The 144,179-nt window shown below is 38.5% G+C and overlaps 3 protein-coding genes and 1 pseudogene across 17 annotated transcripts; 2 read left to right on the forward strand and 2 right to left on the reverse strand.

Moving 5' to 3' along the window:
* Positions 1-8,578: 8,578 nt before the first annotated feature.
* Positions 8,579-10,284, forward strand: LOC104596387 (putative galacturonosyltransferase-like 4 pseudogene; annotated as a pseudogene). Its single transcript, XR_016080667.1, has one exon. The product of XR_016080667.1 is annotated as a putative galacturonosyltransferase-like 4 pseudogene (transcript).
* Positions 10,285-12,269: 1,985 nt separating this feature from the next.
* Positions 12,270-22,277, reverse strand: LOC104596386 (glutathione synthetase, chloroplastic-like). Its single transcript, XM_088895306.1, has 12 exons — positions 21,737-22,277; positions 21,360-21,532; positions 16,317-16,392; positions 16,051-16,181; positions 15,805-15,927; positions 15,634-15,715; positions 15,208-15,287; positions 14,963-15,032; positions 14,342-14,463; positions 13,774-13,913; positions 13,492-13,684; positions 12,270-12,622 (listed from the first exon to the last, which is right to left on the reverse strand). Exons 1-12 carry the CDS (start codon positions 22,070-22,072, stop codon positions 12,502-12,504), a joined length of 1,647 nt encoding a protein of 548 aa, XP_088751432.1. The 5' UTR covers positions 22,073-22,277; the 3' UTR covers positions 12,270-12,501.
* A 20,452-nt stretch (positions 22,278-42,729) lies between these two features.
* On the reverse strand, positions 42,730-89,876 carry LOC104596385 (glutathione synthetase, chloroplastic-like). Of its 6 annotated transcripts, none has more exons than XM_088895300.1 (13): positions 89,111-89,869; positions 88,599-88,771; positions 82,610-82,685; positions 82,360-82,490; positions 73,905-74,027; positions 73,703-73,787; positions 72,339-72,415; positions 71,968-72,037; positions 71,324-71,445; positions 61,846-61,985; positions 44,100-44,292; positions 43,773-43,932; positions 42,730-42,962 (listed from the first exon to the last, which is right to left on the reverse strand). In XM_088895300.1, exons 1-12 carry the CDS (start codon positions 89,534-89,536, stop codon positions 43,788-43,790), a joined length of 1,761 nt encoding a protein of 586 aa, XP_088751426.1. In that variant the 5' UTR covers positions 89,537-89,869; the 3' UTR covers positions 42,730-42,962; positions 43,773-43,787. The 6 variants fall into 6 exon arrangements, with proteins under 6 accessions (XP_088751426.1, XP_088751427.1, XP_088751428.1 ...); XM_088895301.1 differs by having other exon boundaries at positions 88,599-88,768; positions 89,111-89,867; XM_088895302.1 differs by having other exon boundaries at positions 43,773-43,911; positions 89,111-89,858.
* A 27,653-nt stretch (positions 89,877-117,529) lies between these two features.
* On the forward strand, positions 117,530-143,394 carry LOC104596383 (uncharacterized). Of its 9 annotated transcripts, none has more exons than XM_010257504.3 (11): positions 117,530-117,739; positions 119,096-119,260; positions 119,336-119,454; positions 121,880-121,954; positions 123,620-123,713; positions 123,821-123,883; positions 129,426-129,491; positions 129,578-129,676; positions 137,969-138,013; positions 142,393-142,495; positions 142,961-143,394. In XM_010257504.3, exons 1-11 carry the CDS (start codon positions 117,617-117,619, stop codon positions 143,047-143,049), a joined length of 1,041 nt encoding a protein of 346 aa, XP_010255806.1. In that variant the 5' UTR covers positions 117,530-117,616; the 3' UTR covers positions 143,050-143,394. The 9 variants fall into 9 exon arrangements, with proteins under 9 accessions (XP_010255806.1, XP_010255812.1, XP_010255808.1 ...); XM_010257510.3 differs by lacking the exon at positions 142,961-143,394 and adding an exon at positions 142,253-142,307 and having other exon boundaries at positions 142,393-142,448; XM_010257505.3 differs by having other exon boundaries at positions 117,531-117,739; positions 123,824-123,883.
* Positions 143,395-144,179: the final 785 nt, after the last annotated feature.

Below are 144,179 nucleotides of genomic sequence, written 5' to 3' on the forward strand. Positions count from 1 at the left end.
AATAATAATAATAATAATAATAATAATAATAATAATTATGATGATAATGGTGATGATGATGATGATGATGATGATCATAACAATAATAATAACATTATTAAGTAATTAACAGTGTTAGAAAAAATACAGTATTAATTAGAAGAATTTATAATTACAGTATTTTTCTTAATTTTTAATGATTAACAGTATTTTAAAAAATTATATTAATTTATGTAATTAATAAATACTGTATTTTGATAAATACAATATTTTCTATAATCACAGTATTTATTAGATAATATTATTTAATATCAATTAATATTTTTATTAAATACAGTGTTTTCAATTACATAAATACAGTATATATTTAATTAATTGCAGTAGTTTTGTATCTAGTTAATTACAGTATAATTTAATGCAGTATAATACTAATCTGTGACTTTAATAATCATTGTCATAATTAAAGTATTTTTTCAATAATTACAATATTTTAATAATTACAGTATCTATTAATTAATAGTATTAAAAATACTGTATTTATTGAAAAATATATTATTTATTAATTAACAGTATTAGAAAATTCATTATTAATTAATTAACATTATTAATTACTGTATTTAATTAAAAGTATTTATAATTTCAGTACTTTTCATAATTTTTAATAATTAACATTATTTTAAAATTACTGTGTTTATTAGTTAACAATACTAATTACAGTATTGTATTTAATTAATAAATACAGTATTTTTCATAATTACAGTATTTTTAAAAAAAATACAGTACTTATTAATTAACAGTATTAATTACAGGATTTTATTTAATTAATAAATACAGTATTTTGATAAGTACAGTAATGCATTACACTTAACAGTATTTATTAACAGCAATGTATTTATAAATTAAAAGTATTTTTAAATAATTAACAATATTTATTAAAAAACAGTATTAATTAACATTGCATCGTACAGTATAATATATTTATTAATTAAAAAACAGTAATTATTTTTTACTGTAACTAAATTATTTTTCAACTGTGTTTAACAGTAATTATAATTTTTCAATAAATACAGAAATTTAATAATTAAAGTATTATTAATAATTCAGTATTTTAATAATTACAGTATTTACTAAAAAGCAGTATTATTAAATATATTATTTTTTAGAAATAATGTATTTATTAATTAATAGTAATATAATTAAATAATTACAAAACGTGGAGAGTTTAAAGTAGTTTTTTTTCATAGAAATTACATTAATGAAGTCAACAAGCTGGGCTCGGGCTCGGTCAGGCTTATTTGAGAAAGCTCAAGCTCAAGCCCACGAGATTGAAATTTTTCCAAGCCTAAAAAAAAATGGGTTAGGCTAGGCTGGGCCGTCGGGCTACCCGACCCATGAATAGGTCTAATTGTATACATAAAAAATTGTATAAAATAAAAATTTAAACATCTTTTTTCAATTTTTTTTTTTAAATGGACCTCTCATAACTTGGCTTGGTCTGCAGCCTGACCTAGCCCAAGGCTCGGGCCATAGGTTGTGTCGAACCGACCCCCTAAATCATCCTAGAAGAGGGAGGCATGGCTCGGGATGCCTCATGGGCTAGCATGACGCGGCTCGCACTTTGTGCGGGCCACATGCGGGTCATGTCATGTCGGCCAGCTACCTACCCAATACTTGGGACGAGGTAGGGAAATTCACGAAATCTCCATCCTTGATGAGGAGTGGGGTGCCTTGCACTTGAACTTGCCCGACATTGAGGAGTAGTTGCCTTGCCCTGAACCCGTGTGACACTAGGGACGGGGCAGGGATGGGGTGCCCCGCCCTAAACCCACCCCGTTGTCATTCCTATATAATTGTTAATTATTAGTTGAATTAATAAAAATGTTAGCTTTTATAATTATTTTTATTTATTTAAAGTTAATCAAAATTTCACTTAAAAATAATAAAAAGAATAAAAATTATTAAAATCATTACAAATTATTAATAAAACTAAATTTATTAAAAATATTTGTTCATATTCAATTAACAATAATTATTTTCTATAAATTAACATTACATGAAAAATAAAATTATTAAAATTTGAAATATTAGCAATAACTTTGAATACTTTTAGTTAATTAACAACAAATTTTGATTATTAATTAATAATAAATAAAATTTTTAAATCTTTCAGATTTTCCCGTGCATCGCACGGGTCCCCACTAGTAATTTGTTAATTCTTGAATTAACCTCTGACTTATCCGGTTATTTTTCTTTATGTTAAATAAAATTTTGAATATATATATATATATAGATATAGATATAGATATAGATATAGATATAGATATAGATATAGATATAGATAGATAGAGAGAGAGAGAGAATAACTAATTTTCATATTTTAACAATAATTATGTACTAATAAATTATTAAGCGCTCAAAATATTGTGTGACCTACTTTATTTTGGAAGCCATAGATTAGAGTCATTAGACTGTTAAATCATTCGAACCAGATTGGTCATTAATTTGGACGGTCGTGATTGATGACCACATTTACGATCAAAAAGTTTCTTAAACATAATAATAATAATAATAATAATAATAATAATAATAATAATAAAATAGATAAATAAAGAAGATTTGTTGTACAATTGCACTTCTAGAGAGTTAGAGTCCAGTCCTAATTAATTACGTACAAGTATGGATTACTATCGAACATATGGATCTAGCAAAACCCTCGATATTGATGTTGACACAAGAATTGATTTGTTTCTTGTTGGTGGTTGAAGAGTCCGTGTTCGTATTGCATATTTGCATTCCGTTTGAAGGGGAGATTCTTGCTGGCCGGGTTGTATAACTCAATACCTGCTTCGGATGATTTTCACCAAATCGTCTTTTTGATCTTTTATTATATTTAATCGGTTTTGCATTAAGATTTTTTTTTTCTTGAAAGAATGGCTTCTAAATCAACCCGTGGTTCTTCTTATAGACCTGATTCTCCGAGATTGGTCGTGTTTTTTCTGGGTATTTGTCTGGTTGGTTATATCGTAAGGAATATGAAGGAGAACTTAGCTGATCAAGTCTCATGTCCTCTATGCGAATGTAAATGTTCTTTGGAGGACTTCTTATCCATACCATTAGGTAATAATCAACTGTTGTAGGCTGTTAAAGCTTCTCAGGTAGATGATGATAGTTTGGCATATGTCCACTCTTCTTTATTAATGAGCACTTTCTTCTGAGTTCTTTGTTTTAACTGTCTAATTTCTGGGTTTGGAGTGTTATCTATTTAGCTTATAATTATTTACTGCTAGTTGCTTAACTTGATAATAGGTTATATTACAACGTGAAGATTCAGAAATATTAAATTCAAAGATGTCTTGATATTGATAATGGAGATTGGATCTTGGTGTTAAAATTTACTGTTTTAGAAGAATACAATGCAGTTTGAAGAACACTGCTATATTGAACTTTGCACTGATAGTAGATTCATAATGGGTTTCTTTTTTGGATTTTTAGTTTGTCTTTTGAATATAGGAACTAACTAATTATATATTGTAGTACAAAGCCACAGTTGATTAGCTCTATTTTTAGTTTTATATTGTAGTATGGAGTTCAATGAATTTTGGTTTAATGCGTTCTGTTGCTTGGAGGGATTAATTGTATTGCTATGTTTATGTGGACTTAGAATTTCTTATGATAAAGCTAATTGCAAAAACAGAATCTTAGTAGTAGGGAGTATAGGGCTTTGATGGATTGATAATTTGAATCCACCATTCTTCAAAGATGGGACACAATTTACCTAGAGAATCACATTATGAAGGCAAAGGGCAATAGAGAAATTTTAAATCCATCATGTTCTGATGATAACAGATAATTTACCTGGAGGGATCATTTGAGTTGACAGAAAATGGGGGAGTAATCATTAAAAATCTTTGATGCTCTGATGACTGGACATGATTTACCCAGTCGTGTTCATTTAAATCTATCATGTTCTGAGGATACATGGTGATGTATTTTAAGTACATGATATTGTGGATCTGTAGGAGGGAGGGTTCATTCAACTCATCATGTTCACAATGGTTAAGATGTTAAGAGGTGATCAGTTTCCCGTGCTTGACAACTGGTGTCTATGTATAATATTAACACGTTCATGCTCAGAAATAATGATAAGAAATTCTGAGAAAAAGAAAAACAGGGTAAGTACTGAATATCAAAAGAGGACAAAATGGTGTAAAAGCACATGGCATGGATAATTACTTGACATAGTAATTTGTAAGGTCGAAGTATCTGAGACAGAATAAAGAGAGAAGGAATGGACAATTTTCTGTAACTCTACTTTTTTGGGCAATGCTATTGCAGTTAAGAGTGTAAACAACTGACTCTTCCATCATCCACACAAAGTTTCTCTATCTAGACAATTAGTTATGAATACTTGAAATTTAGTTTCAGTTGGTTGCACCCTTCACCCTTGTTATAAGTAATGCAATTGCATCCTATTGCTTTTGACTTTTGAGCCCACACCTGCACATAACACTTGGCTTTCATGTCACATTAAAATAAATGTGCATGAGTATTGTCTACCATGCTGCAGTAGTTTTCTTGTGTCTCTTGCTCTCCATTGTTGAAAACAATGTTTCATTATTGCTAGTTTTGTTTGGCTTTCATGTATCTGATCACACACTTAGAGATTTTTTATGCTATAATTTTATAAATACTACTTTTTGTTCCTTGCAAAAGTTGCTATCTACCCAGATTCAGGTCAGTTAATTTATTTCCAACTATGCGCAGTTGCAGTTTCATGATTTATTGTGCTTATTGGGTCCCTGTATGCCAACATTACATGAATGTCTATGGTGTCCTGCATGTGAAGTTCTGTAACTGAATATAGTTTAAGTAGGAATATATGAATAGAAGGTAGAAAAATAATTATGACAATCAGAAATTTTATATTCTAAATTGGAATAATGAAATATTAAATTTTCTGAGTGAAACTTTTGACATGCCTCAGAATTTGAAATGCTATAATGTAGTTCTGCAGTATATGATCTTACTCAAATACTGTCAGTAATTTGATGCTTGCTTAGAAGATGTTCTAGCCGTTCCATTTTCATTATGAATCTATGATAATACATTTTGATTAGAAAAAAAATCGTGATAAATCACTCACCAAGGCAGGGATATGATATATGATCTTAGTTATATACAGTTTTAAAGTTTGCAGCTTGCTTAGAAGATATTCTGCTCACTCTACTGTTCTTTCTGATAATACAGTTCAAATAGAGGAGGAAAAATATTGATAAATTATTAAACAAGGTAGGGATATGGTACTAAATATTAGTCAAATACTATCAGTATTTTGGAGCTTGCCTAGAAAATGATCTAGTTATGCCATTGCTCTTTATTGGTAATATATCTTGCATTTCATAGACACCTACTACCATATTCTGCCCAACAAAAGATGTTCAACCTCCTTCTGTAGCTTAGTTAACTTTTCTCTTTCCATTATGTGGAAATACACTGTAAGGTAGCTTTCTATGGAAAAAAAAAATCTATCAATCAAGATCGATATCATGATGTGTGATCCTAGTTTTTGTATAAGGTAATTAGAATGGAATCATAACATCAGCATTGTACTGATTGAAATAGAAGTATATATCATCCATGTTTCTTTTGAAGATACCAAATAGTTCCTTTTTTTCAGAGATGCCAACTAGCTTAGTTGGTAACTCTGTATTGAAATCCCCCCCCCAAAAAAACAAAGTTCCAAAATCCATCCTTACCTTTTCAGCCTTTTACATTATATACATGTATGCAGGTATGCCTATCCTCTTTCCAATCTATACTCTGTTGCATCATATTTTCCTACTCTCTTGTACAGATTGTGGTAAGCATGATGCTGACATGAATAAAGAGATGGAGAAAGACGTTGTAGAATTATTGTCTGATGAACTAAATCTACAGAGAGATGTGACCAATGACATGATGGAACATAGTAAGGTATTGATACTATAGGCAAAGGAATCATCTTCTCATTACCAAAAAGAAGCAGAAAAATGCAATTTAGGAGTGGAAGCGTGTGAAGAAGCAAGAGAGAAGGCTGAAGCAGCTCTGAGAGCGGAGCTTAAGCAGTCAGAATTGTGGGAGAAAAGGGCCCGCGAACTTGGGTGGAAGGATAGAAAAGGGGCTCACTTTTAAACAAGTAATTGATAGTCTCTATAGGGATCTCTATACTTTCCATAGTTGAGGTGGCGAGCCACATGTATATTCAGGCCCATGGATTCATTTTGTGCAATATAAATTATATTTGTTTTTAACCTTTTATCCTTATATTTCCTTGAGAAATGAAATTCATCTAACTGAAATCATTTTCCAGCTGTTCTTAACCAAGTTCAGATATATAAGTGGGTTCAATATTTATTTTGGCTTCAGAATATCCCAATGATGCAGATGCAGCTCCAAAGTAAGTGAACTAGTGGAGTCAAATCTTCACAAGTATCTCTTCATCATAATGGGGATGTTTGAAGTAAATGTTTAAATGGTAAAAGATTTTTTTTTTTCACTCATATATGAAGGCATTCTGTTTTCCATAGTGCCCTCAAATTTTCTCCCAGGGCTTCCCTAACAGAGGACAAAATTATCAAGATAATTTCTATAAAACTAGAAAGGTAACCCAGGTGAATTTGAATGAATAGTAGTTGATTGGTTTCCAATTACTTAAATTAATATCACATTATCACTAAGTAAATCAGGTTCTTCCTCCCAGGTCATTTTTTCCTCCTTGCTACCAAGCTTTCCTTCAACATTTGTTCACATCAAGATTCAGGCGGGTACTCAAATCAAATCCTGAAGTCACTTCATCAACAGTCAGATTGAAGAAAACTACACAAAACTCGTAACAGAATTTGCTATCTTACATATGCAATGCCTCAATGGAGTATACGTGCTTACTTGTTCTATTAGACCCATGGATCCTCTACCATACCGTCCCTGATCTCTCTCTCTCTGGGTGAGAGCCTTTGAAGAAGCTACTAGAAAAGGCTTCAAGGGAAAGTCACTTATTTGGTAGATCAATTACAAACAGCCACCCTGTACTTAGGGGTAGTGACACTTAGTCCCTTCAACTTTATTTTGCAACAAAGGCCGACCTGAATATTCTTTTAACTTCATGAAATATTCTTTAAACATTTCTAAAACCTTAAACTAAAAGCCTAAAATTCTATAACTACCCTTATTTTTTTTTACTCCATTTTATCCTTTTAACTTGTTTTTTTAATTTTAAATCCTAATGTTTCCCTCAACTTTCTTTAATTTTCTTTTAAGAAAGTTCATCTTGAGAATGTCTTCGGAGAATGATTTATGCGTTATTCATCATTTTGATATTTGTTGCCGCCGGTGCACACAGCATACATCTCTGATGAGTGATGGGCAATTTTAGTAGTACTTCCACCGTTAACTCTGTTGGTGAAATTTTGAAAGAGAAACCTAGGTATTGATTGCAGAGTAATATAAGGGACCTGTACCTTATATTCAAACTCATTTTCTAACATATCAAACCAGGCCTTGTACCTGTACCTCACATTATGATGAAAGATGGCTCTCCTTTGAAATGCGAAATCTTTCTGAACCATTGCTATAGAGACGATTATCTTTATCTCTCCCCTGAACAATGAAACAAAACAACCTGGTTTCCCAAGCAGGTAGCAAGCATATCATAGAAATGTCAATTGCAGAAAACCCTTTTGCCTGTTTCACAAACAAATGGATATCAATTAATCCGAAGACCATAAACAAATAGATGAGAAAAACACAGATAGAACACAGGTATCAATCTGATTGATCATAAAACTCGAGACCCATCTATTTTCTCTTTTGGTTGTGAAAATAAATGGGGATAAATAAATGATAAATCATAAATGGAACGGACGAGTTGATCCTCCATTCTTTTTTTTTTTTGAAAATTTAAACCACAGTTAAGGGCACTTTTGTCTTTTTATTTTTCGTCAAATAATTAACCCTATTAATTGATTAAAAAAGGCCAGAAATCTTCAAAAGATATACAATAAAGTCATTTAATTGTGCGTTAATTTAATTTAATATAATTAATTAGAGAAACCAAATCGAATGGATAAGATTGGATATGAATTGGAATCTTTATTAAGGAATCAAATTTTGATTATATTATATGTTATATCCAGTCCCCCCATGCCGAAGAATTGGCAAGTAACCGTTAGAAGTCAAATTCTGGCTAACGTCAAAAATAACAACCTTCCCATAAACCAGGGGGATACTAAACGACCTGCCCATGCATGTAGGACTCCACTCCTCAAAATCTTTTCAATGATACAAAACCCCTCCTATTTCTGATTCCAGAAAAATAATCTGAATGAGAAAAAAAAAAAAACAATTAAAAAACGAAAATTTCTCAATATTCTATTCAAGTAGAATTATTTATTTATATATATTATTTTGGAGGTGGGGAAAGCAAAAAAGCAAAATAGAAGTGATTTTCTAAAATGGGTCCTCCTGATGATGATCACAAGTCACAGGATCCTCCGACCTTTCTTCTCTTCCTCACAATCCCACCCACCTGTTTCCTTGCCTTTTATTGTCAACCATTTCCAAGCTTTCCAAAAAAGACTTCTCTTAACCTGCAGCCTACCTCCAATGGCTGCTCTTCCTCCTCTTGGTTGACCTTCCCAGTTCAATCAAAGGCAGGATGGCCTTCCGGAGGAGCCTAGCCCCTCTCCCACTCCTTGGCCTCCTGTCTTTCCTCCTCCTCCACCCCATCGCCACCACTTCTACGTCCGCCACCGGAATCCGCCTTGGCATACTCCGCAAGCCATCCCCCGACGTGCCCAGCTTCCGTGAAGCCCCTGCTTTCCGCAATGAGGAGACCTGTGGCTCCGCGGACACTGATCGCATCCATATCGTCATGACCCTTGATGCCAATTATCTCAGAGGGACCATGGCTGCCGTATTGTCAATCCTACAGCACTCATCATGCCCGGAGAACGTCGCTTTCCACTTCCTCTCAGCCCGGTCCGAGCCTGATATCATCGCCAGCATCCGTTCCACCTTCCCTTATCTCAATTTCAAGGTCTACCACTTCGACTCGAACCGGGTCCGTGGCAAGATCTCAAAGTCAATTCGCCTAGCTCTGGACCAACCTCTGAATTATGCACGCATCTACCTTGCAGATATCGTCCCGGCCGACGTGGATCGTATCATCTACCTCGACTCTGACACAATCGTGGTTGACGACATCGCAAAGCTCTGGAGGGTGGATTTGGGTGACAAGGTGATAGCCGCACCAGAGTACTGCCATGCAAATTTCACCCAATACTTCACGGATGCATTTTGGTCAGACCCAGCTTTGGCGACAACATTTGAAGGAAGGAAGCCCTGTTACTTCAACACAGGGGTGATGGTAGTTGATGTGGATAAATGGCGACAAGGAAGTTACACCGAGAAGGTTGAGGAGTGGATGTGGCTGCAGAAACAGAAGAGAATATATCACTTGGGCTCTCTACCACCTTTCTTGCTGGTGTTGGCTGGGAATATCAAAGCAGTTGATCATAGATGGAACCAACACGGATTAGGTGGTGACAACTTCGAAGGCAAATGTAGGAACCTTCACCCTGGTCCCATCAGTCTACTCCACTGGAGTGGGAAGGGTAAGCCATGGCTGAGGTTGGACTCCCGAAAGCCGTGTGCCGTTGATTATTTATGGCAACCGTATGATCTCTATCGTTCAACAGTCACTCTAGAAGAATGAGAGAGAGAGAGAGAGAGAGAGAGAGAGAAGCTAATGCACACGGAGATCGAGGCCGGAACGACCAAAGAGGAGGAGAAGGGACGAGAGCCGAGAGCGAGCGGTTGGGTGGGGTAAGGGAAGGGAGGTTGTTGGCTCTGCTAGCCGCCTGTGCCCTGTGACTGTAGACCATCTGAGGTCCATGGGATTGTGAACTGAGAGAGTGGGGCAACTCATGGCATGGAGCGTGGTGGGTGGGAGATAGTGTTTTCTCGTAGTTTCTTTTCGTTTAATTGTAAACCATGATAAGAAAACAGAAATCATTTTCGTCTGTTGGTTATCTCAAAGCACAAGATGGGTCCCTCTGTAGAACAGTTAACAGTAGCGAGAGCGACTCATGAGTCGTAGAGTAGGGCGACAGCCAGCCAGCCATAACGATGATTTGAGATTTCCATTTTTATCACCTCTACTGCGTCGATTGGGGTTGACCTTTTACAAATATGTATAATATACAAGTACATATTTGTATTTGTACTCTTCTCAATTTAGAAATACTATATATAAAGTTTTGCAGTGTACATATTTGTAAGAAGAGTACGAACACAAATACTTAGAAAATACAAGGTTTTACACTATATATTTGTATTTGTACTCCTTCCTGTTTGGAAAGAGTGCAAGTACAAATATTTTCAGTGGTTTATTGTATTTTAAGAATTTGTATTTGTACTCTTCCCAAGCTGAGACTGAAAAAAAACCTATTTTTTGGCATGCGTCTTATGTTTTGTGTTTCGAGTTGGTGCATTCCAGAATCGTAACTGTAGTATACCCATCCTCTGGCCCTTGTGAACTTAATCAATACAATAGTAGGACAAACTTGTTTCACCATGAACATGGGTATTATGGCTAGGGGTGAATCCATTTAAGTTGTAAACATTTCTCCAGTTTAGGCCAATAGAAAATTAGAAATTACCATGGGATATTGCCCCTGTTTTAGGGTTCACCTCCATCTAAGAGAAACGGCTTTTATTATGTTGATTATGGTGATGATACAGATAACTTTAGTCAAAAGCAGATGAAAGCAAATGAAAAAGAGTTCAGGCTTTGCAAGATTTTACTCTCCCTTTTTTCCTCTTTTATTTATTCATGGATTATGGATGGATGTGGGGGATTTCGGATTGCCATCCTTAGTTCTAAGCCGAGAATATAAAATCCATACTTCAAGCAATTTATCTATCTAACTTCTAAAATACACTCCTGAAATACCTAATGTTTAAGTTGAAAGTACAGACCCCATCTAATGTTGAATATATAGCATCTAATATTGCATAACTCTACCTTGAAAGTACAGACCCCTTCAATCTATCTAATTTCCTTCTCTTCAATTTTTCAATTGGTATCAAATATTGATTACTGATTACTCTCATTGACATTGCCATGTCCGAGAAATTAGATACACCTATAAAGTAAAATCATTTACAGCATTACATCATACGGATATGTTTCAAAGACAAGCACAGAGATTGTTGCCATAGACATGCTCTAAAGATACATAATTGTCAATGAAGTCTTGCAAAGAAAGTTGCTAGGAATGAAATTTTGGCTGCATGATATATTTTAAATGGTAAAATTTTCAGTAAAATAGGGATCATTGCCTGGTGCTGGTGCAATGGTAAAATCCCAGACTAACAAAAAATAAAAATAAAAAACAGCCAAAAGTTAGCAACCTTGGACCAACATTAGGTAATGGCCCTTGTATGTTTCAGTAAAATAATAAAGGCCCGAGGGAAGTTTGGGATTGTGATGACAAAAATTGGGAATTTGTTTTCTGATAGACATGGCAAACCTCAATTTGTAGTATGTTGGAGCTTCTCAGAGGTCTGTAGGTACATAGGGAGCATAAAATACTTGTTTGTACCACAAAATTGTACGTGTAACAAATTTCACTAAAATATAGCATGCATATGGTATACAAATATACATAGTTAACACATTTTTTTAAAAGCTTCCAATATTCCAAACATCCAATAATTGCTAGTATTACTATGAAACATGAGAAAAAGAAGAGTAAATTGTGTGACCCATCCAAGATGACAGAGCACAACCAAGATAAGTCGCTCAAAATAGAGGAACAATACAGATTACCCCAAAAAAGGGCTCAATGATATAAAAGAAAGAGAGATCCATATCAGGAGGGATGATCAACGATGCAGATATCCTCTTCCCACTCTTCCCCTACCATGGCTATCTGCTGAAGAATTTGTTGACCTCTGAATCCATTTGAAGAACATTTTCACTCTACATACCAGAGCTCTCACCACTAGTGGCCCTTCATTGCAGATACAATAAACATGTAACATTATTGCATAATAGAGACTTGATTATAATCTATTATTAAGAATGTCTTATTAATTTTATGAGCATTTTCACATTTATTTTTATGATGGTGAATACAGTGAAAAAATAAAAGCAATAACTCAAGCCCCACAAAGGATTATGGTTAGTTTCTCGATTTTCTCTCTACTTGAATTTTGGTTTGTATTTGCTTCTATTAACAGCTTTCACAAGCACAAAAAGTACTTTTCTTTTTATTAGTTTCCATTATATGCTACTAATGCAGTACAAAACAAAATAGACCCCACAATTATCTTTATTATTTGTGTTTCTGCTGATTCCAACCTTACTCTCCCCATCCACACCCCCACCTTGATGGTACATCTGCCAAAGAAATAAAGGCAAATATGACTGCCAGTTGGAGTTCAATGATCAGTATAACTTAACAAGTCAATTCATTCCATTCAAATATATACGCTATCTGAGACTGCATATCCAGCAACTATTCCACCTTCATCTGATGATTGAGCCTTGGTCTTTATCAAGTAACCACAGTCATCATTTAGTATTACCTTCTCTTTGTTCCTGCACAATCAAATGCCTTAATGTAGCATTAACTTGAAAAAGCAAAGTTATTGCAATTAATAGGTTGCTCTTATATCTTAAATTGATGAAAGACGATATACTTGGCAAAATTAAAAGGGTTTACGGTCTGGGTAAAGGGAAAAAAGAAAAGGTAAGATAGAATTTAGGTATCAAATGCAGATGGACTATAATGGAGAATTTAAGGTGGATAAAACAAGGGAAAGCAAGGTGTCTCTTCACCTTTGAAGGTCATCAGAAAGGGGTCTCACTCCAGGGTGGATTAGTTGCTTCTAAAGAAGACAAGCAGGGGTCTATTTTATCATTGCACCAAGGGGTCTCTTCCCCTAGTTGCTGTTAAAGAAGACTTCATCCTTTTCACAAAGACTTGAACATTGTCATACTTGGTATCTAAGGAGTCTACTATAGCATAACAACTAAAAATAAATGGTTGCTACTGATAGATCAGGTTCCTTTCTCTTCATAGCAACACTGATTACAAGCTAATAGAGTCCCTTGATGCCTAAAATTGATGAAGGAAAAGATTTAGATCTGTAGTTGAATAAGAAGGGATTAAGGTGGTTAGGGTTTAAAGTATCAAATACAGATTTGAATATAGCTGCATAGAAACTGTAATGGCAAGTATAAGTTCGAAAAGAACAATGTCAGCAAAAATTCAAACAATTGAATAATTGACAAAATTAAATTAATAAAGTGCACCAACTTTATACTTGGAAGAGTATCCAGCAATAGATAAACATTAAGTTGGGGTTCCATTCCCACATTGTCTTTCCATCCTTATCTCTCCAGTCTCCAACCACCATTCATGCAAAAAGACAAAAAGGGGAAAGAGAAGGATAAAAATTTACTACCTCAGATAAGCACTATATATCCCAAATTCAGATATAGCATGTTCTTGATGACAAATGCCATCCAGGACCAAAAATGCAGGAGAAGCAGTGGGGAAAATCCTTTGCATAAGAATGTATGAAGTAAGCTCTTCACTTCCTTTCTTGTCTAATTTTAGTAAAGCGTCTCTCACATCCTCACCATAGATGTTGTTCCCTGAAGGGTGAAAGTAAAAGCCATAATTAGGAATACAATAAAAAACAGGAACAATAAAAATAACCATTAATTCTGATGATGATAATGACCTCCTCCTTCTCGTTGGGGTTTTAGAACAAATGATTTGGGGTTTCTTATGGCATTCTTAACAACACTGGGATCATCCAGGCTCCACAACCCAGCAAAGCATTTACGAACTTTGGTAATGTCATCCGTGTTATCAAGGAACCTGCTTACATGGCACATAAATTTCTAATGGGAAATGTGCTAAATATAAGATGAAAAGTTTTTGCAGTTAAATATCGCACCATCAGTGGCTGAACCATGTTGGATCAACTAGTATTAGATAATATGAAGTAATCTACGACATGAAAAGTTAAAGACAAACATAGTTGTGCATAGGAAAAACTGACTTCTTTGTATTACATCTAATTTTCATCTAAACTTGCTCTACTTTTGAGCAAATTTCTATGTATAATGTCAACTTAAGATATCTTTGCTTTCTGCTGAATATTTTATAGTCATTTTCCCTTCCTCTTTCTTTTGTGGGACCAATGGTAGGAGAAGAAAACATGCCAAATATGCCATTCAGAATGAATTTACGTTTCATCTTGAACAAACAAAAATAATTAAAAAAGGAAAACAAAAAGGATTTACCTTTCAAGTACATTGGGCTTTGCCAGCTCTTGTTGAATCTTCTTGGTTCCTACTAAATGGTAGGAAACAGAGGGGCACTTGATAGCAGAGGACTGCTCCATTAGTAGCTTAGCTCTCCATTCCTAGTGAATGAAAAAAAAAAAAAAATAGCACAACAACAACTATGTAGGGGAATTAAAATTATTTAATGTCTCTAGCTAGGACAGTCTACTGGAGTACCATGCAACAAACAATGGGTTCACAACCTATAGTTTGATAGGCCCCGTGCACCAATAATCGATCCAAAATAGAACGCCATTGCATTTTTCATATTTTCTTTCTTTTTTCATCTGGGATACTAGTCATTTTATTCTGGCAACTGAAATTAAAAATATGACAGATAACATGCTTATAATAAATCATATCAAGTAACTAGATATTATCATAGAATATATCCAAATGGGAAATTTACATGTTATTATTAAGCATTCTTGGGGTCTACTCAACAGGTAGCTAGATAAAATATACCATTTATAAAATAAAAGCCAGTTTTAAGTGTGAACAGTCAAAACAATAGGGTATCTCCCATGCTGCAATTAGAGTATGGTAGCAGAAGCAGAAGAATAGAGATGCAGTTCTTACTGATTCTGAAGGATAATCTTTTGGTGTATACCCAGCTCTGAAATAGATGACTGCAACTTCTTGACCTTCACTGCAAGTAACAAGTCAAAGACTCAAAGTTAAAAACATCACATGGAAAATGCACATGAAAAGAAGAAATTAGAAACCTTAAATCAGAAAATATAAAATTACAACGAAATGAGAACAACACATGGAAAACCAAGAAATTTTGAGAAAGATTAAGGAGTCACAAGAGTGAGTCATACACTACAAGAGTCCCATCTGGCCGAAGCTCACTCTCTGCATCTATTTGTGCCATTGTTTTACGAATTACTGTCAAGTCATGTGTGTTACAAAGTCAAGGTGGAAAATTTGTGCAAGAAATCGTAAGACTGTCTTTGGATAAAGGGAAATATGCAAATGGAACTGGCAGGTCAATTTCGTAATTTCTGGATTCCTTCAGGAATCAGCCGAAGTATACATACTGTGACAAAGCTAAACCCTCATAACTACTAGAAATTCATATACAGCATGATATGTCAACATGCAAATTGATAATCAAAACAAATAATATAGTAGTCACTTCCCCCATTTCATCACCATTAAATATTTAAAGGACATCATCAGACATCAGACATCATCAAGTTTTTGTATGAAGCAAGTACTTCTGAGTTCTGAAGATAAAAAGGATATCTCTCCTTCAATGTGTTCATAAGCCAATATTGGTCATACATGTTCCGCTCATGAGCTTGACCCACAATCAAAACTATAGCTCTGTACAAACATATTTGAAGTTAGACCTACGAACAACATTAATCAAATACAGGAATACGAGTGAAATGGTGAAAATGGTTGACTCCAACCTGGGGTTATTGTACTCATTCCAAGCTTTAGCTAAAGCGTCTGCATATTGATTGATAGTATTGTTTCCAAGGACCCTTTCGGAATCTAATCCAAGGTGCTCTCCATAACGATTAAGCAAGTGCCTGAGAAATGAGTATGGTATCAAATTTACAGACCCACACAGGGTCACTAAAATATAAATTTAAGATTGAAAAGAGTTGATACTGAAGTGTTAGGCATCCTAAGGTCAAGACATAATTACTTGCCTGTGAAGCCCACCAACAAGACAACTAAGACCGTAAAATGAACATGAAATGGTGTTGAGTTCTACTTGGAGTAGTAGATTAGTTTTAGCGTCGAGCATATAATCCGAGCGAAGTAAGCCCATGCGAACTTCCTATTTTAGTAATTGAAACAGGATTAATGTGTCGCCCATAATTATCAGCAACTCCGATTTTCAACTTGCCTTTAGACTGCATCAAACAGAAAGTATGATTTATCTGGATAAGCAATGTTACATGAAATGGCTTGCCTCTTTTTTATTCATTTGTTGCATTCTTGAATGAATGTCCAAGAGCCTGCTGGTGAAAGGATCCACTTTCTTAGTGCTGCAATATAAGGAGAGGGACATCAGTTAAACTAATATTTTTACACGAACCATGAGATGATATATTGCAATTTCAAATGAAGGTCAGGGAAAAGGAAACCTCTAAACCATAGACAGAAAGCCAAAGAGTTGAAAGCGAAAGGAAGATCAACAATAAGAATACAATTTATGTTGAATGAACCGCAAACTATGACAAGAGTGGGGTGATCATTGGGGATTATGTGTGGGGGGCATAGAAGTGAGGTTCACTGGTCTTACCATGGAGTGGCCGGGTTTAGCAACTATATATGATAAGAGTAAAAGACCAGACCTCGGATTCAAACCTGCATGTCCAATCTGAGGTCAAGCTCCAATTTATCAACCTAGTCCAAACTTGAGCTTTACGAGCTCAGGTTGGGGTGAGTTAGGCTTTGGCAGGTTGATCAGTTTTAAAAGAATTTATGTATATACTTCGAAAAAATCTATAAACCAAAAACACATGATACCGGAAAGATGCGGATTGATTGATTATAGTCAAACTCATTTTTATGCCGTCATCTTTTATTGGGATTTATGGCCCAATTTAAGAACATTATTGATTGAACCAAAATTAACACTTGGCCGATTTGCACTCCATGCATTTAGACTAGTGTAAATAAAGTTTGCACTATAGACAAACTGAGCCTAAAGAAAAATTTTTTGGTAGATGAATGCTTATTTAACACTCTTAAATGCCCTAAAAGGTAATATTTGATCAATGATATTAGTTACTACTGATTTTGGGTGCATCCCATGTCCAAATAGGATCAGAGTAGATTCAGATAAATTCGAGTCCGAATCCGAAATTCTTTGGGCCTACTAGATCTGAATCCAATTATGATCCGATGAGCAGAATCCAGAAGAGCTACTGAATCGGACCGGTTCAGCCTTAATGGTCCAAAGTATTTATTGAATTGAATTGGACCCAGTTCATCTGTAATGGATTTATATTAAGACTGGATTGAATTGAACAAATATCTATTTCATTGACAAAATATAAGAGTATGGGTGTCAATGGATCAAGTTTGGATTGGACTGAATCTAAAAAAGCAATTTTAACAGATTGAATGGTCAGACATTGAATTGGATTAGTCCAAAATGTTCCAAATATTCATCACATTGATTTGGGCTTGGTCCATCTATAATGAATTGGGTCCGGTTGGACCAATATCTGTTCCACTGACAGCACTTAACATTGTTACATATTTTTAAAAGCAACTCTTACTCTTACCAAATGTTCAAAATAGTTTTGAGCTCTTTTTATATTTCTCCTGCTCCAAACGGAGCCTAAACTAAAAATAAAAAACAATTCTAATTATATGAAATTGGGTCATACTAGTGTGTGGGAATACACAATATCAGAAAATCCTTGACCCTCATTTTATGGGAGCTAAGGTGATAAAGTGGGAACTGGGGTTATAAACATGCCAAAACAAGGGAGCCTAGATCTCCTGAACACACCACATCCAGTCACACATAGGAAATATCTCCGGTACATGTAGATGTTCCCGACGTACTTTCATAGTGTATGCCAAGTTTTTGCTTGTAAGGAGATCCCATTTGTGTGGGTCACACAGTTCACAGTGTTCACATACTCTTGCATTTGCCATGAAAATTAGTGTCGGGTACCCTGCTTTTAGGATGTGACAACTTTGGGGCCATTTTCAAGTCACCGCTCTACATGGTGGCTCATGAAATTGACATTTTGCACAGCCTATAACAGAAATTGTCCAGGCCCAAGACCGAGACTGGCGCTAATATAAAACCTAAAGCCCAGGCCCAAGCCCAAACTCTATGTTATGTAACATCTTAATTCTATCTTGTAATTGCAAATTTTTTTAATATGTTCCTATCCAATCACACATCAAACACACTGCTGCCCAAGATACAATAATCACACAAAATTCAAAAAATAATAATAATACAAGTTATTACCTAATACATATTTTTTATTATTAATAATATCAAGCTGGGCTTAATACTTACAGGTTACACAGCCCAAGCCAACAGACCTCAAAACGGGTCTAAATTGGGCCAGACCAGGGAAGCCCACCGGGCTACTTGGCCCATAATAATCACCAGTGTCCACTAAAAGTTATGGGTCCGGATCTGCACAAGGGTATTATTTTACCAATAAAGAGTGAACAGGTCAATGATCCTTACACGGTTACACCTGGGAGGCTGGGATCACACCCTATGTCTGACCTATTGAACAAAGTTTGGATGTACTGACCACAAAATGTGGGTCAGGTCACATCCTGGCCACAAGACACTACAGCCAATGTGCTAGACGTCATGTGGCCAGCATCTTGTGATCAATCAATCCAGACTTAATACATGCCCTTGTTTGCAGAAAGTTCAGAGTGAAAAATAGGAATTCATACTAAAAAATATATTTTTTTGGGTAAAATATTTCCCTGACATTTCTGAAATGTATTTAAACCTCCCCTCACCTTTAAAAGTTGCAAAGACCTCTCCTTACTTTTGGTGTAAAAGTTGCTTATTGACCCCTTCTATTAGTTGCACGTTAAAAAGCTTAATAGATATTTATTGCTCAAAAATTTTTAAAATACCCAAAATATCCATGAATCATGTTTGGGTAAAATACTTAAACCTTCTGATAAGTACTTAAACCTATCCTCACCTTTAAACGTTGCAAAGACCTCCCTTGACGAATAGAGCCAGGTATTAAACAAACAGTGAAGTTGCCTATATAAACAATAACAAAATAAGGTATGATCTTTCCTAGACTCAAGTACGATTTATATACACTTTTTACTCACCCTGTTTGTTTAATAGATCAAGAAAAATCAAGAATAAAAAACCACAAAAAGCTTAGGTTAATAATGTATTCAACGCATGAAGAAAAAAAAAGCTACCTCTAAAAACTTTCAAAAAAATCAAAGTAAACTCAAAAAATTGTGTGAAATCACCTTCAACAAGTAGGTATTCTTTGTTTGCACACAGGGTTTTTTGAAGAATCCTTGAGAATGTTAAGTTGGGCGGCAGTATTGGAAAAGAGGAATTAAGCAGGAATTATTTTAAGTGATGGCAGAATAATCCTAGAAGGATAATTTTGGTAATATGAAACTTTAACTTTTCTGGTAAACACAAAGGCATTCACTAGTTTAAGAATTTTTCACTCTCAATCCACTAGAATTAACAAAAGGGGTCAATAAGCAACTTTTAAGGGGAGGTCTTTGCAACTGTTAAAGGTGAAGGGAGGTTTAAGTACATTTCAAAAACGTCAAGGGAGGTATAAGTATTTTACCCTATTTTTTCAATGATTGGTACCACTCTCCATTCATTGGTCATATTGTATCAATATTTTAATTTTTTAGGGCCAAAGTTTTTTCTACAATTATTATTACTTTTAATTTTTAAGGAGTTGGGATCTGCTTTTCACACTACACACCTCTTTTCACACTACACACCTCACACGGGAACATCTCTGTCCTTGAATTTATTCATGGAAGATGTTACAGGATGGGATGTGACAATGAGACCTGTGTGAGGCGCGCTATGTAAGGAACAGATCCCAATTCATTTTTAAGAGGTCACGTGGCATCACTTTAAATGGAAAAACTGATTTAGCGTTGCAAATTATGGGGTGTTTTAAACTTTTAATAATACTCAAACTTAGGTTTTAATAGAACTGTAGAAGGTAGGGGTGAGCATTCGGTTTATTTGGTTAAAAATAGAATTCAATAAATAAAATTTTAAAAACCAAACTTAAAAATTTAAAACTGAACCGAAACCGAAATTTAGAAAAACCAAAATAATCGAAATCGAAATTTTCAGTTCGGTTTTCAGTTATTTCGGTTAAGACAGAATTTTAATAATATATACTTTATTATATATATTATAATATATATTATATATTATATATTATAAAATCGAATTTCAGTATATTATATATTAATATAAAAATATTAATATATTATATTACATATTACATATTATATATAATAATAAAAAATTTGGTTAATTCGGTTAACCGAAATTCTAATTTCAAAAACCGAAACTGAAAACCGAAATAACCAAACCAATCTAACCAAAAATCGAAAAAACCAAAACTGAAATTTTCGGTTCAGTTATTCGGTTTTAACCGAATTATGCTCACCCCTAGTAGAAGGTACTAACGCGATAACGCCTTAATCCGTTTGTTAGATACCCTTTTTAAAATATAAATATATTTATTTATTTATTTTTATGCAATAATTAATCGTTTCTAAAAATTAAAAATAAAATCTTGGGTGATGAGGTGATCTATAACTCTTTTCATGAATGAACTTGCCTGATGTGCTTTAGGGAAGCGTTCTTTTTTTGAATCTGAGAGGAAAAAATTGGTCAATAGGATTTTGGTTCTCATTAACTAAGAATTCTATGTTTTTTTTCATATTTTTGTAGGGACCCGGAGAAAAGTTTATTTCTAGGTGGGTATGAATAAATAATTTTCCCAATGGTCATTACCTTATTTACATGGGAAATAAAAGACAATGGAGATAATTGTATCTATCGGGATAAGTAACTTACCAATTAAATAAAAATAAAATTTCTGCTCCATAAGTCCCTTTCGGATTTCTCAAAGGATCAAGAAATAATTCTCAACTGTTTTTTTTTTGGCCAAATAATTCTCTCTACCTTGTTCATCTTTCAAAATCACAATTGATTTTTCTTAAGTCATATGATTGCAGATTTATTGATACATTTAACACTGCCAATCGGAGAGATTTGGTTGGAGGTGATCGATATCCTTTCAATATCATCTTATTCTGACTTTTGGCTTGCAGAATAGCACGATAATAATGTTGGTGTGAACTGTGGCCACAGCTGCAGAGAATTTTTTTTTTCTTGATCCTCCGAGAAATCGGGAAGGGGTTTTTTGTCCATCAAGCATGGAACAAGAAATTTCAACGAAGAGGCATAGGAGAGAGAGAGAGAACCAACCCGGATAAGGATTCCTGCAAGAATTTTCCATCCATGCTCACACGATCTACGAGCTCATTGAAGATGGTAGCTAACTCGCATGCTTGTCGCCAATGGCTTTCACTGAAGGACATGGTAGGCAGTAAAGCAAATGGAGCATGCACCATTCCAACTCCTGGAACTGATCCTGACCTCTTCACCCCGTACATATCATATTCAACACAACCGGACAAAAAAATAAGAATTAAGTAACAGAAACCGATAATCCTCGAAGCAAAATATAGAGTACTTCATGTTTAATCAAGGTCAGTAGGGAGATAAGCTGAACAAGCATAGAATAGTTTAGGTTAAGGAGAGAAAAATGAAACACAGAGAGGGAGAGGTGCAAATATAAGCACCTGGATTCTTTTGTCCCCGACAATAAGCCCATGGAGAGAACTCCAGACGAGAGCATCATGTACCAACCGCTCAAGTAACTCTGGATCGATATTAGGAAGACCAGGCGTGATGGTTCTTATTGTTCCATCTTGAATTTCCTTCTCTACAACACCAGCTGAGCATTTAATTGGTAAAAACGAGGAAGATAGAGAAGGAATCGATGAGTTTCTGCAACGTAGCTGGGGAATATTGCGGAAGACATTAGCGTTGAAATTGAAAGTGGAACGAGGCTCCTGTTTGTGAAGTGAGAGAGAAGAGTAGAGAGAAGAAGAAGAAGCACAAGAATCGATCTGCATGTTTGCTCTGTTGTTCACCCAAAATAAAGCCGATGTTTGAGGTTTTGTAGCAGGAACTTGGGAGCCTGCAAAGTAATTTATAACGAAAACAAAGAAGAGAGCTAAGCCTGAGGGATCGAGGGGTTAACGTTAACGGTGTTCGGTGTAGGATTAGGAGATTCTCCAAAATCCAAAGATATTTTTATACGAGTATGGCAATTTGTCGGTCACTCGACTCTAGAGGATGGGGATAAAAAGAAAAAACAAAATGCTAAAATCATAGAAAAAACACGTGGATGGGGATAATCTTGTCTGGATAAGAAAAGGGAATGGCTCTCTGTCCCTACCTTGCCCTTTTGTCACGGGGCTAATCGACGGGGTCCCGTGCGGCGCTCGATTGGGGTCGAGAAAGCTTACAAATGCAAACAACAACACACAAAAGGAAACAAGAGTGCACACAAATTAGACAAAAAGGCAACTTGTATTGTATTAATCAGTGGTAAGCACAAGCACACAGTACAGTGTCGAGGGGATCTCGTGCTTAACCTTTACACGCTTATGAGCTCACTCGACTACCTACCTCCCCTCAAAGAGTACGTAAAGCTTTTGGGGGAGTGACAGAATGATACATCAAAATACTGTACATGCATACTACTATTTACATAATTGCCATTGGCATACCCCCCCTTACAAAAAGAGTACAAGGACCCAACCCAAGACACTTGGATGGTGTGCTGATGGCGTGCTGATGGCGCTGATGGTGGCTGAACCGTCACAGTCTCCCCCAGTCAATTCAATCTTCGTCCTCGAAGATTCTTCCTCAGGTACTCGTCCAGCTTCACTGCGAACGGAAGGAGGTCTTCTGCAAGCTCCCAGGTGTCTTCTTCTGCAGGTCCCTTCCACTTCACCAGGTACTCCCATTTTGATGTTTGGGAGGATTGGGACAACCTATGGTTGAGGATGGAGTCGAGGGATCGGTTCTTGGGTGGTTGGTAGGATGGGTGTGGGCGTTGACTTTGGTTTCGGGAGGTATCTTGGCTGTCGGCATGGTAGGGTTTAAGTTGGCTTACATGAAAGACAGAGTGTACTTTTAGCCATGGCGGTAGTTTGAGTCTGTAGGCTGAAGCTCCTATTTTGGCTAGGATTTCACAGGGTCCCTCATATTTTCTCACAAGCCCGGGGTGTACTCTTCGAAAGAACCTAAGGCAATGGGTATGGAGTTTTACTAAGGCCAGGTCACCTACTTGGAAGTTCTCGGGTCGTCTACCCAAATCGGCCCATTTCTTCATTCTTCTGGAGGCTTTCTCTAGGGAGGCTCGAGTGATGTCAAGGCATTCTTTCCATTCCCTGGTGAAAGTGAAGGCTCGAGGGCTTCTTCCTTGATGGTCGTTGACGATGCTGTGCGAACATCTTGGTAGTTGACCGGTGATGACTTCAAAAGGACTTTGATTGGTGGAGGAGCTCTTCTGTGTGTTGACGGAGAACTGTGCAATGTCCAGCAATCGAACCCAATTCTTCTGTGTAGCTGATACAAAATGGTGGAGGTACTCTTCAAAGAGGGAGTTCATTCTCTCTGTCTGCCCATCTGACTCTGGATGGCTGCTGCTGGAGAAGTTCAAGTTCGAGCCAAGAAGCTTGAATAGCTCTGTCTAGAAAGCACTAGTGAATCGGGGATCACGATCACTAACAATGTTCTGTGGGACTCCCCAATATTTCACCACGTGCTTGAAGAAAAGGTATGCCGTGTCTTCAGCTGAAAGGTGCTTTGGTGCTGGGGTGAAAGTGGCATACTTGGAAAATCTATCAACAACAACAATGATGGATGCATAGTCTCCCACTTTGGGAAGACCGCTGATGAAGTCCATGGAAACACTCTCCCAAGGTTGTGAGGGAGTTGGAAGAGGTTGTAGGAGTCCAAGAGGCTTGGCATGCTCGGGCTTGTCTTGCTGGCAAATCAGGCATGTCCTTGCGTATTCTCGAACATCTTGCTCCATATGAGGCCAATACTAGGCATGTTGTAGAAGTGCCAAGGTACGCTGCCACCCAGGGTGTCCTGCCCATAAGTTGTCATGACATTCACGTAGGAGAGTCTTCCTCAAGTCTTCAACTCTCGATACAAATATCTGCCTTCCCTTTGTCAAAAGAAAGCCTTCTTCAACCCAAAATCGCCTAGTCTTCCCTTCACGAGCCGCTGTCAATAGGCTCTGCGCAATGGGGTCATTCTGGAGTCCTTCCTTAATGAGCTTAATGAGGTCTAGTCTGATCTGGCTTTGAGAGGGACCTTCACCTGTGGATAGTGCTGCAAGCTCGGCCTTCCTGCTAAGTGCATCAGCAACCCTGTTCATCGGCCCTGACTTGTACTCTAGAGTCATGTCAAACTCCGCTAAGAAATCTTGCCACCGAGCTTGCTTAGGGCTCAGCTTCTTCTGTGACTGAAAGTAACTAGTAGCTATGTTGTCAGTCTTGACCACGAACTTGGAGCCAAGTAGGTAGTGTCGCCATGTGCGGAGGCAGTGGACGATGGCTATCATCTCCTTCTCTTGCACAGTGTACCTCCTCTCTGTATCATTCAATTTGCGACTTTCAAAGGCGATGGGATGTCCTTCTTGCATCAAGACCCCACCAATGGCAAAATCAGAAGCATCTGTGTAGCTCATACGGCTTGCTTGGATCAGGCAAGTCGAGGACAGGTTCTGTTGAGACAGCTCTTTTCAAATCATCAAAAGCTGTTTGGCAACATTCACTCCAGGTCCACATACTAGTCTTCTTCGGTAAGTTGATGAGAGCAGTGGCTCGTGCTGAGAATCCAGAGATGAATCTTCGATAGTAGTTCACGAGGCCAAGGAAGGAGCGAAGTTCGGTGACCCTGGTGGGCGGTGCCCAATCTTGAATGGCCTTGACTTTAGCTGGATCCATACTGATTGTGCCTGCTCGGATTATATGTCCGAGGAAAGCTACCTCTTCTGTGGCGAAAGAACATTTCTACTTCTTAACAAACAGGTTGTTGTCCCGCAAGACCTGGAAAACAGTATGGAGGTGGTCAACATGTTCCTCCAAGGTTCTACTGTAAATTACAATATCATCAATATACACAACAACAAATTGGTCTAGGTAGGGATGAAATATTCTGTTCATCAATGTACAAAAGGTGGTTGGAGCATTGGTGAGCCCAAAGGGCATGACACGGAATTCAAAGGACCCATATCGGGTAACACAAGCTGTTTTGTGTTCATCTCCTTCGGCTATACGCACTTGATAGTACCCTGACCTTAGGTCTAACTTGGTGAAGTACTTGGCCCTGCTGAGCTGGTCAAAGAGGTCGGCCACCAAAGGTATGGGATATTTGTTCTTGATGGTGAGCTTGTTGAGAGCTCGATAGTCAATGTAGAGCCGAAGAGATCCATCATGCTTCTTTTGAAACAGGACTGGTGCTCCAAAAGGGGCCTTAGAAGGCTGAATCAACCCAGCATCCAACAACTCACTCAACTGCTTTCATAGCTCGGCCAGCTCAGGAGGAGACATTCTGTATGGCGGGCGTGTCGGTGGTTTGGTTCCAGGCTCCAACTCAATCTTGTGATCAACTTCTCTCCTTAGGGGAAGCTTCTTCAGTAATGTGGGAGGCATGACATCCTGGAACTCTTCTAGTGCCATTGTAATCGCTGGCGGGATATGCCCGGTTGGTGGGTCAGGCAGGTCGGAGTCCACCAATGTTGCTAGGTAAGTGGTCTCTCCTTTCCGCACTCCATCCTTTAGTTGCAATGCCGAGAGCATCTTGGGGGTGAACGTGATCTCTGGCACAACTGGAACCATGCAAGGAGCCTGATCTTCGAATATGCACACTTTGTTGAGGAAGGGCATGGGCACCGCCTTTACTTGAGTTAAGAAGTCCATGCCAAGAACAACCTGAAAATCATCCATAGGCACGACTGAGAAGTCTATCATCCCTTCCCAGTCACCAAGTTGCAAGACCACCCCATGAGCTACACCTTGTATGGGTTTGGCATTAGAGTTCACAGTCTTCAACCATCCGACTTCCTTGGTAGGTGCAAGTTCTACTCGGGATGCCTCCTCCATAGAGATAAAGTTGTAGGTAGCACCTGTTTCCACCATGGCTCTTGTGGGCTTACCATTCAAGCGAATGTCTACATACATCAATCCCTTTGGCTTGAACTTCGATGCTCCTTGCGGGCTCGTCTTCTTCTTAATTGCATTGAGTCTTCGTAGAGCCCCCATCCTTGTCTCCCCTGGTTCCTTCTCCTCCTCGCTATGCTCATCATCACTAAGCTTTGCAAGCAAGGCATTGAGCTTCCCCCGACTAGGACAATCCTTAGTCCAATGTTTTCCCTCACAGATGAAGCATGGTGTCGGAGGTGCTCTCTTCACAAACTGGCCACCCCTGTATCCTGAGTCTCCTTCGGATCTCCTGTAGAACTTAAAAGTGTTGGGTTTACTTGGCCCAGAGTCTCCCTTGGGCGCGTAATAAGGTTTCCTATCACCTCCTATCTTCCCTACGCCCTGATATGAGTTGGGTTTGGGGCCATCTTTGTTTGGTCGCCTGTTGTCTACCAGTTGTTCAGCAACGGCCATGGCTGTGGCGAGGTCCTTCACACCTCGTCTCTGGAGTTCAAGCTCGACCCATTGTTGTAGGCTGTCCATAAAGTTGAAGAGCAGGTCCTTGTCTAACATGTCCGTGATCTCGAGCGGTAGTGCGGAGAACTCCTTCACGTACTCATGCAATGAGCCCGTGTGTTTTAGGTTCTTGAGCTTCCGACGGGCTTGGTACTCCACGTTCTCTGGATAGAACTGGCGCTTTATCTCGCTCTTGAACACGGACCAGGTATTAATGGAGCATAATCCTCACTCCGCATCGGCGGCGGTGAAATATTGTTCCATTTTCCACAGGAAGTTGTCAAGCTCTCGGGCATCGCGGGTCCCTGCATATGAGGTAGAATCGCGGACTTTGATCTTTGGAGGGGCTGGAGCAACAGGTGTACTGGTTGTACTGGCCATCAGCCTCTTCAAAAGGGTCACTTCACCCTTCAAGTCTTCGAGCTGGATCTGTAGGCACTTCACCAGGTCTTCTAGTGGGTTGTCTGGCCTGTTGGAGCTGTCATCGAATTGGTCCTCCAATCTTTCAACGACCGATGCTACGATCTTAAGGTTGAGTTGAAGCTCGTCCACACGGTCACGAGTTTCGCCAACCACTGCTTCACAGCGCATGATGCGCTTGTCCATGGTCGCAAGCTTGTCAACTGACTTGTCACGCTTGCTATGCTTTGAGTTGATGCCTTTGTCTTTGGGAGAGCTACCTCTAGGCTCGTCCTCATCATAAACCCGTGAGATCCCTTCCTGGATCTCCTCTCGCATGTCACGATTCTTCATCGGGCTGGTGTTGTTGTGGGGCACGAAAGGGACTCGTTGGGCTTGACAACCGCTAGTGTCAACGAGGCTCTGATACCAACTGTCACGAGGCTAATCAACAGGGCCCCGTGCGGCACTCGATTGGGGTCGAGAAAGCCTACAAATGCAAACAACAACACACAAAAGGAAACAAGAGTGCACACAAATTAGACAAAAGGCAACTTGTATTGCATTAATCAGTGGTAAGCACAGGCACACAATACAGTGTCGAGGGGATATCATGCTTAACCTTTACACGCTTATGAGCTCACTCGACTACCTACCTCCCCTCAAAGAGTACGTTAAGCTTTTGGGGGAGTGACAAAATGATACATCAAAATACTGTACATGCATACTACTATTTACATAATTGCCATTGGCATACCCCCTTACAAAAAGAGTACAAGAATCCAACCCAAGACACTTGGATGGCGTGCTGATGGCGCTGATGGTGGCTGAACCGTCACACCTTGTCATTCCTAACAATTATCCACCATCATCGTCTTTCTCTGAAAAATAAGCAAAACATTGTTTTTCTTCTTATAGTAATTTAGATCAAAAATTGTCAACATTAATTAATGTCAAACTTGTCACGTATAAATTTTAAGACAATGTTCCATTGACTTTTCAATTTTATTATATAAAAATAAAATAGGTAAATTTTTTTAAAACCCAATTTTGCCCTCCATTCATCTTCATCTTCACCGTCTCTCTTCCTTTCAAGAGTGGCAAGGTGAACTGTTGTGTTCTGTTTCAAACCATTTCTTCCTTTCAACATCTCGCACACACTATTGGGGTGTTGCAGAAAAAACACGGCAAATCGAACTGTTGTGTTCTGTTGTTATTGTTTTTCACTGGTTTTGATTTTAGTTTATTTTTGCTATTTCGGTGATAGATACCTTAAAAAGAAAACAGGATTACAGTTTCAGGGTCAAATTCGATAGCTCTAGGTTAAAAAAAAAAAGAAAAACAAAAAAACTTATAAATACTGTCTAAAATCTAAACTGGTCAAATAGAACACAAGATGGGTGGACTCTAATCAAGCTCTAATGTCGAAAACCCAAAGACCTCCACTCGAGTTGTAGGATAGGTTCAAAATATAAAAGGGGAAAAAGAAAGCAAATCAACCCAGAAACCTACGAACTTCAGTTTCATAGATATTTAGGTGGATTGGTTCTTGCGATTGAAGTCGGTTAAAAGACGATCCCGACAGATACTGAACTTTCTCATAAAGCAAAGGTTACGAAATGATCAGCAACAATGGAATCAGAATCATTCTATTGGAACTTCAGAGGTCTTATTCTCAACCATGAAATCTCTCCTCCGGGAAGAAACAATAGAGACCAGAATCGAGGTCCAATGTGAAGAACCTAGGTTAACGGACAGACCCTTTTAAGTTTTCCTCTCTGTGAATCAAAAAACACTATCGGATGGGACCCTTTTACAATGTTTTTTTTTGTACCTTTCCTTTCTTTACTGAGAAGCCATTCTCTCTGGATGTGAACCGACGTTTTTTTTACAAGTCAACACCAGCTCCCCTGTTAATCAGAGCAGAGAAAGACCTGACTAGCTTGACCGTGATGCGACAAAGATTTTGAGAGAGAGGAGAGGGAAGAGATAAGAGAGGAGAAACTGGTGAAGGATTGGGCGGTGATATCCATTCGAGGAAGATGAAGAAGAACAGGAGTTGCTTTCAATTTGACATAAGGGCAAAATAGACATTTCAGTCCTTTCATCATTCTTTTTCGAAACAGTAAGGGTAGTATTAAGTATACTTGGTCCATTAGCTAAATTATAAGGGTAATTTAAGAAATTTATTCAAATAAAAATCAATAATAACAAAAAAATTTGAAAAAAACAGAAAATAATCAATAAATGGTACCATCACAAAGGGTGTTGACAAAATTATAACTTGTCAGCTCATTAATAACCCTAATTATTGGGCTCGAGTAGAGAGAAAACATATTAAGAGTATTAATCGAGACGGTTTTAGATCTATTTTTTGTTTGTAAATTATTTTTAAATAAAAAATAAATGACTTGGTAAATCAAATAAATAAGAATTTATAGATAACAATTCATTTAATTTAATATATAATAAAATAAATGAATAAATAAATTAAACTTTATTGGAATAGGAATGGTATAGGCTATCTTGAACCATGATCGAGGCCCTAATTGGTTCGGTCATACCCCAACTTGCTCAAAACCCGCTGAAAACCAACTAATCAGTTGGTTGAACCGGAAAACCGATTCCAATTTCATGAAACCACTTGAGTCCATAAACCCGTGCTCGAGATAAAAAAAATATCTATTTTTTCACAGTAGCAGGATCACTATAACTGACTCCATTGAGTTCGGCCCCATAGAACTCAACAGTTACACCTACTTGTTCGACACTATACTTCGATTCTGCTCTTCTAAAAGGAACATCGGCTCTCTCATTCTTCGAGAATCAGAAAGATCCTTTTCGAGTTTGAATTTGTTTTTCGGGAGCAGTATGGGCTAATGAGGCATGGGGGTCATATTGGAATTGGGACACAAAGGAAACTTGGGCACTTATTACTTGGACCATATTCGCGATTTATTTACATACTCGAACAAATACAAAATGGCAAGGCACAAATTCCGCAATTGTGACTTCTATGGGATTTCTTATAATTTGGATATGCTATTTTGGGGTCAATCTATTAGGAATAGGGCTACATAGTTATGGGTCATTCACATTTTGATGTAATTAAAGAAACGACCTGACAAATACAAAATACAATACATAAGAACGGTGTATATAACGAAATGTTGTGTAAGTTTTTGAGAACCATTTGAATCACTAAAGACGCAGTACTCATTAGTGAGCGTCTGGTATATGGAGATATTTATACTTCTTTTCACATACGGAAATATGAAATTCAGACTCATGTGACAAGCCAAGGACCTGAAAGGATCACTAACGAAATACCGCATTTAGAAGCCCATTTACTCCGAAATTTAGACATCAAAAAAACTGAGTTTAGTTTAAAAATTAACGCTTTCCTTTTTCCATTTCACTTCTACTGTTTGGGTTTGTGTTGGGGTTTGTGACTAATGGAAGTGGAAGACGGGTTAGAGGATACCCCATTAGATGATTGTATAGTATAAGAATATAAGAAAAAGAAAGACGGTAGGTTATAGAACAGAAAAAATGGAAAAGAATGAAAAATTCAACGGGATTCTTGATTGGATCAAGGATCCTATTTTGGATTCAGTATGGATAAAAGATCTTCCTATGTTATACTATTCAATTCTCGACGATGAATCGATTTGATAGCTCAGATATTGTTATTCATGATATTGATCTGATTCAATATCATCGGGATGCAATTCATCCCATTGAATTTACAGGAGAAAGATTTATCATCTCTATGGGATTAGATCCCGAGTTATTGCGAAGTAAAAAAACGATGAGATTATGGAAGTAAATATTCTCGCATTTATTGCTACTGCACTGTTCATTCTAGTTCCTACTGCTTTTTTACTTGTCATCTACGTAAAAACAGTCAGTCAAAATGATTAATTTGAATGAAACTTGATTGATTCATTGATTCATTCAGTATTAAGATGAGATATGTCTATCTCTATCTCAGACTAAGACGAAATTAATAAACGATTGAAAGTTTCTTTTTTTTTCTATTCTATAAGTCTATAAGAACATGATTCAATGAAATTTCTTGGATCTATGTTGAATTGGTACATGTATCAATCAAGTGAATCTCGTTCTGTGGGGGTAAATTCAATAAAAGCAATAGCAATTAGGGTCGGTCTTGAAACATTTTATTGCATTTATATTTAATTTTTTAAATATCAATTAAATATAAGTAACCATTTTACCCTAGATTTCCTAAGTAAATAAGAATAAGATTTCTTGCTCCTGAATGAGTCACTATGCAGATATATATATATATGTACATATATTATATACATAGGTACATGCGGTAGACTCATAGTGTCTAGTGGCTCATTCAAGAATGAAATCAAATGAGCCCTTTTAACTCAGTGGTAGAGTAACGCCATGGTAAGGCGCAAGTCATCGGTTCAAATCCGACAAGGGGCTTTTTTCAAAAAACTCCAGTCTTAGTCTTCATTTTTTTTTTGAGCGGAGAATAGAGATTTTATATTTGTAATAAAAAAAGTAACTGCCGGGTAAGTGAAATTTTAAAATGTTGTTAACAAGATTTAAACTCAAGATTTCTTATTTTCATAGATTACTTAATCACGACTAATCCACCTCCTTACTTATACTAACTAATGACTATTTATTATACATATTACATTATTATGCACGTATTTTAAAGAAAATGCAAGTTAAAAGGCTTGAACCCTAGTCATTTGTTTTAAAAATTAAGAAGCTTACTAATGGAGGGAGATTTCGCCCGACCCCTTGACCACGCGACACGTGGAAGCAACCGGGTATGACCTGGCAAGAGCATCAGCTCGGCACAGCGACATAGCCATAAGCCAAGAAGAGGCCCGAGCTCTCCAAAAGAGAACCTACGCTTCCGAGGAGGTAGAACCCGAGCTTTCCTCAAAAATCCCGAGCCCTGCAAAGAACACCACGAAAGGCGAAGCCCAGACTAATCCACCTCGGGTAAGTCCGGGCCACGCTCCTGTCCGAGCTGAAGACTTCACCTTGTGCACCACTCCGGCACCTCGGCTCCAGGTCGCGTGACTAAACGACCGTACCTGGCACCAAAGAAGTTTGTACTCTGAGGCGACGCACCTGACTGATCAGGGATCTGACACATGACAGTCACACTCCAACGGCCACCTGCTACCGCCATCTCAGTCGTTGCAGAGACGGCTCCGACAGAGAAGACAATGGCAGTTATGTCTGCCCCCCGTAGAGGCGGTTACACCAGATCTGGCAGAGGCTTGGGAGTGAGTGCACCAGGGCGGTTATAAAAGGCCCTATTCCCCCCCAGAGAAAAAGTAAGTGATACTTTGCGCCTTCTGGTCCAAGAGAATTTCTCATCTTCCTTGCTTTATCAAGAGTGCTAACTTGAGCGTCGGAGCATTCCCATCGGATTCCTCCCCCGGGAATCTCTTGTTTCCTCCATGTTTCAGGCATCTCCCGCTCCGTCAGAGGCAAGGTTACCAACAACTAGGACCGACCGGATCGTGCATCATCATTTGGCGCCGTCTGTGGGAACCGCTTCAAAAAGCCTCCCCCAACCTCTAGCTCTTTCCTAAAGAAAGAAAACTTAGCATTCATAGCTTCCTCCGGCAGTGATAGACGTAATGCCGACCTGAATGCCGTCGGGGAACACCCTCAGCCCCCACTGTCTGCATCGGACAATTCACCATCCCCCTCTCGGTGGACGAAGTCCCTAGCCTGAATGTGCCACGAACAGTGGCGCCTGTGAATGTTCCCCTTCCCCCCTCTGTTGAGACAACCTTCGCTGAACCAACCGTTGTCCCTCTTGCAACCAGCCAGAACCAACTCGATGATTTGATGCAATGCATGCGGGCCATGCAAGCCCAAATGCAGCAGTTTCAGCAACACCAACTCTACCAGCAACAGGTGCTACATCACGTCTCTCAGTACCACTACCAACAGCAATTCCCCCAACTGCCTCAGGGCCAGTCACAGCTCCCACCTCGGCACCCTACTGTCAAGCAAGTCAAGCCCTCTCCTCAGGGCGGGCACCCTCACCGGGGAGAAGCTTCCCGAGCTCAGAACCCCTCCAGAAGCCAAGCCTCATCCCCTGGCAGGAGGGAGAGACCAACTACCCCCGCTTCGCAGCACGCCGGCGGATCGGGGACCTCCCGACCTATCAAGTCAGCATCACCTCGGCGCTCTCAATTCGGGCTCCCGCTCGCGGAAAACCAATTCCGCGCCTTAGCCGCAGACTACCACCAACAGTCCGGGCCCATTAAGATCGTCAAAACCAAAGCGAGCAGCGCCAACACCGAGCCTTCCAAGCAGCCGCGGAGGCGTCGACGAGCTCGCCGAACTACCACCCGCGTTCTACCCGAGCTCAGACGTAAAGAGGAAGCGAGCTCAGACGAGGTAAAGGTTACTCCTATTCTTTCAGTCCCTTCCCCCGTCATCAGAACTCCTCGTTGTCCCCATGCCCAAGGATTTCAAACTCCCCCCGCTAGACAAATATGATGGTTCCTTTGACCCGAGTGATCATGTTGATGCTTTTCAGTCCCAGATGCACCTGACGAGAGCCAGCGAGTCCTGCATGTGTGTGGCCTTCACTACCACCTTCAGAAGAGTGGCCCGCACCTGGTATAGGAACCTGGCCCCCGGGTCGATAAGGAGCTGGACCCAGTTCGTGCAAGTCTTCACCGTGCACTTCGTCACCAGCAAGCGGTGCCCCCGAACTGAGAGCCTCCTCGGTATAGTCCATAAGGAAGGGGAGTTCATCCGGAGCTATATCAAGCGATTCAACGACGCGTGCTTACAGATACCACGCCTAGACCCCGCAGTACAGCTTGTAGCGGCCAAGAGGGGTGTGACGCACAAGGAATTCAAATGGCACATGGTGGTCAACCAACCCGCAACCATAGCTGAGTTCCTCAAGCTCGCAGACAGGTTCATAAGAACAGAGGAGGAGATCAATCAAAGAGCTGAGGGCGGGTTCGAAAAAAGAAAGAGGGAAAGCGAACCTTCCAACCAAGAGGACAGAAGGAAGAAAGACTCAGCTCGGGGGGCGAAGCCAAGTCAGCCGTTCCGAGCTCCCGCGGCAGATCAGGCAAACTACACACCCTTGAACGCGAAGCAGGCTGAGATCCTGATGGCGATCAAGGACGCACCGTACATAAAGTGGCCACCCCGCCTGAGAGGGAACCCGAATGAAAGGAATAAAAATTTATATTGCAGCTTTCACAAAGACCACGGTCATAGTACTGAGCACTGTAAGAATCTCTGCGACGAGATAGAGGAACTCATTCGTCGCGGATACCTAAGGAATTTTGTACAGAATAATGGTAATAATAATAACAATAAGGCAAGCCAGCAGGGGGAGCACAGTAGGGATGCCCCCGAGTCCAGCAACAGGCCAGTAGAGCAGTCGCAGAAGCAACCCTCGGAAGAAAGGCCAGTTCGGGGAACGATCCATGTGATCGTTGGAGGGTCGATTGTAGCAGGTTGCACCTCGGCAGCAGCTCAAGCATCAACCCGTGAGGCCGCCAGAGAAGAGCAGAATCCCCCGAAGCGGCCAAGGACAGAAGACCTCATACTCTTCACCGAGGACGACGCGCGTGGATTTCACTACCCCCACGATGACGCACTCGTCATAAAGGTAAAGATCAATGATTTCGAAGTCCGACGCGTCCTCGTCGATTCAGGCAATTCGGCAGATATCCTTTTCAAAGCAGCTTTCGACCAACTCCAGTTCCAAGAGAGTGACTTCAAGCCCACGAACACCCCACAGGTCGGCTTCAGCGGAGAGGAAGTAAGGCCCCTGGGAAAGGTTACAGTACATGTGGAAGTCGGCACGTGGCCTAGCACGGTGAGGCTCAAACACGACTTCTTGGTGGTTGCGACCCCCACCCCATACAATGCCATAGTAGGTTGGCCGATCACCCACGTTTTAAGGTTATGCCCTTCGGACTTGCAAGGTTATGCCCTTCGGACTGAATAAGCTGTTTAAACCCTTAATTGGCACTAAGATAGAATGTTATGTGGACGACATGGTCATCAAAACCCAATTTTCACATGAGTTAATACAAGATTTGCATCATGTCTTTCAAATTATGCGCCAATTTAACATGAAGCTAAATCCAAACAAGTGTGTCTTCGGTGTCACCTCGGGTAAATTCATAGGGTACACCGTCAACCGGTGCGGTATTGAGGCCAACCCGGACAAAATAAAGGTCATCCTAGATATGAGACCACCCCGAAAAGTAAAAGAGATTCAGAGGTTGAACGGCAGAATAGCCGCTCTGAGTCGTTTTATGTCCAAGTCGACAGACTGCTGCCTGCCTTTCTTTAAAGCAATGAAAAGCAAAGGGTTCGAATGGACCCCAGGTTGCCAGTTCGCGTTTGACGAGCTCAAAAGATACCTCGCCAGTATCCCAATTTTGACCCGACCCGAAGAGAGCGATGTCCTAGAGCTATATCTCTCAACAAGTGACGAAGTGGTCAACTCAGTACTAATAAAGGTAGTAAATCGGGTCCAACGACCCATCTACTATGTTAGTAAAGTATTGCAGGGAACGGAGATGAGATATCCAGAGATAGAAAAAGTAGCCTACGCATTGGTCATTGCAGCCCGCAAGCTCCACCCGTACTTCCAAGCCCATACCATTATCGTCCTCACCGACAAACCTCTGAGGCAAGTGTTACTCAGGCCCAAGATTTCTGGTTGATTGATGAAGTGGGCCATCGAGCTCAGTGAGTACGACCTCCAGTACAAGCCGCGAACTGCTATCAAGGCCCAAGCCTTGGTGGATTTTGTTGCAGAGTGCACATTCAGCTCCGAAGTCCCTAGCCCGATTAAGCCCGAAGCCCCCAATTCGGGCGAGCTCGATGCTCCCAGGCCGGTTGAGTCCGAGCACCGTTAGGTCGCACCCAGTTCGGTATCTCTCCTGGTTAGGCCAAGCGCGAACTAGGATGAAGAGCTCTGGATCCTTCACGTAGATGGCTCCTCGAATCAGTAGGGCAGCAGAGCCGGAATAATTCTGCACAGTCCGAGTGGCACAAAACCGGAGCACGCACTACGCTTCGAGTTCGCGGCATCCAATAACGAGGCGGAGTATGAAGCATTGATAGTCGGGCTAGTCCTGGCCCAACAAGTAAGAGCTAAACACATCGTCATCTGCAGCGACTCCCAGCTCGTGGTCAATCAGGTTACAAGCGAATACGAAGCCCGCAAACTGACTATGATCGCCTACTTGGCCAAAGTAAATGAAGCTCTGCTTAACTTCCAGTCACACTTCATCAGGCAAATCCCGAGGTCGGAGAATGCTAAGGCCGATGCCCTGTCCCGGTTAGCCAGCACCAGTGATAACACCATGAGGACCGTGTACATAGAAGATTTACCTCGGCCTAGCATTCTCGGGGGGCAGAGGAGGTAGCTCCTGTCGTCCAAGCAGAGCTGAGATGGATCGATCCACTTGCGAGCTTCCTGCTACATGGGACCCTCCCCGCAAACCGCAATGCCACCAGGAGGTTAGAGTACCAGGCAGCCAAATACGTCATAATAGACGGACGGTTGTACCGAAAATCCTACACGCTCCCCTACCTGCACTGCTTGCGGCCTTCCGAAGCCGAGCTTGTACTCCACGACATTCATGAGGGCCTGTGCGGCAGACACCTGGGGGGTAGGGCCCTCGCTCAAAAAGCACTACAACAAGGGTACTATTGGCCAACAATGAAAGCAGACGCCGTTGAGTTAGTCAGAAAATGCGATAAGTGCCAGAAGCATGCCAATATCCACCATCAGCCCGCCGTTGATCTCAAGTATCTCACCAGTCCATGGCCCTTTGCACAATGGGGCATCGACCTACTTGAGTCATTCTCGCCAGCAACAGGTGGGAGGAAGTTCCAAGTAGTGGCGGTAGATTACTTCACAAAGTGGGTAGAAGCTGAACCTCTCGTGACAATCACAACTCGAAACGTCCAGAGCTTTTGGAAGAACATAGTGTGCTGCTTTGGGTTACCTCGGGTACTGATTTCCAACAATGGCAAGCAGTTTGAGGATATCAAATTCCAGGAATGGTGCCAAGACGAGGGGATTCGGCAGAACTTCACGTCGGTCGCGCACCTGCAAGCAAACGGTCAAGCAGAAGTCACGAACAGAGCTATCCTCCGCAGACTGAAGGTCAGGCTAGACCGAGCTAAAGGATTATGGGCGGACGAGCTACCCAGCGTCCTATGGGCCTACCGAACTACAGAGAAGACCGCAACCGGAGAAACTCCCTTCAACCTCACCTACGGCACGGAGGCAGTCATCCCAGCCGAAATCGAAATCCCCTCATTACGACTGGAAGCGTACAGTGACAAGACCAATGAAGATGAGCTACGTACCAACCTCGACCTACTCGATGAGGTGAGGGACCTCGCCTACATCAGGACCGCAACGTACCAGCAAAGGGTAGCTTGGTACTACAATGCCAGAGTCGAGAAGCGAAACTTCCGCGTCGGCAACCTGGTTCTCCGCAAGGTCATGGTACCTGAGCCCGGCGTAGGCAAGCTCGAACCAAACTGGGAAGGACCCTACCGAGTAAAGAGAGCGCTCGGATGAGCGTACGAGCTCAAAACCCTGGAGGGTAAACAAATACCCCGGACATGGAATATCGTCAACTTAAGGCGATATTACCTGTAAATTACTGAACTAAGTGGACTATGAGCCGCTCCCAGAGCCTAAGGGCCAAAATGACGAGGTAACAAGAACCTCGGCACCGTAAGACCTAGTCGCCTCTTCGGCATGGGCAAACCCTAGGAAAGTATTCTAGCCAAAGGGCTAAAGCGCCGAGCTAATGATGACCTCGGCACCTCATCAACGTAGACCAAGTGTTAGTGCCGAAAGAGCAAGCAGCACGGGTACGAAGCCCGAGGTGCATAGCTCGCTCCGAGTCAGGCCTGTTAAAGACAACCGATATCAACTTTGACCCAGGCGGAGAACAGATCGGGCGTATAGCCTTACTATGTTAACTCGCCTCGAGAAACCCCCTCGCTTTGGGGACCTAATTCTAACAGTTCGGCAATATAGTCACTTCGGCAAAAAGAAAGAATGGCAGTGCACAACACTTAACCAAAAAGGGTATTTCATTACCAATGTTTCATTTACAATTGGTTTAATGCAAAGACAAAAAGAAAAAATGAGCTCACAGGCTCGGCACATATCACTTCGGAGGCACACCTCCCTCGCCCAAGTCATCAAAAGAAACTTCGGCGGCACTCGAGGCGTCTACTTCATCTTCGGAGTCCGGGTCGTCGTCAGCCGCGAGAGCCATCTCTAGAGTAATGCGCGATGTGGTTATAGCACGGGTGTCGAGTCCGGGGTACGTATGCCTTATCATCCACCTGCTCAATTTGAAACCCCTCCGATACGAGCCCACCATCAGGTCGTCAAAGCGCTCCGACGCGATGTAGTCTTCGACGGCCTTCACTTCATTATCCTCGATGGCTTGGAAGAAGATCTCGGACTTTTCCTTGATATCGGCCTTAAGGTATTCCACCTCGTGCTCCAAGACCCCTTTTGAGTTCGCGAGGTGCTTTACAACAATCCTCAAGGCCCCGTTCTCCCTTCGAAGCCTCTCCAACTCGCGGTCCATTGCGACCTTCTCCGATGTCAAGGTCTCAATGGCATTCTTCTGAGCCGAAGTGTCACCCTCGAGACGATAGATCCGCTCCCGAGCTATCCTCAGCTCGGTTTGTGCTGCACGGGAAGCCTCTTTAGCAGCTTGAGTCCGCTTCAAGTTCCTCTCCGATTGAATAGTTAGGGCATGGATGGAGGTGTTCACCTGCCAAGTGAGAAACAAGTCAGCCTGGCAAGAAGAGAATAATAAAGCATAGGAAAAACACCAAGGGAAACCACTTCGACTTACCACCATGGCATGAGACGCAGTGCGTGTGCTGATGTGACCTGGAGGAAGGTCAGCCCATTCCGAAACCTCCGCAGGATAGACGACCTTTTTGCACTTACGGAGAGCACAACTCGATGTCAGCACACTACCGACCCCCTCCTGGCTCCCCGAGTTGGAGAATACCGTCTGAGTATGGGAAGCTTCCGTAGTATCGACGTTCCGAGCCTCTGCAACCTCGGGCTCCGCCGCAACCTCCGGATCAGGCCCGGCCACCTCGGGCTCCCTGGGAGACTCCAGGTTGATGACTGGTGGATGGCTTGGGACTTCGGGCTCCACAGCCCGAGGAGACTCGACGCGAACCTGCTTAGTAACCCGCTTTCTTCTCTTCATCCCATCGAGCAAGTTGTCGCCACGAGTCTTCTCCTGCACCATGACACCTGCGAAAAGATCTCGGTATCAGTAAAAAAAAAAAATCGTCTAAGAAACCTACCCGGACTCAGACCGGCCTGGATAAGCTTAGCCTTCGTAAGGTAATCTTTGCACTCGAACCCGAGCTGGGCCCAAGACTGGAAGATCTCCGCCATGTCCTTGTCTAACATGGCATCGGGGTCGTGAATAGCCGCCCTCCAATGGGTAGGGAACGACCACCCCGCAGCACTTCGGACCACAAAGTAGTCCCGCTTCCACGCTGGGACCTTATTTGGAAGCTCGTGTAGAAGTTTAAACCCCGGGCGGGGAGACAAGTAATAGGCCCGCCTGTGCTCGGGGAGGAAGCTCGCATGCTTCTTAATCGTGAGGAGGGCGGAGAAAATTTCTAAGTCTAGTGGGAGGACATATTCACAACAGAGGGAGATGGTCCCAACGACGTTGCGGATGAAGTTCGGGTGGAGTTGACCAACGGTGACGCCAAAGTGATTCAAGACCTCGACGATAAGGGAATGAAGTGGAAGGCGCAGCCCGACGACGAGCTGCTCCCAGAAAATCACGATCTCATTCGAACCGTGCTCCCAGGGGAAGTCGCCCGTAGGTAAACTATAGGTGTACTCCCCGGGCATATTGAACTGACGAACCAGAGACCAAAGTCTCTCAGACGTCATAGTGGAAGGTCCGAACTTATCTGGCATCCGAACTCGACGAGAAGTGGATGCCAGGCTGCCAGAGGTGACCCAAACTGAAGGCCCTACCTCCGGCTCATCCAGAAGGCTGTCGAAAGAAGCAGCACGAACTAAGGTCCCCACCTCAGGCTCTCCTAGAAGACTATCTAAGCTACCCAAACTAGGCATTGAAAGGAAAGGAAATGAAAGAAAAGCTAAGGAGACTCACCAAGGAAAAGCCACCGGGCTAGGAAAAGTGACGCGAGCTGAAAACCTTGGACACGAGCTCAAAGAACAAGTGCTAAAGACTGGCGAGGGAAAAGTGACCAGGACCCCCACTATTTATAGCCGCTATACCCGTGCATCAACGGCCAAGATCAAAGCCATCCAACGGCTCTCAGAAAAACCGGTTGCACGACCCCCAAGGTGAAATCAGTTTAGCGCGATTTTTTGGCGTCTGAAAACTAATAATCGTTTGACGACTGCGCGTGAGTTGTACGCGACCCGGGTTGACCCTTGGTCGAGCCGAGCTAACCCTGATCGAGCCAAAGGCATAGGCGGGTCAGACCGAAGGATCACCAAGCTGGACGAAGCGCGCCACGAGGCAAATCCACCCGTCATCCCGTGAACTCCCCGCGTCGGGTCAAGACCCCAGGCACGGGGAGTGAGGGGCAATTGATGGAGGGAGATTTGGCCCGACCCCTTGGCCGCGCGACACGTGGAGGCAACTGAGTATGACCTGGCAAGAGCGTCAACTCGGCGCAGCGACATAGCCATAGCCCAAGAAGAGGCCCGAGCTCTCCAAAAGAGAACCCGCGCTTCTCGGGAGGTAGAACCCGAGCTTTCCTCAGAAATCCCGAGCCCTGCAAGGAACACCACGAAAGGCAAAGCCCGGACTAATCCACATCGGGTAAGTCCAAGCCACGCTCCTGTCCGAGCTGAAGACTTCACCTCGTGCACCACTCCGGCACCTCGGCTCCAGGTCGCATGACTGAACGACCGTACCTGACACCAAAGAAGTCCGTACTCTGAGGCGGCACACCTGACTGATCAGGGATCTGACACATGATAGCCGCACTCCAACGGCCACCTACTACCGCCATCTCAGTCGTTGCAGAGACGGCTCCGACAGAGAAGACAGTGGCAGTTATGTCTGCCCCCCACAGAGGCGGTTACACCTGATCTGGCAGAGGCTTGGGAGTGAGTGCACCAGGGCGGTTATAAAAGGCCCTATTCCCCCCCAGAGAAAAAGTAAGTGATACTTTGCGCCTTCTGGTTTAAGAGAATTTCTCATCTTCCTTGCTTTATCAAGAGTGCTAACTTGAGCGTCGGAGCATTCCCATCGGGTTACTCCCCTGATGTGTGTGGCCTTCACTACCACCTTCAGAGGAGTGGCCCGCACCTGGTATAGAAACCTAGCCCCCAGGTCGATAAGGAGCTGGACCCAGTTCATGCAAGTCTTCACCGCGCACTTCGTCACCAGCAAGCGGTGCCCCCGGACTGAGAAGAGCCTCCTCGGTATAGTCCAAAAGGAAGGGGAGTCCATCCGGAGCTAAATGATCTCAGACAATTAACAGGTCAATGACTGCCTGAATTTGTTTAGCCTATTATGGAAATTTATCAAGACTCTCTAGGCCCCCAAACTAAGACCGACCATGAGTGTGCAAGCCATAAGGCTTGCCCCAGAGCTGAATGTGGCAAAGTGCCACGATGGAGAAATCAACATATTTAATATACTAGGTAAGGCTCCAAAATATCCTAAACCACACAGAAATGACTCTAGGTCCTCTCCAATGGAACAATGAATTAGTGAAGCAGTTATAAGCAAGGATTGTGACATTGTGTATTTCACATAATCACCTGCCTCATCCTACTAATTGGGTTCAGCAACATGAACATTATTCCTTTGTCCCATGCTATTGGACTAAGCAATCATTGTATTTGCACTGCCTAATCCCAGATTCTGGGCCTTTCCTTGGAGCCGTCGGCTTGCTCTACCTCTCTTACCAATTGGTGCTTGTATGGCCAAACCATCTCAATAATCCCCTTGGCTAATTGTACTCTCAACTCAACATCACATCTATATCCTCATTGAACTTAACTTTCTGTTCCCTCTTATTTTTCTATCAAAACAAAAACAGCCTAAGTTACAATTCATCTTATCACAATATTCTCAACTCAACATCACATCTATATCCTGATTGTCCAATATCGTGCTGTATGTATGAAGCGTTTATAAAAATTCCTCCACAAAGGATGCTAGCATAGCCAATTCTATATCCTAAAAAACTTCTCCAATTGTCCAACTTGAATGTACTATGCATCAATTGAGAACCGCTGGAATACACATTCACTTTATCCACCTAGCTCTAGTACTGTAGGCTTAAACATAAAACTTCAAAGTCAGGAAGGTTTTAACCTTCCCAATGAGCATGGAGGCAAAAGGAACAAAGAGTGTTTCATGCAGGTTCAAACATATAGCAGCACGAGCAAAATAAAACAATAACATGACACCAAAACATTCTTTTTTTCTGGTTGGTATGACATTGCAAGAAATTATTATACCCATGATATGTGAAAGACAATGAAAGAGGGATGATAAATTTGATCAAAACAAAAAAAAAAAAGAAAGAGGGATGATAAAACTTTTTTTTCTGGTGAGGAGGAATTTCCCAATCAATTATTCTAGACATCCTTTCTTATTCTTTTAAATGCCAGTGTTAAATTATAGGCAATACAAGAGTGTAAAATCGCCTTTTACATGCACAACCAATGGCTATATGAAGAAATTTTCTCTTTATTAATACAAATGCTGATACCTGAGGCGTAGTAGGACCATCAACCCAGAAATCTGGGCCTTCAGCTGACTGGGTGATGCATGTGCTTGGGGCAGAACCCTCTCTGAAAAAATGAAACATAAGCTTCCAACTTTTACTTTGTGAAAAAGTTATCTCTAAAGTGTATAAACATAAAACATGGAAATACTCCATAATATACACATTACGCAAACACTCAAGTAGGAAAAACTTGGTAATTTTCATAAAGAACAAGCACTGGATCTTTAAAAAATAATGCCATATAACATAAGAAATTTACAAGATTGAGCATGGAATAATATATATTATCCTCAAAGGTAACTGCTCAGGTTACACATTGAACAATGATAACAATGACATCATATAAAACCACCCAATATATGTTCAATAGCAGAACATGGTAAGGCGTTTTTCACTAGTCCATAATGTCAGCATATAATTATGCAAGTCATACATGAGAGAGAGAGAGAGTATTTTCCAAGAGGTAGAGGTTTAGCTCTACTAGGAATTCCTAGATAACTCTCACAATGTTCTCTCTATTCCTTTTAATGAAAGCCCCTCTCAGCATATGCTTCCTAGAACCTTATCTGGAATGCTTTCTCATTTTTTTTTTCAAATTATGCACTTCTCGTATTTGTCAATATAACATGTCGATTAAAAAAACAAAAAACTTACTAAAGTTTGACTAAAACTTAAGCAAGTAAAGCTTTGTTTTGATTATTACGGAAATGGAACCATTTTGATTTTGATGGAAATTCAAAACCATGGTCATTATAGATCAAAAGATGGATTAAGCCAATAACTTCAATTACATGAGTTGATTCCAAGCTTTTAGATTTAATGATTACTTAAATCACTAATTATTACCAAAAAAAAGATTTAATGTTTACTTTACCTTACGTCAGTTCAATCAATTCAAATATATACTATCCAGGACTGCATAACCAGCAGCAATTCCACCTTCATTTGATGATGACACCTTTGTACGCACCAGGTAACCACATTGATCATTCATTATAACCTTCTCTTTGTTCCTGCATATCATACTCAATGCCCTTCAAAAACTACAGTTCAGAAGTGTAACTAATTTAAAAAAAAAAAAAAACTGAACTTTAACTCAGGATTTTATTCTGCCTTAATTGTTCATCCTTCTCCCTCTCTCCAATGCATACATGATAAAAGGGTAAAACATGACAGAAAAGGGAAATAGAAAACTTGATACCTTAGATAAGCACTATATATCCCAAGTTCTGATATGGCATTTTCTTGATGATAAATGCCATCTCGGACCAGAAATGCAGAAGAAGCAGTGGGAAAAATCCTTTGCATAAGAATGTAAGCTGCTAGTTCTTCCCTTCCTTCCTGCTCCAGTTTCAATAGGATTTCCCTCACATTGTCACCATAGATATTATTCCCTGGAGGGTGATCATACCACAACAATAGAAATAGCAATCACAACAATAGAAACAGCAGTAACAACAACAGCAAATGATGATCAACCTTTATCAGCTCTTAACATAATCTCCCTAAGGCTCTAAAGGGGTAGTTGTGCCATGTCCCAAGGAAGGTCAAGGATATCTTCTATGTTTCTATATCCTGAGCATTAGAATGTTGGACAATAGAGATCCAAAAAAAGGTCCAAAATCTGAATAAAAATGTTGCAAGCAAGACTTACTTATTACCTGCTTCCTTGAAAGGCAGCTCTCACGTGCATCGAGGCACCAGCTGTCACTCTTCAGAAGAAATATTTGCTGATGTTTTATCGTATTGATTTATGGTGCACTTAGGGTTTAAGAGAGAAGATGAAAGAAGAAGACAGAGAAGAGATGTAATCGTGAGGTCTCTAATCTGTTTGACTGCCCACTCAGTTATTTTATTAGATCAAATATGGAGCAGCAGGACACTTCTACCTCTGAACAAGACAAATGACAGAATATATTGAGACATACATGTAATACCCATACTACCCTTACAAACATCTCCCTCAAGTTGGTGCAAAGATCCATCATACCAAACTTGCTAATAACCTCACATAAGTGAACCTCACTAACTCTGGTAAGAACATCTGTAAGCTGCAATTGAATAGTGATGTATAGGGGTGCTCAAATTTGGATGATAAACCTAAAACCTAACCGAACCAAACCAAACCAAATAAGCTAGTTTGGTTCGGTTAATTTGAGTATTATTGGTTCAGATTTAAAAAAAAAAAAAGGTTATCGGTTTCAGTTCGGTTTGGCTGAGATTTTCAACCAAACAGAACTAGTGCTTTTTATTTAATTAAGTATATTAAATATTTAATGTTTTATTTAATACTTTATACTTATTAATTGTTATCTTTCTCAATGACTAATTTAGCAATTCCCCATTGGGATTTGGCCCATTCTAACTTTTAAGTAATAATAGTTAATTAAAACCTAGACTAATTATTAATTGTTTGTGAATAATGACCAATTCAGCAACTCACCTTTAGCATTGGGCTTTGGACCTATTCTAACTTTTACTTAACAATAGTTAATCTAACTTTTAATTAATAACACTTATTAATTATTCATTAATTGTTGAATGTTTACCATTTATGTGGAATCAGGGACCAACTGAACCAAAAACCGAACCTAACCGAACTGAGTTCAGTTAGGATTGGTTCGGTTATGAACTCTAGTTCGGTTCAGTTCGGTTGGAGAAAATGGTCAAACTGAATAGTTCATTAGGTCTTCGCTTCTAGGGATGCAAACGGATCGGATCAGGTTCGAATCACAGGGTATATCTGAATCCGATTCGATGACTTGAGGGTCTGATCCGATTGGATCTCACACATATTGATTCAGATCGAATCCGATAAGGATGTTGGATATCTAGATGTGATCCAATTCAATTTAACTTTTTTAAAAAAATTAATAAATTATTAAAAGAAAAAGAAAATATAACAGTTTAAATAAAGAAAAACAAAAAATATAAGTAATTTTTCAACTATTTTCATCATATATATACATGGCTTTTATAAATAAATAATAAATAATATAAAAAATTACAAAAATGCAATATAAATAATGTTGAGTTGGGCCGATTTCAAGTTATTGGGCACAAATTTTTATCTTTTATTTTTTAAGTTGTTAAGTTAGGAAGTTATTGGGCCTTAGGCCCATTAGTTTATGTTTTTTAGTTGTGATTGTTCAGCTACTTAAGTAGCCACCCTACTAAGGGCATTCTTGTAATCTCACATTATTTTAATTCAAGTATATAATACAAAGAGGGGTTGGCAGCCAGAACCTTTTTTTTTCTGCTTGACATCCCACTCTCTTTCTTCTCCTCTCTTCTTCTCTACTGCTGAAACCTTTCAACTTCTACTTTTCTTCACAAGGAATTCATCTAAAACTGCAATCAGCAACTTCTACTTGGTATCAGAGCAGGCCGAAGGTTCCTTGAGCTACTTTATCATGCAGCCCTAGATCGGCCAACTACATGGTGATTTGAGAGGCTGATCGAAGATCTCAGGTAAGCCCAGTTTTTGGATTTTTTGGTGGATTTGTTTTGCCCTATAGCTGGTCTAGGGTTTCCCATCAAATTCAGGAAAAACTAGAGAAAGGAGGAGAGTCTTGTTTTTGTAGGACTCTTCAATTTTGACCTAGGAAGTGGCACCCTAATTTTTTAGGGTTCTTTGGAGTTTTCTAAAGAGGGCAGTTCAAGTCCTACCTTTTTTGGAGGTTTATGGAGAGAGCGACAGCCTCTTCTCTCTTTTCTCTAGTCCCGCAGAAAAGGAATCTTTGTGGAGGATCATCTGGGGTACCAGAAGGGAGTCTGTGATACTTAAAGGGATTTATTTCATATTCTATTTTCTTGAAGTAACTTTATAACCCTTTTTTGAGAATTATGGAGGGTAATGGAGTTGAAAACAAACCTGGGAGTGAAATGGGACCAGTAGGAGGAGGTGTTGGAGACCTTTTCGGGGTTGGGACCATTACTACAGTTAAGTTAGATGGTTCAAATTACTTAGAATGGTCACAATCTGCAAAGATAGCCATTGGTGCTCATGGGAAGTTGGGATATATCACTGGTGAGGAAGTGAAACCCATGACTAACAGCTCCCGGTGGGTACCAGGAAAACTATATGGTAATGACTTGGCTGTGTACTTCAATGCTGCCCCATATAAGTAAAACTTTTTGTGGGTAAATACAGTTAAGGAAATATGGGATGGGGTTGCAAAAACCTACTCACAGAGTGAAAATGTTGTTAGGACCTATCAGTTGAGGAATCAGATTATTGCTACCAGGCAGGGAGATAGAACTATTGTTGTTTATTTTTCATCCCTTAAAACTCGTGGCAGGAGATTGACCATCTGGAGACAATTGTTTGGGAAACCACTAAAGATGCAACTGCCTACTAGAAGCTCCTAGAGAAGTATAGGGTTTTTGAATTTCTTGTTGGACTTAATCCCGAATATGATATTGCAAGGCAACATATCCTTTCCAAGGGCAGTGTTACTCTCTCTCAGGCATATGCCTTTGTATCAGGGGAAGAGAGTAGGAGAAATGTGATGATGAAGAATTCTGGTTTTGAACAATCAGCCATGGTCAGTACTGTGAAACCTAAACAGAGTGGAGACCGAGGTGGCAGTGAAATCAGGAAGGACGATAAGAAGGAATTGATTTGTGATTACTGTAAGAAGCCTAAACACACAAGAGATACCTGCTGAAAGCTTCATCCTCATCTTGTGCCAAATAGAATCCAAAACAAGAAGGGAAATGCTCACATGACAGTCACTGGTGACATACCTGGCCCTCCTACTACAGCTACTCTGGAGTCTGTTGCAGCTACTACAATGAGGGCTGAACTTGAGAGATATGGGCAGTTCCTGAATCAGCGAGATACAGTCAGCCCTAATTCAGCAACAAGTGGACAGCTAGGTATAAGTGGTTCTGGAGCACACTCTACTTCCTTTGCTCACACAGGTAGTTCACATGCCACTATAAACTATGTTTCTACTATAGGTAAGGAGGGACCTCCTTGGATTATAGATTCTGGAGCCTCAGAGCACATGACCCATAGTTCCACTATTTTTTCTTCTTACCAACTTTGTTCTAGCAAAGACAAGTCTCCACAGGCGATGGATCTCATGTTCCCATTGCTGGGAAGGGGTCTGTCAAGATTACTGATTCCATTTCCCTACCCTCTGTCCTTCATGTTCCCAGATTGAGTACTAATTTGTTATTAGTAGTTTGACTAAGAACCTGAATTGCTCAGTAATTTTTTCTCCTTGTCACTGTGTTTTGCAGGATCTGAATTCAAAGAGGACGATTGGGAGTGGTCGTGAAGTGAATGGAATCTACCTCCTGGATGTGCTTCCTCATCATCAGGGTCATCATGTCAGCAGGGATAGTGAGTCAGGGTCTGTGAGTCGGATTATGCTTTGGCATAATCGTTTGGGTCATTTCTCCTTTTCTTCTTTGTGTTTCTTATTTCCAAAGCTTTTTGAGTCTATTAATTTGTCTAGACTAGAGTGTGAAGGTTGTCAGCTTGGAAAACATTGTAGACATTCCTTTAAAGCTAGTAATAAAAGATGTTCATCTGCTTTTGATGATATTCATTCTGATGTGTGGAGACCATACCATGTTCCTTCTATGGGTGGCTATCGATATTTTCTTTTATTGATGGATGATTTTTCTCGATATTCTTGGATTTACTTAATGAGATCTCGTAATGAGGTATCATCCTTGGTTCGGCAATTTCATCAGATGGTGCTAACACAGTTTCGGGTACGAGTGAAGGTGTTCAAATCAGACAATGTCAGGGAATATTTTGAAAAGAACCTTGCCTCGTATCTGTTAGAGCATGGAGTTATCCATCAGAGCAGTTCTTCCTACAGTCCACAGCAGAATGGTGTTGCAGAGAGGAAGAACAGACACATTGTTGAGATTGCAAGAAGCATGATGATCACATCCACTATTCCAGTTTAGTTTTGGGGTGATGCAGTTCTCACAGTAATCTTCCTGATTAATAGGGTGCCCTCTCGTATACTTGGATGTAGCACCCCATTCAGCCTCCTTTTTCCTGAGGGGTAGATGTTCCACATTCCTCTCAGGGTGTTTGGGTGTGTTTGCTTTGCACATGTTCTTGGTCCTCACCGCTCGAAGCTCGACCCAAAAGCAAAGAAGTGTGTTTTCCTTGGGTATGTGGAAAATCAGAAAGGGTACTACTATTATGATCCAGCCTCTGGGAGTCGGTATATTACTATGGATGTCACATTTTTTGAGTTCACATCATTTTTCTTAAAGGATCCTTCTCAGGGGGAGTGTTTTGGGGAAGTGAGTAGGCAGTCTATTCCTCTTCCAGTTCCAGTTCCTATGTCCACTCCTGTGTCTAACCCTTCTATGTCACCTACCTTACCACCTCCCTTGCGTCCTGCTTCGCAATGTTACTCACGACAGCGACTTCACAGGGAGGTTGATTCCACTGCAGAAGATCTCACATCACTTCCTATCGGTTCCTTGGAGACTCCAGATTCAGCTAACACGGATTCAGGTATTCCTCTTGATCCCTCTAATGTTTCAGTTCATATTGATTCTCTACTAATCCCATTACAGATGACATGGACCTTCCTATTGCTCTCAGAAAAGGGAAGAAAAAGTGTACTGCTCATTGTATTTCACAGTACCTATCTTACAGTGGACTTTCCCCTTCCTATCGTGCTTTCCTTTTCTCTCTTGACTTTGTGTCTATACCCAAGGGTGTCAATGAGGCTCTCTCCAAACCTGAGTGAAAGATAGCTATGCAAGAAGAGATGGAAGTCTTAATTAAGAATCAGACATGGGAAATTGTGGATCTACCAGAGGGCAAAGAGACTGTTGAATGCAAATGGGTTTACACAATTAAATATAAGGCAGATGGAAGTATAGAAAGGTATAAGGCCAGACTGGTTGCAAAAGGGTACACACAAACCTATGGCATTGATTACTTAGAGACCTTTGCACCAGTTGCAAAGAGTTGCAAAGATGACTTCTGTTCGGATGATCCTTCTCTCTCTTGATGCCACATACTCTTGGCCCCTATTTCAACTTGATGTGAAAAATGCTTTTCTGAATGGAGATTTGCAAGAAGTGTATATGGATCTTCCTGCTAGTTTCTACAGTGATGCTAAAAAGGGGAAGGTATGTAGACTAAAGAAATCACTTTATAATTTAAAGCAGTCTCCCAAAGCATGGTTTGATAGATTTAGGAAGGTCTTGATTGCTTTTAGCTACACTCAGACTCAATCAGACCATACCTTGTTTGTAAAGAGGAGGGGATCCTTGGTGTCAATCCTGATTGTTTATGTGGGTGATATTGTTGTCACAGGAAATGACCTAAGTGAGATTGACAGTTTGAAGAAGAATCTACACAGAGAATTTGAAATTAAAGATCTTGGGGAGCTGAGGTACTTCTTGGGCATTGAAGTTGCAAGATCAAAACATGGAATCTTTATTTCTCATAGGAAGTATGTTGTGGGGCGATTGCTATATTTGTGTATGACAAGACCAGATATCTCCTATGCAATGAGTGTGGTGAGTCAATACATGCATGCCCCACGAGTCCAGCATTGGGAGGCTATTGACAGAATTCTTGCATATATGAAGGGACACCCAGGCAGAGGCATATTATTTGTTGACCATCGACGGTTGAAGCTAGAGGCTTATACAGATGCTGATTGGGCAGGATGCCTTGATGACAGGAGATCTACTTCAGGAGTCTGCACCCTTGTTGGGGTAATCTAGTCTCGTGGAAAAGTAAGAAGCAGACAGTGATGGCAATATCAAGTGCAGAAGCTGAATACAGGGCCATGGCACATGGAGTTTCAGAACTTCTATGGATCAGCTCCTTGTTATGAGAGATTGTTGTTGAGGCAGAAGAACCTATGATGTTGTACTGTGATAATCAGATAGCAATTAACATTGCCCACAACCCAATTCAGCATGACAAGACAATAGACATTTCATAAGAGAAAGGGTGACTTCAAGGGAAGTGTGTCTTCCATACATTGCTTCTGATTTGTAGCTTGTTGATGTTCTCACAAAAAGTGTTGCAAGGAACAAGCTGGAACATGATCTACGCAAGTTGGGCCCAAATTATTTATCATTTATTTTTTAAATTGTTAAGTTATTGGGCTTTAGGCCCATTAGTTTTTGTTTTTTAGTTGTACTATTCAGCTACTTATGTAGCCGCCCTACTAAGGGCATTCTTGTAATCTCTCATTATTTTAATTCAAGTATATAATACAAAGAGGGGTTAGCGGCCAGAACCATTTTTTTTCTGGTTGACATCCCACTCTCTTTCTTCCCCTCTCTTCTTTTCTACTGCTAAACCTTTGAACTTCTACTTTTCTTCACAAGGAATTCATCTAAAACTGCTATCAGCAACTTCTACTAAAAACATATTTATAAATCAATAAATAAACATATAACATATATATTATATCGGATCAGATAGGGGTGATCTAAATCCGATCCGATTCAAAAATCATCCAAAATGAGGATATTCGAATACAACAAAATAGGATCGGACTTCAGATCGGATCGGATCATGATCCAACCCATTTGCACCCCTACTCGGTTCGAATCAAACCAACCAATTGTACACCCCTACAAATCTATCAAATAAGAAGTTTCTCTCAAATAAAATGTTGATCAACCTCAATGTGCTTAGTACAATCATGTTGTACCTAGTTATGAGCTATGTTGATGGCTGCCTTAAGCCATAAGCTTCCACAGGCCCCATGTGCCATAGATCTAAATTCAGCCTCTGAACTAGATCTTGCCACAGATTGCTTCTTACTGTGCTATGTGACCAAATTCCCACCCACGAATGAACAATAACCTGAAGTAGAATTTTTGCCTGCTAATAATCCAACCCAATCAGAATTGATGTACACATCAATACTATGGTGAGCAAACAAAATACCTCACCTAGGTGAAGATTTTAGATACTTCAGAATCCTATGAACAGATTCTACACGAGTGGTACTGGGATTATGCATACATTAGCTAATCACACACAAAATAGGAAATGTCAGGTCTAGAGAGAGAGAAATATCTCTCTGCATCAACCAATGGTTCAACTAGAGTCCCAATTGGTTTAGATCCAACATCCTTGTCTCCTTGAGCAAATCTAACACATATTTTCTCTGATAAATGATGATTCCTCTCATTGATCTTGCAACTTCAATCCCAAGGAAATATCTAAATGTTCAAGATCATCAATTTCAAATTCTTTACTCAGGAAATACTTAAGTTCTCATATAGCCACACTGTAACTTCCAACCACAATAATGTCCTCAACATAGAAATAACTGCAACTATTAGTCTGATAAACAAAGTATGATCCGATCGGGTTTGTTAATCAACACTCTTCATAACATTGCTAAACCTTTCAAACTAGGCTTGGTGATACTTCAAATTATATAGTGCTTTTACTAATTTCCAAACATTCCCCTTTGATATAGGAAATATAGGTGGCAATTGCATGTAAACCTCTTATAAGTCACCATGCAAAAAAAAAAGGCATTTTTAACATTTAGCTGATAAAGTGGCCAAGACTTAGCTATAAGTCTTGCCTTGTATATTTCTACAAATTCATCAAGTTTATACTTCACAATATATACCCATTTGCATTCAACTAGATGCTTACCATGAGGCAAGCCAACTATTCCCAAGTCTTATTCTTCTCAAGTGCTCACATCTCTTCAAGCATAGCTTCTTTCAACTTTGGTTGGGATAGTCCATTTGCTACACTAGAAGGCAAAGGAATGAAGGACTTAAGGTATCAAAGCTTCGATAGGTGAGGTAGAACTCTAAAAAACAAAATCAGAGATGGGATGTTGCATACATGCACACCTTCCTTTGCAAAGGGCAATGAGAACATCAAGGTCAAACACAAGAAATAGAAGAATCATCAAGATAGAAGAATCAATAGGAATGGAAAAACTATGAGAAATTAAAGATGGATTACCCAAGTCCAGAAGAGCTCCATGGGTTGGTGGCCGACCATCTTTTGACTTCTTTCTCCTAGTGAAAACTTGAGATTTTGTTCTCGAGTCTCTGTCTCACCCTTGTCCATAGATTTAATATGTACCTCATAGTCAAAAACACTAGGCTAAACTGGACGTAAAGGGAAAAAAGCAAGTCTCCCTTCACCACAACCAAATTGATCTTACTTAAGAGAAACTTTACAAAGAGAAAAGAAAGGAATAGACTCAAAAAAGGATACATCCATAGAAACAAACTTCTTTTGAAATACAGGACAGTAGCACTTGTACCCCTTCTAAGAAGGAAAATAACCCAAAAGCACACATTTCAGGCTCAAGAGTCAAGTTTGGAACAAGATGAGGAGGGAATATGAACTTATAAACACAACCAAACACCTTGGAACAATGTGAAATAAAGGACAACCAGCATAGAGAAGCTGAGTAGTGTTGAAATAATTGATTTTATGTTTGTTAGGGTCTGTTTGGATGATTAAAGCCTTTTTATTTTAATCTATTATTGTACCATCACTTAGTAGGGGCACAAGGGTCATTTCCCTTCTTATTTTTTTCGCCCTATATATTATAATGAACCTAGTGCCGCCAGCACTGTTCCATTGCCTCAACACTTATTCCTTCTCTTCTCTCCTCTTCTCTTCTCTTTTGCTGTAACCTACAATCAGATTTACTGTCAAGATGGTATCAAAGCGTGGCCATTGAATCTGGGCGATCAAGTGTCTTCTCCAAGCTGCTGAATCTGGGCGGAACAGAGGAGTACATCTGGGTTGATCGAATCAGACCTACAACCGGTACCGCCCCATTTTTTTTCTTTTCTTCTCTTCCCTTGGTCATGTACCAAGAGGAAAACGAATGGACCTGAACCACTGAATGTCGGCACACCCTTGTAAGGTTTTTCCTCTGTTTGTTTTGGATCATGTGATCCTGTACCTGTGAAAGGTTGTTGTAGGTCACGTATGACCTGTTTTCTCTACTTGTTGGCTTGATGCCTTGTGTGTAAGGATCTCTCCTTGTGATTATTGCTTGTAGACCTGCTGAGAAAACTAGTAGGCTAGGACTGCTACTCCATACAGGTCCGAAAATCAGATCTGCCATCTTGTTTTTTCTGGAAATTGGTGCTGGTCTGGTGCTCAGATTAAGTCCAAAAACTGCAGTGTGGGTGGACTAATCACTTGTTGTGTGTGGAGCTTCTTGCTCTGATATAAGGAGGGATCCTAAGTTGAAGTTTTTTTATAAAAAAATCTGTGTTGACCATGTCTTCTGAGAATTCTGCTACTTCAGAGATTTCTGGAAATCAAAATGGGGTAAGTGGGGGAATGGATATGAGTTTCCCTATGGCTGTTATTCCCTTTGATGGTCTGAATTACCTTGAATGGTCTAGGGGAATAAAACTCTACATCACTGCTAGGGGAAAAATAGGATACATCAATGGGAAAGTGAAGGAACCGAAGAGCGGAAGTATTGAATATGATAGATGGAACCAAGAAAATAGTATGGTGATGTCTTGGCTCTTGGTTTCCATGCTGCCACAGGTGAGAAAAACTTTTATGTGGGCTGAAACTGCTTGTGAAATATGGAAACAAGCAAAACCCACCTATTCAGAGCAGAGACACTATGCCAAGATATACCAACTGCAAGCTGAATCATCCACTTGCAAGCAGAGGGAAAGGAGTCTCTCAATGTACTATTCAGATCTAACATCAAAATGGAAAGAACTTGATCACTATCAGAATGTTAACTGGAAGTGTGATGAGGATGCAAAGGCATACAAATCACTTGTATCTCAACAACGGGTATTTGCCTTCCTCTTGGGGCTGAATTCCTTCATATGAGTCCATCAGGGTGCAGATCTTGGGAAGTAAAGACTTACCATCAGTTCAAGAGGTTTATGCCTTGGTTCAGTCAGAAGAAAGTAAAAGAAATGTTATGAATTCTACAGAGGGGGAGCCAGTTGCTCTAGCTGTCCGGGGAAGTTCAAATACTAATGTTGGAGGTGGTTCTAAGAAGGGTGACTCTCAGAAGAGAACAGATGATAAGAGTAAGCTTTGGTGCATTCACTGCCAAAAGGCAAGACATACCAGAGATAATTGCTGAGATCTCCATGGAAAACCTAAATGGGCACAGAATTTGGGTGAAAAGTCAACAACTGATCAGGGCAAGATACCAAGTCAGCAAACTTAGAAAAGGTATAACTCAGCTAATATGGCATCTCAAGAGACCGGTCCCATGGTAACTCAAGAAAGGTATCCTAGTTCTGACCCTAAGGAAGAGATCATCAACTCCTTCCATAACCATTTGGAGTTATATGGTAGGACTCATCGCCAGATGGATACTGGTCCAACTCCTTACCTCTTTTGCATCTGCTTCAGGTAGCACTGCCACCGCCTTCCATGTGTCATCTCATACCTCTTACTCCCCTTGGGTAATTGACTCCAGAGCCTCAAACCATGTGACTAGTAAGTCAAATTTATTTCAGGCATACAATCTTCTCTCTGAGGGAGATAAGGCGAAACTAGCTGATGGTTCTTTCTCCACCATAGCCGACCAAGGAACCATATCTCTCCCACTCGACCTTACCCTTTCTAGCGTACTACATGTTCCTAAATTACCTATAAATCTGCTTTCCATTAGTATTATTACTCACTCCTTGAACTGTTCAGTTACTTTCTATCCATCTTCATGTGTGTTTCAGGATTTGGCCTCGGGGAAGACGATTGGTTGAGGAGCATGGTGGATGGCCTCTACATGTTGGAGAATAAAGCTAGTCTTATGGCTACAGAGTCCTTGAGTTCGTCCAATGAGAATCAAACCTAATTATGGCATAGTCGTCTTGGTCATCTTTCTTTTGAGTCGTTAAAAGTTATGTGTCCAAAGTTGTTTGAGTCTTTGTCAGTGAGTCGATTGTAGTGTCAGACATGTCAATTGAGTAAACATTGTAGAAGCACTTTTCCTTTGAGAAATAAAAGATCTGAATTTCTGTTTCATATTGTTTATTGTGATGTTTGGGGCCCTGTTACTCTACCTACTGAGGTTGGATATAAGTACTTCATTACCTTGATCGATAATTACTCTAGATACATCTGGGTTTACCTTATGTGATCTAGAGAGGAAGTGCCTAAATTTGTGAAAGACTTTCAACGCATGGTGTTCACTCAGTTCCAAACTGAAATCCATATTTTTCTAGTCGGACAATGCAAAGGAATACTTCCATAGTGATCTCATGGAATTCTTTGCTTCAAGTGGATCACTTCAACAAAGCTCTTGTGCTAGGACACCTCAACAAAACGGTGTTGCTGAAAGAAAAAACCGTCATCTTCTTGAAGTAGCTCGTGGCTTGTTAATCCATATGAATGTTCCGAAACGCTTTTGGATGGATGTTGTTCTGTGTGCTACGTACATCATCAATCATATGCCCTCTTAGTTACTAGAGTATAAGGCCCCACATCAGCTTTTGTTTCCTACAGCTCCGTTGTTCCCCATTTCCAATGCGTGTTTTTGGGTGTCATTGCTTTGTTCATAACTTGTCACCTTCTCGAGGTAAATTTGATCCTCATGTTATTCCTTGTCTCTTCCTTGGTTACCCTCTATCTCAAAAGGGGTACCGTTGCTATGATCCCGTCTCTCGTAAGTACTATGTCTCAATAGATGTGTCCTTCTTTGAGATCAAACTTTCTTCTCAGTTTCTCCTCAAGGGGAGAGTAGGGTTGAGGAGAAACAGGCTCAGACTCAACTACCACCTCTACCTGACCCTCCATTCCATGTCTTTCTTTGCTGCCACTAAAGCCAATAGAGTTCAAGAGCCATGGAACCTGACACTATGCAACCAACATCATCAGCTTCACCGGAGGTTGATCCTTCCCATCATCCAGGTACACTTGCTTCTATTGATATGCCTGCTCCTTTCAATGTTGATTCCCCTATCATTAATGATCTTGATGTTCTTATTGCTAAGAGAAAGGGTGTTAGATCTTGTACCACTAACCATCCTATCTCTCACTTTGTGTCCTATGATCATATTTCATCTTCATATTGTGCATTCCTCCCCTCTGTTGACAGTACCCCCGTTCCTAAGAATGTGGCAGAAGCTTTATCCAAACTTGAATGAACAGATGCAATGAAGGAAAAGATTAATGCATTACAAAAAAATGGCACTTGGGAGTTGATGGATCTTCCTGAAGGAAAGGAACCAGTGGGGTGCAAGTGGGTGTTCACAATGAAACACAACGCTGATGGAACTGCAGAGAAGATCCTCGGATACCTCAAGAAGTTTCCTGGAGTTGCTGGTTTGCTGTTTCAGAAACATGGACATTTAAAGGTCGAGGTATATGCTGATACTGATTGGGTAGGGGCAGTTGATGACCGAAAGTCTACCAGTGGATATTGTGCCTTTGTAGGGGGAAAACCTAGTCACATGGAGAAGTAAGAAGCAAAGTGTGGTGGCTAGGTCTAGTGCTGAAGCAGAATACAGAGCTATGTCTCATGGAGTTTCTGAAATCATGTGGGTAAGAAATCTATTAGGAGAACTAGGTTTTACAGTTAGCAACCCTATGTCACTCTATTGCGACAATAAGGCTGCTATCAACATTGCAGTTAATCCAGTCCTCCATGATAGGACGAAACACATTGAAGTGGACAAGCATTTTATTAGAGAGAAACTTGTAAGTAGAGAAGTGTGCACCCCATATGTCAGCTCAGAAGAACAACTTGCAGACATCTTCACCAAAGGTCTTCATCATGTGCGGCATAATGATTTGTATGACAAGTTGGGCATGATTGACATCTATGCTGACAAGTTGGGCATGATTGACATCTATGCTCCAACTTGAGGGGGAGTGTTGAAATAATTGATTTTATGTTTGTTAGGGTCTGTTTGGCTGATTAAAGCCTTTTTATTTTAATCTATTATTGTACCATCACTTAGTAGGGGCACAAGGGTCATTTCCCTTCTTATTTTTTTCGCCCTATATATTATAATGAAGCTAGCGCCACCAGCACTGTTCCATTGCCTCAACACTTCTTTCTTCCTTCTCTTCTCCTCTCCTCTCCTCTTCTCTTCTCGTCTCTTTTGCTGTAACCTTCAATCAGATTTACTGTCAAGAAATAGGACACTGAAAGGAACAAAGTTTATAAGAAAATACACAGTAAGAATGGCATCAGACCAAAAGGTTTTAGGAACATGCATACCTAGCACAAGACCTTGCAACCTCCAAGAGGTGAGGGTTCTTCCTTGCACTCCAGTATGTTGGGCATACCCACACAAGTGGTTTTGTGTTCAATCCCATGCTCCAAGAAGTATTTTTGCAGGCCAAAATTCATATATAGATAACTCCCCTCCATTGTCTGAATAAAGAATTTCCAGGGGTTTTCTAAACTGTGTACGAACCCATTTATGAAAAGTTTTGAATATGTCTTGCAGTTCATTTTTGGATTTCATCAAAAAAAAAACCCAAATACATCCGGTACAATCATCAACAAATGTAACAAAATACTGATGGCTAAACAAAGAAGTAGTAGCAATAGGGCCCCAAACATCAAAGTGCTCAAGAAAAAAAGGTACAAAACTCTTATTAGTACTCAGATATGAAACTCTACAATGTTGAGCTTTACATTGCAAATCCAAAGAACTAGACTCAAATAAGTGGAGTAGTATATTCAAGTAAGAGAAAGACACATGACCAAGTCTCCAATGCCAACTAATGACTTGGTCTTTATTACTACTAGTGGTACTGCTTAATCATGTGGACAAGTGAGCTCTTAAGTGATCTTTTACAAGTTAGGAGAGCTGGGGGCAGGACAAAACGACTTGGAACAAAGTAATAAGAAATTATTTAAGCACCCATAATTTAACAATGAATATGACACTGAACAGAAAGGAATGGCAAAACAGGATTCCTATGACCCCATATAGTTGGGACAAGGCTTAGATGATGATGATGAACCATCTGAGTTTAAAATTTCTGAATCTGATTTTTTTTCACTTTTTCTGGTCTGCAACAACGATCAAAAAGAGTTTTATTAAAAAACAAAAAATGTAAAACCCTGATGTGGCTTGGGTGCAAGGGACAGCTAAACAGTACATAATTGACATCACAAAATCAAACAAAAGAAAAACTATCATGGGCTAATAACCAGCCTCATATCTGGAACCCTGGCATGGGGACCTCAATTCTGTTTAATGGAAACCTGATTCTTCTTCCGCCATGCCAAAAGTGCAAAATTGTAGAGAAAAGATGAAAAATATAAATACGAATCTAATGATGACAGCAATGATGAGGGTTCTAAGAGAGCTGAACCTGATGGTGGAACATGCACAATGCTGGGGACCAAAGTGATGACCATGAAGGAAGATCTAACAAGGAAGATGAAAAGACATCCAAGAAGGCTGAATGGGGCAGGAAGATCACAAGGCATAAAAAAGTTGTTCTTGACAAAAGAGACAAAAATGGTCAGACCACAAGACATATGCAGGATATTCTGTGGACAGTCTAGGAAGACAGGAATAAAGAATCTTCAATTGGGAGGCAACGATTTAAGAAAGCAACCATTGAAAGCATTTTGGTCAAAGTGGTACATTGGGTGAAGATATTTAGATATTTTTGTCCCCTTTTCTTCTGATGACATCTTTAGAGGATGTCCCAGCTCAAAAATCAGCTACTCCCAGTGGAGTAGCACTGGGCCAAAACCATGGATCACAGCCCTTGATGTATTGATGTGGCCCCACCTCAAATAGAATGAAGAGACATAAAGTGGGGCCACATCAATGTATTGATGTGGCATCCTCATCAACAGTGCTAGGGAACAATTCAACCTAAAGCCATTAGGTGAGGTCCCTGAATAGGTTTTTATTCTCTAACACACACCTTCATGCGAAAGCTTATTGGGATTGAAGTGTGGACAAGCACGGGCCCACCTATACGTTGTGCTGAAATATAATTAACTATAATGGAGGCGACAGGGACCAAACACTCTTAGTCAAACAGGCTGTGTTACCATGTCAGGGAACCATTAAACTGATAGGCCCCAATTAACTTTACGTATGCCAGGAAGAGGAAAGGTCAACAATCAGCTAAGGGGGGGAAATAATTGAACAATTAATCACATGAGGGCAATTATAGCTGGAGGGAATAAGGAGAGTCTTGGGGCATTTATAGCTATGTCAGTTATGAAAAAAGAAGAGTTTTTGGGCATTTATAACTAGGCCAGCTGGGCATTTATAGAGGGAGTCAGTTATGCTATCAGAAGAGTAGAAGAAAGGGCTTTGGGGGATAGGGGGTGGTATGTTTTTCTTCGAGTAAAGAATATTGTGAGTGTTTGGGAGAGCCGGCGGTCTCTCGAAGAACCGACCAACTGTTAATGTTTTCTGCTGAATGAATACTAGTTTCTTTGTTGATGTTCGAGTGTGTGAACGCTGCTGTAAGTCTGTGAACTGCGTGTCAAATTTCTGGGTCGTATCATAAACCTAAAAGCTTAAGCTGTTAGCTGGGGTCCCTGAATAGGTTTTTATTCTCTAAAAAACAGTTAGACACAATTTTACTGCAACAGCAACCAGCAGCTGAAGATCAAGTCAAACTGAACATTGATGGCTCTAATTTGGGTAATCCTGGGTTTTCAGGTATAGGAGGGACTTTCAGAGATGGTTATGGGACTATTCTAGCAAAATATTCAAGACCCATAGGGAATGGAGACTCCACAAGTAGGGGTGTGCAACTTGGGTTGGGTTGGATTGAGCACTTGTTAAATTTTTTAATGCACCCCAGCCCTAACTCAAGTCTAATGTAATTAAAATTCTTTAGCTCAGGCAACCCAACCAAGACCCCTATCCACAAGGCCAACCTTTCAGCACTATTGCATGGTCTAAGGCTGGAAAGTTCACTTAACTTCAAAAATGTGATGCTTGAAGGGGACTCTGAAGTGGTTGTGGACTGCCTAAAAGATAGTAATCAAGGATACTTGGTAATACAGAAACATTATGAGGAAATTAAGAAGCTTGGCAAGGAAAATAGGAACCAACTTTCCATGTGTCCTGAGAGCAGTTAACTTCTTGGATGATGCATTCTCCAAACAAGGAGTCAATTATTTTGGGGACAATTGAAAGAACAAGTACTGTGTAAATCTAAAAATAGGGTTAGGTGGCAGAAGCTGGCCTAAAAGGAGGAATGCTTGGCATTTTTGTAAATAAATAAATAAACGGTGCACATGGAAAGGATGGTGCCCCTAAGGAGGCACCCTATCCTAACAATGATTAGGAAGATCCATACCAACAGCAAGAAATCAAATCCAGACTCCAAAACCTGTTGCTCAATCATCTCACAAATTCCACAACAAAACATTTAATTTTGGAAATGCTTTGGCCAGCAAAAAGGTGAAGTGCAGTACTGACAAGTGAAGGAAGAGTTGTCTGTAAGATTTCTACTTAATTTTTTTTATATGGAATGCACAGTGAGATCTGTGGGTTTAGGTTATCCGTTATCATTCAAAAAGAAAGGAAAAAAAGGATTTTGATGACAACCCTGATATAAGTATTTTGTAGTAGAGAAAATATAGTATCAAGGATCATTGTTTTTCTTTTGTGATAGCAACAAACTTTTTATATATTACCATTTTTTCTATCAAGATTAGCTCATTGCATTCTCCCCCTTTTTTATTTTCCTCCTTTGGATGGTTAGACTACCCAATTTAGTCATGATGCAGACATGCTTAGTTTTTTTAAATAAATATTACAAATAATAGATGAAATATAACTTAAGATTCCAGTAAGGTTTTCCTCATACTGTCACCATAGATGTTGTATTTTGAAGGATGATTGTAAATGATTGCTAAGGATAGAACAACAAAGGTAAGAATGGCAATAAAGACAACAGTAATTATAAGAACAATGACAATAACAATAATAATAGTAGAAATTGTTAACAGACTACCACTAGGGACAGAACAATAACAATAATGATAAAAGAACTGAACCTCCTCCTTCTCGTTGGGGTTTGAGAACAAATAATTCAGGGCTCTCAATGGCATTCTTCACAACACTAGAGTCATCCAAACTCCACAACCCAGCAAAGCATTTACGTAGTTTGGAAATGTCATCCTTGTTCTCAAGGAACCTGCTTACATGACACAAATAACTTAATGGATAAGACACTAAATAAAAGAATCAATTATTTTAGTTATAGATTCTATTAGCTTGTAGCTTAACCAAATTGACTGTTGGATGGTTGGAGTTCCAACATGTTGTATCTAACCTCAATTATAAATTAATAAATTTCCTTTTGCTGATAAAAAAAAAAAGAATTGATAGCTTTATTTCAAAGCTTCAGATTGGTTCATCCTGAGTTTTTAGAGATAATTAAGTGTTATCAGACCTGCAATGGTGATTAGAGTAAAAGGAAAGAGAACAGAGAGAAGAGAAGAGATGGGCAGCCAGCTTGTTCGCAGCCAACCCAAGAACAGGATTTCTATTATGTGTTCAATAATACATAAAAAAACTGATGTGCCCCTGATTAGTGATGGGACACTCAAACAAAAATAAGAAAGCCAATTCAGGCCCACTATAGACACAATTCTAACATATAAAATATAAAGAACAAAAGGCCCACAACATCACTCATTACAACACTCCCCCTCAAAGCTAAGCATAGATGTCCATCATGCCTAGCTTGCCAAGTAAACCATGAAACTTCATTGACAGAAGGCATTTTGTCATAACAGCAGCTATCTGCATCTCTGAAGATGTGTAGGGAATGCACAAACCAAAGACAATTCTCTCTCACAAAATGTTGATCAATCTCAATGTGCTTAATTCTATCATGCTGTATCGGGTGATTAGCAATATTAATTGCAACCATGTTGTCACAGTACAACTTAAGAGGACTATCTACCTTCATTCCCAACTCAGCCAAAAGAGTCCTAAGTGTTTGAAGGGTTAGGATCCATCATATGGATGGCTGAACCATGCTAGATGGCTGGGCGAAATTTCAAAAATTTCCAAATACTTCTGGGAATCGAATTCCCTATGTTATGAAAAACTGTATTTTTCAGGATCAGTCTTGCACTGAACCGGACCAGATTTGAAACCAAACAAAGAGGGAGATTTGTACCTGATATGGATAGCACAAATGCAGATCCCAAGGTGAAAGTTAACGCCCAAATCAGTCCTAAAACCAGCCTCCACTGAAGTTGATTCAGCAACACAGTTTTCAACAAAACTGAGATCCAACTGCTTGAATCGAATTGAGGATGATGAGCCTGATATCCCCTGAATTTTCTTGCAAAAATCAGAGGAAAAACTGATATATATCAGTCCTAGATAGCTGATGTCGAACTGGAGAAAACTGAGAGATAAAAGGGTGCAGAAAGAACTAGAAACTACAAAAATACGAAGCCGTCTTGGACCGGTTCACCCCCTCCTTTTTTATAATCTCTTATGGAGATATCTCCTAATCTAATTAGGAGATAATCCAAATCTAAATTAGATATGGACTCTAATTAGAGATATACCTTATCTTCTTATAAGATTAGGTGTTCCATACCCAGATTCGCCCCATGGCACATGACAACTTAAGTTGTCATCTGATAGCTTAATTAATCATATTAATTATGGGCCTTAGGCCCATCAGTTATAAGGCTCATGACCCAAGGGTGTAGCATAGCCAACTTAGGCCTGATTTGTATGGCGTGGACCCCACAATGACCTTACATAAGTCCACATGAGCTCGGCCCAGCCTCTGTGAAAAGGCTTGGACGAAATCACTGCTAAACATAGTAAACCCCTGAGCACATCACTATGGGCTCAATATGGACCCAACATTTACACTTAAATGATCCTTGAATTCAGCTATCCTATGAAGATCTAAGGATAATGGACTTAAGTAAGATAAAGCCCATCAAGTAATCAGCTCTGTAATGGTCTCTTACACTTAACCTCTTAGCCCATAATGACCAAACACTGCCCGACAGGGAAGGACCTAGGTGTAATGTCACACTCTCCACTCAGATGGATCCCGGGAAATAAAACATTTTTCATAAAACATTAATATATTTTGCAAAACCAAATCTCAAACACAGTTGAAATCCATTGCCGGAAGTTTAGGTTTCCATCGAAGTGAGTGTAAGCCCTATCATTCACTTTGTCCGACAAAGGGATCAATCCTATCACTATGATCACCCACTCAAATGAATTCTCAACATACCCAGATTTTGACCCTTGATGGATTTCACTAATTGGCATATAAAAGACAGCCCAATCCAACACCTAGTGCAGTACCATAATCAAGTCTAGGGGTTATGTATAACTTTCCAGTTTTACCCATCAATCTCTAAGGTCTAGGGTATAACTAGAAAATGGTCTAGGTTCAGCGATTCATCCAAATACACACTGCATGTGCTTCGGGTCTAACCCTAGCAGTTGAGACAAGCTACCCCAACTTCTTTGGTAGCACATCAATGTCAGCCTTAGCAAGATAAACTCCCTAAGTCTATCCAATGACTAAGAACATTCTAAACTAACACGAGTCTCATAAGTGTCTAGTTCAAGGAGTAATTACACAGAAACATGCCAATATCAACATGAAACAATAATGTGCTTTTATTCATTTACAATAAATGTATCTGTATATCAATCTGATTGGAGCTAGGGGCATACACTGTCTAACACTAAGCCACAATAGTCCTGCAATGTGCCAATACCATGATCCATGGCTTATATTTAGCTTATGCACTTGATCTAGCAACAATATTTTGCTTTTACTCACCCAAGTAACCAGGTTCCCCTAACAACTGTACAATATCCAAACGTATACTTTCTGTCCCCAATCGATCCTGTCCAATCAACATCAATATATGCTTCTATCTCAAGTTTTTTTTCTTTGACAAATGAGAATAGATTTTATTAATTCTTAAGCTATAGGCATTACAAGCATCCCTTAGAGAGGCACGAGATGCTACCTCTCTATAAACAAAAGTAGAACATAAACTATTACAAAAATATTACAGGTGAGCCCAAAACAAAGATTGTCTATTATCCCCTTGTTTGGCAAGGGTATCAGCTAACCCATTAGTCAATCTCCTCACCCATTCTATCCTCAAGTTCATAACCTTGGTGATCCATAAAAACTTTTTTATCTCATCCGTGTAAAACCATATTACAGAATTTGGATCATTTAACCAACCCACCAGTTTTGAGTCCCCTTCAATTACCAAATTGGTTATATTCAATTCATTAGTAATTTGTGCTCCTTGTAAGGCAGCAAGTAATTCTGCCTTGAGAGAGTCCCCAATCCCCACTAAACGAGAGAACAAGGCTAACAATTTGCCATCCATGTCTCTCATAACCCCTCCTATACCAGCAGGGTATGGATTCCCCTCACTGCTCCCATCAAAATTCAGCTTCACATAGTTTTCAGGTGGGGGTAGCCATACAATATTTATCCTTTCCCTTCTAGAAGAACTTCTTGCCACTTCTTCCCAAATTCTCCATAGGTCATTAGGAGAAACTTGAGAAAACAAATCCATATTTGTTCCTTGCTTCTCTCCTTCTCAAAGAAGATTCTCATATTCCTCCTGATGGAGGGTGATTTGGCCCGACCTCATAGCACGGGTACACGTGGGTATGACCTTGATCAAGCGATGACTCAGCGTGACAGCACAGCAAGCGCAGCCGCAACTCGGTGGGAAGGGCTAACCGAGTTTAGTCTAGCAACTCGGCGGGTCAGGCTACTCGCCGAGAGACGCCTGGCTTGCGCCTTCCTCCCAAGGCTAAGGCGCTCCGAGCTACCTCCGAGCTCGGGGCCCCCTGACCTTTCCTAATGCCCGAGCTCCTCCCAATGGATTTTAGGCCACTCTCAAACAGGAACACCCCAATCCGCCTCTAGATACCCCGAGGTAGAGACACCTCGGGCCAGACAGCTCGGTGTAGCTTGCCACAGGCAGCTCGCCACTTGTAGGGTAGCTCACGGAAGAGCAGTTCGGCACATCGCAGGAAGGTCTCCTGCCCAACCACCGTACCTGACAAACCTGGAGACTGCAACCACGTCTCTCGTCAGACAGTGTTGTTCCCGCCACCTTTGGAAGGTGTCTTACATCTGACAGGTACGTACCCTGCAGCGACGGCCCCGCGCGTGTCACCTCAGCCCTAGCTATAACGGCTGTGGCAGGACGACAGTGGAGGTTATACCTGCCCTGTCAGAGACAGGTGGCCTGATTCGACAGAGTTCTGTTATAAGTAGCCCAATCCCAAAGGACAGAGGAAACTTTTCGGATACTCGCGCTATCTGCACTCTTAGCCTTTACTCTCTTTGCATCTTTCACAGAGCTCTAACTTAAGCGTCGGAGTGTTCCCGCCGGACAAACCCCCGGGGATTCCTCATCTTCTCCATCTCAGGTACCATCCAGGAGCCACGCAACTGCCAGCTAGGAGTGACCGGATTGCGCACCATCACCTCCCTTCCCAAATAGTCCAAACTAAGGCTGCTTTAACACATCTCCACATTATCCTTCCCCTCCTTTTTGGCCAAGTAAACATAGAAGGATCAAACAAATTAGCCTTTGCTAGTAAGGACCACCTGCACCCAAACAAAGAAAAAACCAATTCCATATATCTACAACAAAAGAACAGGAAATCAATAAATGGGAGCAACTCTCATTATCAGACCTACACAAGACACACCAATTAGGAGAGAGACATAAATCGGGTTTCCTCTTCTGTAGCATTTCCAAGTTTATTGTGTCTCTTGAATAGAATTCCCTTCCCTAGACATGTCCTCAAATATCTAAGGATCCTCTCAACTACCTTCATATGGGGAATCTTAGGAGATGCATATACTAGCTTACCATATGCACAACATAAGTTATATTAGGTCGAGTAAGGGATAGGTAATATTAATTTCCCTACCAGCTTTTGGTACCTTTCCTTGTTTTTGGTACCTTTCCTTGTTTGAATAATCCTCACCAATAAACTCCTATAGACTATGATTCTACTCCATAGGTGTTTCTACTAGTCTACTCCCCATCATACTCGTCTCCTTTAGCAAATCAAAAACATACTTTTGACCTTGCTACTTCAATCCCAAGGAAGTATCTTAGATGGCCTAGATCTTTAATCTCTAACTCAGATGCCAAGAATTTCTTCAATCTTATATCTCTTATGGATCACTCCCTGTGATGACCATTATTAGCACCCAATTTTTGCTTGGTCCCCTCTCCAACCCACTTTTCACACTCCATATGCCTAATTAGACCTTACCAACCTCTTTAGAAGATGTCAAAACCCCAAGAAACCAATTTTCCAGTTCAAATACCCTCAAATCCACTATTAAATCTATAAGATTCCCTTCTGATGGTCATGATTATGCCACATCACCACACTTGTCACGTGATCAAACTCCATCATATGAAACAAAACCTTTAAATAATCAATCACACCAAATTTCAGCCTTAAATTCCTTGATTTCGTCATTCATCCATCAAAGATTCCATTTTGACGAATCTGATAATTCTGACTAATACTACGACACTTCTCAAGCCTAAAAAACCTACGATCCAAACATCCTTGGCATGATCAAACCCTCCCAACAGCCTCATAATTCAAACCCATGCCACTACATCAAATTCCAGTTCAAAACTCCCTCATTTACCCAACCATCAAACCAAGATTCCATTTTAAGCCCCCTCATTAACTAAAATACCCGCAACCCAAATTCCCACAATTGCAACACCTTTAAAGCCATCAGACAGTCCCATTAGACGCCAAATATCCTAAGGTATCCATCTACCAAATTTCGGACCTAAAATCCCCATTTTGTCCCTCCTACAAAAAAGATTTCAAATCAACCACTCTTATCACCCGCTACTATCCAAATCATAGATCTCTATCACAACACCTCTCCCAAGACACATGAATTTTACCAAAACTTTTATTAACCTCATGATTGACTACCCATCGAATTTCAGACCCAAAAATACCCATTTTACCCTTCATATAAAAAATTCCAAATCGAACACTTTCTTTGCCCGCAATTCTCAAAATCATAGATTTTCATCATGAACTTTTTTCCAAGGCCCCCAAAACCTTCCTCAACCTCCTGATTAACCACCCATCAAATTTCAGACCTCAAATTACCCATTTTGCCAATCACATAAAAATATTCTGAATAGACCACTCTCATCAATCGCTACTTTCAAAATTATAAATCTCCATCATGACACCTCTCCCAAAACACCCAAAACTTTCATTAACCTCCTGATTGACTCCCATCAAATTTCAGCCCCAAAAATTCCCATTTTACCCCTCATACAAAAAGATTCCAAACCAAGGGCTCTTATTAGCCACAATTATCCAAATTCAAGATCTTCATCGCAGCACCCTCCCAAGAGACATCCAAACCTTACCATTACCATCCTAGGTCTCTCAATCGATCATCCTCCTATTTTTAGACCCAAAATACCCATTTTACCACTCCATCAAAAAAGGTCCCGATTAAAGAAACCATCACCTAACTTGTTCTCTTTAGAGGTCACTTCACTGGTGCTTGAGGACATGCTGAACTTACTGCAACTCAGCACACAAGCTCTTCTCAAAGAAGATAAGGATAAAAACTCTTAACAGCTCACAAAAAGAGCGTAACAGTCCAAGGACAGTGTCTTCACTGTCAACAGTCCCAGAAAACTAGTTTATATGTGATTGTAGAGCCTTCAACCACAACTTTCTGCTATCAACTGCCTAGGAAACTTCCTGAACTGTTTCTTGATTGCCCAGCTTCTAGACCTGCACAAACAGGTCTCTCTAGCAGTCGTAGTAGGACTACTCTCTGCAGTATGAGCTCCACTAGCTTATAGCCAACAAGCTTAGGGCGTCCTTGGTCAGAAACCCCAAGGAAAAACCCTAGAGAGTTGCAACCAGAACTAAGGTTTCAGGAGAAAGAAAGAAAAAAACAACCTGAACTGAAAGTTGAGAGAAGAAGGGGAGAGAACAATACAAACTAGGGCAGGATTATTGCTCTGATACCATGAAGATTCAAACCCTAGGTTAGAGAGGAGAAGAGAGAGTTTGAAAGAAACAATGGGCATCCTTACTCTCTTCCAGCCCCTTATTGATATATAAATGAGGGTTTTACAATAATACATGCATGGACAAGTATACCCCTGCTTAGGTGGCAGCAAAAATACATAAAAACAAAACATAAAAGGCCAACATAATAGATAATAATAGGCCCAAGCCCATACGGTTAAGACCCACAACAATTTCCATTCGGTGTCCTACTTTTATGGGGCTTCTTATCCTTCCTCAATGCAGCTGGTTTCATATGTGGATATAAAATCCAACATGTCTCCTTGGTGCGTTTCTCACCCCCACAATAGATATATTTAAGATTCTTCTTGTTGAACTCTTTCCCCCTTTTGGCCAGAAGGAACCAATATTGAATGTTCAATAGGTGGTTGCACTCGGGTATCTACTTGCATTTCCTTTCTTCTTACATCATTCCTCATAAGATAATAAACATGCACAAGTCTATAAGTCCATCCCTTCCCAATATCTGTGAACTTATACCTTCATATATGGGATCCAACTGGCTAGGAACTTAAATGCCCTTCCTTCCTCTGTTTGTGTGTCATGTTTCTCCTTGTCCTTTGTGTTGTCCCAGTCAATTATAAGATGATGGTCAAGTTCTTCCCACAACCCCTCCAATGTAGTAACGCATGTGGCAACAGGCAATGTCTCCTTGCTTTAGGACAGCAATATCTTGTGTTAATCTAGAGATTCTAGCATTATTCTTCCGCTGTCCATAAGTCTTAGAGACATTTTCCCAAATCCTGAAGGTGGTAGGGAAATATTGGATAGTCCTTGCAACTCACTCTTGGAGTCATAGAAGCAAGAAGCCATGACATAACAGTCGCATTTTCCCTACACCGGGTTGCATATTCAGCATCTTCCTCCTTGGGTTCCTTCTTTTTCCCATTAATATACCCCATGAGATCCCGGGAAGTGATGAACAAATTGGCCGAGACAGACCATTCTGAAATTATACTCATCTAGCAGCACACCAGTTATTTGTAAGCTGTGCAGGTTGGGGTTATCAAGATTGGAAGACCTCCCAACAGATTGGTTGTCCTTAAAAGACACTACTTCTGAAACCAATGACATTTTTTTCTTCTACCAACACACCAACTGCTGCTATTACACCAGATTCAACATATACATGCTGAAACACAGGCCTAGAGTGAAAGAGAACACTACCAGCAACAAGAACCCAGCTGTAACACTTTTCTCAGACCATCTGTACCTTCCAAAGCTTGAAAAGACCTACAGCAGTCGGCAATACCAGTAACTTGGTTTCAGTACAAAACTAGGACTGCCTACTCAATCCTCCTAAATTTGTCTTTAACAAACCTCCCTAGTAGCCAAATGGTTACTGGCTGTCACCACAATCTAGTAGCACATAGACTAGGCTGAAACTTCCCCTTTGATCCCTACTCCCAAAGAGAAACCCTAGTTACAGACTCCCTTGGGCACAACAATCAGAACTAGGGCTCTCTAATCAGTAACAAGAAACAAAAAATAATAATAATAAGATAGGAGAAAGAGGAGAAGAAACAAATAGTTTGGAATTTGTAGAGGTTGGATCTTTAGTGCTCTGATACTATGTTATCAGACCTGCAATGGTGATTAGAGTAAAAGGAAGAGAGAACAGAAAGAAGAGAAGAGAGTGAATGGGTGGCCAGCTTGTTCTCATTCAGCTCTAGAACAGGATTTATATTATGTGTTTAATAATACATAAAAAGACTAATGTGCCCCTGATTAGTGATGGGACACTCAGACAAAAATAAGAGAGCTAATTCAAGCCCACTATAGACACAAATCTAAAATAAAAAATATAAGGAAGAAAACGCCCACACTATCGCTCATTACAACATTAAGGTTGAATGTGATTCCAGGTTGATATTAGTTGGATGAGATTACGAGAACCTATCATATAGTATGGCCTTGGAGATTCAGGCAGTTGATTAGTGAGGCAAGAGAACTAGTGTCTAGATTGAACATCTCATTTGGATGGACTCCTAGATTCGATTCATCATAAGAAAAAAGAAAGAAAGAAAGAAAGAAAGAAAGAAAGAAAAGACTCCTAGATCTACTAACTCCTAAACAGATGGTTGCTAGGGTTGAGTTGGGAGAACTGTGTTGCATTGGTGAACTTCTCTCCCAGGGTAAAGGTGTGTTTCTTACTTTTAACTACGGTTGCTTTTCTTTTCTCATTTTCGTCTCCTCTTGGTTTAGTTCTACTCCCTTCTCTTTTGGATCCCAGATGAGCTTGTATTCGTTTGCTTCTCTTTATTAATAAATCCCTTTGTTACTAATAAAACAGAAATCCCAATATAGCACTGAAGATTAACGTCAATTGCATCTTGAATGAATAAAGAATTATGAAAGAAGAAAGTACAGGTCTGTTACCTTTCAAGTACATTGGGTTTTGCCAGCTCTTGTTGGATCTTCTTAGTTCCAGTCAAATGGTAGGAAATAGAAGGGCATTTGATAGCAGAGGATTGCTCCACTAGTAGCCTAGCTCTCCATTCCTAGTTAAAGAATAAGAACATAAGCATGCCAACCATCACGATGGAAATTGCACAATATTTAAGGCTCAATGTACTCTAGGACAGTCTACCACAGTAGCATACAATGATCAACAGCTCTGGGATGAACAATTTTATTGAGCCCACCTAGGAAATTCCATGCACCAACAGTTACCCAGATTCAGTTCCTTGTACTAGCTGTTGCATGTTTTCCCTCCATGCAGAAGCATAACTTGGAAAAAAAATGTGGCCAATCATAAGGTTAGAGTAGTCAGATCAGATCAGTTCTCATGATAGAAGATACTCTAGCTGGGAATTCCAATAGGATTTATTACTCCCATGTGTTTCCACATGTACTGGTTAATCATGCTTGGGGCCTACTATCTGGTAGTAAGATTTCTTACTACAATATAGGCCATCTTCGAAACAATAGCCAATGTCAACATCTAAAAGGCAAAGCATTTTCTCCTGGGGAAAATCTCTAATTAGAGCAAAGTAGAAGAACAATGGAGAAATGGTTCTTACTGATTCTGAAGGATAGTCATTTGGTGTGTACCCAGCTCTGAAATAGATGACTGCAATTTCTTGGCCACCTCTGCAAATATAAAGCTTTAAAGTTGTTAATGTCAAACATATGATAAATACCACAGACAAAAAGAAGAAATTAGAAACGTTACAGCTGTGTCTGGTTTGAAGGAAAAGGTAAGGAAAGGTAGGGAAACCCATAAAAACCTTTTATGGGTTTCCCTACCTTTCCCTTCAAACCAAACACGGCCTACAAGACAAAATGACAACTATAGAATTGAAAAAATGAATTGTTATAAAGCTACATAAAATGATTAATTAAAAGAAAATTGGAAAAGAAAAAAAAAAGAAAAGGTAAATGAGTCACATACACAAGAAGTGTTCCATCTGGCAAAAGCTCCCCTTCTGCATCAATTTCTGCCAATGTTCTGCGAATGGTTGTTACATCATATGTGTTGTAAAGTCAAGGAAAACACTTATGCATGAAATTTGTATGAGACTTCTCTTATTTAATTCTAAAAGGCATTAGTAGATCTTATCCTCTAAGCTCTCCAGCCAGGATAATAGTAATATGTTAATACAGAACAGAAATTTCATGGCAATAAGGGAAGAAAAAGATAAATTTAACAAAAATAGAATAAACACCAGTTTCTTGTGAATCCATCTCTTCAAATGTTTTATCAAAAAAAAAAACCTATAAAAGCAACAATTTTTAATATCTTCTGCTTATTTGTAAAAGTTTATAGTATCCAGAAACTTCAACATATGTTGTGTATGGCATCAGATATCTTTAATATAATAATAATCAGATAGGATATCATTTGATAATATGATCTGTTTATTAATCAAATTCAATCTGAATATTTCTCGATACAATCTGGTAGGATCTGATTTTATTATATATAATTATATAATATGTATGTATATTGCTAAATTTATTTGTCTATTTACAATATAGTCTCTTTTTTTATTTTTTTATTTTGTAAATTTATGCTAGTTTTATACAGGTCTACTGAGATTCAATTCAAATCGAATATCCAGATATATAAACAAATCAAATTTGGATCTAATATCTGTCAGATATTGAACCAAATTTGGATATACCAGATTCTTATCAGATCAGATTCAGATATACCCTATCCAAATTCAACCTGATCCATTTATATCCTAGATGAACTTGATTATTTTTTTAACTGCTTAGGATGTTCCTCTTTATATTGTAAATGTGCATATAGAGGTCAGGTCTGCTTATTGAGCCATTTAGTGGAGTTTAAAAAACTCAAGAATATCCATACGTCTCTTTTCACACTTTATTCATGGGGCAAATTTCAATTTAAACCTCCTTGTCACATGGCCAAAATAAAAATTTGAAGCTTCAGATAGCTTGTGTCACTACTCCATGTAAGGTTGGGTACAAAGATGGTGTGGACCAGGGAAGTCAACAAGTGGTTGATCCAGAAGGTCCACAATCTAATTGACCACAATATTCCTCCATAGGTGTCTGTGAGTGTATGTCTATGTACATCAAGCATGTTGTGACAAATATTACTGTACAACTTTTTAACTATTAGGGACCTGTAAACAAAGAATTTTAAAAAGGGGGGAATTCTTATCAATTTCTATATCCATATCTTGGACTCAGGAAAAGCAGAGCACATCCCATTTCACCAATAAATATTTTAGAAAAGAAGAGTATATTGTTCACATAAAGGAGGTAACTCTAAAGATAAAAAGGATATCTCTCCTTCAATGTGGTACAAAGCCAATGTTGGTCATACATGTTAAGTTCTTCAGCTTGGACCACAATCATTACAAAAGCCCTGTATGGATGTATTTAGAATTAGCAACACTTCATCATAGACAAAGGCAGCAAAATCTCAAAAGAAACTTCTCAAATACAAACCAAAGGCAAAAAAGCACGATTTGTTGACTCCAACCTTGAATTATTATACTCATTCCAAGCTTTAGCCAATGCCTCAGCGTACTGACTCACAGCATCATTTCCAGGGACCCTTTTGGGATCAAAACCTAGGTGCTTACCATTGTGATCAAGTAAGTACCTGCAGAATGAATGGATTTTAATTAGATAATTGCTGCTTACCCTATCTTACCCACTTTTGCAATGTCCAATATCCATGTAGATATGATACTCTTCCCCATGTGCACAGAGAAAAACCAAATAGAACCAATAAACTGGCCTAAACAAGAACTTCAAATTTGATTTTCTTTACAAGTATTTAAACTTGAATTTATTCTCTGTAGTGAACACTGATGTGGACCCCACTGATGTGGTCCCCACTGTGTCCATACAGTTAGTTGTTATGTTAGTTTTTTTACAGTTTGTTAGTTAGTAGTTATTCCAGACTTATGTTATGAATTTGTCTTTTATTATTTTGCCATGTAAGCAATAAGGGTAATTCAGCCCTTTTACATTTATTTAGATATGAATATAAATTATAAGGAGTGGGGCGGCAATTGCTAGTTCACTCACTCTCTTTTCAAAATTCTATCTTCGAGTTCCCCTTCTCCTCTCCTTCTCTTCTATCTTTGTTTGTTTTTCTCATCAACACTTAAAACAGGTTGTAGTCTTGTTCGACTACTTGGTATCAGAGCACTCGATCTAGGGTTTCTCATGTGGGTCTAATTCAGCCGACCACATGAGAATTATCTAGGGCTGGAAGTCTAGAAAGATCATTCCTTTGGCTGATTCTTGGAGGTTACCAGAAGTCTTTAGCAGCTATCCAAAGATTGGAGAGTGTTCTTGGTAATCAGGAAGAATCAGAGAAGAATTAAGTGATTAGTTTTTTTATCAAGATTGAAGGTGCCGATCAGAGTAATCTAGGTAAATTTATGATCAAGGTTAGTTTTTGATCAAGATTGAAGGTACCGACAGCAGTTTGTTGATCAAGATTGAAGAATGAAGGTAGCAATCAGAATTTTCTGGGCAAGTTCTTTCTCTTCTTGAGGCCAGCAGCAGTAAGAGATAAGTTGGCATTCAGTTTTCATGAAGTCTTTTTTTTTATTGAGATTGATATTTAAAAAAATCATCTTTGATTATTCTGAGAGGTGTGGCTAGAAAATCTCTCCTTTTTTACCTGTTTTTTAAGTTTTTAAGAGGAAAACCTAAAATCCAGGTCTATTATTGATTTCGGGACAGTAGTTGGACTTGCTTCTCTCATCTGAGTTTGTTTTTTGCTCTCTGGAAGGTCCAGAAGAGCTGTTAATTGTTTCTGGGTAACTGCAGAATCTAAGTCATCATCCTAGATCGGCTGTTATCAGTTTTTGGGTACAGTTTTTCCTATTACAGTGATTTAAAAGTCTTCTTTTAATTAACTCCTAACCAGGAATGGAGTTTAAGAACCAAGGGGAAGGTGTTTTTGGGACTGGTGGTTCAGGTAACATGACTGAGAACACTTTTCCGATTACAACTGTTAAGTTTGATGGATCAAACTACTTATAATGGGCCCAATCAGCCATGATGGCCATTGGGGGTAGAGGAAAACTGAACTATATGTTGGGGGATGTGAAGGAACCAACTAAGGAGGATCCCACTTATGCTAAGTGGGTTCAGAAGAATTATTTGGTGATGACATGGCTATGCAACTCTATGCAGCCACATATCAGCCAAAACTACTTGTGGGCAAAAATAGCTAAGAAAATATGGGATGTTATGAAAGAAACCTACTCCCAACCCCTTAATGTTGCTAGGGCTTATGAGCTAAAATGTGAGGTTAAAAATCTCAAGCAATGAGAGAAACAGGTCTTCGTTTATTTCTCAACCTTAAAATCCTTGTGGCATAAAATTGACCACCTTGAAACAATTGAATGGGAGAACCAGAAGGATGCACAGACTTATAGAAAGCAGGTTGAAACTAATAGAGTGTTTGAGTTCCTAGCTGGTCTGAAGTCTGAATATGATATTGTGAGACAGCAGTTGTTGACAAGAGATAGTGTGACTCTATCACAAGCCTATTCCCTAGTGCACAGTGAAGAAACTAGGAGAATGGTATGTTGCAACAACAGCCTTTTGAATCAGCCTTGGCAGCAGTTAGACCTAAGTCTGGGGGTGATAAGAAGAGGGATATGAAGAAGGAAGCTAAGAGGGACCTAGTATGTGAACATTGCAAGAAACCTAAACATACTAAAGACACCTATTGGAAGTTACATCCTCATATAGTTCCAGCAAAACTCAGGAACAAAAAGGGGCATGCTAATGTGGCTGTTAATTAGAGCTAGGACCACAAGCACCTCTCCTTGGAAAGCCATTCATGATCTGCTATCAGTTTTCTCCCCTCTTATCAGGTATGATTTGAATTCAGGTAACTCCATAAAATTTTGGGAACAAACTTGGGTGGGGACTGCACCTCTAAAAGATCAGTTTCCTTCTTTGTATGCTCTTTCGAATTTTAAAAATGAGCCAGTATCTTCTTTCATCACCCCTTCCTCTTCCGGTTCTGGGCCTGGGTGGAACCTAGGTCTGAGAAGGGTTGTGAGGGACTCGGACCTCAACAATATTTCAAGCCTCCTCAAACTTCTTGATAATGTCTTCTTAGACCCCACTAAGTTGGACTCTAGAATTTGGACCCCTACCCCCACTAACTTTTTTCCTTGTGCTTCCTTCTTTAAAGTTTTAAGCCAGTCCAGCAATCCTGTTACTCCCCCTTTCGCAATTAATGAGGTTTCGTGCAGACCAATTCCTCCCAGGGTTGGTAGTTTTTGTTGGGAAGCCTATCTGGAAAGAATCAACACTAGTGATTTACTTCAAAAGAAAATACCCAATACTTGCTTGCCACCTCATTGGTGTGTTCTCTGCGAAGCGGAGGAGGAGACTGGTTTCCATTTACTGGTGTCTTGCCAATTTGCAAATTCAATTTGGCGGTGGGCCTTTTCCCTCTTTTGGTGTAGTTGGAACCCTCCATCAGACATGTAGAGTCTTTTCTCCCCTTCTTTTTTCAAGTGGCGTGTGAAAAGAGGAAGGACTATGTGGAAAGGACTAAGGGCTGCAGTATGCTGGTCATTATGGGAAGAAAGAAATTCCAGGATTTTCTCAGAAGTTGGGAGAAGGGCTGAAGAACTGAGGGCTATAATTCATATTAGGGTTGTACAGTGGCTGAAATCCTTAGTGCTATTCACAGATTACACAGTGGATGACATGTTGAGGAAGTGGGGTGAAATTGCAAACTATTCACAGACCAAATCAGTAATGAGTGTAACTTGGACCCTCCCACTTGTTGGATTCTTAAAACTAAACTTTGATGGGAGTAGTAGGAGGAACCCTGGACAGTCAAGGATTAGAGGTGAATTCAGGGATGAGAATGGGGTCATTTCTGCCTTGTACTCAAGCCCAATTGGAGTGGGTGACTCCCTTAGAGCTGGGATCTCTGCAGTTATGGAAGGAATCCAAAAAGCTAAGGAGATAAATATCAGAAAACTCATAATTGAAGGGGACTCGAAGGTGGTGATAGGGTGGCTGAATAAAGATAATAGTGGCTTATGGAATTACAGTAATAAGAGGAAAAAAATTAAGTGGCTGGTGAGGGAGATGGAAGTGAAGATGAGGTGGGTTAAAAGATCAGCTAATTGTTTAGTTGATGGATTAACTAAACAAAGGGTAGAAAGGGATTCAATGTTTTGGGCTAAATTGTAATTTACTGTTTCCTTCTTTCCTTTTTTCTTTTCTTCTTGAGGTTTCAAGTTGTATTTGGAAGATAAGAGTGTTTGTCTTCCTCTTTGTAATTATTTTCTTGCTGAATTAATGAATTTATTATTGATCAAAAAAAATATGGCTGCTAAAACTAATAGTACAACCTCATCGAGCACAAGAGGCACTCCTCTAGACACCCTAGCTGTTGTCCGAGCTGCTCTTACTCAGTTGGAAAATGAAGTTGGTAATTCAGCTCCATCTCCTCAGCCACCATCAGCTCCTCCAACCTCAGTTTTTGCTCATTCAGGTAATCGGGCCTCAGGTTACCATGCTTCAGCTCCAGGTAATACAGAACATTATTGGATAATAGACTCAAGAGCATCTAACCATATGACTGGCTTGCCATCACTGTTTACTACCTATCATTTATCTTGCGGAGAGACAAATGCCCATTGCTAATGGCTCTCTTGTTCCTATTTCTGGCAAGGGAGACATCAAGTTGTCTAATGTCATTTCCTTATCTTCGGTTTTGCATGTTCCTAAACTTAGTACTAACTTGCTTTCAGTTAGTAGCCATACAAAAAACCAGAATTGTCCAGTGACTTTTTTCCCTGATCGATGTGTTTTTCAGGATTTGGAGACAAGGAAGGAGATTGGGACTGATCGTGAGACAAATGGAATCTATCTGCTTAGAGGGAACTCTCATTGGAAAGATAGTGAAGCTAGGAGGTTATTTGTTTCTCAATCTGTTGGTCAGGTTGTGCTTTGGCATAATCGATTGGATCATTTATCTTTTCGGGCTTTGAGGAGTTTGTTTCCTAGTTTATTTGAGTCAGTTCAGATGTCCAATTTGAAATGTGAAAGTTGTGAGCTTGCAAAGCATTGTAGAACAACCTATTCATTGAGTAATAAAAGAAGTAATATTCCTTTTGAAGTTGTGCATACCGATGTCTGGGGACCTTATCATATCACTGCTATGGGGGGTTACAGATATTTCTTGCTATTTGTTGATGATTATGCCAGTTTTTCTTGGGTTTACCTTATGCGTTCACGAGATGAGGTTCCAGCATTTACCTGGATCTTTCATCAGATGATTTTAACACAGTTTGGGGTCAAAATCAAAATTTTTAGATCCGATAATGCGAAAGAATACTTTGCAAAACCATTAGCATCTTATCTCCTTGACCATGGGATTATCCATCAGAGTACTTGTCCTCATACGCCACAGCAAAATGGGGTTGCTGAGAGAAAGAATAGACACATATTGGAGGTGACTAGAAGCATTATATTTAACTCCAATGTGCCTATACGTTTCTGGGGGGATGCTATTCTTACAGCAGTATATCTCATTAATTGGATTCCTTCACGGGTTCTTGACATGAAGCCTCCCTTTACCCTTTTATATCCTGATAAAGAGTTGTTTACCATTCCCTTTAAAACCTTTGGTTGTACTTGCTTTGTTCAGATTTTTGGCCCTCATCGTTCCAAATTTGATCCTAAGGCCTCAAAATGCATTTTCTTTGGTTATGCACAAATTCAAAAGGGGCATTGCTGCTATGAACCTACTTCTGGGAGGAGATTTGTCTCTATGGATGTCACTTTCTTGAGGATGTACCTCGGGGGGAAAGTAATGAGGTTGAGATTGACTCATCAGAAGTTCCTTTACCTATCCCATTAAGTGAAGAGGGATGTAATGGGGAGGGTTGTCAGAGGTGTCGGGATTTGAGAGTCTATCACAGCCGGTGGAGGCAGGTTGATTTTGGTCATCAACAGTCAAGACCGGCCCCAATTCCTTTTACCGATCCAGATCCAGGTACCACAGTTCTTTTATCAGGTATTATAGATGTGATACCTTCCACTGTTGAGCCCTCACCTTCATTGGATGACCTTGACCTCCCCATTGCAGTCCGTAAAGGCGAACGCCGTTGCACCACATCCACAGTCCACTGCATTTCCCAATTCTTTTCCTATGATCATCTGTCCCCCTCTTACAAGTCCTTTCTTGCATCCGTTGCTGATATTCCCATACCCAGAACAGTGCAAGAAGCCTTGTCAGTTCCTAAGTGGAAAGATGCAATGAAGGTAGAAATGGATACCCTTATCAGAAACCATACTTGGGAGATAGTTGATCAGCCCAAAGGAAAGAAACCGATTGGATGTAAATGGGTGTTTACAGTGAAACATAATGTTGATGGTTCCATTGAAAGGTATAAGGCCCGATTAGTTGCAAAGGGATTTACTCAGACATATGATATTGACTACTTGAAGATGTTTGCACCGGTAGCAAAGATGACAACTATCGGAGTCTTATTATCTCTTGCAGCCAGTTACTCTTGGCCTTTGTTTCAGATGGATGTTTTTTTTTATGAATAATAATAAGTTTATTGATTCAGAAGCAACTTTAGAGTGAGTTCATACATCATCCCAACGAGAGGCACGAGCTGCAGCCCCTCCTTGAGTCTTACAAGTAAACTAGGAAAGAAAAACAATAATCACAACTGAGCCCAAAATAATTCTTCCCTATTTCCCCCTTGCTTAGCTAACACATCTGACAAAGTATATGCTGATCTCCCCACCCACTGTACAGTGACCAACATATTCCTTGTCAACCAACTAAATTTCTTCATTTCATTCTTGTATCGCCACATAGCCTCTTCAGAATTTTTTAACCAACCCACCACCACTTTGGAATCCCCCTCGATTATTAGGTGTTGTACCCCCAGCTGGTTTGCAAATTGCACCCCTTGTACAGCAGCTAAGAGTTCTGCCCTGATGGAGTTCCCAATTCCCAAGGGACCTGAGTAGAGCAACAAAATCTCTCCCTTCTCATTTCTCAAAGCACCCCCCACTCCGGATAATCCTGGATTACCCATGCTGCTTCCATCAAAGTTCAACTTTATTGAGCCTTCGGGTGGAGGAGACCAGCTTGTAATTGATTTGTCATTTAAAGATGAGCACCTTGCTACTGCTGACCAATTTCTCCAAAGGTCATTAAAGGAGAATTGATGGAAGATTTCCAAGGTCTTCAACCAATGTATTGCCCTGTTTAACACACAGTCTTTCAAATCTTGGTTGTTCCTTTCCTTGTCTTGAAAAATTCTGAGATTCCTTTCTTCCCAAAGAGTCCAAGTCAAAGCAGCACAAGCACATCTCCACATAATTCTCCCTATTTTTGTAGGCCAATAAAAGGAATCTTGCAAGAAGAGGTTTACATGCAGTTATTGCCTAGATTTTATGGTGCAGAAACAGGAAAGAAGGTTTGATGGCTGAACAAAGCCTTGTATGGACTAAAGCAGTCCCCTAGAGCTTGGTTTGATAGATTCAAACAAACCCTTGAAAAGTTCAGTTATGTGCAGGCCTAATCAAACCACACCTTATTCATCAAGAAAGTGGATTCTTCCTTAACCTTGCTTGCTGTATATGTGGATGACATTGTAGTAACAGGGAATGATAACAGTGAAATTGAGACTCTTAAGCAATTCCTTCATCAAGAGTTTGAGGTAAAAGATTTGGGAGAGCTACGATACTTTTTGAGTATCGAGCTAGCTAGGTCCAAGCATGGATTTTTGTTTCTCAAAGAAAGTATGTTCTTGACTTGTTGGAAGAAATTGGAAAGTTGGGTGTTAAGCCTGCTGACACACCTATTGAACAGAACCACAAGATCAGTGTAGAAGGTGGAGAGCCTCTTGAAGATAAAACTATGTTCCAACGGCTAGTTGGAAAACTTCTCTATCTTTGTCTCACACAACCAGACATCAATTATGCAGTTAGTGTTGTTAGTCAGTATATGCACTCTCCTAGAACTACTCACCTACTTGCAGTTGAGAAGATATTGGCATATTTGAAAAGGTGCCCTAGCAGAGGTGTTTTATTCAAGAATAATGATCACATGAAAATAGAAGTTTACACAGATGCTGATTGGGTAGGGTGTGTTGATGATAGAAGATTTACCTCTGGATATTGTGCTTTTGTAGGAGGTAATCTTGTCTCCTGGAGGAGTAAGAAACAAAATATTGTTAAATATTGTTTCTTGTTCCAGTGTTGAAGCTGAATAAAGGTCCATGGCTAATGGTGTAGCTAAAATCCTATGGTTGAGATCCCTATTTGAGGTGTTGGGTATTGCTTATGAGAAGCCCTTAATGTTGTACTGTGATAATCAGGCTGCTATTAATATAGCTCATAATCCGGTACAACACGACAGAACTAAGCATATTGAAGTAGACCAACATTTTATCAGAGAAAGGGTTGCATCTCAAGAAGAAGTTAGAGGCAGACCTATGCAAGTTGGGAATGACAAATATCTATTCCCAACTTGAGGGGGAGTGTAGAGAACACTGATGTGGTCCCCACTGTGTCCGTTCAGTTAGTTGTTATGTTAGTTTTTTTCAGTTTGTTAGTTAGTAGTTATTTCAGACTTGTGTTATTAATTTGTCTTTTATTATTTTGCCATGTAAGCAATAGGGGTAATTCAGCCCTTTTACATTTATTTAGATATGGATATAAATTATAAGGAGTGGGGCGGCAATTGCTAGTTCACTCACTCTCTTTCCAAAATTCTATCTTCGAGTTCCCTTTCTCCTCTCCTTCTCTTCTCTTCTCTTCTATCTTTGTTTGTTTTTTCTCATCAACACTTAAAATAGGTCGTAGTCTTGTTCGACTACTTTCTTAAATTTATTGTAATAAAAAATAGAATAAAAAAATACTGGAGAAACACCATGCATTCTAAGGTCAAGATAGAATTACTTAACCGGTGAAGCTCGCTCACAAGACAGCTAAGACCAGGGAATGAAGATGAAATAGTGTTGAGCTCTATTTGCAATAGTAGTTTAGTTTGAGCATCAAGCATATAATCTGATCGATGTAAGCCCAAGCGTATTTCCTATTAAAATAATTGAAACAAGATCAGATTCTTTCACATTGTAAAGTTCCAATTTCCACTTACCATTAGCCCAAACAGTAAGTTCAGCTTATCTGAATATTATAGATACAACAAATCACCTCTTTTTTATTGATTCCTAACATTTTTGAATGAATATCCAAAAGTCTATGAGTGAAGGCATCCACTTTCTTAGTTCTGCAATGCAAGGATAGGTCAGAGTAATATAATTTAATTAGTGTTTCCAATCTACCAAGTCACAAGAGATAATAATTTGAAACCAAGATCAAGCACACTTTCAAACTACAGATAGACCAAACACAGAATGGAAGATTTACGAGAACCAACATTAAGAATGTATTATACACTGAACAAACAGAAAAATGAATGCATCCATGGACATGATAAGTTGGGTAAAAAGCTGAAAAGGAAGTGCAGTGTTTCAAGCAAGCCCAAACCAAACAATTATACATTCCTAGTATGGTAATACAGAATACAGAAAATACACCTTGCTCTCTCTCTCTCTCTCTCTCTGGGATGCTTGTATGATAAAAGACATAGAGCTTTACATGCTAGAAGATAATTGAAGCACAGGAACCGTTCAGAAGCTGAACATTTAAAGGAAGGAACATCTATAAAATCATATTGATCAAGAAATCTCTAAAATAAATCCTGTTATAAATTTTAATCACATTAATGATCTCTTTGCACATGGGTGGTTTACACCGAACTTCAAAAAGTGTGTGGGAGATGGACAATAGGCGGCAACAAAGTCAAGAGCTGCCTCTGGTGCCAGTGGAAGAGATAGTGGAAGAGACTCTGTTGGTGGCGACCCCTATTGCGGTGGTGGGTAACGAGATTCATAGTGGGAATGTGGGAAATTGTCTTGATCAATCCAAAGAGTTGGGAAATAGTGGTGTAAGCCCCAAGCAAATGAGGAGAAGCAACGGAGAAGTCTTGTTAGGAAACAAGGAGAAATTCATCAGCCACGGAGGTAGGCAAGGACAGTAAGTCTGAAACTAATCAATCTTCTTGGGTGGCATCGAAACTTCTGGGGCTGGGAACTTTCCTGGGAATTTCGACGGAGGGGATGGAAGCTGATACTATTAAGTTCTTGGAAGGAATTGAACAAAGAGTGCTTATGGAGAGGGGAAAATTGGCAGCAAAAAAAGGGGGATTAAAAACAAAGAGAAGCATAGAAATGATGAGATTAACTTGGGGTCTGAATGATAAGGCGGGGGGCAGTGAAGGGGCTGCAAGGGGGTCTAAGAAGATGTGAAGTGTGGGTCCTTTTCTTTAGTTTTTTCTTATGGAAGTGAAAATTCTTTCCTTGAATGTTAGAGGACTGGGATCGGGAAGGAGGAGGATGATGGTATGTGATTCTTTGAAGCAATCGAAGTCTAAGATTGTCTTGCTCCAAGAAACTAAGCTGGAGTGGGTTGATGCTGCTACAATTCTAAGTGTTTGTGGGGAGGGTCAGGTCAGATGGAAGGCCTTGGCTGCCTTGGGGAGTGTTGGTGGAATTGTGAGCCTTTGGGACCCTACCTTCTGTTCATTGGTTTCTTGCAGAATTGGTAATTTCTCAATCACTCTGAGACTGAAACTACAAGATGGAAAACTTATTCAAGTCACAAACGTTTATGGTCCTGTTGATGCTAACTTTCGAGTGGCTTTTTGGACGGGATGAATTCTTTCCTGATTTCAAACAGCTTACCCTTCCTAGACCGGTGTCCAACCATAGCCCTATTCAGCTTGTTTGTGGTCTCCGTGAGACAGTCAAATCCCCGTTTAAGCTTGAAAATGCTTGGTTTGAGGAGGAAAATCTTATCCCCTTAATCAACTCTGTATGGAATGAGTTGCAAGTGGAGGGCTCTAATTCTTTCGTTATGGCATCAAAATTAAAGGCTGTCAAGGGTAAACTAAAAATTTAGAGTAAGGAGAAGAATATGAAGTGGGTTACTGATAAGAAGGCTTTGTTGAGCACCATTGTAGAGATTGATAGAGCTGAAGAGGCGGGTCCCTTGTCTGAAGATCTGAGACTTAAGAGGTCAATTGCAAAAATCAGATATAATAAGATGGCAGTTGAGGAAGAGAGGAAGTGGAGACAAAGAGCTAAATCCATTTGGCTTAAAGAGGGGGATAAAAATACAAAGTTCTTTCACAAAATGGCAAATGCTCGTGCTAGGTTCTCTTCAATCAGCAAGCTGGTGTGGGAGGACAGGTGTGGTGAGTCTAGTTCTGAAGTCAAATCTGTAGCTACTTCTTTCTATGAGAACCTTTATAAAGAGAGGTGGGTTCAGAGACCTTTTCCCTCCGAGCTCCAATTTAATAAGTTAAATGAAGAGCAGAAAACCTGGTTAGAGAGACCATTCTCAGAAGAGGAAATTAAGGGTTCAATAAAGAAGCTAGAAAATGATAAATCACTGGGTCCTGATGGATTCTCTAATCTATTCTATTTAAAATGTTGGGATATAGTGAGGAGTGATCTGATGCAGGCATTTCAGGCATTTCACACTAATGCCTCCTTTCAAAGAAGTCTGAATGCAACTTTCATCATTCTTATTCCAAAAATTGAGGGGGCTGTCAATATAAAGGACTTCAGGCCCATTAGTCTCTTGCACAGTTTCTACAAAATCTTGGCTAAGGTTTTGGCTGTTATCTCTTGTAACCAAAGTGCTTTTGTCCCGGGTAGACAGATGGTTGACTCTGTTCTCATTGCTAATGAACTGTTGGAGTCCAGAAGAAGAGAGGGGACCCCAAGTGTTCTGTGTAAACTGGATATTGGAAAAGCTTATGATCATGTTAACTGGCACTGCTTGGATCTGGTCTTGGAGAAAATGAATTTTGGGCAGCTTTGGAGAAACTGGATCAGAGTTTGTGTTAAGACTCCTAAGTTCTCCATCTTAATTAACGGGCAAACAATAGGGTTTTTTGGAAGTTCAAGAGGTTTGAGGCAAGGTGACCCTCTCTCTCCCCTACTCTTCATTTGTGTCATGGAAATTTTATCTCTCTTTAGCAAGAAGGCTGCTGAGAAGGGGTTTTGGGAGGGCTTTGCAATTGCTTCGAGGAAAGAAAAAGTCAATATTCTTCAATTTGCTTATGCCTTATGCTTTGTTGATGCTTCTCCTAATCAACTGGAGGTGGTGCTTGGAATTTTGAGTTGGTTTGAGGTGGTGTATGGCCTTAAGGTTAATTTGAGTAAATCTCAGATTATCCCTGTAGGTCTTGTTACAAATCTAGAAGTTTGTGCAGAAGTTATGGCTTGTCAGACTGCCCATCTTCCGGTCAAGTACTTGGGGCTCCCTCTGGGAGCTAAATATACTTCCTCTCAGATTTGGAATCCAGTGGTTGAAAGAATGAAGAGGAAATTGGCTTCCTGGAAAGCTAAATACCTTTCTTTTGGGGGGAGAGTGATTTTGATTAAGAGTACTCTTTCTAATTTACCTACTTACTACCTCTCCCTATTTCCTATTTCTTCCAAAGTGGCTAACAGAGTGGAGCAACTACAGAAAAACTTTCTCTGGAGAGGTTGGGAGGAGGAGAAGAAGGTTCATGTTGTAAACTGGGATCAAGTGTGTCTTCCTAAGGAAGTTGGAGGGTTGGGAATAAGAAAATTGAAGAAATTCAATTCTGCGCTCCTGTGTAAATGGCTTTGGAGATTTGCAAATAAAAGAAATGCTTGGTGGAGAAAGCTGATTGTGGACAAATATGGAGTGGACTGGGGTGATTGGAGATCCAATTCTCCTATTTCAAGAGGGGTAAGTTCCATTTGGACAGGTATAATGAAGAACGCTAGTTTATTTGAGGAAGGAATCGGTTACAACTTGGGAAATGGGGAAAGAATCAAATTTTGGAAAGACTCTTGGTGTTCTGAAGTGTGTCTGAAAGATGCTTTTCCTCTCTTGTATCAAATTTCTGTAAATCATGACTCCTCGGTGGCTGAGAATTTCAATGTGGATGGTAACTCTTTCAGTTGGAACCTAACTTGTAGGAGGCGCCTCTTTGATTGGGAAATTGAGGAGTATACAATTCTGTTGGACCTGCTCCAGAACCAGAGGATTGACCCAAACATGGAGGATGCTTGGAGATGGAAATGGGAAGCTGATGGCATGTTTTCCGTTAAGTCTATGTTCAGTAAGTTGATAAGTTCATGTCAAGAAAACTTTCCGGCTAGGCAGATTTGGAGTTCATTCAGTCCTTCTAAAGTGAAGTTTTTGCTCTGGACAATGGCTTTAAATAAATGTCTATCCAAAGTTAATCTAGTGAAACGTGGCATTCAGATTTTGGATATGTCATGTGGCTTATGTGGTGGGGTAGTAGAAACTACTGAACATCTGGCCTTACATTGCCCAGTCTCGAATTATTTTGGAGGCATTTTCTCCAAGCTTTGGAAATCAGCTGGGTAATGCCAATTTCTGTGAAGGATCTGCTATTGTGTTGGCAGATTGAGGGTCTCAGCAAGAAAGGTATCTTGGTTTGGAAGACTATCCCGGCTGCTGTGCTTTGGACTATCTGGATTGAAAGAAATAACAGAATTTTTCAGGGCAAAGCTAAATCTTCAAAGGAAATGGTGCAGATAGCTGTGGGTAAACTTCTGTCCTGGGTGTCGGCATCGGAGTTGTTTAAAAATCAGAATTTCAGTCTGTTGTTTAGATCTCAGAACTGGTTGTATCTGTAATTTGTGGTGGCTCTAGGCAGCCTCTAATGGCCTAGGCTCCTTTGTACTGGTTCTTATTTTAATAAATTACCATACCTTTTCAAAAAAAAAAAATCGATGAAGGAAAACCATTAAAAACATAGGGAACATGGTGTGAAAATATTGGAAACACAAACAAGAAAAATGATAAAAAGGATATTCAAGGAGTGGGTTTCTTGACGAAGGGTCCCCTTTTACCCATCAAAAAAAAAAAAAAAACAAAGGGTCTCCTTTCTAGTAGACAAAAAGTAGTGCTAAAATTTTATTGGAAAGAAGAATAAGAAAAAGTACAAGTCAAAGCAAAAGAGATAACCTGACTGACCCCACTCAAACAAATAAAACAGCTTAAATATCTGAACCACAAGTGTTGCATCCCACTAACATTTTTCTGTTAGCTTGTTAAATCAATAGTCTCCAAGTTGGAATGCAGCGTTCTCCTGAATGCTAGCAAGAATTCTTCCCTTGTTAGAGATATACATAATGATATTGGAATTACATTCCATTCTTAAAACCAACCTTGATGAATAAGACTACCACATATCCTGAAAATTAATTTACTAAACCAGTGCTGTAACATCCTTCAGACTCTTCATCTATGTTCTATTGAACAATGCCAGAAAACAACAGTAACCACGGTCAGATAAAAGGCCCAAGGTCCAGAAGGACGGTGTTTCTTTCAGGCTTCAGTACATCCAACATTACTTCTTTGGGAAGATATCAAAACATTTCCATAACTATTTATCATAATAAAATCCAAGAAAAGCCTGTGAAATCTATGGACAACCAAACACGGGAGCAGAAGAGTTTTCCAACCACAATTTAGAGCCTTGAACATATAATAATCCATGTAGCAAGGGCAGTCCGTTTTTTCACCATGTCAAACAATGCAATTACATTTGAGAATTTTATCTAGGGAACACACCGCCCATCATGTATTTCTTTTTTTTACTATACCTGAATACCATAATATGCTTTCATAATTAAGTTCCTTTTGGAAATGTATCTCTTTATTTGTGTAGTAAACTTTAAGGATATGTTCTCTTTCAGGTTTTCTAACAATGCAATGACAGCAATTATTGACACCAAGACATAATCAATGTCATTATTACATGGACTACCACAAGCCTCTGGCTCAAAAAGTTTCCCAACGTGCCTCATGAGATCGAGAAAAGAGAAAAGAGGCATCCAAACACAGAACAAGACACGGAAAAAAAAAGGGAATAACAGAAAAGGACTTGAATCCAATCCCTCGATGTCACATGATCAACAAACTATTAATTGGCAAATAGGATCAACTTGACCATTACTCCAGAGTATAATGATAACTTTTGTCAAAACCATAAAATATGGAAAACAACCAATTTCAGTTATATATAGAACTAATGAATTAAACACTAGTGAGAGAGAGAGAGAACCTGGACAGTGAGTCCTGTAAGAATTTCCCATCTAAGCTCACACGATCTACCAGCTCATTGAAGAGGGGAGCTAACTCACATGCTTGTTGCCAATGACTCCGAGGGAACGACATGGGCAATAAAGCAAATGGAGCATGTACCATACCTACACCCGGAACTGTTCCTGACCTCTTCTATTCCATCACCAACATGAAATATAAGACTGGCAATTCTATATTCTTCACCTTAAATCAAGTTTTGCTTGAACTTGAAATAAATAGCAAATAAGGTATTGCTTGAACAACTAAAACATGTAAACATAACTGGTTCATATGGTAAAATAATGAATATCAAGATCAGCTAATTAAGATTAATTGCGATATAACCTCAACAAGCCTATCATACGAAAACATATTTCTTCCATTTCGAATCAATCAGCAATGAAGAAAAAAAAATGAATCGAATAAATTTAACTGATAAAATATGAAAGATGTATTAATTCAATTTAAATCCATATAAGGAGATATAAGCACCTGAACGCTCCTGTCTCCAACAACAAGTCCATGGAGAGAACTCCACACCAGAGCGTCATAAACTAATTGCTGAAGCAATTTTGGGTTGATATTATGAAGGCAAGCCATGGGTCTCATACTAGTAGCTTCATCTTGGGTTTCTTTCTCTTCAAAAGTTTCACATTTCAGATGAAAAGAAGACGAAGAAGATAGGGAAGAATGCGATGACTGAATCATTGTTTTTCTGGGTTTCTGCAGCTGGGTCTGAAAGATATTAATGATAGAATTGAAGGGGAAGTGTGGTTTTGGTTTGTAAGGCAAGAGAGTATCAGTGGGAGGGAGTGAGAGGGACAGAGAAGAAGAGCAAGCAGCCCCCATGTTTCCTGAATTTTCTCTTAATGTGTTTCTGCCTTGTAAAAGCTGATTTTGAAAACTTCGAGCAGCCATCGTAGAGGTGGAGTGTTGGGCTTGACTGGATAATCTGACTTCATTTTCCTACGAGGTTATTAATTTAGTGCACGGCTTCTCTGTGAAGGATGGACGCTGCATCACGGATGGTGGACCTCACTCTCAGATTCTTAGATGCGCCCCTCAACCTGACCAACCCAACCAGACTTGCTCGAATTAGGTTAGGGTTGGCCCAAGTTGCAGCCCCAGCTAGGCAGATGCCCCGTTGCGTAGCCGAGAAAACATTACCTGCGAGTTGCGACTGCGACCCCTGAACGACCCCCAGTGATTTTTGAACACGTCAATGTTTCAATCACTGAGGGTTGATGAATTATTCTGTTGTTCTCTGCGGTAGCCCCTTCAAAAATGGACATTCATTGAAAATACAAAAGACAAAAGGTCTTTCAGCCGTTGTTTAACGAGAGGCCCGGACTCTGGAGCTTCTTGTGCCCGCAAATGGGAATGGCCGAATAGAATTGGAATCTCTATCGTAAATAATAACATATAAGTACGGGAGATGTTCTCAATGCAGGGTGGGATGTTCCCCTAAGGTCAGTGTGAGGCACCATGTATGAGGAGCAGATCTGATCATTGCCGAATAGGCCTTTAACCATTAGCCCCACTATAAGTAGCCAATTTCCCTTGGATGTGCTTCTTTTAAAAATAAGTATTTATTCAAACAATCACTTATTTGCATTTGACACCCATTTTGTTCAAATGTTTATTTTAAAAAAATAGGCACTTATTTCATACTAGGCGTTTGGTGATTTATTTCTCTAATAAGCACTTGTTCATTTAAAAAGACAACTTTGACCCTCATTTTAAGAGTGTCACATATACAACAATTTAACAAATTTAGAGAGGATTTAAACAATAAATCAAGCACATTATTATAGTAAGTTTGAATAACAAAATGAAATTTAGAGAGGATCACCAACTTGGACTCAAATCCAACATCGAGCTTGGAAAACCCTAACCTATAACAGAGAAAAAAATCTAGTTAAGGCTAGTTTGAAAAACAAAACAGAAAATTAAAAAAAAAAAAAAACGCCTTACCCGATTGATCGGTTGAGGCTAAGAAAATAGAAAAAATAAAATTAAAAGAGATGATACTTTACCTAGTTTTTTTATTCGAGCTATAGTTCCACCATTGGTCTAGATGATGGAGAAAAACTATCAAAATTAGGAATGGTTCGTAGAACAAAATGAAAAGTAAAAAAGCTTAAAAACACTTGACCCAGTTGATCATTTAAAAATGAGAAAACGAAAAGAGAGGATACCTTACCTAGTTGACTGGTCAAGTTGCAGTTCCACCGTTGGTCTTTGGAGAAGAAACTATCAAAGAGTCAAACCCTATGCTTTTTTGTTGATCAAAGGGCATAAATGGCACTTTGAAATCTAATCAAAAGTATTTTGGAATCAAAATTTTGAATAAGTGCACATTGTACAAGCACTTAAAAAAAGCTAAGATTTTTTGTCTCTTCAATAAGCACTTATTTTGGGTTTATTTCCCGAATTCCAATAAATGTTTATTAGTGTGGTCTCGACCCAAAATAAGTGTTTATTCAAATAAGCACTTATAGACTTGGCCTTAGATTGCTAGTATCACCCTATAGAGAGCACCTCACACCAACCTCACAATGTAATGCAGTTGTGCATGGGGAACATCATCCCATGAATAATGGCATCTAAGTATGGGAGATGTTCTCAGTGTACAGTTACAATGCATTGTGAGGTTGGTGTGAGGTATGCTGTGAGAGGAGTTTTTTGCTTGCAAATAATCTTGTCACCAAATTTATAGCTGAAATTGAGAATCAATCGTTATAACACTTACATAGAGTAAAGTATTTCCTTTGGGTCCCATCTCCTCCCACTAGCCAATGGATTTCGTAATCACAAAACTATCTTCAAATAATCCTCATAGTCCCTTGCAGTCATGCATTGGGAATATCTCTCTATGAATAAAACACATACAAATATAAAGATGTTCCCAATGCACCAATGCAAAAGTGCTTTTTTTTCTAGTAAAGAAAGAGAAAGGGAATCCCCAAAAACATCAAGGATACAATATCAACCCTTGTTCACAGAATTGTCATTACATGTGGAAGCTTAACAACATTTATATTTAGGCCATGTTTGATGATTAAATACTTATTAAAAGAAGAGGTATTTATTTTGACAACCACTTAAGGTTGTTTGGTAACTCACTTTTCAAATCACTTATTATGTTTTTAAGCACTTATTGGGGTGGGAATGTTTGGTAAGCTTCTTTCCCCATATGTGCTTATATTGACACAAATGACAATTTTAGCCCTCACTTCGCTCATACATATATACAATGCTTTTCACATGTTCTACTATACATTTCAACTGAAAACCCACGTGGACCCCCACATGAATCGCCATGTGGACCCAAATTATAATAATAATAAATAATCATAATAAAAAAATAATAATTATTAAAAATAATAATAGCTGATATTAACAAATAATGAATAATATTGATATTTAACAAATTACTACCAGAAAGTGCTTTTAATGCACAGATTTCACAAATTACTTCCAGAAAGAACTTTCAAGGCACAGTTTAAACAAAATACTTCGATAAAGTACTTCTAAGGTGCAATTTTCACAAAATACTTCCAGAAAATGCTTCTAAGGCGTAGTTTACACAAAATACCTCCAAAAGTACTTTTAAGGTGCATTTTACACAAAATACTTCCAAAAAGTACTTTTAAGGTGCAATTTACACAATACTTTCAGAAAATACTTTTAAGGCGTAATTTACACAAAATACTTTCAGAAAGTACTTTTAAGGCACAGTTTTCACAAAATACTTCCAAAAAATACTTTTAAGGCACAATTTTCACAAAATACTCTCAAAAAGTACTTTTAAGATAGTTTTTACAAAATACTTCTACAAAGCACTTTCAAGATGCAGTTTTCACAAAATACTTCTAGAAAGTGCTTTTAAGGCATAGTTTTCACAAAATACTTATAGAAGATGTAATTAAAGATCAGTTTTCATAAACAAATTCCCTATCCATATTTGTTTAATGTGCCCTAAAGTAACATAAAAGTGTGAATATTTGTAAAATTGAATATCATTTGGACATGCACAACATGCCTAATGTAATAACTCCAACAAATAGAACACATGTGTATGCCCAGTACACATAGGTTAATTTGGATGCATCATTCCAACTAGACGGCATAGCAGTTGAAGAACCATGTAAAACTATAAAACAGCAGAATTGGCAATCTGCTTCTTCATATCTTTTATATGAGCAAAACACTGCACCATTATACCGATTGACCTACAAGTTGCATTTGGCCCAAGTATATTATATACCTGGATGACGACCAATGAACACTACATAGGATATCTTACCAGGCATTAATGACTTGTAATGAGAGAATATATACTATCTGAAGGGATGGGAGATCCATCATATGGATGGCAGAACCCTGCAGGAAGGTTGGGCAAAATTTCAAAAATTTCTCTCTCTCCCATCTGGGAATCGCATTCCCTATTTTAGAAAATTGCATTTTCAATGATCAATCTTGAACCAAACTAAGCCAGATCTGAAACCGAAAGGGAGGAGAGGGATATAACTGATATGAAGTAACAGTAACTCCCAATGAAGGTGTTCACGCCCAAGGAGAACCCGCTTCCACTAAAGATGACAGTGTGTGGTGAAACAGGATCAATAAGATGTTAGACAGTTTTGTATGCCCTTAGCTTCAATAAATTTTGATGTACTTTTGATATTTAATGTAAATAAATAAAGTACATGTATGATTCATGTTGTGTGGTATGCTTCTGTGTAAGACCCTGAAACTGGACACTTAATGAGACTTGTGTTAGTTTTAAATGTTCACAGCCGTTGGATAAATCTGGGGAGATTTATCCTGCCAAGGCTGACACTGGTGTGCTGCCAACTGTTGAGGTGGCTTGTCTCAGCCGCCAGGGTGAGACCCAAGGCACACGCAGTGTAGGATTACTTGAACCCTTGAACCGGACCAGATTTCCAGTATTGCCCTAGACCTTGGAAATTGATGGGCAAAACTGGAAAGTTACACCTGACCCCTAGACCCGATTATGGTATTGCACTAGGTGTCGGATTGGACGGTCTTTGATATGCCAATCAGTGAGATCCTCAGCGGGGGTCAAAACCTGGGTATGTTGGGACAGTCTGAGAATTCATCTGAGTAGGTGATCATAGTGACGAGATTAGCCCCTTTGTTGGATAAAGGTAATGATCGGGGATGCACTCTCTCTTATGGAAACCAAACTGCCGGCAGTTGATTTCAATCGTTGGAATTTTGTTTTGCAAAATTTATATATATATATATATATATATGCTACATACTTATATATGGTTTCAAAATGTTTGCAAATGGTTTTAATTCCCAGGATCCATGTGAGTTAGAGAGTGCAGCACTGTTCCTTGCAGCTGAGGGAGAGGTCCTCTCTTGTCGGGCAGCGCTTGATCATTATGGACTGAGAGGTTAAGTGTAAGGCCATTTAGGATAATATCTAATGGGCTAATCTTGCATCTGCCCACAGTCCCTGGGTTTTTATATGATGGCTTGGCCTAGAGACCACTTAGTGTAAGTGTTGGGCCTATAGGGTCCATATGATGGGCTCAAGGGGTTCACTGGGCTTTCCAGTGAATTCGGCTAGGCCTTGTAACAAAGGTTGGGCCGAACCCATGTGGTTGGTGTGTAGATCAATGCTTGGGTTCCACGCCATACAAAGAAGCCCAATTGGGCAGCAGTTTGGAAGACTATTGAGCACTTAATACATATTGGACCTAAACCCATTTCGATCTACGCTGATTTGATCAGTCACTTAAAGGGACAGATTTGAGATTAGGTTAAGCCCAAAAGCTGATCTAATCTGCATATAAGATTAAGAGGAGTCGTAATCCAAATACAAATTTGGATAAGGGCAACTCTTTATATGATTAGGAGGTTATCTTAATCATTGAGAAAGAGGAGGAAAACCCTAATTTTGAATTACTTGAATTCGAACCCTAGGTGTTTTCAGCAGACCACCATGCATTCTTGAGATATGATCTCAGATAACCCTAGAGAAGAATATAGCAGTTCGCCACCTTCTTCTCTAGCATTCTCCTCCAGCAGTCGCTGCCACCTTTTCTGCTAGTTCGAGTTCTCAGTTAGGGAAGATCAAGAAAGGTTCTTGATTGTTCATGTGGTGCTCAAAGTCTTTCATCGAGTTCTTCAGAAGAACCTGGTTCGTGGGACGAACACTGCTGGTTCGGCTCCATCATCACTTTGTCATCTTCAGTGGGAGTTGATCTTGGGATCTTTTTTTAGCGTGAACACCAACTTTGGGAGATACTGCTTCTCTGGATCAGATATAATCCCTCCCTTCTCTTTTGGTTAAAATCTGGTTTGGTTTGGTTCAAGTAGGATCCTTGAATTTTGATTCTAAAATCAAGGAATACGATTCCCAGTTGGAAGAAAGGTGGGAAATTTTTGAAATTCGCTCACCCATTCCGCAACCTTTTTGGCGTCCATACGATGGATCCTACCATTTCTTTCACAGGATGACTCTTCAACAAGAACCGAATTCTTCAGCAAGAATGGAGTAGAGGGCTGGTGAGCACGACTTCAGATTGCTTCTTCTACCAAGAAGCAATATCAAGAAGAATTCTTGATCATTCCCACAAGTGAAGATCGAACTGGGTAGGGGCGGCAAGAACAGGGAAGAACTCTACAGTCTGTTGTGTCTTGTCTGGTGTTTTTGCATGTCCGCCCTGCTCTCTTATTTATAACCTTAAAAAGACACCTCCTAATCTGATTAGGAGTTTCTTGATCCAAATCTTTATTTGGATCTGGACTCTTTAAGTAATAAGGATAATCCCTTAACTTATCTGTAGTTCAAGATCAGCTCAATCCTAATCAAATTAGGAGTTTCTTGATCCAAATCTTTATTTGGATTTGGACTATTTAAGTGGATAAGACTTATCCTCTTATCCTTATTTGCTGATCCAAACCCAGATCCGCCCCTATTTAATTAAACTAATTAACCCAGTTCGAATTGGGCTTTAGGCCCATTAAGTTTATATGCTCATTTAACCTCCTAACCTGCTGCCCAGTTGGCTCTCTTTGTACGGTGTGGGACCCCAAACATTGATCTACACATCAACCACATGGGTTCAGCCCAACCTTTGTTATAAGGCCTGGCCGAATTCACTGTAGGAGACAATGAACCACTAAGTCAATCACCATGGGCTCTTAATGGGCCCAACATTTACACTAAATGGTCATTGGGTTCAACCACCTTATGAAAACCCAAGGACTGTGGACAAATGCAAGATTAGCCCATCAGGTATTACCCTCAATGGTCTTACACTTAACCTCTAAGCCCATAATGATCAAACGTTGCCCGACAAGAGAGGACCTCTCCCTCGACTGCAAGGTACAGTGCTACACTCTCTACTCACATGGATCCCGGGAATTTTGCAAACATTTTGAAGCCCTAATATATATATATATATATATATATATATATATATATATATATATATATATATATATATATATATATATCTTTATATAAATATATTTTGCAAAAATAAATTTCAACGGTTAAAATCAACTACCGGCAGTTTTAGGTTTCCATCAGAGAGAGTGCATCCCCGATCATTCACTTTGTCCGACAAAGGGGCTGATCCTTTCACTATGATCACCCACTCAAATGAATTGTCGGACTATCCCAACATACCTAGGTTTTGACCCCCTCTTAGGATCTCACTGATTGGCATATCAGAGACAGCCCAATCCGACACCTAGTGCAGTACCATAATCGACTCTAGGGGTCAGGTGTAACATTCTAGTTTTGCCCATCTATCTCTAAGGTCCAAGGCAATACTGAAATTTTGGTCAGGTTCAGGGCTTCAAGAAAACCCACACTACATGTACCCCAGGTCTCACCCTGGCAGCTGAGACAAGCCACCCCAACCAACTTGGTAGTACATTAGTGTCAGCCTTGGTAGGATAACTCTCTCCAGATCTATCCAGTAGTTGTGAAGATTCTATAGTAACACAAGTCTCATAAGTGTCCAGTTTAAGGGTATTACACAGAAACACACCACAAGGACATGAATCAATTATGTACTTTATTTATTTACAATAAATGTCAAAAGGTACATCAATCTGATTGGAGCTAAGGGCATAACCGTCTAAAACTATCAACTACAAGATTAACATAAAGTATCTAACACTATCAATCTGTTGGGGAACGCAGAATCAACAACATAATACTTACCTAAGAATAATAAAGAGAATATTAATATATTTTTACACTTCAACACACAACAAGTTGCAATATATGCATCCATACCTCGTGGTGGATGTGGGAAATTATATTTTGGATTACGCATGGCTTCAGCAAATATGCGATAGTCATATGCGGTTCCCTCCCATCCAACAAAGACAAATGTAAACCGCATGTTGAAATCACATGCAACCATTACATTTTGTGTGCAAAGCCCTTTTCTATGATGGTACGGTATTTGCTTATCAGTAGGGACCCATGCTGATATGTGTGTCCCATTAATAGCCCATATGCAATTCTACAAAAAAAAAAAAAAACTAATAGCTTTCAGTATCCCTTATTTATGATGTAGTTTTAAAATGGGCTCATAGTGTAAGAATGCTACCTTGAAATATGGTTGGTATTTTGAATTCTGGCGGATGTGTGGAGGGACATTGTCGAAATTGGGAGGGCATATTATTAATAATAAGAGCTTGACTATCGCCATCAGCATGTCATTGAAAAAGTGACGAATTGTCTTTCCGGAATGTTGGGACCGCTCTTGCATCATCCGGTTCCTCTCATTATGTCTAGGCCTGTAAACGGAATGAATTCAAATCGAATCAGGTTATACTCGAATACAAAATCAATTATAGCTATATTCAAATTCGATTTGATGTCCGACGGATATCAATTCGAATTCGATTTCGATTATTGAACAGAATATTCAATTCGATTCAAATTTGACCGAATGTGATGGGTTTCCACCTGTAAGACTGTAACCACCTTGAGAAAAGAGGGAGGGGATAGGGGCAAGCATGGGTTCCCGGTGGTGCAAGTGCAATGGGTCCCACCGGTAGTTGTGGGTTGTAGCACAAAGCCGGTGATGCTGGACGGTTGAGGCCTGAGGGTTGCTTGAGCTTGAGCAGCGGTGAACGGGCGATTGGGTGAAAGAGACGGTGTTGATCTTGAGCTCTGAGCTTGAGCTATGGCCGGTGACCGATGCTCGACCACTATCACTAGCGATGCCATCGGAGATTGGTGGTTTCTAGGGTGGCAAGTCAAAGACTGAGAGAAGAGAGATAGAGGTAAGAGCCTCTGAGGAAAGACGAGACACGAGATGAGTGACGATGGCATTCGAACTTCAACGAGTGGCTGGTGGTTGGTCAGACGATGAGAGTGTAACCGGCGGTGGACCGATGGTGGTTGCTCGAGCAGCAATCGACGATGGCGAAGGGAGTGACGGACGAAGTGTTAAGGTTTTCTAGGGTTTTGAGAGGTAAAATGAAAGAGTTCGAACTAATGTTAATTTTCATTTCCTTTTTTTTAACTTTTATATTATATAATATATATATATATATATATATATATATATATATATAATTGGTTTGGATATTTATCGAATCGGATCAGTGTATATCCCAATTCGACCGATATTTGATTCAATTAAACTAAATCTCATATTCGAATTCAGATTTTCGAATACCATTTAGAAGCCTAATTATGTCCAACAATATGAAGGAAAATGGCTAGTTGTTCCTCCACTGAAATATCTTGACTATTTGCAATGAGGCCACACTCTTTCAGAGTATTGCACAGTTGTATAAATACGTCTTTGTCCATACAACAAAGCTCATATAATCAGTCATCATGCCCTTCAAGGAGAGACCTTGTATACACTGCTCTCGTACAGTCCATAGTGTGTTTGGATTCTTTGTGAACCAAAGTATCATAATAAAACTCACTCACCATAGAGACAACATTCACAATGCACCCATTCTCATCATCACCCCTTTGTAAGAGAAACTACTATCGAAATCCGATTGTGTATCTGATACTACCTTAGTCTCCGTTTCAATTTCCTTATCAATAGCCATCTCTTACACTACCATGCAATTTAGTAAAGAGAAACAAAATTAATGATCATTAAATAAAGATATAAATGTATAAAATATAAAAAGCACACATTTAATTAACATTAAAATATAAATCAAATCCAACGATAATAATCCTATGAAATACTTGTCAAAATGAAGAGTACTCAAGTTCTCAAGTCTATGTGACAAACAAAAGTAAAACACAAATTGATGCAAACAAGTTTCACACATTATTGGATGCTCATACAATTCTTAAATCATCTTCAATCATAAGGTAGGAGACTCGCAATAAGCAAGTCACAGAATTAACCTTTCACGAACTAGGGATTAGCAAATATGAATAAAGGACTCCCCTCCTCAATCTCAGAGATCTCTTTTAGGAGGTTAAAGCATCGTTCCATAGAACTTAACCTCTTGTCCGGGCCAACTTTATGAGCAGTTGATAGCTCAAATGCAGAGGCAATTCTGTCCAGATTCTTATCAATCCACATAGCGCCCAACATCTTCTTTTTCCTGGTAGAGCTGCTACTCTCCCCTATGTCTCTATTGACAACTCTATATGAGTGAGTGCTTGTTGGGACCCTTCCAGCATCCTGCATTGTTTCAGGTCCAACATGAGTGTCTTTGGTTCATGTTGTAATTCCTCATCCATTTGGTCATCATCAAGAGTCGGTTGGGTTAACGACACCACCTCTGGTAGTGTACCCACATTCGGAGCCCAACTATCATAGTCGTGGGCAACTGTGCCACCAAATATGATGTCCAAATCTGCCGCATGGGGAAGACCCTTGTATCTAAATTGAGCCGCATCAGGGTATGTTTATCTCACAAGTACAAAACTATGTAAGGTTTTGCATAACAAAATGATTAACCTACATGTTTATTATCTTAAAATGCTAAATTACACCATACCTTCAGATAGTCATTCCAAAAGTCATCCCCAGCAGTGAATGTTTCATTCACTGGATCCCACCCCAATCCAATAAAAGTTGACAGATTATGGAATATCTTCCACTCATTCTTTACTACATCCCAATGATTCTTCATTTGTTTATGGGTGTAGTTTTTCCCCATAATGCTGTTGAAATCCTGAATCACATTTGCCCGTCCTTGTCTATCCAGTGTAGTATTGGTTCGATGGCCGACAATGACTTGTTGCAAGCATGCATCCACCCAAATTGTATGCAATTCAGGAGTCGACGTAGCCTGAGAACTCCCCCATTTCTCCCTTGACTACTAGCCATAACCTACTAATTATGTTAGTATTGACAATAAAATAGAAGAAAAATGGCCAAAAGAATAATATACATGAATCCAAGTATATGAATTATGTTATTATTGACAAGTATATGAAATTGTTTATTCTTATTCAAATCAAGTTTTGAATTCAAGCTTGAGCCTAATATTTTGTATTAATAAAGGGGCAAAGTTCGGCCCAAACCTAGCCCATGAACTAGAGCATACCATCAAAGCTATGGATGAGCTAATGGGGATTGTCTCTTTATGCGGAAAACGGGAAAAGCAATATAATTTAACTTTAATTTTGTTTAATTGCTTTTCTAATGTTCAACATTTCTAATGTATAAGCTTACTTCAACTCAACAATGGCTCTTGTCTAATATAATGTGATATCAGCTACATGTGCATAGAGATATAGGGATATACATCAACTGCTCCGGTTTGGCTCAACCTGAATCCAGAAGGGGTATCAAGTCCACTACTCCTTGCAAGCTTTGTAGGCGACAGTTATTAACAGAGAAAATATGGGCCTGTCTCTTTTGGCTGCACCTGAAAGTCCATGCTCTGAACTAGGTCCCAGCTATAGTTTTCAGTTTGCTTCCCCAAGGTAACTGAACACCCGTAGCTTTCTGGGCCAAGATTGATGATATATGGGAGTATGGGTTCTGTGACTTCAAATCCTACTTCTACTTTCAGTGGGTGTGAAAAGAGAGGATTTTATTTGACTTAAGAACTTAGGGAAGAGAGTTTCATTCTTATTCTGTCCCAAAATCCATGATCATTGAAAGAGAGCCTCATATTTTTTATTTGTAGGGGTTGGTTTGAATGGAAGGACTCCAAGTTATAGTCAAAAAAAAAAAAAACTTGTATGTTATAGTATTATCCACCTCCCCAAAACTTGCACAGAATAAATGGACTGAACAAAGAGTAGTTAGGGGGAAAGACTTGAAAACAAGAGGTTTTGATGCTAATGATAGAAGTGGCATAAATCAAAGGGACAGCTCGGGAGCCCGTGTGGGTTTCCCTAGAGTTGATGGTCATTATGAAGGACATTTCATAAATAACAAAGGAAATTGGTCAAGAATCTGGTCCTTAGCTCTTTTAAAATGATAAGAACTGACAATAGCTACTCAAATTCAACAAATTACAATAGGATAAAATCATAAAAGAACAGGCATATTTATAGTTAATTTTAGTTGAAGACTTTTCCATGGATCCTACCAATCAATATGGGTTTGTGGTTATTTCTTTCCTAATATGTTGCCCCATCAAAGAACTAATTTAATATTTAAACTGGCATACACATTCAACTGCGTCTGAGAATTGCATTGCATGATAAGCATTTAACATGGTTGGAAACCAATTCAAGACATCGAAACAACCCAAAATAGGGTATTTGGTAGTAGCCAGATCTAACCAACTTCACATACTTAACACCCATCATGTACGTATTTGAAAAAATAGAATCACTGAAACATAGACATACATGTGTTTCCATGCTGACACACTGGTGGTTATCCTATTGTACAATTCATTATGATTTCCCATAACTTAAAGCATAAGAATAAAAAACATATAAGTTTTAGGTAAAAAATTATAGAAATACATAATAAATAGCTATTGTAGGCATACTAGTCAATCATTTAGTAGTGGGAAAAGCATAAACAAAAGCTCAAAATAGTTCAGTTTTGAGGCTAAACTTTAATTTCCATAGCACGAAAATCAAACTAAAAGTAAAGAAATGTGGAACTAGTTCAATCTCTATTTTAGATTTCTGTTTCAGAGATTTGAGATCGATCTCTGTTTCAGAGATCTAAGATTGATCTCTATTTCAGATTTCAGAATTCACACAACCCAACTTTGTCATCACATATTAGAACGAATGAAAAAAAAAACCAGGAAGAAAATATAGAGATCGATCTCTATGGAGAACTAACCTCTTGCTGTCGTTCGCCATTCGAATAAGAGAGTTCACAAGTATAGATCTACAAAGAACAGTGAATTCAAATTAGAAAAAAATGAAAAAAAAATAAAAGATTAAATGAGAAAAAAACTTCAAAACATAGAAGAAAGAGGCCAAACGACAGGTCTGCCGGCCACTGTTCCTCATCGCTGATCATCATCGGTGGACCTGCAAATGGAGCGCTACTACTAGGGTTTGAGGTTCAAATGAAGGGAGAAGGAGGAGGTATAACCCTCATGGGGGTATTTTAGGCATTATAAAAATTTATTAGGGAATGGTTCGTTCTATTTTTTTGGAGAAGTACTTCTTCAAGAAAAACTTAAAAAAAAAGCCAACTTGAAGTCACTTTTTCAAAGAAGTACTTCTTCCCCACTTTTTTACCAAACACCCATAAGTACTTAAAAACCACTTAATGTGTGCTCCCATGTCTTAAAAGTACTTCTTTTAAGTGTTCTCAAACACTACCTTACATAGACAAGTTTTATACTAACAAAAAAGGAGAGAAACTAGGAAAAATGATCATAAAGTGAGTGAACAACCCATGTGATGTTTATGTGAGTTCCCTTTAGGTTCAAAAGAGCTTTTTTTTTTCTTTTTTATTGCATCGGAAAGGATCATAGCATGCAAGTATAACCTAGTGAGATGAGTCTTCTAAGACCTCTTATAATCACCTATAGCTCAACTACTATTGAAGAGGTGACTAAACAAGTTTGTCCCTCTGCAATGAAAGTATTATATTGGTAAGAATCAAAGAAGAGGCCTATGGAGACAATGTGTCTAGTAGTGTCTCAAGATCCATCAACCAAGAAAAAGGAATATGTGAGTTTAAAATAGCATGTAGGTCCACAAAGAGGATTAAGTTTGCAACTGAGGGGAGGGTGGTATTGCTTTTTGTTAGCTAATGGTAAGAGTTTGCCTTTCTAAGCACAAGAGCTAGTCAATGTTTTTTTTGTTTGAACAAGACATCATTCCTCATATCCCGAAGACTACAAAAAATTGCGAAAAAGTGAGCCAAATAGTTATTTGAGTTCTTTCCCATTAACATGGTTATTATGTTGTCATTATTGTTATAAGATGGCATATGTTGTTTTTTAGCTAAGAACGCTTAAAGGGAGAAGCCAACTTGTGCCTGTAGCTAAACTGTCTAAGCAAAGGGGCATTCCAAGAATAGGTGTTGTTTGATCTCCACTAAGATGCAACAAAAAGGTTGTGAGGATGCTTTTGCAAGGGAGAAATCCGAATTCTTGGCTACTACATTGTCGATTTGAGATTGCTTTACAAAGTAATAGTCATAGTTCTTTGCACTATAGATGAGTAGATCTAACCCAAGTTGCAAATTTTCTTGAGATTATTTTTTCTTATACCACTTGTCCCATAATAATATATTCCTTATTTTAGAGATCATTATCTTATATATACATTTCTTTTAGTACTTTAACATCTTAATCCAGTATATAGAAAAGGGTTTTATTATCCAACAACCTGGAGGTAGTGGTAAAGGTTCTAAGTGTATGAACTATGACACTAAAAGTTGATATATATATCACGTATATCGATACTTTAAAAGTTTGAAGCATAATCTATATCATATACTAAAATAAATTGATCCACATCAACAAGGCTTTCCCTGCTTCATTGTCCATTCCTTATTTCTTTCTCAAATTTTTTATAATTATGAGAAAATCTAGCATATTAATTTTTAACCCTCAAAGGCAAAAAGCTTCATTAGTCTTGCTCAAAACACATTTTAGAAGATATTACATTTACAAGAAACAAGGGTAGATCAGGAAAAAAGTGAATGTTCTTGAAATCGAGAGAGTATGTTTAGCCAATCGGTGAACAACCTCATTCATTGTTACTGGAGTAGATTGCATTGAATAGTGGAGAAAAAACCTCAATTTTACCTTGAAATTAGAGACAATAACTTTGGCATGCCAAAGAGGATCAACATTTTCCTCTAACAAGGCTTTAATGATATTCAAAGCACTCCGCTCAATAATAAAAGCTTGTATGCCTAATTCTTCTACTAGTTTTAGGCTTTTGAAAACTTCCCTCGGGAGTGCCAACCTTAGGGCCAGTTCGTTTGCTTTGACGTTTAAAATCTAAAAGTGCAATAATTACATTAAGGTGGCATTTGATAACACTTTTCAAACGTCTAAGGTTTGAAAACTTTGCTTTTTAGATGCCATTGGCGTTTGGGTTTAGGTCTGAAATTAGAGGATCCAAAACACAAATTTATATCTAAATTGGTAAGACTTAGTTTCACGTCTTACTAGAATCAGATGCATTTCAAATGTGATAAAATAACATTAATGCCCTCATTATTGTCATCTATTTGACAACAACAACAACAATAATAATGATAATAATGATGATAATAATTTATTATTATTATTATTTATTTAAATAATAATATGTTATTACTTAATAAATATTTTTATTTATTATTAGTTAATAATAATAAATAAATATTATTTTTAATTAAATACTAAATAATTATTTATTTAAAAAAATATAATATTTATTTATTAATATAATACCATTTTTATTTAATATTCTTTTTATTATTTATAATATTGTCAAATAGTCTATTTTTAAAGGTAAAATAGTAAACTTCATAATTTCAAATGTTAAAGAATTACTCCAACTTAAATGATTTGATCTTTTCAGAACCTATAAAAAGTAGAAAATGATTTCTACTTTTTTTCATATTTTAAACCCAAATAATATCTTTTTAGTTTTTTAGATTTCAGATTTTTCAAACGCCAGAGTTATATTGGTATTGGTGAACTTTTCTTTCCTCTAAACTCTTAATGTAGAGAATGTTGTTCTAAATTTTGAAATTTGTCAAATATCCATTTTAACTCCATATATGAGAATTTTTATTTATGCTTTGGGGATATCATTGGAAAACAATAAGTTATAAGATTCCTCTTTAAGAGATAAGAGGATACAAACACCCATTTTCCTCTTAAAGTTGTAAGATTCCTCTTAAGAGATAAGAGTTAAGGGGAAACAAGAAGGCCTTTAAGCTCTTCATTACCCAACCAATACAAAAGTTACCTCTTCATCTTTTATAACAACTCTAGCTCTTGATTTTCCCAAATATTAAGAACCATCAAAGTTAATCTTGTAATGCCCTCATCTAAGTCTTTTCCATATACTTGTTGGCGCATGAACTAGTTGCTCCTCCCTATGATTAATAATCTCCCTTTCAACATATAAGGATGAAACAATTTCATCAGTTTATGCCTATGTTGCAATGACAATTAACATTAGACAAAATCTCCCTCTTCACCATTACTTTGTTGCATGGTTTTCAAACCACCGTTGACTCGGACAATCGAACCGTCTAGGCAACCTGTTCCGTTTTACCCCAAACCCGGTCTCTAGCAAAAAACCATTGAAAAGTCAATGACCCGTCGACCTGTTTGACGGTTTTTTGTCATTTTTTATTTTTAATTATTATTTTTTGTCAGAACAGGTCATCCGTTTGAACTAGACGGTTGGACTGTCGACCCGGAAACCGATGGCCAGAACGGTTCCGTTTGTGGGTCATTTTTTAAAACCATGCTTTGTTGCACCTATATTTCCCGACTTGCCACATGCAAATAGCCCCTTTAAAGATTAATGATACTTCTTTCTAGTTAAAAGGGGTCATTACTTTTAGTTCACTCCAAAAACCAATCTTATAAGGTCCAGTCTTGGTGTGCATTAAGGAGAAGACCCAAGCTTACTTTGAAACATGCTGGTATAACAAACGAACATCCAAAGAACAGGTGTTAATAAGTTTATGGTGCTCCACCACACAATGTGCAAAAGGATCTATGTTTATTTTGTGGTAAGCCATTGTAGTTATACTAGGAATAATATATTAATACCCATTAGGCATCTCCATATGAAAGTGTGGACACGCATTAGTAAATTCTTAAAATGCCAAAACTTCTTACAATTCACATTGCCAAATGCAATTGCATAAGTAGAAGAACTAGCCTCCTGCTCATTGATTAATCTATATGTTGAACTTGTTATGAACTTGCCATTGGGATTTCTTACACACACAATTTCTGTACACGATAAAACCATTTGAGTGATGATGGTTGAAGTACCAACATTAAAGATTCGATTCACTTCCTCTTGTATCCAATGGTTCATATTTGAATTGACTAGTGCAATTGCCTTTGTGCTTCTAGTTGTCATGGTATCGATAACAAATTGGATTTTATTACTCTTCATTGGGATCCATGGGTTAGAAAATATGGATACACCTCAACCATTTCTCACATGCCATCTGCACTCGTCCCTCATCATCTCACGAACTTTTAACATATTGGATCATGTCGTTGATGGTGCATTAGGAGGCTTTTTAGTAGACCAAATGTTTGCCTTACCATATAGATACTTTGAGGTAAGGACCTACACCAAAAAAATGGTTTGGGAAGGTGAGAAAATTTCAAAAGGGAGATGCTTTTTTGCCACATGTCATGGAAACCCAAACCACCTAATGCCTCTAGCCTACAAATTGACTTCCAATTCTTTAGATATGGGTTGTGTTGTCCCTATTCAAAACCCCACCAAGAATCCCTTAAAATAGAGCTTAGGCTATTACCCATTTGCTTAGTCATTAAATTAGTGGCCATATAGAATGACAAAATAGCCTCAATAGTGCTCTTTACCAAAATTGTTTTGCCATCATGTGATAAACACTTAGATTTCTAGCTCTTCAATCTATTATTGACCTTCTCTAGAATAATATGCCATGCCTCACAAACTTTATTTGAAGTAAAGCCTAATTTCAAGTATCTTCCATTGCATTTCATCATTATAACACAAAGCCTTTAGCTATCAATTTACAAACTTTCCTATGGGTGTTGCGACTAAACATAATTAGAGATTTAGCAAATTTGATCTTCTATCCCAACCATGCATAAAAGATATTGAGAGCATCCTTAATTGTTGTTAACTCATAAAGATTTAGCAATTAGTAGATGGTTGAAAGTACTACTTCCCAACAACAAATATGTCACCCTTTTTTATGAATGAACAAATAGGTCACCCTTTAGAAGTTTTTTTGGACAATAGTATAGAAAACACATCAATCCTAAGTACAAATAAATATGGTGACAAAGGGCACCCTTGTCAAAATCCCTTAGTATGAGTAAACTGAGGAGTTAAGTTGACATTCACAATTATAGCAAAAGATATCAAATTATCGGTGAATGACAAAATCAAAAAGAAAAACCCTTGAGTTGCAAGAATTTTAGTAAAAAATCTTATTCCATATCATCATAGGCCTTAGAGAAGTCTAATTTTAAAATGAAACTATCATGCTTACCTCTCTTTTTCTACATTGAGTGTGCAACCTTAGTTGCAATCACTTTGTTGTTAAGGATTTGACAACACATTAAGAATACACATCTCTTCAATATGTGTAAAACCATGTTCAATTGGTTCTATTTAATCCCCTATTATAACACTATTGGTGTACTTTTCTTTCTATATTGATTTTAATTTCCTAAATCATTGATTCACCTTCCATCGTTTTTACTTTCCTATTTTTTATTTCCACGGCACATGTCCTTCCAATGTGTGAGGAACCAAATTGTTGGGTTATCGGGTCATCTCCTTTGACTCTATTGTATGGAATTGACACTTTTTTTTCACATGCAATAATTGAAAATTGATAGATGTTGGACATGTTATGTCAATATGCATCTATGACTTTGCGATTGAAGATGAGGTTCACCCCTTGCCCATTTTGCTATGAGGAGCATCATTTTTAATCAAAAGTCACTATAAGTTTGTAATGATTGATTGTGTACACCTGAGGCAATGGTTAAACAAAATGGCAAAGGCATCCAGTGACTGTTGAGAGGAAGTTTGGTATAATTTTCTTTATCCATTCTGCTATGAGGAGCATCCTTCTGAATCAAAAGTCACCATAAGGATTGATTGTATTCACTTAGAGCAATGGTTTCATAAGGCATCTCGTGATTGTTGGCATAAGTAGTGGTGGATTCGAAAATGTACAAACTATAACTTTTAATTAAAGAGATAAGCACTAAATAACAATAAAGCATACCTAAAGATGGATAATAATTCCACAAGAGAGTAGGGCTATCAATAGGTCAGGCTTGGGTTAGCATAGGGTAGAACTTGAAGCGACCCAATAAGAAGTATCAAGGTTTTGGAATTGAACCAGACCATATAGGTTGTAATTTTAGACCCAAAACTGAACTGATTGGTTCTTAGGACAATCTAGTTTGATTCAATGGACCTAGTTATAATAAACCTACTTATATATATTGTTAGCACTCGATTTTTGCTTGGTCCACCGCATTAACCTCCAATTCACCCTAAACACCCGATCAGACTCATCTATCCTCTCTAAAACACCAAAAACCCAAAATTTACCCCGAGAGCCCACATATCCACCGTTAAACCTGTCTGATACCTATCTGATGGCCCCGATTGACCCTCACTTACACCTCAACCATTAGATCAGACACAATCACCCAATCCAGAACCTTCCAAAACACCTATCCATTAAATTTGAACTCAAGATTCCTTCGTTCACCTGTTCATCAAACAAAGATTCCATTTTGGTCCTTCTTACATTCACGACCTATATCCACTTGATCCAAACACATCTAAACCAATCAAACCTGGCCAATCACCCCAGAATGCCAGAAAAAATCCTACATGTGAAATCCCATCCTAACAGTCCTTGTTTGCCCCTCGATCACACAAAGATTCAATTTTGAACCCTTAGATTAACCAAATCGAGCCCTTTCTAGATCTACCCAACCCAAGCCCAGTTTGGCCAATCTGACCCCACCAATCAACTCATAATGTCCAAAAACCCACCCTACAAAATCTCAGCAAAAAATACCCTCATTAACCCTTTCATAAAAAAGATTCCATTTCGGTCAATCCTGCTAGCCCATACACACAAACCCACTCTTTGTGGTCAGGCCCATCTCAACCCTCCACTTTTTTTACCTGAGACCACCCATCATTGGACAAAGAACCCGGTTAAAACCTTGGACCTGGTTTTACCCAACTTATCAAAAATTACCAAAATGCCCTCATTTTCCCTAAAATTATGAAATTGCCCTTGCTTTATTATAAAAGCCAAAACGAGACTCTCTTTTAACCTAATGGGGGAATACTCATTATAGACCTTTGTCTTCACCTGGTATTAAGGAGCGGCGGAGAAACCCTCAAACCATTGATGCCTCTCCTTCCAACCTTTCCTTCCTCTCTATTTCTTTTATCATTTTTCTACTTCTTTCTTTTTCTTCTTCTTCTTCCTCTGGTTCACTGTTTTCTCCCCTTGTTTCTCCATTTTCGTTTTTTTACTGCCTTCACTCATTGAACCGGTGATGAAGCATTTCATGTCCAATTATCGACTCTCTCGCCTCTATCTTCATCATCAGCTCACTCATCAGTGCCGCCGATTAACGTCTTCCTGCTTTTTAATTTCCCCTATTTGAAAGTTGTTCACCAAAAAACTGTCGTTGGTGCACAGAAGGCCGAAACTCAGTTAAAGATACCCCATCTAGTCATTTTGGATTGAACTTGACCTCAACAATCGTCGCTAGCTCAAAGATCAGTCTCGTTCGTTTCTTTGCCACACGTTAAGCATCGCCGGTGTTCCTGTGCAGACGGTCCTCAGTCCACATTCTCCTCAGGTAAGTCCCTTCATTCTGTGTGTATTGGTTTTCTTCCTTTTGGCATTTTATCGACGTCTGGAGTTGTGAGTAGAGGGAATGGGTTGTCTTAGCTCAGGTACCTCTCGGTACTAGTCTAGATTTAGGATTAGGTTTTTGTTTTCTATTTTTGGGATTTAAATTTGTTTTACTTTTGAATCTTATAATTAATCATGCAAAATTTTCTTGCTTAACTGTTTTTTTGTATTATTATTATTATTATTTTTACCTATGAGATCAATTCCACTGTTTGAATATTGTGATAAAATAGTTACATTTTGATTATGTTAATCATCCTAAACTATTTGTTCTAGAGATGAATCTGGTTTATACCATCTCAAGTTTATGCTATATTTAGCTAAGACTATTGAGGTTTGAGATATTAGTTCTTCATACTATATTAGTTGAGGTATATATACAACCCTTCCCTTAGTTCCTTTTTTTTATCTTGTTTTGTTTCTTTTATTTATTATAAGAATTTTTTGCTTGATTTGTTTCTTTTATTTTTTATAGGAATATTTTGTTTGATTAAGATTTGTGATCATACTTTATTGAGATCCCTTGTGGGCCCCACCTATTAGACCAGGGAGAGGGGTGCCTAACCCCTTCCCCTCTCCCATCCGAGTCTTATTTGGGCTGGTGGCCGGTGCCTTGGGTTTTGGAGTCACTATTAAAATATAGCATTTTAAAAGTCAATCTTGAAGGTCCCATCACCTCCATTTTTTAAATTGATGGGTGGCGACTCCATTTCCAACCCAAGGGGCAAGTGAACGGTTTTTTCGATGCTTATACACACACACACATATACATATATACATATATACATATATATAGGGTTTGGGTCAAGTGTTAGTCAGTTCGGTGAATAGAATCAGTCCCAAACAGATAATAATTGGGACAACATATTAGGAATCAAAATCAACCCATTTGTACAAATACTAAAACTAGAACCAACTCAAATGGCTCAAGTCCATTGTGTTGTACCCGACCCATTGCCAACACTACATGAGAGTAGTGTTCCTAAGACTGCATTATCCTTTAGGTCCTCTACTATTAGATCCATGGGGTTTTACTAAGTTGTCTTCCAAACAATGTGTCATATATCAAGAAGATTTCATAAATCATTAAATTTTGTTGGTATTGTAAAGTTCTAAATCTAATAGCTAATGCTTTGTCCCAAATCTCAAAGAGTCATTTTGTTTGATTTAGCAATACCATTTATACTAGTGCCTTTATCATGTCTTTATGGGTCCATTCTTTTTTTTTTTTTTGGATTTTGAAAGGGGGGAAGTTGGTCATGGGACTTTGGTTCTCATTGACCAAGATACCTATATTCTGTTTTTTTTTTTTAATTTGTGGGGTCCATAGAAAAATTATTTTACCTATCTATTCGTAAGTAATACCCATCTCCTAGATAAAAGTAACTTTTTCACATAGGGAAAAGTTGCCAACACTTAAATGGGATAAAATTTTCCTTTTTAATAATGGTTTTTTATGGATAAAATAGTCATTGTCTTATTTACTTGGGAAATAAAAGAACATGGATAAATGCATTTACCTAGTAAATACTTACCCAAGTAAGTAACTTACCGAAAAGCGAATGGGGCCTATGAGTTAAACAGAGTGTTTTTCAAATGATTTCTTGGCCTGAAATGATGATTGTATATATGAAATCTTCTAGAAAAAATACTATTGTACAAAACCGAGTTTTTGAAAAAACTTGTATATATATACTGGGTGAAGAAGACAAACGACTTGGATATTGGTTGACCAAATTTTGTATAACTTATATTTCATGGTATCTATATATTGATCAATATTGTATACACCTTTTCTTTTTGTTGCCAACGGTAAAATACACCCTTCACTAATGGATGCTCCCCACAAATCCTCACACCATCCTCAACACTTGTAGCTACACATCACGACATCTCCCATACTTGTATGTTGTCATTATTGGGGAGACATTTCCAATGCACAAATATGTGTTGTGAAGTTGGTGTGGGTAGTGGTCTATCACAAGTAGAGATCTGGGTTCATTTGATTTTGAATGGCATGTAAACATATGGGACCCATATATTGGATAACAACCCTATAGTTTATGGGTTTCGTGTGTTTAACTTAATTAATAATAATTGTTCAAATTAATTAGTTAGTTAGCTAATCTTATTGATTAATTAATATTACTTACACTTAGTTACATTAATAAACATTTTATAATTAATTACTAAAAATTTTACAATGATCATCAATAAAAGGTTTAAGATTAATTTTTATTAAATTTAATTGGTATAAATAATTAGCATCATTGTAAATTTTAATATGTAAATGATTACACTAGGAAAACTTTAAAATTAACTATGGAAAAGTTTAAATCTTTAACAAGAACAATCGTTTCAATAAATTATAATAATACTACTACTAATTGGTAATAATAACTATTAAGATTTTTACAAATTTTAAACATTAATAAAAAGATCATGATTTAAATTTAAAATGGATAATTAATAAAATTAAAATTTTAAATTACATTTAATTGTAATTTAATATCCACTTAAGTTCCACTTAAAAATGATTACATTAATTAATAAATATTTACAAAGCTCGTGCATCACACACACACACACACACACACACACACTAGTGTATATATATTGAGATGAAGTGCAATTAGATGACTATCATTTTGCATAAACCAAGAATAGAGATTAAGATGTGACAAGGGTAAAGCCCATCAAAAATCTACCTAACACCGAGAATAGACACACACATACTAGTGTATATATATTGAGATGAAGTGCAATTAGATGGCTATCATTTTGCATAAACCAAGAATAGAGATTAAGATGTGACAAGGGTAAAGCCCATCGAAAATCTACCTAACACTGAGAATAGTGATAAACATATTTAAAAACTAGTCATACCCATGTGTATGGACTTTTTTTCATATTCTGGAGAATATTATTAACTTATTTTAAGATGATCCTTTGAATGAAGATTTACGACTTTCTTTAGAATGGTTAAAATTAATTACATCTAGATGTTAGACATGAACAACCACATGACAATGAAAGTCCTATTGAATTTCTTATGAATATTTATATATATAATAATTCAATGTTTGAATTTTATCTATTAAGATGGTAAAAAATATTGCAACTATTTTTATAAACTCGCTACAACTTAAAACTTACCTCATATTGCCATACCCCCTATAAACCAAACTCAGATTCAATCCTCACAAGACCTACTCACACCATCCTCACAACCACTTGCAGTTATGCATTGGGAATATCTCCCATTGAATGAAAACTTATAAGTATAGAGATATTACCAATACATAATTGCAAATGGCTGTGAGTACAATGTGAGCATGGTCTTATGAGGGTTGAATCCGATCTCCTATAAACCTACAAGCTCATTTGTGAATTTGATAAATTTTCTAATTGTGATGTCACCCATTAGGTATGCTTTGCACTATAGTGCATACTAAATTGTAGAATTGGTTCAACCCATTTTGTGATGAGGCCTTAACTTCAATTAATGCAAGAAACAAATGTTCATGACATAAGATATTTCTCAATGTAATCGTGCATTATAGTTTTAGGCGTGAGCTTCAAAGTTGGAGCTTCACATGCCTTTTAAATCATTAGATTAGCTTTTAAGAAAAGGGTAAAGAATAATACATATATGTTTTAAAAAAATCCTAATCGTATAAACCCCCTTACCCCAAACAAACAAATAAAGTTTTTAGATGCAATGTGTGTTGCATGTAATAAGAGAAATAACAAGTGTAACACAACTACAAATATGAAATATGGGTGGAAGGTTTCTTAATCAAATCAATCAGGGAATCCTACTTAGATGATCCCAACTATTTCTACAACATGAAAAGATTTGACGGAAAAGTACGGACAGGCCCAATGCAGATTTCTGAATTCCACTACAAACCTATAAACATTCAAAATGTCAAAAACTCCCCACTCTATACACCAATGCCCGCTTGTGAATTGGCATCAATTCCGAGCTGGCACCTATGCCAATTGTACTTTGGGCCTAAAAATTCTCACCCTGGCAAGGGATTGGCTGAATAATCCATGTGTCAAATTTCTCCAAAGAGCTAACATCGAATAACCCGATTGAGACATTATTGGCTAAACTTCTCTTATTGCCTTTTTTAAGCAAGAGCTAAAGTGGCTTTTAATAGCATCGATATTATACTTATAAAAGAAAGATTTATTATGTAAAGTATGATAGTGAAAAGATGAAGAAGCCGGGCTAAAAGAAAAATATCCCAAATAGTCATAAGTCCTTCAATGGCATCAAGTAATCATACGCGAAGGTGGAATTATGCATATTTAGTAGTTGCACCAACTAATGGCAGGGAAGAGTTGATCCATTAATGGAAATCAAGCTATTGACTATTTCAAGATAGCCAATCCTTAAATTCAAAACTACTTGTTATCCAATAGATAGCTAAGATCCGTAATACTAAATGAGCATTAGAGTTTTCCCCAAGTAAGAGTAATCATACTTTCAATTTTGTAAGGGCAACAAAAGGCTTTCTCTAAAAATATGGGAAAGTATATTGGGTTGAAATTTATCCCAATGAAGGAAGGTTGGGCAAAGAAGAATGGGGATTCATTTTTAAGACCCGTAAAGTTGCCACATGGAATATTTATTCCCAGATTCAATAACCATGCGAGTAGGTTGGAATCCGAACATGCAATCCACAATATATTAATCAGAAACATCTCTCGTAATTGTATGATGTTTATGGGAGATGTTCTTGCAACCGTTGTGTCTTTGTTGGTTCATAATTGATAGGGTAAATTCATGAATCCTCTCTTGAAGTTTCTGGTTGTTGCTGAAACTTCCCCTAAAGTTTGGTAATTGCAATCACCTCCCTGAACTTTTTGATATATTTGCAAGTAGACCCCTCTAGTAAAATTTTCTAAAAAATGCATGAAATATCCAAAATATCCATGTGGTTACCTTTAGCAAAATTGCTTGTTTTCCAAATTTTCTCTTCACATGAATCACTACCCAAACTCTTCCAATCTCTTTTTCTGAAACTAATTTATTTTTTAAATTTGCCCTTCATATCAATCACTCAAAGGTAAAGCTGCAACTTTAAGTTCTCTTTGTTTTTGTTGTTCATAAAGTTTGCATTATTTTTTTCCCATAGAAACCAACCTCAATAGTAACTACATGGGTATTTTGGACATTTTCATGCATTTTTTTTAAAAGACTTTACCAAAGGGGGTTTACTTGCAACTGTATTATTAGAAAGTCTAGGACAGACAATTGCAATTACTAAGCTTTGGGGGAGATTTCAGCAACAATTAGAAACTTCAAGGGAGATTTTAGAAACTTACCCATATTGATAATGTATAAATATAATATTTTGATCATCATTTCGGATAAGGCATGGATGAAGATGATGATTAATACCATTCAATATCTTATATCTACCTTTCCAAATTCGATTTAAATCAAACTGGCAACTTTCAATTTGAATGCAAATATAAACAAATCAATATTAGATTTAAATATATCCAATTGGACCCAAAGTCTAGTATTATATATTTGAATGTGTTGGGAGGTGTTTTTAAGATTTCAACCCAGCTTTAACCACCTTTGTTTACATTAGTTTTTTAAGAATTAAGCCTGTGATCAACCCAATTTTATTTGTGGGTGATGGATTACCGGTTCAACCATTCAAGCTAAACAAATTAGACTATCAGGAGACCTGAGACCTTACATCTTAAATTCTTAATATAAGGACAACTTCTCATCTCTTTTACACCATTAATATGAAAAAATGATGAGAGTGATTTGGTAATTTTTCATTGCATCAGAGAAATGATTATTGTCAATACCTTATTTGAATACGTTAGTGGTGTTGCTAAATTAGTTATACCAGCTAGACCAACATATCCAAATTCAGACAAGCAAAAATTAATTGAGAGGTAATTTCATTCTACCATATTAGCCAATAAATGTTGTTAAAATGTCATTATAGAAAGATGAATGAAGTTGTTTATTTATTTATTTACCTGTTTATTGAAATCATTACATCACCAAGAAAAATGTATATTCTTGAATTTGTTTTGAAAAGCAAAATCAAGTTGGTTTCGTTTCAAAAAAAGTTCATGAAATCATCAATATAATGACCTTTTTAGAACGAAAATAGATCTTGTAGAATGAAAATTATATGATTTGCAGAGCATATTCGACAACATGGTTTTTTTTTTTTGAAATTTGAAAATAAAAACAATTGCCACATTATCAAAATATTGTTAGAACACCCGATAAATAAACCACATGAAACCATGTTCTTTAAACCAGAAATTCAATAATACTTTTTTTTTTCAGTTTTGCAACAAAAGGCACATAATCAAAAACATGTTTTCTGTGTGTGTGCTTGTTTTTAGCATGGTTTTCAAAACTGGACCAGACCAGACGGTTAGACCAAAAAAACCGAGAACCGGTCAGGTGATCGGTTCCATTTCCCCCCAAAACCATTGATTTTGGTTAGCAAACCGCTGAATCGGGCGGCTAACCGTTCGAACGATTTTGACCGTTTTTATTTTTTTATTTTTTGTCAGAATGAGCCAAGCGTTCGATTCGAACGATCAGACCGTTCGACCCGATAACTAAACCCCTAACCAATTTAGTCTCCTGCTCGATTTTAAAAACCATGGTTTTTAGAATCAATTTGTTTTCAAACCAGCTGCTTTTGTTTTGTTTTTGGAACTTACAAAAGATGTGAACCAATATGTTTTGGAAAGTTCGTTAACCCCATCCTCAAATTGTAATTTCACAAGTGGAATAAAATTAATGTACTAAATATTCAGCTGGCCTTAGGAAATTAGATAATAAAAAAAAAATCCTTCCTCAAAATAAAATTTGTAAAAAATATAAATTGCCTTCCATTGTTAGATAAAACTAACCTTCACAAGTCATGGATGGTCAATGATATAATTTTTGTGTAGGTCTTTATTAACATGTATAAGGATAAACATGATTTTGGTCAAATACTTAGACCACCTATTAAGCCTACTTGATAACTCCCTTTGACGAGACACTAGACAGATTTGTGATAAAAAACTATTTTACCAAAGTGCCCTTAATAATAGGATGCTAATTTTATGCCCGAAACATATTTTTTGAAATTGATAAAAGTAATTTTGTTTTGTAAATGCTAAATACAATTTTACCATCTCAAATTTTTATTGAATCTATTTCCAAATTTTCATTCTCACCTTAACCTTGTAGTGGAAAATTGTCCCTAAACTTAGTTTTGAAAGTGTACAAATACTAACACAAATATGTGATTTTTTCACTCTACATATTTGAAAGTGTACAAATACTAACACAAATATCTTAGTATTTATCTAAAATCATAGTGGAGGAATAAGTAATTTACTCTAACAATTTCAAAAGAAAAATATTTGACAGAAATTAAAAAGAAAATGAAAAAAGGGGGTATTGGTGTCATTTACCCTTTTTCTCAATCTTTTGTTGAAAGTTTTTCTTTCCATTTTCTTTGCTCTGTCGACGTCTAGTACCCACTACCCAGTCGATGGTTGGTATGGATCATCTGTGTGCGACACGTGGTACTTTGTTTGGACTGCAGATTTCTGTCTAAGGAGAAGTCAGAGAAATCATCTACTTCACTTGGAGTAGCGATGGGTTAAACCCGTGAAATCACGGCCTTCCATGCGTTACCGTGGCCCCATTTACGTCAACTTATCCAATTCAACGTGGGGCAACATCGAAACATCGAGGGCTGTGATTCGCGGTTTTAGCCCGACGCTACTCCATAGGAGGTAGCTGGCGATTTAGGGAGTAGCTGACGATTGGTCCCAGATCAATAATTTTGCCAATTCGGCAATAAATAGAGTATACAAGCAAACGTTGCATGCTCGGGCGAGTGCGCGCGCGTAGGAAGTGGGAGGAGGGAGAGTTGCAGAGAAGAGCAGGAAGGCAGTGACCATGTCTTTCTCTTTCTTCAAGCCCTCGAAACCAAAGACCCCACCAGAGCTCGTAAAAGCGATCAGAGAGAGTTTGCTCGCCCTTGATTCCAAGACTGTTGCAGAAGTTAAAGCCCTTGAAAAGGTTGGTTTTCTTGCCTAGGAATCAGTTGTTTTCACTCATATCAATAATTTCTGTTGCTTCATTGCTCTTTGTTTACACATTGACATATCTTTTAGCTGAATTTTCTACCATTATGCTTAATGCATTTCCATCATTGATTTTGTTTTTTTTTTTACTATTTATCTTTAATTCTGGGTCTTTCAGTTTACCTCACATGGGTGAAAGTTTGATGCCAATCAAGGTGAACTTGGGTGTTTGTTGGCTACCTCAGATTGTAGTTCGTCTATGGGTCTTTCAGTTTACCTTTTATGGCTGAAACTTAACTTCCAATCGAGTTGAATTTGGGTGTATTAGTCTCAAATCCCTTCTTTGTTTCTCCACATTAGCTCGTATTAGTTGAATTATGTATGTTGGTGTACTGAAGTCCTGATGAAAATGCGAAATGAGTATATACTGGTAGCAATTGAATTATCAGTTTTTTATTTATCAAAAAAAAATCAGTTTCAATTAAATTTTTTTTTTTTGACTGGATTGTTTAGGATCCCCCCCCGGCTTTTGTTGAAGCCGTGCTACCACCCGATTAATCGTTTGTACCAAAAAGCAAAAAGAGAAGAAGGATTAAAGATTTAGTTCATTTACCAATAGCTCAACCCGTTCCTTAATGGGCTGATGAACTGCATGGCAACCTTGGGATTATGGGGAAAGATAAGATGATTTCCTGGTGCATGTATTTCTCTAGAACATCCAGGAGTGAACACAATATGAGGTGATATTTCTTATTGTAGGCAATAAAATCATTTTGTAGGAACTTTGCATAGCTTTCTAGTGTTTTATCTAATGAAATTAACATCCAATTCATGGTGTATTATTAATTTACTTTTTACACCACTACAAGTGGGTGGGGGTGTCAGGTGTGTGGACTGTGTTACTTCTAGAGGATGATAATCTATCATAAGAGATAGACAAACAGGATGCATTTGGACAGGGGTGTAAGTAGGATAGCTGATTTGAAAATTTTATACTATATCGGGCCCACTTGAGCAAAGTCCCTTCAAAATTTAACAAATGCTCTACTTGAGTCCAGCCAAATTGTACCCTATGATGGATTCCAAAACTTAGTTCTTTCCTCCTGCTAAATAGCCTCCACATCCATGTTATTAAGCTAAGATATTCTAACCATTTCAAAAGTGAAATTAAAACATTATGGCAAACTCATAAATATACATGTTGACATTCTTGGACTTGCATTCTTTTGGCAATGGTTGCAAGGACGTCTTTTCTTTTCATCTTGCATAGTTGATAAACATATTTATTCTTTCCATTATGCTTTTGCAATTATCTTGGATGTCAATAGTTGCAAATGTTTAACTACTGTAGGCTCTAGAGGAAGTTGAAAAGAATTTCCTGGCAATGAGGCAAATGCTTTCTGGAGATGGGGAAGTTGAACCAAATATGGATCAGGTTTCACAGTTAACACTTGAGATCTGCAAAGAGGATATTATTAGTCTTGTCATTCACAAGTTACCGTCATTGGGATGGGAAGTAAGTTGTTGCTATTATCAGCAAATATTTAGTTGATCTTACTGCATTGAACTGATTATGGAACATCCAACACAGGCAAGGAAAGGTTTGGTGCATTGTTGGTGCATATTGTTGAGGCAAATGGTTGGTCCTAGTCATTGCTGTGTGGAATATCTTGAGAATCATTTGGAACTATTGGACTTTCTTGTTGTGTGGTAAGGTTCTACTAATTTGCAAGATAACCATTTTCCTTGTTGCTAGTTTTAACACTTATTTATTTTCTATTTTTATTTATCCAACTACTACTCCATTGTTGATAAAAACATATCTTTTTACTAACACATTGTCATTAATATAAGACATACTTGCATTTTTTACCTCTATGTAGTGGGCCATTGCATCATGAAAAATTGCAACAATGAGAAGTGAAAAGGGATGCTTATAATTAATTTGCCAAGAACATGATTTGACACTTATAAATAGTAATTTTATGTTGAAGTAATGAGAAATGATTTAAGGGCCTATGGTTTAATAATGGATATGGCACTGTGGTTGGAACAATGATGATGAATTGATGATGGCCCTTATTGTAAAATATATTGTGGTCAGTATCTTCCCTTTTTTTTGGTGAAATGTCCATGCACTTTCTATCTCTTATATATAGTGCTAGACTGCTAGTTAAGAATGTTAGCAAGAACTATTTTTTCTGAAATTTCAAAATTAATGGTATTTGTGTGCAAACATTTTACAGATTGTACCTCCCTTCAAACATTAATAAAGTTGTTAATGTAAAAGGGCTCCAGTTACTTATATTATAGTCAAAACTTTCCCATTCTAACAGCAATATATGAGGAATTAAGTATATCGTACCATTGTAATTAATTATAACTATTATTGGTAATACTAATTAATCAGCAATAAGACCAGAACCTTACCACGTATTATGGATCAACATGTAAAAGCCTCCTACCATTCCCTATTATATAGTTACCTAAACAATGGTAGAAACCCTACTACTTTGTTACCCCCCACCCCCAAAAAGAAAGAATAGCAATGAAGAAAGAAAAAGGAAAACAGATTTTGTTTTAATTTGAGGCTTATGAGTTCTCTCTAATCTAGTCTCTATTATCACTTAAATGCCAAAACAAGAAGAAAACTACCACTGATTGAACATTAACATTTTTTCTCTTATAAAATTAGAATCAAACCAAAGGGTAGTTAAAAGACCCATGCTTAACTACACAACTCAATCTCTAAGTAATTGAATCACGTTTACCAAAAAGGTAGTTTAACTAAACCATAACTTCTAATGGAATCATGGTGTTTTATATCTCAACTTTTTATACCTGTTTTAGAGTATTGGAAATTGGGAAAGTGATGTATTTTGGCACATAACACAATACACAATTGTTTATTTTACATTTAAACACATAAATTCCACTAGGCACCACACCAGTCAAGCGAAATTAAAAGCCCCTCCCTCTGTTGGGGTAAATGCCAAAAAAGAATTTAACCCAACACCTCCCATGCACATAACCTGATGTAAAGAGTGGTATAAATGTTTGAAGTTAAATATGCCCAATTAAACATGATTTTGGTATGATGAAGTCAAAAACACCTACATGGTGCTTACATGGACTCTAAAAGGGAATGCAACACCATGGTTCCGAACACTACTTGGATATGAAAAAGAAACTTCCTTGCAAAAATAAAGAGCAGGAAATTGTACTTCTGTCAGTAATTTTTTTTCTTAAAAATACTTAATTGGTCCCTCCCTTTATTTCTACATAAATAGTATATTTTTTTCCTCAAAATCAACTCTATTATCTTCATTTCAATATTGAGGCTCCATCTTTTAAATTTTTAATAAAAGTGCAGCCACTGCATGATGGCCGTACCAATGCGGGGTTTGGGGAGGGATAGATGTATGCAACCTTACCCCTGTAGGTACATAGTGAGGCTGTTTCTAAGATTTGAACCCTGGTCATCTAGGTCACAATGGAGCAACCCCGGTCATCCTCATCTTTTAATTTTTAATATGGGTTTAAATTTTATAAAAATTAATTTATTTTTGTTTAAGTGGGATTTGTTTTATAAGCTTGATTTTGGTATTTTTTAGATTTTATTCATTATTATTTATTGATTGTATTGTTATTTAAAGTAATTATTTTCCACCTAAAGATAGCAAGCTTCTTGTTGAGTGGTGTTGTTTTTCTTTTCTCAAATTTTCTTTGTAATCATATCCCTACAAGTTTTCATTAGATTGATGAGATGTCTGATCGAATAGATATTAGATTATTCATTGCATTTGAAGTAGAGATTGATGATTTAAAGAAATAAGTGGAATGCTCAAGAAATTCCAACAAGTTCTAACCTTTATTTTTAATTTACAGCTTTGATGGTAATATAACAAAAAATTTCTTATGTTGACTTCCATTGACTCCCTCCAAGTAGAAAATTTCTGGTTCCACTCTTGTTAACTAGTATTCCATGTATTAGGTATAAGCAGTTACTTTGATATTTACTCACTTTGTCATATAGAATCCATAGAATCCTAAATTCTTATAGTTAATATGGTTGTTATGCATTACATAATGTTTCTTTGTATGGATGTTAGTGATTTCTTTCTCCTTCAAACAGCTATGATAACAAAGAAATTGCATTGCATTGTGGAATTATGTTGAGAGAATGCATCAAGTATCCGAACCTTGCAAAGTAAGTTATTAAAACTTCCATTTTATTCTTTCATAATTTTCTGATAGTGCAAATGCCCTATTTCTTAATATGATTTTTAGTTTGAATGTAAACTTTTTATATTTCTCGGTAAAGTTACAATTTTGTTGTAAGTAGTTATAAAGAAGAGTTAGGCAGATATTGATTAAAACAATAATCCTTATGTAGAGGTACAGTGAAGAATTTATTAATTTTTTATCACTAACTTTTTTCAAAAGCCTTATTAATCAGCATACAGCTGAGCCCAAAAATTGGGCTAGGTGCAACACCTTCCCTAAAAAGGAAGGCTAAAATATATGCCAGTACCCATAAAAGTCATCACAGCATTATAACTATACTAGTTGAGCAATATAAAAGGGAGCACCTCCCCATGGAAAGCAGAAGATAAATAGAGAAAGAGGCCCTTAATATTGATTACATTGAATTGTCTTATCCTCAATGCAATTCCCCCCTCGTACACTTTTATTGAGAGAATTTGTTGATTCGTTAATCAACTTCAGTGCCTAACAGAAGGAGATAACCTGGAAAACAATGCACGAACTTCATTTGAGAAGTTGTTTGACCTCCATGGTCCTAAGAAGAACAATTTTGTTATTTCTTATCTCTTTTTGTTTCTTGGACTGTATATAATAGAGAAATTAGCATGGCGAAAGTTCTTGCTTTTATCCTTGGTTTAAAGCATGCTGAAGATCTCTATTCTCCACCCTCTTGTGGTGGAAAGCAAATCTAGGTATATTTTTAGGGCAGTTAAATGGAGGGTCCCATGTCCTCCATGAAACCTGGAGCACAATATTCTGATAGAACATTATGCTTTTGAGTTTTAATATGTACCAAGGGAGACAATGTCTAAGAAAATTAGCTTGCCAAATTTGAGGTGGGAAGGGAATTTTTTTTTTTATTGTGGGGTACATTGCCTTTGGAATGTGTGTGTGTGCGCCCCTTTTTTTATCATTAACACATGAAAGGATTTTATTAATTTTAAAAGAAAGCAGAGAAACAAAACATTGTGGAAGAAACAGAGGACACCAGATGTCGAACCCGCCCAAACATTACAGCTGAGCCCAAAACATACTGTCTCTGAACTCCTTGCTTAGCAAGACCATCTGCCAGACTATTGGCAGATCTTCTAATCCAATTAACCTGAATAAGCATGCCCCTAGAGAGCCATTTGAAACGCTTAAGGACATCCCTTAGGTACCAAGATACTCCCTCTCCCTTGTTTAGCCATTCTACTACTGTTTGGGAATCGCCTTCAATATTATTAATAAAGAGCCTTTGGAAAGTAAATTTTTCTAATTATAGTTTCCCGTTATTGTAAATTTTATTCATAACTTTTCTTATGAAATTGAAGCTACATCATCTGCTTAAATTTACATTTTCATGCTTTTTTTTTTTTTCAAAGGTGAAGTGTTGCAGTACATAACACAATTGATGGTTGGGTTTCTTCAAGAGTGTTTGTACTATATTGCAGTTAAATATTGTCTGCTTATTTATTTTGTATAAGTAGCATCTATTAGGGGAAAAAAAGACATTCCAATGGTTGTAATACTTGTTTCTTTTGGTTATTGTGCCCTTAAATGAAAAACTATTATTTGCTGAGAAGGTTTTAGTTTTTCACAAATTTAAATTTCTGTAGTGATATTTCAGATATATATTGGAATCTACAAGTTTTGAGTTGTTCTTCAAATATGTAGAGCTGCCTAACTTTGATGTTGCTTCTGATGCTTTTGCTACCTTTAAGGTCAGTTTTCCTATATGTCAATTATGATGTTTTTTCAGTTTTAATTCCACATTTGAAGGTTGGATATGTGCTCTTTTTTTTAGTATATTTAATAACGAAACTTTCAGCAGGATTTGCTTACTAAACATCCCACTGCAGTATCTGAATTCCTGACTTCCCATTATGAAGAGGTTAGTTTTTCTTACAATAGTTTTGAGTTGCAATGATTTTGGTCAGTTCATCATGTTTGTTGAAAGTTTTGGGCTTTTATGTATTAACCTAGATTTTTTTACCTGAAGAATGATCTAATCAGGCTGTTTTGGAATGGTAGAATACTGATTTGTTTCATTCTATTGCCAATGGGCATATTTATACAGTAAGCTGCTGCAATAAATAGAAAGAAGAAAAAATAGAAAGAAGAGAAAATAGAAAGTACACAAATAGAAAGAAAGAAATAGAAAGAAAAAACTTTCTAAATCAATCATTCCACAATCCTAGGAATATATACAATTCTATTTTCAGATCTGAACCAGTAACCCCACGTTTTCCAACACTCCCCCTCAAGCTGGTGAATAGAGATCCTCCATTCCCAGCTTGGCTATAATTCTCCGAAAGTCTGTACTATTGAGCCCTTTAGTAAGTACATCGGCCAGTTGTCCTTTTGTAGACACTTAGGGAGTGCAAATCAACTTGCTGTCCAGTTTCTCTTTTATAAAGTGTCGGTCAATTTCGATGTGCTTCGTCCTGTCATGTTGAACAGGATTGTGAGCAATATTGATGGCTGACTTATTGTCACAATATAGTTTTATAGGCTCTTCTCGTGGAATCTTCAGGTCTTCTAAAATTATCTTCAACCAGAGTAATTCACACACTCCTTGTGCCATAGCCCTGAATTCTGCCTCTGCACTTGACCGAGCCACTACATTTTGCTTCTTACTCCTCCAAGTGACTAAGTTTCCTTCTAAGAAGGTACAGTAACCAGAAGTGGACCGTTTATCTATTGGAGATCCTGCATAATGGACATCTATATATGCTTCAAGAGTCGGTCCTCCATTTCTTCTGAATAAAATTCCTTTTCCTGGATTGGCTTTCAAATAGTGCAGAGTTCGATGAGCAGCCTGCAGATGAACTTCTTTAGGATTATGCATAAACTGACTTATTACACTTATAACATATGCAATATCCGGTCGTGTATGTGCAAGATAAATGAGTTTTCCAACTAGTCTTTGGAACATCTCCTTGTCTACACTTGCATTCTCGTTGGCTTCTCCAAGTTTATGATTGGGATCTATAGGCGTGGAAACTGGTTTACATGCCATATTTCCTGTTTCTCTCAAAAGATCAACAACATACTTTTGTTGAGAGATAAAGATGCCTTGTTTAGAATGTGCAACTTCAATTCCGAGAAAATACTTTAGTCTCCCCAAGTCTTTTATCTCAAACTCTCTGGCAAGGTAGTTTTTCAATGCTTCCTTCTCCTTTTTATCATTCCCAGTAACGATTATATCATCCACATAGACTAATAGTGCAGTAACTCCCCCTGAGGCTGTGTGTTTGATAAACAATGTGTGGTCACCTTGACTTTGCTTGTAACCTGTACTCAGCATTACCTTCGTAAACCTTCCAAACCATGCTCTCGGAGATTGTTTGAGACTGTATAGTGCTTTCTTCAACCGACAAACTTTGTTCCCTTTAATGCCTTCTCCAAAACCCGGTGGAATGTCCATTTATATCTCCTCTTCTAGATCACCATGGAGAAATGCATTTTTTACATCAAACTGTTGCAAATCCCAATTATAGTTAGCAGCCAACGACAGTAACACCCTTACTGTATTCATTTTAGCTACTGGGGCAAAAGTCTCCTGATAATCTACCCCATAAGTCTGTGTATATCCCTTGGCTACCAGGCGTGCTTTGTACCTTTCTAATGACCCATCAGATTTGTACTTAATTGTGAACACCTATTTACAACCTACCATCTTCTTGTTTCTTGGTAGATCCACAACTTCCCATGTGTTGTTTTTTTCTAATGCCTCCATTTCCACTCTCATGGCTTTTCTCCACTCCTTATTAGAAAGTGCCTCGGCTAGAGTATTAGGAATTGGAATGGTGTTAAGGCTGGCTAGAAAACTTTTATGGGATTTAGAGAATCTTTGGAATGATATGTATTTGGCTAAAGGGTACAATGGGCGTTTGGTACATTCTTTGGTTCATTTTCTCAGTGCAATAGGTAGGTCATACTCATACTCAGACTGTGAAGGTGTAGGTTCAGGTTCTAAGCATCCCTCAGTTCTAGGATTAGGAGTTGAATCTTGGACTTGCACAGGTTGAGGATCTGGATTTTTCCTCCTAGAGTAAACCTGCATATATCTCACATTATCATGCACATCATTCGTGGGATTAACAGTGTTCGAATTTGGTTCAATGGTCGGGTTGTTTGACTCTTGTTGAGACTCGAGAATGTGGGGCTCAGAGGAATGTGACTAAGAGGGATGTGATTCTTGACGATTGAATGTCTATGAGGAGGGTAATACATCTAGGGAGAGTAGATCCGAGGCCTTATCTTCCACTAATGAGGGCTCCCTCTGAAGATAAGGTTGAGTGAAAAAAGATTTTCCTTCCTCAAATGTGACATTGATGGAGGTGTAGAATTTTCTGGTGGCTGGATGATAACATTTATAACCTTTCTGAGTTGGGGAATATCCCAAGAAGACACTCCTGATTGCTCGTGGGTCTAATTTTCCCTTATTATGGACATGAACAAAGGCAGTGCATCCAAAAATTCTTGGTGTGAGATTATTTGAGGCTCGAATATCAGGGTAAAATTGAGAAAGGACTTGTATTGGGCTTCGGTTGTCAAGAACTTTAGATGATAGTCTATTTATGGTGTAGGCAACAATAAGGACAACTTCCCCCCAATATTGTTTTGGCACCTGATTTTGAAAGAGAAAGGCTCGGGTGGTTTGCAAAAGATGGCCATTTTTTCTCTCAGCTACCCCATTCTATTGGGGAGTGTTAACACAGGAGGATTCATGCACAATGCCTTCTTTATGAAAAAATGGGGACAAATTCTGATTAAAATAATTTGTAGCATTATCAGATCGAAACCTTTTAATTCTCACACCAAACTGAGTTTGGACCATGTTATGAAAGTTGGGAAGAATTGTACCCACATCAGATTTAGACTTAAGAAGAAAAATCCATGTGACCCTAGTGCAATCATCAATAAAGGTGACGAATCATCTGGAATCAGTAATGCTGGGAATTTGAGAAGGGCCCCATATATCCGAATGAATCAAATAAAAAGGAGTTGAAGATCTTTTATTGCTGATTGGGAAAGAAACCCTTTTGTGCTTAGCAAGTTCACAAACATCACAATGAAATGTTTCAACATCAATTCCTTTAAACAAGGAAGGAAGCATTGTTTTTAAAATAGGAAATGAAGGATGACCAAAACGGAAATGATGACGCCAAATTAAATCTTTATTGGAGGTAGATAAGAATGACTCGTGTGTGACATGCATAACAGTGTGAGATGATTTGCTGGTTGCTTCAAGGTAGTAGAGTCCATCTCTTTCCTTAGCAAGTCCAATCTTCTTCCCCGAAACCTGGTCTTGAAATACACAGTAAGAAGGGAAGAACACAACATCGCAGTTCACATCCTGGGTGAGTTTATGTATAGAGATAAGGCTAGTGGATAACTTAGGAACATGAAGCACATTTTTAAGTAATAGGGATGGAGTAATTTGAATATTCCCAATCCCTGCCACTGTGGTGAAAGAACCATCAACAACAGAAATTTTTTTATTACTAGGACAGGGTGTATAGGTGAGAAAATGTAGTGAAGAGGGTGTCATGTGGTCAGTAGCTCCAGAATCAAGAATCCATGGAAAAACACTAGCCGAGGCATGTAATCCTAGAGATAAAGACTCACCTAAGAGAGCAAGAGAGGTAGAACCACTTCCTGGTTTCAAGGATTTCAGGAAGCACCTTAGCCTTTCAATTTCTTCATCATTAAATGGTCCTTGACTTGAGTGTTCTTGCTGCAGGGTTGTGGAGACATTATGGGCCTGTTGAACTCCTTTTGAAACTCCTCGATTTCCCCATTCCTTGCTGGATGTGGGAGGTTTCCCATGAAGTTTCCAGCACCGATCTTTTGTGTGTCTGGGCTTCTTGCAATAGGTGCACCAGAGGTTATCGTTAGAGTCACGGGTGGTTGTGTCACGAGCCAAGTTGTGATTGTTCTCACCATTTGAACCACTGTAACTTCCTCCCCTTGCCACCATGGCTGAGCCTTCGGGATCTTTAGGCTCAAGCATGATTCCACGGTGGCTTTCCTCAGCTCTAACAAGGGCTATGACTTCATTCAATAGAGGCATTTCTTCTTTGCCAAGAATTTGTATTCGAACCTGATCAAATTCAGCATTAAGTCCGACCAAAAAATCATACACCCTATCTCTTTCAATAAAATTCTTCAAGATCACAGCATCATCTGCGCACTTTGTCTCAAGAACCCGATAATGATCAAGCTCATGCCATAAATTTTGCAGCAGATTTGCATACTCTGTAACACTCCTGCTCCCTTGTTTGGCCGCCGCAGTTTTCACTTTGACCTCATAGACACGAGCAGCGTCATGGGCTTTGGAATAGGTTTGTCGGACAACATCCCAAATAGCCTTTGCAGAGGGAAGAAACATACAAGTATCACTGATCTCGAGTGTCATTGAACTCCACAACCATGACATAATCATGGAGCCCTCTTCGTCCCAAGCATCAAAATTTGGCTCGCCCAACCTTGGTCCTGTTCCAAGGAGGTGACTAATTTTTCCTTTTCCCTTCAAATAGGTACGCACTAGTTGTGACCACTTCAAGTAATTTTGGCCATTCAGTCTATATGTTGCCTGAATATTCTACAAATCACCAGTGTGAGGATGAGAATTTGTTGCTCCTTCATCGGTTTGGACGGGAGCACTTGTTGCAGTCATGTCGGACATTGTTAATGGAGGAAAAATAAGGCCAACAGGAAAGGAGAATAAATGAACACTTCTGGTTACAGATCAACACTGAAGGCCAGAAGAGAAAAACACAAAAAACTGGCAATGAAGGCCGAAAAAATCTCAAGGTTGACAAACCTAGAGCTCTGATACCATGTTTTGGAATGGTAGAATACTGATTTGTTTCATTCTATTGCCAATGGGCATATTTATACAGTAAGCTGTTGCAATAAATAGAAAGAAAGAAAAATAGAAAGAAAAGAAAATAGAAAGAAGAGAAAATAGAAAGAAGAAAAAATAGAAAGAAGAGAAAATAGAAAGTACAAAAATAGAAAGAAAGAAAAAACTTTCTAAATCAATCCTTCCACAATCCTAGGAATATATACAATTCTATTTTCAGATTTGAACCAGTAACCCCATGTTTTCCAACACAGGCTAATGCATGTGCCATACTTATCACATGCATCGTGTGGCTACCAGGATTTTTCATTTAATATGCTTCCATCTAGGAGACCTCCTAGACCAAAATAGGACAATAAATGACCCAAACCATATAAGCCTGTGCTACTCTAATTGGTCCCGTTGAGCTGATTTCTTCTTTTGGTTACATTGCATGGTAGAAGATGACTTTCTTCCACCTGCTACTATGTGTTTGTGGGTCAGGAATGGAGAAAGACTTTCTTTTTCTCATTCTTTCCTTGATTCTCTTGTATAATCTAACTAGAGGATGCTGTTGTAGTTCTTTGAGCTATATGAGAAGCTTCTAACATCCACAAATTATGTAACTCGAAGGCAATCATTGAAGGTAAGTTGTGGCTATAATTTTCTGGATTTTCTTATCATTATTTGGATAATAAGGCTTGACATTAGTGTAATGATGGCATATCTTAGCTAATTTCGGAATTTCTTTTGGAGTCTCCAAATTCCCATATAATGAAGCGTTACATTGTAGAAGTTCGGTATCTGAAAGTCATGATGACATTGCTGAAGGTATTGACATGGTTCCTTCTAATTGATCTTTGGTTCTTTCTGGTGTTGTTCTGTTTATGCAACCAAATATTTTTAAAGAAGTACATCATTAAAATATTCCAATTTGTTATTCTGTTTACATGCATCTAGCAAAATGTTCTATGTATGCTCTTGTGTCCTCTTCTCTGTCTGACAACTTGTTTATAGTGAGTTAAGAATGCCATTCTGCCTTTGGTTTGTTCAGCCAAAGAGTATGTATATGCTTACATAGTGCCTTGAATATATAGTTTCGGAGCTATTTTGTCCAAATGTCCAATATGAATTGAAAAACTTTTACCTTTCTCAAAAATAGTTTACTCAGGAAAAAAACAGAAAATGAAAAAAAAAAAGAATCCTCAAAAGAAAGGAAACAAACAGGAAGGGACAGAACAGAACACCCAGATGCAGAAGTCTGTTCTCTACAATGATATTCTTGGACAAAATTGGAGCTATGGACCATTCATATGAAACCATCATCTCTGCTTTTTTTTTTTTCTTTTTTGTGCTTGGGATTGGCTCCTGCCTTGATTAGTTGCTTTGCATCTGTATATTAATGTGATTGTACCATTATACAAAAAGTAATGAACTCGTAGATTTCTCTAAGTTTAGAAACATAGCCATAACAAAATTTTCTAGATCTTGTCATCTGACATAGCATCAGTTAAATTACATAGTGAAGACAATCCGGAAAAGAGAGAGTTCAAGAAGTCAGATCCTTTCTACTGGATAAAAAGGTGCTACAGCACTCTTTGCAGCTAGTTATTATGCTTTTGTCATTTATTGAAACTACCACATAAGAGCCTTTATTCCATCATTTAGTCCATTATACTGAGAAAAACATATCTTCCTTGAATAAAATAACATATCGGTACTCTGATTGGTTTCATCGGCCACTGTCGCCACTCTTGATCACTGCTACCACCATACTTTCCATTCCAGATTCTTTTTCCTCACTCCCAGTGTTAATTGTTTTTAACTTCTACTTACCAGTAAACTGACCTGTGTGACATCATTGTTTCTTAGTGTCAACACCCAAGTTGGTCATAGGCCTAATAAATTGGAAATTTCCATATCTGGGATTGCATTAGATGGAATAGTTTTGAGTATGCCAATGTCATTTCCTGAAAGTGGTGGTTCTGGCTAATTGGAGAGAGTCATAGGTTTTCTTTGGACAGTTCTGACAGTAATAAGTTTCACTTGGTTGCTTGGTTCAAAATTTTACAGCCAAAGTCAGAAGAGTGGGCATGAACAAAGCCTTACTTCTTAAGTGGATGTCGTCCTATGGGATAATTATTGTGCCAAATTATTCAGAACTATTATTGCCGAAACAGATCTGCATTGTGAATCCCATCCTGCACACTGTTCTTATACATCCGGCATACGGAAATGTATTATGAAGACAAAAGAGAAGATTTCATCAGATTTATATACTTTACACCAGCAATGGTGCACATATTTATTTCTGGGAGGACTGTTGGAGTGGAGACAGGACACAAGGGGTGATCATTTCCAGCCCAGCCTGCAATATGTATGTATGTATTACACTATTATATAATATTCTATATTATATAAATTATATCGTAGTTCATCAGTGTGAGAAGAAAGGAGTGCCAGAATATTCCAAGAGAAGGAGAGAAACCATCAAGCGCTAAATGAATGTATTCTTCTGAATAGGGTTATTCTATGGTTGAAATCCTTGGACTTATTCCACCAATTTTCTTTTTAGGATATTTGGAGGAATTGGTCAGCAGAGGCAAGCTGCTCCTCTATAAAGGTTAGGGTTAGTATAAAAGCTGGGCACCCCCTCTTGAAGGTTTTTTGAAGCTGAACTTTGATGGCAGCAATCAAGGTAATCTAGGCCTCTCTGAGATGGGAGGGGTTCTGAGGAATGAGACCGGAAATGTGGTTTCTTCTACTTGGGTCTGCTAGGAGTTCGGGACTCTACTAGGGCAGAATTACTTGCTGCTCTTCATGGAGTTTGTTTGTAATAATACAATGGGTGGGCCAGAATCTTTTTTGAGGTAGAAAAAAGTAATGAAGAACTGAGAGATTTGATTCACATAAGGGTTGCTCAGTGGCTGAAATCGTCTGAGCTGTTTACAGATTTCACAGTGGTTGATTTGTTGAGGAAGTGCGGTGAGATTGCTAACTGCACCCAGTCCAAAGCAATCTTGTGTGTGTCCTGGACTCCCCCACCGGCTGGCTTCTTAAAACTGAACTTCGATGGAAGCAGTCGGGGGAATCCTGGACAATCGGGGATTGGAGGTGTGTTTAGGGATGAGAATGTGCTTGTCTCTGTCATGTTCTCCGGCCCAATTGGAGTGGGTGACTCTCTCAGGGCTGAAATACTTGCAGTTTTGGAAGGAGTTCAAAGAGCCAAGGAAATGAATATAAGAAAACTCTTCATTGAAGGGGATTCAGAGGTGGTGGTAGGGTGGCTGAATAAAGAAAATAGCAGTTTATGGATGTACAGTAATGAGAGGAGAGAGTTTAGGTGGCTGGTTCAGGAGATGGAAGTTAAGGTCAGCTGGGTGAATAGGTCAACTAACTCCTTTGCGGATGGATTAGCTAAGCAAGGAGTCGTGAGGGAATCAATGTTTTGGGCACAAGTGTAATTTTTCCTTTTTGTTCTTGGGAGTGTTTGCTCCCTTTGGAAGATAAGAAAGTTTATCTTCCTCTTTGTAATTCTTTTGTAATTAAGTAATTAAATGTTATTATTGATAAAAAAATAATACAATGGGTGGGTGGGGAGATCAGTAAATGCTTTGGTTGATTGTCTAGCCAAGCAAGGGGCAAATAGGGAACTGTTTTGGGCACATTTGTAGTTTGATTTAGTCTAATGTTCTGTTGGGAGAGGATGCAGCTTGCACCTCTCCATGGGTTGCTCGTATCTGTATTTTTCCTTGATCTAATAAAACAATTAATTTATCAAAAAATTATATCATATATTTTATACATATTTTGTTTTATGACCTATGCCGCCAGGCTCATGATCACCCTTATAGGACACAATATGAAGATTTCCTCATTTCCCTAGCATCTTTACTCCAGCCTTTGCCCAAGATGCCACCATCAAGGACTCTTATGAGGTGAGAACGGTCATGTAGCCTGGACTCCCCAGCTCCTGCACGACATTTGAATGTCTGATTGCATACTGATCTCTCTTTTGTCCTGCTTGAGTCATTCCAACAGAAGACCAGGTGATAAGGACTCTCAGTTCTGGAGAGCTGATTGCAGTGGCAATTTTTCAGTGAAATCTTCCTACAAGCAATTACTACTTTCCTTGGAAATGGCCTTGAATAAGGCTGCAATCTGATTCGATAAGAATCCGAGATATTTGGAATTTGATTCAATGTCTGATGGGGTATTGGTATTATTTTTCAGCCAAAAGGTGCCTTGATTAATATGTTGCTTTTTTGTTTATGTGCATACCAAAGGACAATGTTGTTCAGCCATCAATTTAAACTGAGAGATCATAAAAGTCATAAGCTTCTCTAATCAATGACAGATGTATATGGCTTTGAGCAAATGCTCACAAAGAAGTTAGAGAAGAATGAAAAAAAAGAAATTACTGTTTAAGAAAAACCTCATAAAGGTTTAAGAATTCTTAGTATGCCAAATATAATAAACAGATGCATATATAGTGCAAACCAATTTTTTCAAATGCAAAGGTGTGATGTGAGGTATTCCAGTATCCTAAAGCATGAGGCATAAACCATAACACATGAGGTATAAGCATCCCAAGAAGCATTGAATTTTTTATTAATAAATAATTAAAATATATAAATCTAAAATAATATAAAAGTTAGGGCATTTTGCATAAGCGAATATTTGCAAACTTTGATAACATTTTTTTTTGATAGATAATTTTGATAACAAAAGCATCACATATGAATACAAAATTTATAATCAAAGTATCAAACTTAGTAATTAACAACTTCACATACATTGACATATAGGTCCATTGAAAGTGTTCAACTAATTTTTTTTTTTAATAAAGCATCAAATCAATCAAAGCAATTAACAACATGCATTAACAACTTCACATACATTGACATATAGGTCCATTGAAAGTGTTCAACTAATTTTTTTTTTAAATAAAGCATCAAATCAATCAAAGCAATTAACAGCATGCATGCATGCATGTTTTGGTTTTAGGCTGTCAGGGAATTAATAATTGCAAATGAGAAATCAACCAGAAAGCACTTGCTTGTACAACTCATCCATCAAGAGGAGGTCCCATGATGCTTGATGTTGCTGATGACATAGTATTAATTGATGAAACTAGTGAACAACTAAATGAAATTTTGGTTTATCAACAACTGCATTAGAAACAAGATGTTTTAAAATAAGTAGGACTAAAATAGAATATATGCAGTGAAAATTTAATAATATTAGGAGTGAAAACGAAGGTAGACTTAGGATTGGGGACCAAGAGATAACTCAATGCAACCTCTTTCATTACTTTGGTTAAAAAATTCATAACAAAGGCGAGATTGAGGAGGGTGTTGCTCATAGAATTAGAGCAGGATAGGCAAAATGGAGGGGTGCATCCAGATTCTTATGTAATAGGTGAATACCACTTTTGGCTAAAAGGAAAATTGTATAAAGTAGTTGTAAGGCCAACTATGTTGCATGGAACGAAGTGTTGAGCAGTTAAGAAACATGCCCAAAAAATGAGTGGCAGAAATGTGAATGCTTAAATAGGTGATTGGTAAAAGTAGAAAAGGACATGGTTAGTGATGAAGTCATATGAAGGAGCCTAGGAGTAGCTCCAATATGTGATAAAATGATAGAAAGTAGATTGGGATGGTTTGGTCATGTGCATAGAGGACCATTTACAACACCTATTAGAAAAAGTGATCTGTCACAAGCATGGTTTTAAAAACCGGACCGGAATGATTGACACAGGAACTGCTCATGGCTCTGGGTCTGGTTTTGGACCCAAAAATCGTCTGACCAGGCTTCGGACCAGATGGTCGGACCATCTGATCTGGGAATTGGTGGTCAAAGCAAGTTTCGTTTCTGGTCTGGTTCTCAAAACCATGGTCACAAGTTGAAGGGGCTAGAAAAGCTAGGGGCAGACTGAAAAGGCCTTGGGCGAAAGTAATTAGAAATTATTTAAGCGTCCATAGTTTAATGATAGTTATGGCACTGAACAAAACAGAATGGTGAAACAGGATTCATGTAGCCAACCTCATATAGTTGGGACAAGGCTTCGATGATGATGATGATGATAATACACGCACATGCTTCACAAATTATATATTAATAAGGGACAAAAAAATGATAAGCCCTCTTCTTCAAAATGATTGAAACTGAAACCCTTGAACTCTTTATAGAGCCAAAAAAAACCAATATTTATGGGGTTTTGACTCTCAAGATGGACCTGCTTTTGACTTGTATGAATGACGCTTATGTGGTTTTCCTTGCTATACTCGTGGGAAGGAAGAATACTTGGGCAAGAAATCATCTTGGAGCAGTGGACTAAGCTTACCGCAGGAAGAGTTTGAAGAACTTAGTTGATTCCTTCTTTGGTGCTGTTGTTTTCTCCTCGTCTAACCAGACCTTCCTGGGGGAAAGATTATGGCTGTCTTATGGAGAGGGTATATTGTTGTGTGGGAAGCTGTATGTGAAAAGGTTAGAACTTTTTTATTAAGAGTAATGCATATGACATCCTTAAAGATAAACAAAATTACAAGTATGCTCATGGTACGCAACATGTGCCTAAAGGATGCAGAATTAGCAAATCATCTCCTTGTTCACTGTTTGACTACCAGAATTAGCACTTTTTTAGTCTTGCGGGGATCGAGTGGGTTTCTCCTGTCTCTTTATTGAGATTCTCTAGTGATGAGAAGGGATGGAGACTTGGTGGGAAGGGTGGATGTACAACATGGCTATCAATCACAGAATCATGTAGAAAGAGAGATATGAAAGAAAGAGGACAGTGGTGATTAGTTGGTTGAAGGAAGAGGACAGTGGTTTGTGGAGCTATAACAATGAAAAGAAAAAATTCTTCTGGCTGTGTAGGGACATTGAGATACTATACAGCTGGGTGAAGAGGACTGCCAACTCATTTGCAGATGGGCTGGCCAAGCAAGGGGCGAATAGGGAGTCTATCTTTTGGGCTAATTTTTAACTTTCTTTCATTGTATTTTGATGAAGGGGAGCTAAGACATTTTATCTCCCCCTTTTGTATCTAAAGTTTCACAAATCTTCACATCATTAATAAAGTTTCTGTTATTGATAAAAGAGAGAGAGAGAGAGAGAGAGATGAAAGAAATTTTGAAGACAAAAAAGCCTCTTTTGAAATTCTTCATAGGAGGGTTTTATCCCTTTTAAATTCTTGGCCTTTTGCAACCATGGAAATCAAAAGGAGTTTTCCATGATGAAACCCTGTGGATATTCTCAGATCCTCCCAAGGGATCCAGCCACCTAGAAGAACCTCACTTCCCTAAGTTGAAGGTGAGATTACTCCAATTTGATGGTGCATCTTTGGCAACCTGAGTTTGACAGGAATTGGCAGCATTCTAACCAAATCTAATGGAAGCCTCTTATGGGTTTATAGTGACCCTATTAGATGCAACTCCTAACAAGCAACATTGTCAATGGGTCAGGTTGGATTCAGGTCAGGGTAGGTCTGGTCCCAAACCAGTCAACAATCCCAAGCCAAACCCCATAGGGTCTGTAATAACAAACCCATAGGAAGGATGGGCATTAGACTATTTGTTAAGCTGGCATGTTTAGACATGCTAAACTGATAATATTACAAGTATACCATGTGAAGGATGGGCATTAGACTAGGGATATCATTGTAATATATAGTCTGTTCGGGTCTTAATTGGTTCTGAACAAGCAAAACCGATCCTGACCCAGAACCCACCCAATTAGATCATGACACATAATGCAGAACCAGACCCAATCTAATAGGATCAGTTTGGTTTAGTTTTGTGAGGTCCACCTGACTCATTTACAGCCCAACTAATAAGGATGGAGCCTTTGCCCTTTTTATTGGAGCTTGGCTGAGGTTCAGATCTTTGTCTTCAGCTATTGAGAGAGAATCAACACATTAGATGGAGTAGCAGTTCCAGCCAGTAGCTTTGGGATCTAACCCATTACCTGAATTGAAATTAGAGATATTCTTGCACCCTTTACTGTACAAAAGGTGGATTCCAAGGAATCTTAATCCCATTACTGATGGCCTTGCTAGAGTTGGGGTTGGAAGGGTTTTTTTTTAATAGAGCAACAGCTCTTTGCCTTGTTATGTTTTCTTGTTGAAGGCCAGGGCTCATAATTTTATTTGCTAATTTTGTACATCCTCTCATGTACAACTCCTCCTTATTAATATATTGTTACTTGTTTCTCAAAAAGAAAAAAAAAAGGAATGGAGGGACTACTAAGTTTATAAACCATTCTTTTAACATATTGTTTTGGTTGTCATGGAGAGGTAATGAGAACAGAATATATTTATCTTTCATCTAAGAATTTATTTTGTTTTTCTGTGTTGTTTTTTTACAACTAACAAGTTCATGCTTGCTATATGCATTTTTAAAATAGAAAATGTATTACAGGTTTTGGTGAAGAGGTTCCTCCCAAAGCATTACATTCAGATCAGAAAGTAACAAAAATAAAGAAATATACCTCTTGACTCGTGGATCTGAATTCCCATCCAAAGCTTCCAATGGTGACCACATGTTATGGCCTAGATCTTCCCTATTCATTTCCTTGAAATCTGAGAGAGGCAAAGTCCAATCTGCAACTAATGCACAAATTTCTGCCACCAGTTTGTCTTTGTATTTATCTTCACAAGCCTGACTGTTCCTTTTGCCCAGAATGCCCCAACAGACTGCAAATGAGATGATACTCCATACTATATTGGCATTTTTCTCCTTTCCAGTCTTGGACAAGAAGAGAATTTCCTTGGATTCAGATGGATTAAACTTTCCAGTTTTGGATGACAAACTTATATGCTTGGCTTTGTAAAATACAACTTGTACATTTGTTCATACAATTAATAAAATCTTGGTGTTACTGATAAAAGAAAAGTAGCAAAGAACTCTAAAAATCTGCAATGGATGAATAGATATTTCACATGCTCTTATTCTCTCTTATAAAGAATGCACATGTTTGCCATCTGAAACCCTCTTGATTTGCTACATCCATTGAAATGCTCCTTTTGATAATTGTCCTTTCTTGTTTGATATTATTTGATGTATGGAAAATGGCAACTTCTGCCTTTCATTTTGGTATTCTAACAATCTATAATCCATGTAGGACTCGAGTAAAAATATCCAGATATCGGCTTTCCACATTTTCAAGGTGTTGTAGTTTCTCATCTTTCTTCTGGTACTATGTTAATTGTTATTTTCCAGTTTAATCAACCTGAATTTACTTCCAAGAAATGCTCAGAGATCATGAAACGTGGTAGTAGTCTGTCACTTGCACATGCAAGGAGATCCCACCCAGGAGTTCTCCTTGGTTGGAACATGCAAAACCTCAAATCTTATCACAATATGATGAACATTTCTTGAACTGTTATCTATTTATTTTCCATGCTTTGAATAAAATTTCCACAGATCAGGAAATTAGAAATTTGAGGACATCTATTGAGGTAAATTTGGTCTGGGGTGTCCTTTATATGGGAACAATGAGACTCTCTACATACGTGCCAATTGTACAGAACTATTCAGATTTTGGGCTTCTACTATCCAGTATTACAAGCAGCACTACACTTTTTTTTTTGAGAGAAGGTAAAGTGTATTTGTATTAAATAAAAGGTCCTTTGTACAATGAGAAACTGTACAAGAACCAACCAGAGGAACTTCAAAAAAAGGTCACCCTCAAAAAAGTAGAGTCAAAAGTATCTTCTTTCTGCTTTTCAAATGCATCTATCTTAAGAATACAGCCATTTCTTTCCGCTACTGTAATGCATCAATCATAAGAATCTACTCCACTGTTCCAAATGCTTGATCATCACAAAAGGATGCATAAGTACTGAACAACAGAGTCTGGATGGACAACTTGGATAGTGATACACTGTGCACCTTGATGGCGGAATCCTCTGCTTGATAATTTGATCTGATTTGGTTATCCTAATCATAGAGCAGTTGCATTACTTTGAAGGCTAAGAATAAAAAAGTGCATCTTTAAAGAAACAAGTAGAAACATAGGATGCTTAGGATCATATGATATTATGACCTGGTGGATTCATCCTTTGGAGGTCTTTTAGGTAATACCAGTTAACAAGAAAATCCCAGGCACTAAAAAGTCCAGCTGTTCTGGACACACACTTGGACACTTGGACACTGTGACAACACTTGACACAACATTTCTCATAGCATCTTGACATGCCCTAACTTAAGTCAGCATGAATCCTTGGTACTTAGCAGTCATAAACAAGGTATCACGAGAAAAAACATGTGATAAGGAGTTCAAACTTATCAACCAAATTTTAGGAGTCTAAACCATTTTTCCTATTTTTAAATTGTTTACATAATCACATACTATTTAATTTTGTATCCCCTTGCCATGATTTTTGGAGGCTGACATGTCAGGCACCCATAGACACTCAAAAACTTGGCACCCATGCCACATTCCAAGGTAACTCTGGTCCCAGGCCACTGCTTCTGTATTTCAAATGATTTTTAACTAATGACTTCAGTTTCTACAAGTTCATTTAGTGGAATATTTAGTTATGGACCAGTTTGGCAAGTAGAAAGCCCTGAATGTTGAGATACTTCATTTGGGGGAGGGGTGTTGCTTCACTGCATGTGGATGCATAGGCCAAAATGATGAGTGGAAAGCTATGAAAAGTTCTAACGAGTAAAATTAATTCCTGTAGGGGAGCTGGATCAATTTTGATAAAAGTTGTGTAGTTGGTATTAATATGGCTGAGAATGAGGTAATTGAAAGGGCAAACATTTTTGGGTGTATGGTCTCTTAGTGGCCATTGAATTACTTGGGGCCTCTGTTAGGGGATAATCCTTGTAAGAGCAGTTTTTGGAGCCTGGTGGTTGACAAATTTACAAAGAGATTAGCCACATGGAAGAAATCTCTCTCTCTCTCTCTCTCTTTCTCTTTGGGGGGTAGGATTACTTTGATTAAATCTACTTGGCTAGTTTTCCAGTCTATTTTCTAAGATACTAGGGGGGGTGAGTAGATGTTTGGAGAAAATGATGAGGGACTCTTTGTGGAGCCAGGGGAGGAGAGAAAAGACCAGAGTTAGATGGGAAGTGGTCAATAGGAGCAAGAGTGCAGGGGGACTAGGTTTGGGCAATATTCAAAAAAAGAAAAAGGCACTATTTGGAAAAAGGTTATGGAGATAAGCAAGGGAGAAGGATAAGCTTTGGGCTAAGGTAGTTTTATGCATACATGGACAAGCGACTGATGGCTGGGAGTATTGCTAGAGCCATAAGAGCCTCTCCTTGGAAGTCAATTCATGCCATCCTTCCGTCATTCTTGCCATTCATCAGGTATCAGTTGTGTTCTAGTAACCTAGTGAAGTTCTAGAAACATGTTTGGGTGGGAAATTCACCTTTGAAAGAACAATTTCCTTTGTTTTCCCTTTCAAGATTTAAAAATGTGCCTATATCTTCTTTTCTAGTTCCTTCCAATTCTTTTCTTGGATTTGAGTGGAACTTGGGTTTTAGAAGGGGTCTCATAGATTCTGAATTGCACTCAGTGTCAACTTTAGTTAAAATCCTAAATGGGGTGGTGTTAGATCCATTAAAAAGGGGGATAAAAGGATTTGGACCTTGTCTCCCTCTGGTGCTTTCTCTTGTGCCTTTCTTTAGAGCTCTTTCACAGTTTTCTATTGGCCTGGGGCAACCTTTTCCAGTAAAGGAAGTTTGGGGTAAACCAATTCCTCCTAGGATAGGAGCTTTCTGTTGGGAAGCTATACTAGAAAGGTATAACACTTGTGACCATCTCCAAAAGAAAAGAACTAATTGGTGTTTATCTCCACATTGGTGCTTTTTTTGTAAAGCTAATGGTGAGAGTTACTGTCACTAATCTCCTGCCCATTTGTTTATGTGATTTGAGATTGGTTTCTCTCTTTGTTTTGTTGCAGATGGACTCCCCCACCAAATGTACAAAGTTTGTTTAGCTCCCTTTCTGTTAGGGGTTAAATAAAAGAGGTAGAGTTCTGTGGAGATGTACAAGGGCTGCTGTTTGTTGGACAACATGGGAAGAAAGGAACCAAAGAATCTTCTCTGAAAGGAAAGAAGTGTAGCATCCATCATTGAAACTATCACTGTTAGGGTAGTTCATTGGGTGAAATCCTTGGAATTATTTGGAGGTATTTCCTCAGATGACCTGTTCAAAAATTGGAAGGAAGTAGCCGATTCAGCTTCCCTTAAGTTTGTGGCTTGAGTGTAAGGGTGTCAATGGACCGGTTTTGGATTGGACCCCATCCAGTCCAAAATCAATTTGGATGGAGTGGATGGACCAACAAGATATATTGGATTGGACCAATCCGGTCCAAAATATTATTAGATTGGATTGGACCTGGTCCGTCCATAACAAATTTTTATTGGATTGGGTTGGATTAAGTCAATATCTGGTCCATTGATATAAGATAAGAATATGTGTCAATGGACTGGGTTTGGGTTGAAACCAATCTAAATCAAAATGAATTTTAACAGATTGGATGGTCCAGACATTGAATTGGACCACTCCAAATTGGTCCAAAACATTCATTGAATTGGATTGGACCTGGTCCATTTATAATGGACTCACATTAGACTGGATCGGATTGGACCAAATCCAGTCCATTGACACCCCTACTTGAGTGGGTGGTTCACTTAGAGCTGAGGTTTTGGCGATAATGAAAGGGATTAAAAGAGTAAAGGAGTTGAATATCAAAAGCTGATTGCTGAGGGAGATTCTACACTAGTTATAGGCTGGCTGCTAGAGGAGAATAAGATATGGAAATTTGCTAATGAAAGAAAGGATGCACAGATAGATGACCAGGGACATGGAAATAAGTCTACTAGGGGTAAAGAGGACTTCAAATTCCTTTGTGGATACACTTGCAAAACAAGGGGTGGGAAGGGAAAGTCTATTTTGGGCTTTGTTGTGATTGATTTCTGTATTGGGGAGAGTTAGGAGTGTTTATCTCTCCCTATGTACTTTATGGTATCTGTCTTATAATTTTAATGAATTTATCAGTTATTGATCAAAAAAAAAAAAAACTGAAAAACCAAACACTCCGGTTTCAAAGAGAAGGAACAGAAAAACAATGAAGATCCATTGAAATTTTATATGCCTTTTTGTTACATTAACTATAAGCACTTAGTGGACTCAAACAATGTTTGATATAGAAGTAGCTTGGGATACCCCATGCTGATCAGATGCTTAGTTCTAGGTAGTTAAAATAAACTAAGGATCAAATGCTATGATCCTTCTGGTAGTTGCTTTTTTAGCATTTCATATCATCCACAAAGTGGACTTTTGGATTGTATGCATGTTTAAATGGTTATTTATTGGGCAGTAGATATAACATTTTCCTTCATAGAATTATATGAGATGCATAAATGTTTATTGGAATTTATAAATCAGGGTGGCAAAGTTCTAACTTGAAAGCTTGGGGGCCACACTCACATACTAGGAACTGGTGACTGCATTTTAAACAACTGTTATGCAATTCATGGTTGTGTTTTTATTAAATAATGTTTTATCTAATTTTGTTTTCCCTGTAGATCTTTGTTGCTAATCCGAACAAGCCATGGGAAATAATTCTTATTTTGGCGAAAAACCATGAAAAACTGCTTGACCTACTTCACAATCTTTCTGTTGGGAAAGGTATCTATACTGATAGGGTGATCCTGATCATTATTGCATTTATTTGAATGATAAGAGAAAAATACCATGGGTATTCATCTTGCAGCATACATCTGAAATATTTTATCAATGGAGGATCCCTTTGTCTGTAGGTCCAGCAACCAGCATGTTCCTACATCCCTTGCATTCATTTTTTTTGGTATCTAATATCCTTGACATGGCCCTAAGAGAAAAAGATATATCGTAAAATGTGGGAGGAGTTGATGGATTCTATAGCTACGATCATCCATTTTTTGTTGAGTTCTAGTTTAGGAAATCATTATTATGATGCTTACTGAGTTGGTCGTCTCTCACATATTTACTTTTATGCCCTTGGTACTTCTCCCTTAAAGTGTCTTCACAGCACTAAGCCACTAATATTGGATGAATTATATTGGTGGGTTTTCTTGCTAGACCATTAGTAACATATTAGCTCCACCACTGTAGGCACTGAAGATGAGCAATTTGAAGAAGAAAAGGACTTGATCATCAAGGAAATTGACAGAATATCTCGCCTACCTAACTTTGTCCGCTAGTACTTTTATTTTCTTGTCTCAAAGTTTTATGTTTGATGATTTCCTTTACTGCCTTCTACATTAATTAATGGAGTTGGTTTGAGGGCTTTCAAAAAGAAAGAAAAAAAAAAAAAGAAAAGAAAAAATAATGGAGTTGGTTTGCAAAAATGATTCAAGATTATGTGGGATATTTCAAAAATTACATACAGTACTGGAATTTTATACAAAAAATACATAGAACGGAAAGGTGTTTTTATTTATTTATGCTTCATTTTCGCATTAAACATGTACAGTATATTTTCTTCTGTATAATGGTGGAGAAACCTTTCTTTTATCAAAAGGTTTGTATTGGCTGACGAGATGCAATTCACTTCCTCATCTTCCTGAAAATTTTTATCAGTTGGGTTTTATTTTGAAAATTTGAGGAATAGTGGAGGAAAAATTTGACATTTCATTTTTTCTCTTAGTGCTTAACATTTAACAATGATGAATTGTCAGAAAACTTTAGAATACTTTAAGACAATATCACTTCATTTGACATTCCTTATTTTAAGAATTTATCTCGTAATTAAAATGGCCCTATGAAAAAAACGAGATGAGTCCTTAAAATAAGGAATGCCAAATGTGGCCTATGTAAATAGTAAGGGTAGAAATAGTCAATTTCTTAAAACCATAAGGATATTTTAAGAAATTTGCCCATATAATAATTGATAATTAGCTTGCCTGCTTTACAGAGATAAAGATCTTTGACAATTAGAATGTACCAGAGAATTGGAAACTGTTATATATCCTAGATGAGATTCTCCAGGTGATTCCATTTATTTGCTGATGTGGCACAGAAGCCATGTCAGCAAAAATGCATCAGCTGGGAAACGTACCGATTCCAGAAAACCTTTTTAATGTCGCTCAAGGCTGGACTTGTCTCCTTTTTGTAGTTAAAATGCCAAGTCCTTGAGGAATGCCAAATGCAGTCTAAATCTCTATTTTAGGTGGCAGAAAAATTCCAGACTCGGGAGACGGCAAATCTTTAATCTGACCACTTTGTTTTCAAAGGAGGTTGTGGGATCCTTAATGGCTGAAACTGAAGCTGGATAGACCACTATATCCTTCTAACTTTGTTATTATTTAGTTATACAACTAAAAGACAATGT

The sequence above is a fragment of the Nelumbo nucifera genome, chromosome 1 (assembly GCF_055504915.1).
Source record: "Nelumbo nucifera cultivar China Antique chromosome 1, China Antique-T2T, whole genome shotgun sequence".
Classification (NCBI taxonomy): Eukaryota; Viridiplantae; Streptophyta; class Magnoliopsida; order Proteales; family Nelumbonaceae; genus Nelumbo; species Nelumbo nucifera.

Coding starts and splice junctions, on each gene's coding strand:
- LOC104596386 (XM_088895306.1), bottom strand. CDS start 22,072: ATGCAGATCGATTCTTGTGCTTCTTCTTCTTCTCTCTACTCTTCTCTC. Junction 21,533..21,736: donor TCGGGGACAAAAGAATCCAG/GTGCTTATATTT, acceptor TACGGGGTGAAG/AGGTCAGGATCAGTTCCAGG. Junction 15,716..15,804: donor AATGAGTACAATAACCCCAG/GTTGGAGTCAAC, acceptor ATGTTTGTACAG/AGCTATAGTTTTGATTGTGG.
- LOC104596385 (XM_088895300.1), bottom strand. CDS start 89,536: ATGGCTGCTCGAAGTTTTCAAAATCAGCTTTTACAAGGCAGAAACACA. Junction 74,028..82,359: donor CTTGTGAGCGAGCTTCACCG/GTTAAGTAATTC, acceptor TTCATTCTGCAG/GTACTTACTTGATCACAATG. Junction 72,038..72,338: donor CCAGATGGAACACTTCTTGT/GTATGTGACTCA, acceptor TTATATTTGCAG/AGGTGGCCAAGAAATTGCAG.
- LOC104596383 (XM_010257504.3), top strand. CDS start 117,617: ATGTCTTTCTCTTTCTTCAAGCCCTCGAAACCAAAGACCCCACCAGAG. Junction 121,955..123,619: donor AAGTATCCGAACCTTGCAAA/GTAAGTTATTAA, acceptor GTGATATTTCAG/ATATATATTGGAATCTACAA. Junction 129,677..137,968: donor TCATGATGACATTGCTGAAG/GTATTGACATGG, acceptor TAATCCATGTAG/GACTCGAGTAAAAATATCCA.